At 32.5% G+C, this 144,179-nt stretch overlaps 10 protein-coding genes, 4 long non-coding RNA genes and 1 pseudogene across 17 annotated transcripts; 7 read left to right on the forward strand and 8 right to left on the reverse strand.

The window, feature by feature from the left end:
- Positions 1-4,856: 4,856 nt before the first annotated feature.
- On the forward strand, positions 4,857-7,101 carry LOC146904853 (uncharacterized). Of its 2 annotated transcripts, XR_015019959.1 has the most exons (5): positions 4,857-5,396; positions 5,557-5,620; positions 5,876-6,030; positions 6,138-6,267; positions 6,864-7,101. It is a non-coding gene; the product is annotated as an uncharacterized LOC146904853 (long non-coding RNA). The 2 variants fall into 2 exon arrangements; XR_015019960.1 differs by lacking the exon at positions 5,557-5,620.
- A 1,607-nt stretch (positions 7,102-8,708) lies between these two features.
- On the reverse strand, positions 8,709-11,274 carry LOC146904854 (CRIB domain-containing protein RIC4-like). Its single transcript, XM_085726949.1, has 3 exons — positions 10,955-11,274; positions 10,720-10,857; positions 8,709-9,070 (listed from the first exon to the last, which is right to left on the reverse strand). The coding sequence occupies exons 1-3, from the start codon at positions 11,076-11,078 to the stop codon at positions 8,826-8,828; spliced, it is 507 nt and encodes a 168-aa protein (XP_085583075.1). The 5' UTR covers positions 11,079-11,274; the 3' UTR covers positions 8,709-8,825.
- Positions 11,275-37,951: 26,677 nt separating this feature from the next.
- LOC146904855 (uncharacterized) lies at positions 37,952-38,513 on the reverse strand (annotated as a pseudogene).
- Positions 38,514-42,485: 3,972 nt separating this feature from the next.
- On the reverse strand, positions 42,486-45,318 carry LOC146904856 (putative aldo-keto reductase 2). Its single transcript, XM_085724389.1, has 5 exons — positions 44,450-45,318; positions 44,109-44,306; positions 43,710-43,882; positions 43,321-43,423; positions 42,486-43,123 (listed from the first exon to the last, which is right to left on the reverse strand). The coding sequence occupies exons 1-5, from the start codon at positions 44,660-44,662 to the stop codon at positions 42,788-42,790; spliced, it is 1,023 nt and encodes a 340-aa protein (XP_085580515.1). The 5' UTR covers positions 44,663-45,318; the 3' UTR covers positions 42,486-42,787.
- A 1,955-nt stretch (positions 45,319-47,273) lies between these two features.
- On the reverse strand, positions 47,274-50,135 carry LOC146904857 (putative aldo-keto reductase 2). Its single transcript, XM_085724393.1, has 5 exons — positions 49,758-50,135; positions 49,431-49,628; positions 49,062-49,234; positions 48,708-48,810; positions 47,274-47,904 (listed from the first exon to the last, which is right to left on the reverse strand). The coding sequence occupies exons 1-5, from the start codon at positions 49,968-49,970 to the stop codon at positions 47,572-47,574; spliced, it is 1,020 nt and encodes a 339-aa protein (XP_085580519.1). The 5' UTR covers positions 49,971-50,135; the 3' UTR covers positions 47,274-47,571.
- An 11,434-nt stretch (positions 50,136-61,569) lies between these two features.
- LOC146904858 (uncharacterized) lies at positions 61,570-62,425 on the reverse strand. Its single transcript, XR_015020619.1, has 2 exons — positions 62,339-62,425; positions 61,570-61,632 (listed from the first exon to the last, which is right to left on the reverse strand). It is a non-coding gene; the product is annotated as an uncharacterized LOC146904858 (long non-coding RNA).
- A 2,221-nt stretch (positions 62,426-64,646) lies between these two features.
- Positions 64,647-65,186, forward strand: LOC146904859 (uncharacterized). Its single transcript, XR_015018249.1, has 2 exons — positions 64,647-64,784; positions 64,894-65,186. It is a non-coding gene; the product is annotated as an uncharacterized LOC146904859 (long non-coding RNA).
- An 11,644-nt stretch (positions 65,187-76,830) lies between these two features.
- Positions 76,831-79,612, reverse strand: LOC146904860 (putative aldo-keto reductase 2). The gene is made up of 5 exons (XM_085724391.1): positions 79,319-79,612; positions 78,924-79,124; positions 78,412-78,584; positions 78,049-78,151; positions 76,831-77,375 (listed from the first exon to the last, which is right to left on the reverse strand). The coding sequence occupies exons 1-5, from the start codon at positions 79,529-79,531 to the stop codon at positions 77,046-77,048; spliced, it is 1,020 nt and encodes a 339-aa protein (XP_085580517.1). The 5' UTR covers positions 79,532-79,612; the 3' UTR covers positions 76,831-77,045.
- Positions 79,613-82,593: 2,981 nt separating this feature from the next.
- On the reverse strand, positions 82,594-106,612 carry LOC146904861 (putative aldo-keto reductase 2). Of its 2 annotated transcripts, none has more exons than XM_085724387.1 (5): positions 106,317-106,612; positions 105,940-106,140; positions 84,217-84,389; positions 83,847-83,949; positions 82,594-83,560 (listed from the first exon to the last, which is right to left on the reverse strand). In XM_085724387.1, exons 1-5 carry the CDS (start codon positions 106,527-106,529, stop codon positions 83,216-83,218), a joined length of 1,035 nt encoding a protein of 344 aa, XP_085580513.1. In that variant the 5' UTR covers positions 106,530-106,612; the 3' UTR covers positions 82,594-83,215. The 2 variants fall into 2 exon arrangements, with proteins under 2 accessions (XP_085580513.1, XP_085580514.1); XM_085724388.1 differs by lacking the exons at positions 82,594-83,560; positions 83,847-83,949; positions 84,217-84,389 and adding exons at positions 103,900-104,594; positions 104,997-105,099; positions 105,362-105,534.
- On the forward strand, positions 84,718-92,869 carry LOC146904862 (uncharacterized). The gene is made up of 3 exons (XR_015018065.1): positions 84,718-84,906; positions 85,048-85,128; positions 92,686-92,869. It is a non-coding gene; the product is annotated as an uncharacterized LOC146904862 (long non-coding RNA).
- A 2,767-nt stretch (positions 106,613-109,379) lies between the features above and the next one.
- Positions 109,380-110,315, forward strand: LOC146904863 (uncharacterized). Its single transcript, XM_085724394.1, has one exon. It carries the CDS (start codon positions 109,417-109,419, stop codon positions 110,170-110,172), a length of 756 nt encoding a protein of 251 aa, XP_085580520.1. The 5' UTR covers positions 109,380-109,416; the 3' UTR covers positions 110,173-110,315.
- A 314-nt stretch (positions 110,316-110,629) lies between these two features.
- TIF3H1 (translation initiation factor 3 subunit H1) lies at positions 110,630-116,432 on the forward strand. Its single transcript, XM_085724390.1, has 12 exons — positions 110,630-110,761; positions 110,863-110,942; positions 111,847-111,963; positions 112,068-112,171; positions 112,280-112,346; positions 113,064-113,197; positions 113,283-113,331; positions 113,885-113,956; positions 114,038-114,139; positions 114,222-114,289; positions 115,685-115,837; positions 116,125-116,432. Exons 1-12 carry the CDS (start codon positions 110,749-110,751, stop codon positions 116,183-116,185), a joined length of 1,020 nt encoding a protein of 339 aa, XP_085580516.1. The 5' UTR covers positions 110,630-110,748; the 3' UTR covers positions 116,186-116,432.
- Positions 116,433-121,299: 4,867 nt separating this feature from the next.
- Positions 121,300-129,942, forward strand: LOC146904865 (anaphase-promoting complex subunit 2-like). 2 transcript variants are annotated; one of them, XR_015018066.1, is made up of 17 exons: positions 121,300-121,745; positions 121,852-121,941; positions 122,027-122,264; positions 122,763-123,055; positions 123,194-123,265; positions 123,388-123,632; positions 123,993-124,409; positions 124,520-124,721; positions 124,865-124,979; positions 125,095-125,177; positions 127,971-128,090; positions 128,243-128,331; positions 128,406-128,487; positions 128,948-129,139; positions 129,387-129,455; positions 129,542-129,722; positions 129,774-129,942. XR_015018066.1 is itself a non-coding variant. In XM_085724395.1 (16 exons), exons 1-16 carry the CDS (start codon positions 121,524-121,526, stop codon positions 129,659-129,661), a joined length of 2,649 nt encoding a protein of 882 aa, XP_085580521.1. In that variant the 5' UTR covers positions 121,350-121,523; the 3' UTR covers positions 129,662-129,942. The 2 variants fall into 2 exon arrangements, 1 of the variants encoding a protein (XP_085580521.1); XM_085724395.1 differs by having other exon boundaries at positions 121,350-121,745; positions 129,542-129,942.
- A 1,208-nt stretch (positions 129,943-131,150) lies between these two features.
- Positions 131,151-133,933, forward strand: EMB2752 (embryo defective 2752). The gene is made up of 2 exons (XM_085724396.1): positions 131,151-131,418; positions 133,574-133,933. The coding sequence occupies exons 1-2, from the start codon at positions 131,233-131,235 to the stop codon at positions 133,679-133,681; spliced, it is 294 nt and encodes a 97-aa protein (XP_085580522.1). The 5' UTR covers positions 131,151-131,232; the 3' UTR covers positions 133,682-133,933.
- Positions 133,934-138,948: 5,015 nt separating this feature from the next.
- LOC146904867 (elongation factor Tu, mitochondrial-like) lies at positions 138,949-139,713 on the reverse strand. The gene is made up of 2 exons (XM_085728382.1): positions 139,288-139,713; positions 138,949-139,173 (listed from the first exon to the last, which is right to left on the reverse strand). Exons 1-2 carry the CDS (start codon positions 139,711-139,713, stop codon positions 138,949-138,951), a joined length of 651 nt encoding a protein of 216 aa, XP_085584508.1.
- Positions 139,714-144,179: the final 4,466 nt, after the last annotated feature.

The following is a 144,179-nucleotide window of genomic DNA, read 5'->3' on the forward strand; positions in this document are numbered from 1 at the left end:
GGTTGGTAGCAACATCAACTTCAGAAGCTGGATCAGATTCAGACTCAGAAGATGAAAACGAGGTATATTCTAAAATTCCCAGAAATGAACTTGTTGAGTCACTTAAAGAACTTCTTACACATTTTGAAGTAAGAACCAATGAGTTGAAGGATTTAAAAGAAAAATATGTTGAGTTAATGAAACAACAAAAATCAACTCTATTGGATCTGAAAGCTTCTGAAGAAGGACTTAGGGGCTTTGACTTCATTTGTAAAACATACGAAGACAAGCTCAGGTTCTTATGTCAGAAGCTACAGGAAAAGTGTAATGAGAAACCTTTAAGTAACCATGAAATTGCTCTTGAAGATTTTATCATATCTAGCATTGACAGAAGCAGAGTGGCTTCTATGATTTATAGCATTTATAGAAACAATGGCAAAGGGATTGGTTTTTCAGGAGGGAAACCAAATGAAATCAGTCTCAAAGCATGTTGTGAATGCATCAAGGAAGGTCTGAAAACAGTTTTTGTACCTGAAGGTGCTGAGTTGGAAACTGTTGTTCAATCAGAACCTAAAGCTTCTAGTTCTAAGGCTAAGATTACTTCAAAGCCAAAGAACTCTAAGCCAAAGGCTATGATCAAATCTGATTCCAAGACTTCAAAGATCAGGATCCTGAAAAGATCAGAACCTGTACCTCAGAGTCTGGTGAAACCTCTGCTGAAATTGTTCTGCATTCACTTAGAATTTCTGTGTCTCAAAGTTATATCTTAGAAATTCTTAAGTCATTGAGTCTGTATCTGATTTGTATTGTGAGCACCTCTGATTGTATATCAAGTGTTCAACCTTAAACAATTTTCTGTGTAATTTTGTTTAGTTAGAAGTCTCTTGCAGTTGTGCTTGAGCAGGGAAGTCTCTTGATTGTGTTCTTGAGCAAAGGAAGTCTCTTGCTTGTGTGCTTGAGCAATTGTAATAAGATATTACTCTTAGTGAAATCTCCTTGGAAGTGCAAGGAGGACTGGACTACTTCCGTATTGTGGAAGGAACCAGTATAATTGCTTTGTGTCATTCTTCTTCTCTCTCTCTGTTTTATTCCGCTGCATTTAGATTCTTATTACCACTTCAGAAGCTGTCTCACTTAGCTTCTGATCAAGTGTGTTCAGTTTTAGGAGAAACGAAGAATTTTTCAAAACACAATTCAACCCCCCCTTCTTGTGTTTTTCTCACCTTCAATTTTAAGTCTACCAATAAAAAATTAATTTTTTTATAAACAAAAAGGTTTCTTATGTAGATTTTTTTTTTTGAATAGCTAAATTTATTCACGTCGAGAAAGTGCAAGAAGCACTAAACTCGCGGCAAGGGGAAAAAATACAACGGAAGGTGCCAAAACAAAATGAAACACCAGAGAGAACAGCCAAAAAAAACCCCCCAAAAAACAAATAATTGAACCAAGAGGCCGACATATATACTAGTGAAACCCACTAGCATACCCCTGCCTCACACTCAATCCCACTAACCGCTGCTAAACAAGACAGCTGCGCACCAAGAGGAAACAGAACAAACCACCAAAGCAACCACAGAATCAGCTGCCAACTGAAGCTAGAATCCGAACCTGGACAACAAGCAGACCCCAGCAACAACTGCTCGCACCGAACAGCAGGCTCCACCAGAAACCATACCGCTGAACCCACCTTAAGGACGCCTAGAAACCCTCGCAAGACACCACTTTGGATTCCAACACCATTCGTAGAATAAACAAACCGGGAGAGACATTCTACTAAGCACCCACCTCCAAGACAACACTTTAACCTTCTCGACAATCTCGTCCACCATAAAGCCAACATCCTTAAAGATCTTGCCATTCCTAGCTTTCCACAAAACCCAAATAGTAGCATGCCATATCAAACACAAACCCTTCTTGACATTTTTTATTCTTTCCCCCCGTTCCAACATTCCCTATGAACAAAAAGATTAGGAGGAGTAATAAACACATTCTCCAACCACACCATCAATTTAAACCACACCAAAGTAGCCACCTCACAATGTAAAAATAAGTGAACAGATGATTCATCCAAACTGTCACACAACACACACAATTTAGATTCCTCCGGAGCAATCACCTTTCGCAAAGCAAGATTGACTTTGGTTGGCACTCTATCAAGGAGGGCCCTCCAAGCAAAAGCTACCACTTTAGAAGGAGTCGGGCTTTTCCACAACGCATCAAAAACTCTTGATTCATCATTCGGCCGCTGAAATTCCCCCAAGCAAAGCCGACCCAACTTACTATAGGATGAGGCTACCGAGAAAACGCCGGACTCCTTAGTTTCCACTCCCAAACATCTAGTTCATCAGACAACCTCACCCCTTCCACATCCTCCTTAAGACTAAGGAGAAGCTCCTCCGCCCACATGAATAAATGTCTCCTCCAATTAAAATTCCACTCCATTCCAAAATCCGTACGGAATCCCATCTCACCCACCTTAGCTACTTTTTGGGTTGAAATAGAGTAAAGGCGAGGATACTTGATCCGGAAACAACTCTCCCCTCTCCAAAGATCATTCCAAAAACTAGTTCAAGGCCATTACCAACTTTCCGGACAACTTCCAAATTAAACCAATTGGGCCCTCCAAAATCCCCTAACGAAACAAGGTTCTTCCACCAAGAGGAGGCCAAACACGATATTCTACCGGTAGTCTCCACCAACCTTCCCGCCACAAGGTTTCTTATGTAGATAAAAAGACATCGGATATAAAATTCACTTTAGATCCCACTTACTAAAAAAAATTTATTGTGTCGACCCTCAATGAAGTAAATCCCAACTTGTTGAAAGCATATCATCTAATCTAATTCCTTTAAACTAAGGAATTCAATTCTAAGTAATATCAATCATCAAATAACAAATTAACGATAAATAATTTAGGTGTATCATAACAAATTTTGAGTTTGTTAAAGTAAAACAACATTGACTTTTTTCACTTTACATTATAGAAGATTCAAATTCCTCGTTGTCTTTACTTATAGATCATAAGATATATATTTTACACGGAAAATGCTCGATGGAGCATGTATTTTTTTTTTCTTTTGAAAGGACGGAGCATGCATTATCCTTTTGTTATTCCCCTAACACTAAGCAAGTACGCACCGTCAAAAACAATCATATATGCCCTCAAAACAAAAATAATATATGGTAATTTTTATTTTAAATAATAATAATAATAATAATAATAATAATAATAATAATAATAATAATAATAATAATAATAAATCCTTCAAAAAAAATAAAAATAAAAATAATAATAATAATAATAATAATAATAATAATAATAATAATAATAATGACAATTTTAAAATTTGTTTGATTAATAATAACGAATAGTTGATAAGATAACTTATAACGAATGACTTTATAGCGTATAGTTGATAAGTTTGTGTATAACTGGTAGCGGATAAACCAGCTGATTTAATTTCTAGTGTTTGATAAAGTACTGATTGAACTATCTTATAAATATAAAATGACATAAAACTGATATATTTAATTAATTTTATTTTCCAATTAAATTTGTAGCGAGAAAGTTGTGATAATTAATAATAAGCTATAATCTTTAAGGTATAAGATACAATTTCATTTTTCAAAACTGTCAAATTTTAAAATAGAGGGACCAATTCCTCAAAAAGATAAAAATAGAAGGACCAAAATTGTAATGATGTCTTTTTTTTTTTTTTTTACAAATAATTGTTATATTGTATCATTGAAAAAGATAAATAAAGATTGTTACAATATAAAAGTACAAAATTTACATGCGCCAACACAATAAAACGAGCAAATAGACAGACGCGGAGTACCCATCCACCGTTAGTTTATTTAAGTTTATTTATAATAATATTAATAATAATTGTTTGGGAGAATAATTAAAATAATAAAGTGTGGATTTGTAAGTAACTTGCTTTTAATTGTGCGGACATGCTTAGGTGAATAAGAAAAACAGATGCTTCGCGTGGTTTGTGCGAAATATGTTAAGAAAAATTACTAGGGAATTGACTGTTTTTTTTTTTTTTTTGTGTCATTATTAATAAATGATCTTTTATTTTGCATATATTTATTTTGACTTTTCATTTGTTCGGACAAATTGGTAGTATAATAAGAGATATATTTTTTCAAAAAAAAAAAAATTAACTAATATATTTAGAAATTTAGAGATGGTCTTATAATCAAAGGTGAAGATAGTATAAGGAGACTTCTTCTAATAGATCTTTAATTTGGAAACCAACATCAAATTCGTAAGCAATTTAACCGCCTTAACCAATTGGTGAGGAGTTTGATCTTTTGTTCTTGTCATGGAGAAAATTCATTTGAGAGGTGAAAGCCCGCCTTCCATGCCGTACAAATCCCACAAACAAAGATTAGTAGTTGATAAACGACGATAAAAAGTTCATACTATAACATGATAACAAAAAAATGTTGAATTTGGACTTATTACAAAAAAATGGTGAAAGCCCGCCTTACTAAAGCTTAACCCCTAAAGCTAACTCTAACCCTAATATTTTCCCTCCATTTTTCCCTCCACTTTTCTAAGTCATTGGATCTTGCACATTTAGGCGCCATTCAATTTTAGCCATTGATCATATTTCATATTTATCTCTTCTATTTTCCGAAACAACTATTTCATATTTATCTCTTCTATTTTCCGAAACAACTATTTCATATTTATCTCTACTTCCGAAACAAATTGGCCCTACAACTATTTCATATTTATCTATAGCCCTATTTTTCCGAAACAACTATTTCATATTTATCTCTTCTGTTTTAACCCTAATAATTTTGTACTCATCTTCTCTGTCAACAATCTCAACAAAATACCCTAATAAAATACCCTGTATGGTTTTGGATGCATTTGGATTTATATATAAATTTATCCTTTACAGGTATGTTTCCAAACTTAGCTCAACTTGGTGTTGTATCACAATATTTGGGATAAGGAGAAGATAAAGGAAAAGAATGATAACTGATGCATAGCATAGAGGATCATGTATTTAAAACCATGCATTCAATTTGTTGACTCTATGTTTGTAGAGGAACATCCTCATTACTGCTAAATGATATGGTTTCTTCATTTTCGCTTTTGTACTTTGAAACACTATGCTTAACAAGTTATAACTAGAGAGAAAACCACTGAATTTTTTCAAAATGTGTAACTCAAACACTGAATTATGTCATATGTAGCACCTGTTATGCAATGATTGAAACTTAGCTTTAGTAACTTTTGCATCATTGGTAATGAGTATGCAATATATTTCTTAGATATATCTCTTATACTAATTGTGTTGCTATTTGGTTTACCTCCATAGTGATCTTATTCTTCTACTATTCTCATATCATTTGAAGATGGGGTAGCCACACCTGAAGTTCTTTTGCCATTTTTCGTAAGTTGTCAAACCTTGCAAATATACATTTTAATTTGGAGATAGAATTGCATTTTTGGTGTTGGTAATAAGTTTGATAGGATTTGATATCTTTTATCATTAATTTACAACGAACATGAATCATTCAATATAATTATTGTTATTTATTTATTTTGTCTAGATTCTATTCTTTTGGAGTCAAAACATGATGAATTGGAATGCTCTTTACAGTAGTTATATCAAAGGTTGCCACTTGATTCTTTTCTTTGCCATCACCATCACTGTTCCATGTAAACATTCTATGTCCTATTGCTTTCTACTCATGGTTTTACAATGCGGTTGTGACGTAGTTACACTATGAACTATTAAATTGCGGCTGATGCGCGGTCGTAATTGTAGTTCTGACGCTAGAAAACTCTAAAATTGTTATGTTTCAGTTTCAATTGCAATTTGAGACCAAAAGTTAGAACTAAATCTGTTTTTTCTTTTCTAATTTTCAGGGTTCATTCAAGGTATTTTGGTGGCCATAAAATTGGTAGTCCTTCAAAAATTTAAGGTCAATCAGTCAATGTATTTCGGTGGTATCTTCAATTTGTGCTGCTACAAAGCTGATTTTTAATGGAGTTTTAAACGAAGTAGAAGTATATAAGAATAAGTACACTTAGCTTATATATTTTAATCATATATGCCCATTGTTCAGCATTCTAACTATAAAATCACCAACTAGCGTAACAGCGTTGTGATGTTTAATAACGTTTGCAGGATGCTTGGTGGTGATGTTAGATTGAGACAAGGTGTTGGCCAAATTTCTTCTACTATGGTTGTTTCTATGTGTAATAATATGCTAAACACAAAAATGATGACAATAGAGGATTTGGTAGAGGCCAATGAGGTATATGACAGCTTCCCTGCAAACATTTTGTTTATCTTTTCATGCAATTGATGTTTTGCATTTGTTTATTGGTAGCTTACTCGCTGCCAATGTTGTATATGGCAGATTACTAACCTAATTTTAAATTTGTGGCAAATACTCACTGGTTTGATTTTCCTCTGACAGTTTTTTTACTTTGTAACTTCATACCTTTTTATTTTTATTTTTACAAAACTCAAATCCTCATTTTTGTGTCATACCTTCACTTCGAAGAGCATTGTTAGAATGCTAGAGGCATGCCAATTAACTCATTTTTCTTATTATCTAGGTGGTTTTTATTGAGCTCAATTTTTGTTTTTCTAATAAGATAACAGTGCTAATTCCATTGACGATTAAAAAAACTATATATTTTTTATTATCTAGGTGGTGTCTTGGATTGCATAATTTATTTGAGCCAGCTTGGATTTTAGCTGAATCTAAAAACATGAGAAAAGTGAAATTGAAATTGTACTTTTGTGTTGTGCTTTTTGATTGTATCATGAAAATGTATAGAAGAACATTTAGTGGAACTAAGTTTTACATTGTGCAGAATATATTAGTAATATTTTGCTTTGTAGGTGGGTGTTGCATAAGGAGAAGAAGCAATGCTGGAGCAAGTCAAAGGAATGAGTGTTGTTTTGCTTTATAAATGATGTATTATAGTGTTGGTTGATATATCGTGGTTTTGATGTAATATGATTCTAAGTATGAGACTTAGCCTAACTTTGTGTCAATATTTTTTTTTTTGTGCCATAAAGAAATATGTACCTGCATTAAGAGAAGAATACGTAACAAATATAAGTTACATTATTTTTACGGGGTTGTTAAGTTACTTTCTTTAGTAAAAAAAAATGCTAATTAACTTGAGAGATGACTTTTAATTTTTTTTTTTTAGAGTTTGTCAACCTGTCGTTGAAGGTGTAGTTCGTATAACTTTATTGCCTTTGTTTTCTTTTATTTTTGAAGGTGTGGTTCGTAAAACTTTATTAGCTTTGTTTTCTTTGGCTATTAGAGATTATTTGGTGAAGGTAATAATATTTTTTTCATGAATTCATCGTTTCATATTTATCATTTGACTTTTCTATTAATTTGCAAAAATTGAAAAAGCTTGAATAGATAATATTGATCAATATCTTAAGGTTTAATGATTGCAATTTGAAATAGATAATATTGATCAATATTTCAAGGTTTAATGATAGCAATACACATTACTTTTTGTTTTGTTTTTGTGTTGAATTCATACCTATAATTTTATTCAAGTCAATTATTATCTTACTGTTTCATACTTATCATAACTGTAATTTTAGTTGAATCCGGTTGCAGATGGCCATTCTCTACTGTTTTTGCCATTATGCCAGAAAAGTTTTGGTTGAATTAATTTCGCTCTTAAAATATATATTCGCGACACTAATTTTTAATTAATTACACCTTATTAGCAAACCTCTAAAACCGCCCTCCACTTCTTATCCCAACTTTTCCATTTCCTCCCATAAACTTTAATTCTCTCTTACACTTATCATTTTTGGGAAATTACATAATTAAATACTTATTTGATCTCATAAGACCCGTGTGGCGCACGGGTCATCAATCTAGTTAGATGTAAGAGAAAGATTTAATTATAGGTATTATAAAAAAAATAAAAATAAAAACACCAACAATGAATTGGTCCAATTGGTAAGGGACTTGAAGGTATTAAGCGTAGTAATAAAAAAAATATTACATTTGTCAACCCTACTTGATAGAGGGCATTGTCTTTATCATAATAATTGTCATATTTGTAAAACAAAATTGTCTAAAAAAAACTGTTACTTTTTGTTCTCAATATAATTTTAAATTATTTTTTTTAGTTTACCTTCTAATCAATTTTATTTGCATCCTTCTTAAAAAAATAAATTAATGGTGATTAGGATCTAAGAAATGTTTTGTTATGAAAGAGAGTAGGATTTAAGCAATTTATAGTTGATATAAGTAATTTTTATTTTAATGGTGATTGTTTATAAAGAACTCAAATTTGATCTCACGTTTATAACTTTTATTTGTAATTAGTTTTAATCCAAAATTAATATTAATTTAACTACTTTAAAATGCATAAATTACGCAGTACTAACTACTTTAATATTATTTATAAAGTATTTCTTTTAAGAAGCTAAAATGATATTAAATTACCCAATAAGTGAGGTGCCACGTGTTATTTTTTTTATTTTTTATTTTGCCTTGGGGGGCCAAAACTTCTACAGTTGCAAAACTTACAGGGTGATTTTGTAGTTTTTTTTCTTAGGGGGTCAAAATCGCAACTTCGTAAAAGTTAGGGGACTAAAACTGCTATTAAGCCAAAAACCAATGAAGAGGTAATCTCAAGAACGGATCAAAACAAGAGTCCAAAGAAGTTACAAATATCATGAATTTTAATTGTATGGACAATGTAAACTCCTATAAAAACATCATCATCAACCATCATCATCATCATCATCATCATCATCATTAATCTACAATTAGAAGAGAATTTAGTGTGCCAACAATAATAAGTCCCACAAGTATTTTTAATTACATTTTGGAGAAGAGTTATCAATGAGTGGTTGGTGAGCTTGGGTAGCCATGGCCAATTCAAATTGCTTTAACGTAATTGGAGATAAAGAAAGTAATTCAGGTGCCTTCAAATTGTCCCAATCTTTAACATTATTTGTGGTTGTTGACCCATCAAGTCCAATATGTGTTACATGCTTCACATCCGTTGGATACCCTATTTCCATATCTGGTTCCATCTCCTCAATATGCTCTTTGTAAACTAAATAAATTGAAGTCAACAAAATATTACAAACATATATAGTGATAAAAACTAAGCAATGTAAAAAAAAAAAATACAAACGTCTAATTTTATTTAACCATAATACAAATATATGAATAAGTGGGATTGAAATAAATGGGAAAATCATCCAGGCACGTGCATTATTTTTTTCTTATAAGAAATGTAATTATATTAAACTATAGTTTCACTATGTAGCTCAAAAGCTTCATGTTAATAAATAAACTAACCTTTCTTCAAAAAAAAAAAAACTAACCTTTAAAAGCATTTATATTTTTTATTTTAAATATTAGTAATTAAATTCTTGTAATAAAATATTCTTATATTATAAATGCTTATACAAAATCGTTTTAATTTTTTAGCTCGGGTGACCATAAAGTTATAAACTTAGCTAACTCTCACTCACATTTTATGTGATATCATGTATCAATATTTTTAGTTTTTTTTGAAAAAAAATCATGTATCGACTTTATTATTGCTTTAGTCTTTCTTTTGAAATAAAAAGTGTCCGACGACAGTTGAAAAAAAAAAAACAATTTGAGAAGTGAGATGAGTAATATTCTAAATTTGAATGGTCAAAATATAGCCATGTGATAAAATGTTTGCTCTCACGAGCTTATCATATTTTTCATTAGCTTATAACAAACATTTTCAGACGCACTTCAAGTTGTGTTTGAACTTATACAACATATTGTTTTCTCATTTTTATCCTTATTATTTTAATTGAATAAATTAAAATATTAATTTTACAAAATATTTTAAATTCAATATTTCAACTTATCCCTTATTAACTCTTTGGCTACTCTATATGTTATGTGCCATACACAATATATGTTATATTGCGAACAACAATATGCGAGAGGGGTTAGAATCTACTCTTGAGTTGGCATATCGCGCAGACATGCCGCAATAAAGCGGCAACACATCAGCAAGTTGTCAATCATAGATGCAAGAAACCGAACATAGAGAGTTAGAAGTGTAATATTGATGCAGCTTTCTCCTGGTCAAGTAGTAGAGTGGGGATTGGTATGTGTATTAGAGACGATGAAGGAAGTTTTGTTTTAGCAAAAACAAAATGAATTTTGCCCATCCTAAAAGCTGATGAAGGAGAGGCTTTAGGCCTACCGTTTGCTATCAGATGGTTGAAGGATTTGTATATTAATAATATGATTTTTGAGTTAGACTCTAAGAGAGTAGTTGATAGTTTACATATTAGTCGTAGAGATGAATCTGAACTTGGAGCTATTATAAGAGAATGTAGAAATTCATTCTCCTCGTCCTTTTTCACAAACTCGTTGGTTGAGTTTATTAGGAGATTGCTCATAGCCTTGCTAGGGCGGCCACATCTCTCTATCTAATTTCCATTTGTTCATTGATATGCCCAATTGTTCCAAACTATTATTGCTAATCAAATGAGATAGTTATTTATTATAAGAAAAAAATTACTTTTTGTCAAATTATACACATAGTCTATGCATTTAAACTATGATTTATATACTACTTAATTTGATTATATGTCGGGTATTGAATGAAATCAAAATTCCATGTACAAACAAAAACAAATTAATCATAGTTTCCAACAATAAAAAGATGTAAAGAAAATAAAATAAAGTAGAAGTTGTTAAACTCACAAAATAATTGAGATAAACTCTTGATACTCCTGATCAATCTCTGTATGCCTGCAGCTACATTAGGCTTTGGTAGAACAAAAAATCCAGAAGACCTTTTTTTCTTGATTTTGGTTGTGATGACTTGTCCTTCTTGTCTTCCTTGCAAACAAATATTTCAAATTACGAACTCCAATAACTAAAGAAAGAAAAATGAATGAATATAGAAACGTTGAAATAGCTTTAGAGGAGAAACTACTTGAATCAATTGAGTCTTTTGAATCTAGTTTTTGCACTTTTTGTTCACCTAATTCCACACTTGAATTGGAAGCACACCTGAAAGAAAAAGGAAGAACTACTAATCTCTCCATATGATTTCTCATTTCTTCTAAACCCAATTTTTTGTTGGTGTATATATGTATTTATCAACTATTATTGTTAATTTGAGGGAGGATATACTAGCCTAGCTATGAATAGGGAACCTAAAATAGAGGGTTATATTTAGGTTCATATATGTCTTTGTGATCAAGCTAGAATGATTAATGTGGGGAATTAATAAACTATTTTAAATCCAAGTTTGGTAAGTGAGATATAAAGTGTAGATATATACTATAATGGAGTGGGTATGTTATTAATGTTAGAGTAGTTAGTTGGTTAAACTGTTCAACTCAACTTGCTTTAGAGTTTTTTTGTACTAAAAGAAATTTGTTTTTAAGATTGATTGCTAAGCCAATAAGAAGGATTAATTATAATTGTGTTCTAAAATTAAGATTTGTTTCTCTAATAGCTCTCGAGCAATAATTGCCCTTCTTACTTGTGTACTAAGCATTCTTTTTGGAGAATTTTGACATCTTTACATCATAAAGTTTTTGTTTTCATCATTTTATAAGTTGTGTTTTAACTTCATTAGGTAACTTAATTTGACCCAATGATTGAGTGTTACTTGTATATAATCAACATCATAGAGTGAATCACAAGGGAATTCCGCAAATGACACTAAAACACGTGACCAAAGTATTTGTTCTTGTCCCCTTCCTTTATGGTTTGGTATAGTTTGTATTTATTTATTTAAAATTTAACCTTTAAGTTGGTAGAAGAAGATGCTTTCATGGGTGAAAGGAAACTCAGTTTAGGTAATGAGTTTTTGACTCTACTGATTCTTTTACTAGTAAAAAATTAGGTTAAAAGGTAGAAACTCATAAGTGCGAAGAAATTGTCTAACTATGGATATGTTCATTATATCACTATTAAAATTCACATTTACAACTTCAAATTATAACTGGGGTCAAATAGATTTCATTAGAGATATGATGAATATAACACTCAAGTTTGAGTTAAATATGAGGATCCAAATTCATGTTGATGATTGTAGTGGTTTTTATTTATTAATTTGTAATTGTAGTGGTTTTTGTGTGTGTGAATAATAATTTCAATAATTAGATTGAGAGTGGATTGGGTAACTCAATTGATTTGAGGGACGTTATACCTCACACCCCTCTACATTTATACCTTAACCCCAATATTTCATACAAACTACCAAATTTACCCTTTATATAAAATAACCTTCTCACCCTTCCATGATTGTATTCTTTTCCAATCGGTGAGGATGAAAAGAATCACCAATTAGTATAACTTCCGCTTGGTCGTCTACCTCCAATTAAACCAGTCATCACCATAGTAATCATCATGGAAGTCATCACCAAAATAGCTACAGGAAAAAAAAATCAACTTGTTTGATCAAGATCTTCTTTTCTTGATCAATTTTTTTCTTTTTAATTTAGTCTTCTATATTTTTATAAACCCAGAAAAACTTAGCCAAAAATGTAATTAATCAAACCAGGAAAACTTAGTCCATGGCAAAATTGGATAATTTCCGATTTAGAAGAAAAAATTGATTAGGTTTTCAATTAAAATTTAGCCTTTTAGTTTTGAACCAGAAAGTGAGCATAAGTGATGAGGAAAAAATGGGGCGATAAATAAATAGAACTGGGTTTTATGTGGGGGGATTAGTTTAGAAGAAGATAAAGATGAAATAGATTGTGATTTAGTGAATTAAAATTGCATATGGTTGAGAAGAAAAATTGTTGATGTGTTGTTGTGGGAAGAACATGACAGCTGCAATAGAAAGAGAAGAAGATTAAGAGGGGAAAAAATAAAAAATAAAAAATTGGATTAGTTGCATCTAGTTCCAAAATTATTTCACAACGTGTTCTGGGTTTCAAGTCTTCTTCAAGGGTGCAGTTTAATAGTTTTCGGAAATATTCTCATAAGTATTCCGGTTTAGTATAAGTTTATAATTATTGGAATCTAAAAAGCTTTTATCTATAAGAAAATATTTTGTGGGGGTGAAAGCCAAACAACAAAAGGGATAAAATTGGAATTTTTTATTATTTGTAGGGGTGATGGTACAACTGTTAGGGTGTATGGTAAAATTTCCTGATTTGAGTTAGCAGAAAAGAAATTGGAGGTCTTGAGTTCAAATTCAAACGATGATTAAATATTAATTTAACAAACTAATTACTAATATTTGTCATTTGAATTAAGAAAAAAAAATCAATAATTAGATTGAGCTATGGTATGTTTATTTTTTGGCTTCTTTTTTAGCGAATAGGGTTTATGGAAAGAGAAGTTCTAAATGTAACAAAAACAAAATCACGAAGTTGTCCCCAAAAGAAGAATCATCCGTCTTCGATGCATGATAACATACAATGTTGTCATTGTGTAACACCCACGACGTGGCTTTCGATATCCCGCCAGTTGGATACGAAAGGTTCCCGCCAGTTGGAACGGGCACTATCCGTAAGGATGACCCCACGTTAATAAGAGGAACCGAATCACATCGGAATGAGAGGGATCCGGAGGCCGTGTAGGTATGGGACTACATGGTTGAAGGAAGACTTATAAGAATTGTTAGGTACTACCCATATCAACAAGATGCATCTTCTTTTCGGTAGCTCATTCCATAAGAACTCCACAGTTAAGCGTGCTTGACTTGGAGTAGTCTTAGGATGGGTGACCTTCCGGGAAGTTTCCCGGAAAGCGTGCGAGTGAGGACAAAACACGCTGAAAAGACTCGTGTTGGTTTGTGGGGTTAGTCGGCAATCCTAAAAGCAGTCTGGGATGTTACAAATGGTATCAGAGCAGACCTCTCCCAGTACGGTGTGGTTCGGGGACGAACCAGGCGGAAGCTGGTGGGCATGTAACACCCACGACGTGGCTTTCGATATCCCGCCAGTTGGATACGAAAGGTTCCCGCCAGTTGGAACAGGCACTATCCGTAAGGATGACCCCACGTTAATAAGAGGAACCGAATCACATCGGAATGAGAGGGATCCGGAGGCCGTGTAGGTATGGGACTACATGGTTGAAGGAAGACTTATAAGAATTGTTAGGTACTACCCATATCAACAAGATGCATCTTCTTTTCGGTAGCTCATTCCATAAGAACTCCACAGTTAAGCGTGCTTGACTTGGAGTAGTCTTAGGATGGGTGACCTTCCAGGAAGTTTCCCGGAAAGCGTGCGAGTGAGGACAAAACACGCTGAAAAGACTCGTGTTGGTTTGTGGGGTTAGTCGGCAATCCTAAAAGCAGTCTGGGAGGTTTGTGGGGTTAGTCGGCAATCCTAAAAGCAGTCTGGGATGTTACACATTGTGTTAACAAGTTTGACTTTCAACATACTATTTATGTCTTCGTGATGGTTTCACAATATTTATTTTTGAGAGAAACAATATTTCTCTTGTGAAATTTGAGAGTAAAGTGATTCTACCTAAACTTTTTATGTAGATTTTTTCAATGGTGCCCGTTTCTTTTAATAAGCTATTATGAATCATGGAATCATAGGAAGAAGGCACAATGATCAGTAAGAAAGCAAACATAGTTCTACTTATGAAGGAGATGCTCATAGAGATTTATATAAAAATAAATCAGAGATTAGTTGAAAGACGATTACATAAGCGCAAAGAAAAAAAAAGAAAAACTTTTAATTGAACTGACTTGTTCCAAATTTTATCATTAGCAGCCACTTGAACAACCGGCTCCTTCTTCTTTTTTTTTTTGGTCAAGTAGCCTAGTGGCTAGGATTCACCTTCTTCAAGAGGAATAAGTGGGATGTCCGGGGTTCGAACTCCGTCCCCTGCATATAACAATGCATGTCTCTGCCAACTGAGCTATGCTCACGGGGACACAACCGGCTCCTTCTTAATACACAAATAATAAACATAACCGACAGTATAACCTTTATACGCATCTAAATGTCACTACCATCACTTCTCCTACACCAACTTGAAAAGAAAAAAAAAATGTTATTTTCTCATATGAAAGTATTATACATAAGACGATCATTCCTTAGTTTATATATAATTTGTACGTTATTCTCTGATCATATGAAAATATATTTTTTATCATTCCAAACAAAATTTGATATAAAACTGGTTGTCGGTAATAAATATCACAGTAATAGAGTTCTAAAATTTTGACAAACATACATAAGACACAATTATTAAGGAATGTTGAAATTCAAAAGTTTCATTGATGTGTACATTCAAAGCTAAGTTAATCTACTTTAGATAAAAAAAAGTTATAATGGGAAAGCCTACCCCAAGGAACTACATGTGGCGAAAACAGGGCCTGAATGGGACTGGCATAAGATTGTATTAGTGAAACTAGTAAGATACCCGTGCATCCGCACGGGTACCCGTTGGTGTGGATGATTTATTTAATCTTGAGATTTTTTATATGCGAATTTAAACAATAATGATATCAACTTATATAAAAATTTTGCTAAAAAAAAAAAAACTTATATAATTTTTCTCCAAAAAAACAATATCAACATATATGATTTTGAAATATGTTTGCCAAACTAAAATATCAACTTGGAAAAATACTTTTTCGCAATTAAAACTTTTCTTGTGTATAATAATTATTTTAGAATTTGTGTCAGTAATGACTTATTTCGTGTATAATAATTCCTAAATTTGTATCAATGACGACTTATCTCATGTATAATAATTATTTTAAATTTCTAGCAATGACAACTTGTCCTATGTATAATATTTATTTTAAAATTTCTATCATCGGCGACTTGCCCCGTGTATAATAACTATTTTTAAAATTTTATAGTTGATGACTTGTCACATGGTTAATAATTATTTTAATTTTTTTTATCAATGACAACATGACATGTGTTAATTTGTATCAATTACGACTTGGCCCGTGTATAATAATAATTTTTAAATTAAACTTTGACAGTTTGTACGGTGTATAATAATTATTTATAATATATATATACCAGTCATGTCACATGTTTGATAATTATTTTAAAATTTATATCGATGATGGCTTGTCTCTTGAATTAAAATTTTATTAACTTTTTTTCATCAATGACAACATGTCCCGTGTATAATACTAATTTTTAAATTTGTAAGAGTGACAACTATTTCCTTAAAAAAAAAAAAAGTGACCACGATGCATAATGATTATTTTAAAATTTATAATAGCAATGAATTGTTCCATGTGCATTGATAATTTAATTATTTATTTTGATGGAAAATTATTTTTAAATTTGTATGAATGACAACTTGTATCGTGTATAATAATTACTTTCAAATTTTTAACGGTGACAACTTGTCTTATGTGTAATTTTTATTTTAAAAAATGTATCATTGACACCTTATCCCAAGTTTAATTATTATTTTTAATATTTATATCAGTGACGACTTGTCCCGTGTATAATTTTTTTTTCTAAATTAGTATAAGCGAGGACTTGTCCCGTGTATATTAATTATTTTAAACGTTTAGCCTTCTCAAATTGTCCTATGTATAATATTTAGTTAAAAATTTGTATCACTGGCGACTGGTCTCGTGTATAATAATTATTTTCAAAACTATATCATTGATGACTTGTAATGTGCATCATAATTAATTTAATTTTTTTCATCAACGACAACATGTCATGTTTATAATTTCTATCAGTAACGATTTGGCCCGTGTATAATAATTTTAATGGTCAAATATGTTTAATTTACTAAAATATTCTCATTAATTATAATTAGTTGAATAATTAGATGATGAAAATACAGTAAATAATGATATGTTGTGGAAAAGAATAATAAATATTGTATCAATATTGTAAAAGAGACCTAATTTAAAACAACAAAATTGTAAAGAGAACATCTATTGTAAGATGGGGGGTAATAAATTTACATTTATGTTAGTTTTTAAAATTTATGGCCCTACGATTTGTCACCTATACTCTTTCTCAATTTGAAAAAGGAATCAATGTTATTTATTTGAAACTAATTAATGTTATCTATTTCAAAAACTAAAGATTGTTATTTTTAATTTTACTTTACAATTATAAAAAGGGTTTGTCTAACATGTGCAATATTGCACGTGTTAAGGAAACTAAATGTAGTAACTTTTCATTGAAAAACACCAATTATTATTAAAAAGTTGTTTATTTAATATAGAATACACAAAACCCTTAATTGAATACATGTAAAATGCAAAGATCTATTTATAATAGTGACCAGGGGATATACTACTTTTTAAATGTTGTTTTTCTATTATACACTCAATTTAATCTACCAATAAATTTATATTATTTTACTCACTATCTCTTTCCAATAAATTTAATGTGTTATTTTTATCTTATAACAAACAATTGTTAATTGGAGTGCTTTCTTCTCTTAAACAAATTCTTATTTTTTTGGACATGTTTTATCCTTCAATAATAACAATCAACTATTAATAATCTAAATATTATACACTTAAATTTTTATAAGGGTTTTTCTATCATGTGCAAATTTGCACATGTTAAGAAATTTAAAATGGTAAGTTTGTCTTGGAACTTGTGTATTCTATATTAAATAAACAACTTTTTAATAATAATTGGTGTTTTTCAATGAAAAGTTACTACATTTAGTTTCCTTAACATGTGCAATATTGCACATGTTAGACAAACCCTTCAATTAATTATGTATATAGTCTTTATTATAGACAACATACATTATTAATTGAATGAATTTACTTCATCCGTCTCTAAATAATACACCCTCCGGTCACTAATATAAGCAAAAATCTAATTTCTAGGTTCATTCAATTAATGATGTATGTAGTCTTTATTATAGGCTACATACATCATTTATTGAATGAACCTAGAAAGTGGATTTTTGCTTATATTAGGGACCGGAGGGTGTAGTTGTTTAAGGTTTATGCACCTTAGGTTATTATGAAAATGATTAATTATGTTGATTTTGATTGTAAAATTAGTATCATTTACTTAAACACCCTTATTAATTGTAGTTAGTGGAGTAGTTAAGTTGGATGTAATTCAATAAATAAGGGTATAATAATGGAAAATAATAATAAATGTTGCATTGATATTCTAAAGTGACAATTATTTTGAGAAAAAGAAAAAATGGTAAAGAGACAATTATTGTGTGACGGATGAAGTATAATAGTGATCGAAGTGTGTATTAATTAACTTAATTAATACCCCCCGCCGTCCCTATATGTAAGCCCCTTTTGCATTTTTCATATTTCTTAAGAAAAGTTATCAATGTAATTAATGTGTATAGTTTGTGTGTTAGAATTATCAAAGTGTCCTTTGTTTGTATGTGTATTGAATTTGACTTTTCATATAGCAAAACAAATTTGTAGTACTCCCTCCGGTCACTATTATAAGCAAAAATACACTTTTTAGATTCATTCAATAAATGATGTATGTGGTCTATATATAGACCACATACATCATTTATTGAATGAACCTAAAAAGTCAACTTTTGCTTATAATAATGATCGGATGGAGTATTAATTAGGGGTATGTTTAAAAAAAAAAAATAAATACATCTTGTAATTTGAAGAGGGATTTATAATTAGAGACAAAAATAAAGTCAAATGGGGCTTAGATATAAGCTGGAGGGAGTAAAAGTTTATTTCTTTCCATGATGCCACTTCACTTTCTTAAATCCTCACGTGTCCTTCCTTTGACAATCACACGTTAATGGACAAGTTAATTAACTTTTTATTTATTAACATATTTATTTACTTTTAACAAAACCAATTAATTTCCATATCTTTGACTCTCTCTTAGTTACTATTTCCATTCACTCTCTTGCTTGGAAACCACCACTTTCTCTTCATCTCTTTTTCTTCTCCACCATAAACCACCAACATCGGCCATCTTTCGACCAGATCCATGTCCTTCCGGCGACCTTTATTTAAAAAAAAATTATATATTATTCATCATCTCCTTCTCTTCTATCTTTATGTCAAATTAGATTTTCAAAAGGAAAAAGCTCGATAATTTCTCAATTTTAAAAATCAGATTTCCGGCCACCGTTGACAACCTTTGGATGCACCACCACCACCACTAAACTAATCACTTCCTCCTTTATAAAGCACACGTTTTATTTTTCTGATTTATCAATATGATTTTTCAGAACGCCGGTTTTAGAGGCCATTTCCGGCAATTTCGACGTTTCTTTGTGAAAACAAAATTTGGATCTGCTCTCTTGACCAGCTGATTAACAGAAACCCCAAAGAAAAACCATGGTCTCACAAACTTCGTCGGAAACCACTGTGCCATCGCTGGTAACCACCACTGGCAACCGCCACACCATCTTATTTTCTTTCTGTTTCTTGGTAAGTCCTCCTCATTCTCTATTTTATTGGTACCATAAATCCACCTTCTCATATTTCTCATGTAAATTGATTGTTTTCTGATCTTATGTAAACATCTAACTTTCTTTTTATTAAATCCCCCTATTGAAATCTGAATCTAAACATACAAAAAACTATTCTTTTTTTAACAAAAAAACTATTCTTATATTATTTTGTTTTAATATATCATTTGTCTTTGTTTGTGCATATAAGTCATAAATATTTGATTTTAATGTGAGATTCCAACCCTTGTCTAACCCAATTCTAAAAATTATTTATATGGTTTAGATGATTAAACATTCTTGTGGCTCACTTTTTTTTTTACTGCAAAAATCATCTGTTAGTATCATGGATTTATCTCCCACTTCATCTCTTATCTGCAAAAAAAAATAAAAAAGAATTTTCTTAACCACACCTTATACAAAAAAAACCTTTTAGGTCATCACTCTTTTTCTCTTATTTAATATATATATATATATATATATGTTAATAATCTTTTGCATCATCAATTGTTCACATGAGATCTATCATAACCACAGACTAAGTATACATAGACTTTTCTTTATCTATTTCTCTAAAAAATGGATTTTTTATCTATTGATTATTTAATAATTTTTTAACCAAACTAAGTCAGTATCATTTCCCACAAATAAAAATTCTTCTTTAATTATATATTTATTTTCTTTATAACAGTGAGTTCCTTAGAAGGGAAAAAAAGTACTTGCTAAAGTGAAAAATTACATTTACAAACTCACAAATTCGTAATCAAACTCTTATTGGTTGTTTTCTCATCATTTATTTACCCCATGTATTTCTTTTGATGTTTTGTATACTTTGGATGTAGAACATGTCATGTTGAATCAGCTGGAAAAAAAAAGTGTAGTTAGTTTTACATGATGATATGGAAAAAAAAATATGAAAATACTTATACTGAAGTTGTTTTATTTGAAACAAATATGTTGCTACCTCTTTTTTCTTCTGTATTCGATGTTGATGTTTATTGCAGGTGATGCTCATTTTGTATTTGAAGCTTGAAGATGATAGAGTTGAAAAAATCTTCATGATTTCTTCATTTTATGGTTTCCACTTTTCTACTCATTTGTAGAACATTTTTTAAATTGTGTTGAATGAGAGAAGATGTAAATAAGAGAATGGTGATGTAGAGAGTATATGAGTATTCACTTGTATATATATATATTCAAACTTAATTTGATTGAATTTGAAATTTGAATTTGAGAACTTGCCCCCAAATTTGGTTGGTAATTGTGTAGAGTACACCTAAAATATAGTATTGATTTGAGACAAACTTACACAAATCAGCTGTCATTGTTGGCAGTAACAATTTTTTCAAGTAAAAGCTAACTATCTTCTTTCCCTCTCAAACGTACTCAGCTATCTCTAGTTGCAATTGAATGTTACTATGTTTTTTAATAAGCAAACCAACCAGCACATAGGCTATTAGTAGTTACATGACCTCATATTAGTTAAGTGACCTCATTTAGTCATAAAAAGTAATTTTAAGACATAATTTACCCTCAAATGTGAGATGTGGCAGCCAACCATTGATGGGCAAAAATTAGTTTTCCACAACATACTCTTTTCTTATATTAAGAGGGATGAGTTTTTTGTTTTTTTTTTATTTGATAGAAAGTGAAATGAATGAGTCTATTCACATATACTCCTATGATTTTTTTCTTTAAAGATGTGTTTTAAGTGGTTAGAATGATAATGCATCCTTTCCAAAAAATAATAATGGTGAGAAATCACACTTTAGTCTTTTATCATTCATATTTACTCTATTTTCATGTGTTTAACGTGAATGGTGAGAAATCCACTTTAGTCTTTTATTTCCTCATGTTCAATTTACAATTGAAAGTATTTAACTCTCAATTTACACATCCTCCCTGTATGTTTCTGTATTTTTTGTTTTCGTCTCTGTATTTTTTTTTCAAAACAAACACTGTAAGTTAATAATGTTTTGATTTCCGTCCCTCCCGTTAGCATCTGTTACAAAAACGCTTATGTGTATAACTGCGGCTGACATGGCATTGTTTGACATGGCAAAACAGGCGTACGTGTCCTTCCAGACAAGATTGACCAAAACCAAAAACGAAAAAGTTACAGAGGGATTAAATTAAAAATCACGAAGTTACAAAATTTGAAATTAAAAACCCTTGTTTTTTTCCATCTTCATCCTCTATTCGTGTGTCTTCTTCCTCTTTATGCCATATATTCTTCTTCTTCTGCGCCCCTGAAATCTCATGTCCTGCTAACAATGTCTTCATCATCCATTGCTAACTAGATATGTAGGCTGAGATTTCAGCTTTCATCAATCTGTTGGTTTAGTAACTACTGCTATCATGCAACAGTTTTCAACCATGTTTAGTTGATAACAGGGCCGGCCTAAGGGCCAAGCAACCCAAGCAAGGGATTTAAGCCTCAAAATTTTGGGTGAGAAAAAAAGCCCCTAAAAAATTAATTTGGTTATAAGTATATTATACGACAGATAAATTACAGACATTTGCATAGCTTAACTGATTACTAAAAAGGCCTTAATTACTCTTGGTCATGAATTCAAATTTTGGTCTCCACAAAATTGATTTTATATAAATATTCTGTTAAAAAAATATATTTTTAAAGGGCACATTAAATTTTTTGCTTTAGGTATCTTAATCTGTAGGGCCGGCCCTTGTTGATAAAGACGATAATGTTAGTTTTCTGATTAGATGAAAAGCTAAACTCTGATGCCTTTTTAATGGACCTTTTGGGAGTAGAAAATTTTTATAATCAAAGTTTTGTAGTTGAAGTAATTGGATTTAAGTAATTTCATTATGGGAATGCAAAGGATAGGAAGCATAAGATAAACATATAACACGAACCAAAAGATGAAAGCATGCACCAAGACATTTTAAATCCAAAGAAACTGTGCAGAATTATAAGAAAATTGCACTTGTAACATAGAAAGAACAAAAGAGGTTGAAACTATATAAGATCAAGTGGTTAAACCATCATCAACACCATGGTTCAAAAAACTCAACAAGTCGAAGTTGAAGAAAAATATAAACTACGTGAAGGGAACAAAGATAAGTACAAATGTTCACTAGAATTATACAGGAATGATCCTACAGAATATATAAAAAATTGACTGAGATGAAGGAGAATCAGGAGGCTAAGCATAAACAAAGAAAAAACAAATTTTTAAACAAGAAATTACTCTAAAAAGAGCTAAAGAGAGGAGAAAAGGTAAATTTCACAATGGAGAAAAGTAGCATAAAATTTAACAATATCCATGCAAGAGATAATGGAAAAGTAGACACTAAACAACTTAGAATGTTAATGATGAGAAATTTTCAAAGACAAAAGATGACGTAAAAGTACTACAACTAAGAGAAAATAAATAACACGATTATGGAATAAAAGAGATTCAAGCATTGAAAATCATAACATGTCAAGACGCTGCACCATCAAAAGTACAAAGGAAAAGGATAAAATAACAATCCACAAATGAAATAAACAGAAAATCTGAACATAAAGCTACAAAGGAATCAACAAAGTTAGTAGGGTATGGGATTTCAGGGGTGCAGAAGAAGAAGAATTTGACAGAGAGAGGAGGAAGACACACAGAGAGAAGGAAGAAGATGGAAACAACAAGAGTTTTTAATTTCAAATTTTGTAACTTCGTGATTTTTAATTTCGTCCCTCTGTAACTTTTTATTTTTAGTTTTGGTCCTTGTAATCTTATCTGGAAGAACACATACGTTTGTTTTGCCACTTCAAACAATGTCACGTCAGCTGTCGTTAGACACATCAACATTTTTGTAACAAATGCTGACGGGAGGGCCGAAAATCAAAATGTTTGTAACTTAGATGGTTAGTTTTAGAACAAAAAAAGATACAGAGACGAAAACAAAAAACACACAAACTTACATAAACGTTTTACATATTTAAACCTTTAAAATAAATAATCTTTTAGTAGGAAACATATCGTATCATCTTTCGAAAATGACAATCTAACATAACCTTAAGTCTTCCACTAAAAATAAACATAAACTTAAGTCTATTGAAAGTTTAATTTGTTCCATCCTATTTTTTTTTTTTTTTGTGCGTACAAATCCTATTTTCACTCTATGAAGTAGTTCTTACAAAGTTTTGGAAAGCCTTGATAATAGAGTTTTAAGATTTTGATAGATATTACTGTACAAAAAAATGATTTCGACAGATATTCTTATATCGACATAATTATTAAGAAAAAATAAAATCCAAAATTTTCATTCATGTGTACACTCAAAGGTAAGTTAAATTACTTTGACATATAAAAGAGAACTGTAAAATGGGAAAGTCTACCCCAAAGGAACTCAACTACTTTGGCAGAAACATAGCCTAGGAACAATGTATTAAGAATGTATAAGTGAAATGAGTCTATTTTTTTTAAGGAGAGTCTATTCACCTATATGTTATGTCTTGATATTGAACAACTCATTCTTATAAAAGCAACTTTTAACACGAGTGAGTGAGATGTGTCTTCAATATAAACTCATTTTTAAAAGACTAACTTGTTTGGTGAAAATGCTCCTTTTATAAATTTATTTCAGGTCCGTTAACTTCTACATTCAAAAAGCGACATTCATATACTCTTTAAAGTTTTAAGTAATTGTTTATGGTGGACCACATTATAAGATTTGTCTAATTTTAAATAAAATCCTTTATTCCATTTCTGAAATTTAAGTTTATAAATAACAACGTATAAATAAATAAAATATTTTCTTTAATCTTAAGAAAATGCCAATTAAGACACTTTTCTTTAGCCATATTGCTTAAACCCATCATTAACATTGATTTATTTAATTATAATATATAAAAAATTAAACAAACATTGCAAAATACAAAAAATTCAAAATAAAAAAAGAGACATGTGTATTGTATTCTCTCCTTTTCTGGTTTGTTGTCCAAGCAAAGACTCATGTTTGATAGTTTTCTTCATTTTCTATTTGTGTCCGAACAACACACACCTACCACTCCCACATATATCTCATCATGTAACTGAACAAGCAAAGAGAAAAACACACACCATAACACCTCTCAATCATATACGTTCATTTGTTGTTTTCTTCACATGAACTATACATGTCTACTCACAATATAAACGATCGATGGGGTGAAATCAAATTTGGGGAGATCACACATAGGAATTCCTCTTTATTGTCTTATTTTTTTTGTTTTTACATAAAGTTTTCCATTATTATTACCTTATTTCTTTTTCACCTTAAATGATCATTTAGTAGTTGACTCTTTCTTTCTAGTATTCAAATATACTTTGATAAAAAAATATAGACTAAATTTTTTGTGGATATTGGTCGAGGTGAAAATAGACTAGACCAATTAATATGGATTACGATTGAGCTTACTTTAGCCCAGACTAGACCGATCTTTTAAACAGATTAAGTTAAGAGTTTTTAAAAACTATATATAGATAAACATGTTAAACTTCACGCACTAATAAAGATAAATCCTTTTAGGTCTTCCAAGTCGGCTTACTTGAATAATTTTCCTATATAGTTATCTTTTATTATATTAGATTTTATACTTCTTGTTAAACATTTTTATCTTTTGATTTTACAAAAAACATTTTCATAAGCATATTAAATTACATTAGTTATTAACATATTTAAATATAATACAAATATGTTGCATATAAAATTATACACTCTAAATTTAACATCATGTAAAATCTTAAAATAGAATTTAATCCCATTGATTTCCTAGTTCATTCGTGTATTTAAATATGCGTTGATTCTATACCATATATATAAAAAAAAAATAGTCTGTTTTGGCTATTTTCTATTGACTTTTTCTCTTTTCAAAATTACCCTCAACTTTCAATACAAATAAACATATAACAAATGGATAAGAGTAAATTCAAATATTAAAATAAGAGTATATTCAAAAAAAAAATATTAAAATAAGAGTGTAACAAACATGATATATATATATATATATATATATATATATATATATATGTCCAGTTTTTTTCCTTTATCATTTAAAAAGTGTAACAAACTAAACAAGTATCTCTATACTTACTTTTTCATTATCCCAATTATACATTTAAACAATTTTTTCTATAATAAAGATTGTTTGTGTCATTAAAGAAAATAAGAATTTAGATTATGTTTTTTTGTTATATTGTTGGTGTCGTTAAAATAGATAATCATGGTTTGCTTGGTTTCTTATAACTTGAAAGCAACAAACATTTATATTTTTGTTTTAATCAAATCAAAATTTCATAAAAAAATTGTTCATAATTTTCAAATGTTAGCGTAATAAAAAGAGCGGAAATACGGACACATGAGTGTCTGTCTTTTTGCTAGTTGCTTATAAAAAAAGATCATGTTCATGCATGCAAATAAACCTATGACAGATAAAAAGTTAGACTTATACTTTGAAATTTTTTTAACAGTTAATACCTTATAAAACCAAACCAAATTTGGACCAGAAGATATTGATATGATGTAGAAGATATGTTTAATATACTTGTTTATGGCTGAGATTCTTGAATTATGGCTGAGATTCTTGAATTAGCCCAAAATATTATGTAAAATCAGATCTGCAACTAACTTGTTTATAACCAACACCCCAAACTAGCGATAATTCTTGCAGTATATCTCAGACCTCCGCTTCCAAGCTATCGGCAAACTATATAGGTCCACTAAATCATAGAAACCATGCGTTACGTGATCACTATTTACACCTCTAAACCCGCCAGACTTGGATTTCCATAAGAACTTCCATCAACATTTAGAGCCAATTCATATCGAGGCCAAACAACCAACTGCACCACGTAAAAAACCAAACAAAAAATTTAGAATAAGCACAACATCTACTAAGTTAGGGAAAACACACATTGCTGCTCGAATAGCATTTACAAAGAGAATTTAGAAGACATCTATTGTAATTTAGACAAATATTTTACATAAGATTATTCCATGTGAAGACATCTATTGTAATTTAGACAAATATTTTACATAAAATGATTCCATGTTCTGTTTTATATATAATGGTGTACGTTATTCTCTAATATAACAATTATACGTTGTTCTATCATCATATCAAAAAATTGATCATTTCAAAAACAAAAAGTTGACATAAAAATGTTGTCGGTAATAAGTTTTAAGATTTTGATAGACATACATAAAGCGACAGAATTATTAAGGAATCTTAAAATTCAAACATTTCATTGATGTCTACATTCAAATCTAAGTTTCATTGAAAAGGTATTATTCTTGACTAGTCGAGAAAAACTACCAACAATTACATCCTAACAAGGAACATAAATAAACAAAATATTCAACGATCTATACAAAACAACATTATGCCTCAAAATATCAGTTTACAAAGGAACACCAGTTCTACATTACATGCCGTTATAATTGGATTATGTTATACTCCCTCCGGTCACTATTATAAGCAAATTTTAACTTTTTAGATTCATTCAATAAATGATGTATGTGGTCTATATTGTAGACCACATACACAGGGGCGAATCCTTTCAATGGGATGGGGTAGCTTTGGCTACCCCAAAAAATTTATTTTTATTGAGTCATTAGGTATATTTATATGATTAGCTACCCCAATAATATAATTTTAGCTACCTCAAACAAATTCATTTGCACAAAAGTAGCATAAATTAAAAGATAAACAAATTATTACTTGATTAATAAACTTATTTGTTTTATTTCGACATTTCGATCTCTATAACAACTATAGAGAAAACATTTTTAGAAATATAAATTATCAACAGTGAAACATAATAGACGATAATTTAATACAAATAGCTTATTTGTCTACGTTGAAAAAAAATTGTTAATCTATTTAGCAAATATTCAATTATAAATATATTTGACTTCTTCCCTCAAAAAGAAAAATATTCGACTTCTCAAAACTTAATTTTATAGAGATTAAACATATCTGACCTTTAAATTTAATATATAATATTTTAAAATATATAATTTTTCCTTGATTAAAAAAATTATTTGTATTTGGCCCCGTCGTAAAAAATTTCCTAGCTTCGCCGCTGCACATACATCATTTATTGAATGAATCTAAAAAGTTAAAATTTGCTTATAATAGTGACCGGAGGGAGTACATGATTAATAAACTAATACATGCGACAACGATGATAATGCTGACGGTGATGACCGATAGAAGCAGCCAAAAATATACAATGATGCAAATTACGAAAAGAAACACATATATCATAAATAATCATATAAACAATGGCCATATTAGTAAACAACTTTGTCCTTACTTATAACAATCCATCTCAAGTAGCAATTAGATATGCTTTCACTAACAAAATCAAGCGAAGGACAACGGTGTTGCAACAATTGCAAACAATGTTGACTCTAAATCGACTTTCTCATTAGTATTCATTGCAATATAATATCATCAAGAACACTAAACAGAAATTGGAACGAAATTCTAAGGAGATACTCACGACGACAGTGGAATCGTGCAAGACCGGAGTAATAGGTTATTCTCCTTTATCCTATATAAGCACACAATTGGAAAACATAGTCAAATTTTATTGAGTCAAGGTATCCTGTGTACACTCAAAGCAAGTTAAATAACTTTGACATATAAAAGACAAGTGTAAAATGAGAACGTCTACCCCAAAAGAATGTATAAATGAAATGAGTCTATTCACCTATGTTATGTCTTGATATTGAACTAAACTCATTCTTATAAAAGCAAATTTTAACACGAGTGAGAGGTGTCTTCAATATAAACTAATTTCATTCTTTACCTCATATATATATGGATGGAGCTTTAGGTTTTTTTTTTTTTTTCCAATACACATCGTCTCGTTCAATATTATTAGGTTTGTTGCATGAACGAAAATAATTGGTAGGTGGTCTGAACTCTGATGGATTGACTTTCCTAACATACTAAGTTTTATATTGGTATAACTCATTCCAACTTGTATGATGAAAATGATACTTTTATAAATTCATTTCACCATTAATTTCTAGTACATTAAAAAAAGTGACATTTATATATATATATATATTTTTAACAAGCCAAAATGGAATATAACATTAACAAGAGTGGTTCATCCGCACAAGATGTGCAAAGAGGAACACCACCAAAATTTACAAAGTTAAGTCACCAGTGGCAAGAGAAAAAAACACCGCAATGAAACCTGAAATAATAATAAAATTACACCATAACACCTATACATGCTAAAGGGTGCCGCCACCAATCATGATAGTTGTAAGCAAAGATCTGCAAGCGATGTTATTAAAAACTCGATTATTCCGCTCCTTCCAGATAACCCAAACACACGCTAACCAAATTAACCCGAGGAACGAATGAGAAGAACACGGTAACCCCGCGAGGTGTCCAAACTGAAGAAGATGATCGTGAGCCAAATTAGGTGCGATGCATGAGAGGCCCATCCACTGAAAGACCAAGAACCACACACTGCTAAATGTGTCGCAACCAAAATAACAAGTGATGCACGGTCTCAGGACAGCCGCACGCCCCCCTCCTCCCCCCCCAACACACACACACACACACAAACATTGTCATCAATTTGAAGTATTTGATCGCACCAAGTTGTCTTTTGCTGGAAGTCGATTGCAAAGTAGCCTCCATACGAACAATGAAACCTTTAACGGTGCTTGCCTATTCTATACATCATCAAACAATCCACTTTTTGGAGGTGCATCTACCGTCGTGAGAAAATGGTAAGCTCCTTTAACCGAGTAGCCGGTCATAGGATCAAAAAGCCACCTCCACCTGTCAGGTAAATGATTCTGCAAAACAATATATGCAACAAAACCGAGCATTCGTAACACTCTCCTCCTTCCTAGCAAAAAGGCGCCTCCTCCACATCCAGGCACCACCACCATCCTCCCACCCTCTACTCACCGTCTCCGCCACCGTCGCCCACCTATTTTCGGCCAAAGAGAACAGTCGAGGAAATCTAACCCGAAGCGGAACTCCACCCACCCAATTATCCTTCCAAAAAAAGGTGTTACTTCCGCCGCCTACTACCCTACATACGTTGTCCTCAAACCAGCTCCCCACCCCCATCCCTACACCACCGCAGATACCTGAAATCATCCGCCACCACAAAGAACTATCCCTCCCCCCTTCCGTCAACCTGCCCCTCCCCCCGTACCTAGCCTTTAGGACTTGATACCATAACCCCTCCTTATCTACTAGCATCCTCCAACACCATTTCCATACCAAAGCTAAATTAAATACCCTTAACACCCTCACCCCCAACCCTCCATCCTCCTTCGGTGTACAAATCGAGTGCAAGTCTACCCATGAGATTTTCCTAATATCCTCACTTCCCCCCCAAATTTTTTTTTTTTAAATAAAGATTCAAGAGAAGAAATTATACCTGTGAGGGCCTTCAAGAATGAAAGAAAATAAACCGGAAGAGATGACATAATAGATTTATATACTTATTAAAGTTTTAAGTAGTTTTAAGTAATTGTTTATTGGGGACCACATTATAAAATTTGTCTAATTTTAAATGAAACCCTTTATTCCATTTCTGAAATTGAAGATTTGTAAATAATAACATATAAAAAAAAATTCTTTAATCTTAAGAAAATGCCAATTAAGAAACTTTTTTTTTTCCTTTCAAGAAGCCTAATGATTTGAAATTCACCTTTTTAAAGTTAACAAATGTGGTGTCTGAGATTCGAACTCTGACCCCTACATATATTATACAATATCTCTACTAACTAAGTTAAGCTCACGAGGACTAGAAATTGTAATTTAGTCTTATTGCTTAAACCCATCATTAACACTTATTTATTTAATCAAAATATATTTATAAAAAAAGAAACAAAATTTGCAAAATACAAAAAATTCAAAATAAAAAAGAGGCATGTGTATTGTATTCTCTCCTTTTTTGTTTTGTTGTCCAAGCAAAGACTCATGTTTGATAGTTTTCTTCATTTTCTACTTGTATCCAAACAATACACACACCTATCTCTCACACATATCTTATCATGTAACTGAAAAAACAAAGAGAGAAAACATAAACCATAACACCTCTCAGTCATGTATGTTCGTTTGTTGTTTTCTTTACATGAACTATACATGTCTACCCACAATATAAACGATTGGGTGAAATTGAATTTGGTTGAGGAGATCACATAATGGAAAACCTTATTTTACTCGCATCATTGTCATTCCCTATTACAATCCCTCTTTTTTGTTCTTTGTTCTTACATCAATTTTTCCGTTATTTACCTTCTTTCTTTTTCACCTTAAATGATCATTTAGTAGTTGAATTTATCTTTCTAGTATTCAAATATACTTCGATAAAAAAATATAGCCTAAAATTTTGGTGGATATTGGTCGGAATGAAAATAGATCAGACCGACTGACATGGATTACGATTGAGCCTACTTCAGACCCATATCAGACTAGGATTTTTTAAAAAGATCAAGCTAAAACTTTTTAAAAACTCTATATAGATAAACATGTTAGACTTTAGGCCATAAAGAGAATTCCTTTTAGGTCTTCCAAGTCGGCTTACTTGAATAATTTTCCTATATAGTTATTTTTTTATTATATTAGATTTTATACTTGAATATTAGATTTTAATCTTTTGTTTTTACCAAAAACATTTTCATAAGTATACATTAATCAGTGACATATTTAATTATATTATTAATACCTTCCGAAACCTAATTTGGAGTAGACGATATTGATACGATGCAGATGATATACCAAAAAAAGCTATGGATACTGGAGTACTTACCTAATATACTTTTTTGTTTTTGATGAAACCTAAAAGTAAATGATTATTTATTTCTTTCTTTTCTATTGATAAAATGCATTATGTTTTAATCTAAGAAGAGTTTTTTTTATCATGTGCAAATTTGAACATGTTAAGAAGTTTAAAATTGTAACTTTGCATTGGAACTTGTACATTTTGAATTTAATATATATCTTTTTAATAAATAATTGTTGTTCTTCAATAAAAACTTAGTACTCTTAGTTGATTTAACATGTGCATACTGCACATGTTATACAAATATTTCACCGGTTGATTCTTTTTTCTTTTTCTTGTGATATTCACCGGTCTACGGAATTTAAATTGAAATGTAACATAAAATACTAAACATGTCGAGAAAAGTATTGTGTCTCTTTCGCAAGAAACTCATAGTTGTTTTTTGGGTCTTGTTAACCAGTGACCCCAGGGCACTGGTTAAGGAAGCAAATATAGTAATATTTGTCTTGAAAGTTGTGTAATCAATGTATTAAAATATTAAAAAGTGTCATTTTTGACTTTCACTTTCTTCTTTTAGCTTCCTTAACCAGTGCCCCGGGGGCACTCGTTAACATTTTCCTTGTTTTTTTTTTATACAACATTTGTCTTTCGTTTGAATTCTCTGGTTCTGAACAAATGACTATGAAAGTTTCCAATCTGATTCCCAATTTTTTCAAATCTTTCGAAGTTTATCGTCCTCACTGCAAATCACGAATAGTACTTCCTAGAATCCTTTTGAATAAGTCATTTGTGATATCCCGTTTTGTTCCCAATCTTACTTCTTCCATTGTTTCAGTTCATGTTTGACGTTGGTTGGGAACTGAATCTTCATCACAGATTGTTGGAACATTGGTGTTAAGTTTGAAGGAAATTAGAGAGTGGAAGGTTAAATACCAAATCACGAGACATTAATATTGAGTTAGTGCTGTGTGAATTAAAAAAAATTGTGGAAGTTCACACACGACAAGTATTGTGGTATTTATGTTTTAGTATCCAATATGTTACAAACAAAATATGTAATTATTTTATAAACTGAAGTATACTCCTTGTTTACATAATTTTAGCTCATGTTGGTTGTGATAAGATTTAGAATTCAACTAAGGTTCCTATTTTTCCTTCATTTATATCCAATTAGTTTGTTTCCTTCAATTTTGTGATTAGTTTCCTTTATATCTTATCCACAAGAATTGTTGAACTGATCAAATTTCTTCCACAATTTTAGCTAAATTCACCTACAAATTATCTATAGAAATAGAGAATTCAAGATAATAAAATATATCAAATAGTTTTAATAAGTTATCAAAAACTCTTTCTTTCATCTCCCTCTTTCTTTCATCTCCCTCTTTCTTCTCGATGCATTTATGAGCCACTTCTCCCCCTTATTTTTGTCCCTTCGAAATGAAGAGTTTTCTTAAGACCACAGTCCCTTTTGAGGTATAATACCCCTTTAGAATTAAGAATGGTCATAAGAGCATAGTTCCTTCAATAAATTGTGTCTTCATAATAAAGAGTATTTTTAATATCATAATCCCATAAGAGGAATAATGTCGTTTCAGCATTAAATTCGATTAATCTTAGCACCATATTGGAGGTATAATTTTAGAACGGATCCTATAGTTTAGCAGGACAATGAGACAGCTGTAGTTGATCTGTTTTATCCCGGAGGCGACATGGTTGATAGTCTGCTTGCATAATTTTTGGGTAATGTCACGAAACGTCTTAAAAAGCAATCTAGTCTTGACTCAAAATACAATTTGGAAATGCAAATATAACAACTTGGAAATCCAAAAACCAACAGAGGATAAGGTTGAGGTTTTGGATCCAAATAAAAATGCAACATTTTACAAAATTGAGGTCAAAATAAATCGAGCGATACTTCTTGATGTTTTATGGCTTTTTCGGAGACGGGATTTTAGGAATCGTTATATGTAAGTGTGACCAGTTTCTTGTGGAGCAAGGTTACAAAATGAAGGGATAGTTTATATTCGCTAATCTAAAGGTAGAAATAGTTGCGATCAATGACAAGGTTCCCACTGTCATTCACAAGCTTAGAGAGTTCGATGGGAGAATCTCTTTTATGTGGTGCATGTAACCGTGTAACATATACAAAACCTATGAATGACGTTTAATTCAGCTATCGTTAAGGGCCTGTTGAACTATATATTTAAGTTGGTCCAGCTTGATGGTTAGTTTCACATTGATATTTAGTATCTGTACCTTTCTATTGCTTTTTGTATTGTAGTATGACTTTGGTTAATTTGCTTATGAAACCCTAGCCGCTCTAACTTTTTTTTTTTTTTTTAAAAACATCCCATTCTCATATGAATAGAAGGCAAGCAGACAACAAGTTCGTAAACACAACATTAATGAACCTAAGAGACATGACAAACTATATCCACTCAAGTTGTTTTTAATTGTCAAGCTTTGGTTCATTTGAACCTTGAAGGTGTCTGTGCACTTCATGAGATTGCTTCAAATACCCTGTGTTCCCTCAAACACCTTGCTCTAAATAAAGTCATGTTTTGTACAAATATTATTTTGTCTTCAATTATCTCTGCATCTACTATTCTTGAGGAATTGCAAATGTGTCACCACTCATACCAATATTTGGAGTTCAACATGCCACAGAGAACTGGGTAAAATGAGCGGTAAAGAGAATAAGAACCAAAGATTATAGAAGGATAGGGCACCAAATTCCTCCCCCACTTGTTCCTGTTGTTGCATAGTTTCTTTCTAGTTTCTTATTATAGGTGGTAAACTTTCTCAAGGGAGCATAATGTTTTGTTATTGAATTCTGTATTAATTAGTAAAAGAACGCAAGACCATTAGCTAAAGCAAAAATATACAAATACAAATATACAATATGATTATATCTGTTAAAAATATTGTTGTTTCCAACGTCAATTATAGAGCACATGTATATTGATTAATGAATTATGAAATAAACAAAAACAAATGTTCATTCCCTAAAAAAAAAAAAACAAATGTTCATTGTTACATATTGTACCATATTCACAATATATTTACAATTATCCATAGCTTATTTTTAATGGCAAATGTTAATAGTATTTACTCTTTCATCAAAGTTTGATCAACTCAGGACCTCCAGGCTCCAACTCCTTTAAATTATATGAGAGAAGCTTTACGCAAGCATGATATTGCATGGCCAAGGAAAAGAAAGAAATTAATCTGCATGCTTCACTTTATTTACTTTCTTCATAAGTACAACTTTGAGACTTTATCTTGAGCATCAAAATCATATTACTAAGTTACATCTTTCCCAATGACAGTCTTATATCTTGACTTATAACCAGTAAAGGCAATATCTTCCTTTTAGTCCTAAAACCTAGCATCACCACAAGAATGTTAATGTAATTATGATGGACCAACCAGAAAATAGGAATCTCAAGGGATAAATTCAACTAGTATTTTGATTCCCCAATGGTGTTAATTGAACCAACATCAAAAAAAATCACGAAGATAAACAAATTGGGAACCTAGAAATTATATTGTTTAAAAGACTAAATAGTGTTTCATTTTATTTTGAACGGCAAAATTTATTTAAAACTCGGTCCTTGCTTAAGATGAACAGAAATCGGTAAATCAAAGACTATGATGTAGTAGTTTTGCATCAAACAAGATAAGTATTTGTATCGTCTCCACAGGGATTAGTGCGACATCACGGATAGTTTAACATCAAATATCATTCTAAGTAAAAAGGGGTGCTTGTTTGTTTGAATTTACAACTATGGTAACTAAATTGCAAAAGTAAAAAGATGAGATAAATAAGGATTGAAACTTGTTAAGACTTAGAGTTCCTTAACCAAGCATCACACATAACCTAATGATCCATACGAATTCTAGCTATATAACCAATATTATCACAATCAATTCAACTATCGTTTAAGCATTCGTGTCCAAATCCCTTAAACGATAACAAAGTCAATTGGATGACTTAACCGACCGTGTCCAGCCTGATTAAATATCCAAAAGCATTAAGTTCTTGATTAAAGGTGACTATCAAAGATCTACAAACTTGTCAAGAGTGATATAACCTATGATAGATTGTCATTCTAGCTCTACAATATCCTTCGTGTCCAAAGTGATATCATTAACTCTAAGGTATCCCTTAAACATTCATGCCCAAATCATTCAAAAGATAACATAATCAATTGTGTCATAAAACGATATAGTTATTTCTAACATATCTTTCAAACAGTTGTGACCAAATCATTTCAAGGATAACAAAGTCGATCGGATCACTTAATCGACCATGTCCAGCCTGACTAAATGTCCGAAAGCATTAACAACAAGATAACAACTATATTGAATATAAATTGCTAGAACCATATTTTGCAAGATAAAAAGGATTACATGTTAGCAATGATCAAGTACCTCTCATCCCAACAAAGAGTATTTAGCTACACGTCATCATGGAAGCCTTGCAAGAATGGATTGAAAAGGAAGGATTCATTACAACTTGTGATGTCTCAACATAGAAAGAAAGATCCAACTTCCAAAATCACTCTCACTCTATATGATCTAACCTTATTTCTCTCTTAGATATTACAAGTGAAAAGCTTAAGAAAAACTATGAAAAACTAACTAATTTATCAGACTATATATTCTCCTAATGAACTACTAATATATATAATATATCAAGCCCAAAATATCTAAAATAATATCTAACATAATATCTAACATAATATCTAAAATAATATCTAATGGAATAGTATATATCTAAAATAATATCTAACATAATATCTAACATAATATCTAAAATAATATCTAATGGAATAGTATATATCTAAAAGAGAGGTAAACTTCTATTTTAAAGGGCTGAGCTTTTACACCTACGCTAATAGCAAAATATACGCTATTAGCGAAGTAGGTCGGCCTAAATTCTGGTCAATTGCAGTGTGCCACGTTGGTCCTTGCCCTTTGTCTTCACCCTTGGTACGCTAATAGCGTAGTCCTCTGGAACTTTTACGCTAATAGCGTAATTTACGCTAATAGCGTATTTCTTCAAACCCAGATTCTGCTTCGCTCCAGGTACGCTAATAGCGTACCTCTCTGGACCAATTTCGCTAATAGCGTGGAACACGCTAATAGCGAATTCTTCAAAACCAGCTTTTGCTAATTTGCACTTTTTCATGATTTTTGGTCTTTTCTCAGTGTCTTGAGGCTAATTCCTGCACAAAAGGATAGAGTAAGATATATAAAGCGTAATAAGGCATTTAACGCTTATTTCTCGGCTTTTCCTATAATAACTTGCAGAACAAGTAACAAAAAGTGCTTAAAATATAACATGAAATTAACACTTTTTAGCACTTATCAAACTCTCCCCAACTTAACTCTTTGTTTGTCCTCAAACAAAAGATTGAAAATCAAACAAGTTAATAACAAGACACAAGTACAAAAGGCTTTGAAAATTCTTTCAGATGAATGATTTAAAAGTGAATGCGCGGGCAAGCTTAAGTTTCCAACTAATTTAGAATTCTACTACTAATATGAGATGAATCCTAAGTACAAAGTTCATGTCAAATATTTCAAGACATTGATATATTTACTTACGAACCACACCTAACACACTTCTATGAAAGTAGATAAACAATTGAAATCAAATGAATGAGGATTATGAACACACATCCAGCAATCAAGTTAACATTCCAATTAAGTTATGTGTCCATCCAAATATCATTTCAAAAGGCATAAAAACATGGATCAAAAGGTCTTTGAGGGTTATAACTTGGCTTGGCTACAAAAGAAATGTCATATGTGGGGCAATTGAAATCAAAAAGCCTATCAAAGAGGAACATTCCTTGTATCAACCATTAAAATTCACAACCTTCCCTACCAATTATTACAAACCCTTGGTGTTCACAAATGATATACTTTGATCTTGACAACTTATTCTATTTTTGGATTTTTCTTTCTTTTCTCTTTTTCTTTTCATGTACAAATTTTCTTTTCTTTTTGTATTTACAACACCATGTTGTCTTGATCAAAGATAAAATTACACCATTGTACTTGACAAAAGATTTACATCTACCTTCTCTCCCCAACTTGAATCAAAATACACCCTATTTGAATGTTCCCTTACTCTAAGGCAAAAGAGACAAATAAACATTGAAGTTTTAGGGTTCAACAATTAAAAACATATCAGAGTCTTAAAGTGCGTCAAGAATGAACTGGATATTGAGAAATTTAAGGACAAGTTCAACAAGCAATATGCTTATAAATTGACAGTTCATAATTGATGACTCTGATTCATTTGGCTCAAGTGGGTTAGCAAATACTCGCTCTTCTCACAAGGTAGGCTATTTGTGGTCAAGTATGTTTCACTCAATAACAAAAATGTGCCTTGATCATATCCATGCCTTCACACAATTTAAAACAATTATTGGATTTAACATAAAACAACCGAGTTAAACAATGAATATCAGTCTCCTTGCATATGTACAAACACTTGAGGTTTCCTCACTTTTAGGCTAGAACTAAGTGGTTCACAACAAACACATTATTGCGAAGAACTAAATGAAATGAAATTTACACAAAGTACTCGTTCCATATTCGAGTAAAAACCTAGAAAAACTGGAAACTTGTACCTTGGCTTTGCGCTTTAATCACAACTATGAATCATTATCAATCATCTAAGATTTGAGATTTAAGCAAGAGAGATATAGAGGAAACTTTCACAATGTTCAAATTAAAACAAAATGAAGTACTTAAAAATTGATAACACATTATTTTAACAGTAAGAGAACTTACCAAGTTGGGTTGCCTCCCAACAAGCGCTTGTTTAACGTCGTTAGCTCAACGCCTTTTTCGTTAGGGTGGCCAAAATGAGACGGACAATACATCATCCTTTGTATTCCTTCTTTTCGGGAGGAATTCCATGAACTTTAGATACAGATGATGTGGAGTCCATGTCCTCCTTAACTTTGATTTGAACAAGGCGCAAATTTCATCAATGACTCGGTCTATTTCTACCTTGTTCACTTTCTTCCCCTTTTCTTCCATTAAGTCTTCCTTGCCAAGTAACCGTTCCTGTTTCTCTACCACCTCTATCACTTCTTCATTATCAACAGTTTTGGCCTCTTCAGAATCTGACCATTCTTGAGGAAGTTCTTCTTTGTGTGGTGCACCACATTCTTTCAATGTTGTAACTTCCTCATTTTCAACAACACCTTCTTCAACAATCTCTCCATCTTTCTCAAACATATTTGAATCATTTTCATGTTCTCCATAAGTGGATTGAATGTTGACTTAGCTATCCATGAATTGAGCTTGAATCATCTCCAACTGGATTGATAAATTCCTCAATCTTTGGTTGGTATTTTGCATGTTTATCATGGATTGTTGCATGAATATGTTCAAAGTATTTTCCACATTGGTCATTCGTTCATCTTCATAAGGATATTGTTGATACTGTTGATATGGTTCATACTCGGGTGGAATGTATAAGTTGATGTAACCATGATCAGCCATGATTTCTTTTATGTGGAGAATCTGAAACGGATAAAACTAACAAGAAACTTTTCTTTGTTTATCAAAGAGGGGTTAGTAGTAACAACTATTAAGTAAAGAAAACTATTTACGGATTATGTGCAAAAGCTTAAAATGATAAATCAATCGTTCTATCTATGATATCTAAACACCAATCCCCGGCAACGACGCCATTTTGATGTAGTAGTTTTGCATCAAACAAGATAAGTATTTGTATCGTCTCCACAGGGATTGGTGCGACATCACGGATAGTTTAACATCAAATATCATTCTAAGTAAAAAGGGGTGCTTGTTTGTTTGAATTTACAACTATGGTAACTAAATTGCAAAAGTAAAAAGATGAGATAAATAAGGATTGAAACTTGTTAAGACTTAGAGTTCCTTAACCAAGCATCACACATAACCTAATGATCCATACGAATTCTAGCTATATAACCAATATTATCACAATCAATTCAACTATCGTTTAAGCATTCGTGTCCAAATCCCTTAAACGATAACAAAGTCAATTGGATGACTTAACCGACCGTGTCCAGCCTGATTAAATATCCAAAAGCATTAAGTTCTTGATTAAAGGTGACTATCAAAGATCTACAAACTTGTCAAGAGTGATATAACCTATGATAGATTGTCATTCTAGCTCTACAATATCCTTCGTGTCCAAAGTGATATCATTAACTCTAAGGTATCCCTTAAACATTCATGCCCAAATCATTCAAAAGATAACATAATCAATTGTGTCATAAAACGATATAGTTATTTCTAACATATCTTTCAAACAGTTGTGACCAAATCATTTCAAGGATAACAAAGTCGATCAGATCACTTAATCGACCGTGTCCAGCCTGACTAAATGTCCGAAAGCATTAACAACAAGATAACAACTATATTGAATATAAATTGCTAGAACCATATTTTGCAAGATAAAAAGGATTACATGTTAGCAATGATCAAGTACCTCTCATCCCAACAAAGAGTATTTAGCTACACGTCATCATGGAAGCCTTGCAAGAATGGATTGAAAAGGAAGGATTCATTACAACTTGTGATGTCTCAACATAGAAAGAAAGATCCAACTTCCAAAATCACTCTCACTCTATATGATCTAACCTTATTTCTCTCTTAGATATTACAAGTGAAAAGCTTAAGAAAAACTATGAAAAACTAACTAATTTATCAGACTATATATTCTCCTAATGAACTACTAATATATATAATATATCAAGCCCAAAATATCTAAAATAATATCTAACATAATATCTAACATAATATCTAAAATAATATCTAATGGAATAGTATATATCTAAAATAATATCTAACATAATATCTAACATAATATCTAAAATAATATCTAATGGAATAGTATATATCTAAAAGAGAGGTAAACTTCTATTTTAAAGGGCTGAGCTTTTACACCTACGCTAATAGCAAAATATACGCTATTAGCGAAGTAGGTCGGCCTAAATTCTGGTCAATTGCAGTGTGCCACGTTGGTCCTTGCCCTTTGTCTTCACCCTTGGTACGCTAATAGCGTAGTCCTCTGGAACTTTTACGCTAATAGCGTAATTTACGCTAATAGCGTATTTCTTCAAACCCAGATTCTGCTTCGCTCCAGGTACGCTAATAGCGTACCTCTCTGGACCAATTTCGCTAATAGCGTGGAACACGCTAATAGCGAATTCTTCAAAACCAGCTTTTGCTAATTTGCACTTTTTCATGATTTTTGGTCTTTTCTCAGTGTCTTGAGGCTAATTCCTGCACAAAAGGATAGAGTAAGATATATAAAGCGTAATAAGGCATTTAACGCTTATTTCTCGGCTTTTCCTATAATAACTTGCAGAACAAGTAACAAAAAGTGCTTAAAATATAACATGAAATTAACACTTTTTAGCACTTATCAGACTACAAAGGCGCCGTATATAGGCGGAACACCCAAAATAAGCACCAATAAGGACACGAATTACACACATCACCCACCTGCCTTCAAACACCCATGAACCCCAAAATCACCAAAACCAATTTCACCGCCTAAAACAAATATCATCGCTAACAACCACTGAAAAATGAAATCCATAAACACCCATCGTCGTTACTCACTCCAAAAAAACACATCTCTAAATCAAACATCCTCTTCACCTCACCATTATTAAGCCACACCCAAAAAGTCCAATTCCAACACTCCTTCGGCTTCCACCACCTCTCTTCCCCTGGTCCACCGAAGAAAAACACCATAATAGACCAAAGCAAACTTGAATCAAAGAATTGACCCCCCATCTCGAATCAAAAGCGATCGGCCAACCAAACCCTAGAGACAAATCAGTAAGGTACCCCTCATCCCTGATCCACCGAAGAACACACCATTACCAACTGAACCACTTGCAGCTAGACACTAGTTCCCGATCTCGAAGCAAAATTAATCGAACCACCAGAATCTTGAGCACAAATCAGTAAGGCATTCGATATGGTGGATAGTGAGTAAACCGAAATCATGTGGGTGAGTGTTTAATTTGAATAAATTTAATGATTTGATTCAAACTAAGTTTTAACGTTTGAAGTGAAATAATCTATGTTTGAATATTATTCCCCAAAAGATAGTCAAACGTGAAGCTCTGGTCTTGTTCCGGACCGGCCATGAGGCCAATCTCGCGATAACATGTGGACCAAACGTCCATCGGATTATACGGCGCGTCGCCTTCAGGAATACACCAGCAACAATGCACCTTACCTTATTGAAGCACACCCTCGTTTATCCCACACAGTACATGTGGCCTTTAACGGTCTCCTGATGAGGCACCACATCTCACACGGTTATTCTCACACTCACACATATGCCTAGATAAGGGTGACTTAGCTTCACCCCCAAGGTACAATTCATTTTTCCAACACTTTCTTACACACTCCTCTCATTTCTCATACCGACTTGAGCATCAGAGTGCTAACGTGCTGCAGGCACCTTTCGTCCCACCGTGAGATTGCATCGCCATCACGCCGGAGCACTGTGTCGCCACTGTTGCCACCCTCCGTTCTCACCGAACAGATCATTTGGCGCTAGAAAGGTAGTATTAGAATGATATTAATTCTTGAATATTTATGGCTGCTTCTATACGCTAATTGTTGCTCTATTGAATTTGCTTCAATAATAGGATCATAATTCAATTTTGATCGTTGTGGACTAGTAAATGGGGTAATACCATCACATTCTAGCCTTAGGCAAGTAAACCTAATTTTAAGAGCGGGCACCATGATGATAGTTTTTACTAGAAAAGAACTAACCTTAACGAATCCGTGAAGAATCATGAGATGATATGGCCAAAGGATCATACTCATAAAAGAGGTAGAGAGCATAGCTATATTCATGAGGTAAAAACACATTAGGAAGCATATTGATTGGTAAAATATAGATGAAATGTGTACATTAATTAGTCCTATTATAGGACTTAACTACACTAATTACTAATTCCTAATGCAAATCTTAATAGTTTGCATTCTTAAATAAATGTTTCCAAAAACTTCATGGTTAAAAATGATGAGTTTTCTTTGACTTTGATGATGGCCAACAGAGGCATGGCTTTATTTTGGTTCCAAGTCTTTTCCACAAATTGTTGATAATCATAATGAACTACTGAGGTTGCCTCAAATATGAAAAGCTTTGGGACCCTAGATAGATTAAAAGAATATTATCTGGCATTATGAAGCAACCTTACAATCTTCTTTTTGACACATGAGATACATATTGAAATTTTGTTGCATGCCCTTAAACATGTAACAAATTAAGTGGTGTCATCTTCAATACAATTCAAACAACTAAGCCATATCAAATACTTGAAACTATAAAGTTTTTATACCAATGTTTTAAAAAATAAACTGGACATCAAACTGACAAGACCTTCACAACTTGGTTCAAACTCGAACAACAAAACCACAGTCAAACAGTTCAGTGAACCACAGACAGTGCCGATTTACAGTTCAACCAGTTGAACTGTCTAGTTTAATTTTTAAGCCATTGGGTTATACAACCAAATTCATTCAGCAGGAACTCATACTAATTTATTTGTTAAAGGTATCAGCAGAAAATACCAAAAAGGTACAAGCTAGTATTAGCATTAAGCAAGAACATAACATCATTGTGCAGCTTTCCAAGAAGAGAGTGGTGGAGTATCAGAGTACTTCCATGTACTTGTATCCTCTATATATCTACCACCCTTAACAGCATCTGCTAAAGACTCAAGTTCTTCCATTTCTTCTTGTGTTAGTTTCACAGATAGAGCACCGATGTTTTGATTCAAGTTCTCAATTTTGGTGGTTCCAGGTATCGGGCACACGTCGTTTCCTTGGTGATGAAGCCAGGCTAGTGCAAGCTGAGATGGAGTACATCCCTTCTTTGTAGCCAGTTCATTAACTTTGTCAAATATAGTCTGATTCTGCTGCAGGTTTTCAGGTTGAAATCGAGGCAAATCCTGCAACATATTTTACAAACATGCTTAAAAGGCAGAATATGGGAACTTCCCTAATTTACAAGACACACAAATACATAGTGCAGTTTGATCATATAAAATACTCATTACATAATATTTGTGTTGAGTCACCATAAAGAACTTGTGTTAAATATCCATATAAAATATCCATATAAAATATTCATCATATTTTCACAAACCTTCCTGTAGTCATCCTTTTGCAAGTTGTCTAGCAACTTTGTTCCTGATGAAAAGAATCCTCGCCCAAGAGGACTATATGCAACTATTCCAATACCAAGTTCCCTGAGAAAGAAAATCATAACTCATGAAGTTAGACTTTATATCTATGTAGCACCAACAATTCAAATTGAAAGTGTGTTTGGTGCTGACACGTCACAGACATATGCAGTTACATTTATTCACTTGCATTTTCTTAAATTGTCACGCGTGTCTGTGTGTCAATGTCGTGTTTAATGCATGTGTCAGTGCTTCATTTGTTTGTATCAATGCAATTGTATGAAAGTACCAGAGAGAGAGAGAGAGAAATGCTAGAGAACAAAAAGCAACGTTTGTAAACTAAATATCACACCTGCAAGTTGGAATTATTTCTTCCTCAACATCTCTTGACCATAGTGACCACTCCAACTGCACAGCTGTTATTGGATGAACTGCATGTGCTCTTCTGATTGTTGCTGGCGAGGCCTCAGACAAACCGATGTATTTTATTTTCCCCTCTTCAACAAGTTTCTTTAGCTCCCCAATCTAACAAAGAAAACCAAAAAAGTTGAAGTCATCACACTTATATATTTGAACATTTCACATCTTATATTGATGTCGATGTAAAGCACTCGCTGTTGCATTAGTTTAACTTTTTTACTAGCATAGTCACTTTAGTTTTGCCTAAATTAGGAAAATATCACATATCCTGATGCAAAAGTTTAAGCTACCAAAATCAAATCAAAGAGAATTGAAAAGGGTAAAATCAAACCGTGACTTCAATTGGAAGACGAGTATCAATACGATGTTGATAATAGAGATCAATACAATCAATATCAAGTCTCCACAAGCTACCCTCACAGGCAGCTGTCACATAACTTGGATCACCACAGATCTCATATTTCTCTTCAACAGCTCTGACTCCAAATTTTGTAGCCAAATTAACTTTCTCTCTCACTCCCTTCAAAGCCTATTCCACAATTTTCACACTTCATCAAAATTCACAATCATATACAATTTCATGCAACAAAAAACAAATTGCAATAACATAACTAAGCATACCAAGATATTTAAATCAAAAGAAAAGCTAAAAGGGTAAGAGAAAGTATGAACCTTTCCAAGAAGAAGTTCATTGGTGTGAGGTCCATAGAAGTCAGAAGTGTCAAGAAAAGTGACACCAGATTGTATGGCATGGTGGATGAGAGCAATCATGTCAGGTTCAGGTTTAGGAGGACCATAGAAAGCTGACATGCTCATGCATCCAAGTCCTTGTAAGGACACTTCCATCCCTTGTGATCCTAACTTCATTCTTCCCACTTTTGTCATTGCTTTCACTTTCACAATACAACACTCAATAAATTTTCTATATAGAGGCCAGAACTAGTTGAAGTTATGAATAACTCCAACACCAGGTCTATTTATAATTATTTGATATCATACAACAAAGAAAGGTCAACCAAACTTTAATTCAGAAGCACAAATTCAATAAGGCTAAAGTATATCAAGTTTGGAAATATGGCTCAAGTTAAAGTTTTGAAAATGAGGTTCAATAAATCTATTTTTTCTACCAATAAAAAAAAGGAAAGCAAAAACAAGAAGAAAAACTACACCAGAATACAAGTCTTGATACGAGGACCACAAAACTTGAACATCAAGTAATTGCAAACATTTCCACTAAATAGTTTCTTGTTCTTTATTTATTTATTTTAGACGTAATACTAGTAATTAACACATTGTTTTAAAATAATGCTAGTAACACGCTCTCTAACACATCTTTCAACACGGTCTCTTTTGTTGGTTAAAATTTATACTCCAATTTAAGAGAAATTATTTACATGAAACTTACATGATATGAATTGATAGTACTCATGGATTTTAACAAATAAAATGTGTTAAAAAATGTTTGTCAGAGAGTATATTTAGTTCTTTTTCTGGTTAGTGACTCAAGTCAATGAATACAATAGGTATCTTTATTTGTTGTTTTCTCCCATTGGAAATTTCTTCAGCAGCCTTTGGGTACTAAATTAGATTCAGTAGATTGGATTCTCACTTTTAGAGTTTTGGCTTTCACACTATTCTTGTTCAACTGTTGTAGTTTTCTTGTTCAACTCTCCCTCTCTTCCTTTTTACACTGCACACTTCACCAAGATTTTGATTACTTTCTTTTCTTGATTTTTTTGGTTTAATTAAGATACTTAAAATCTTTTTTTTTTCCTAAATATTTTCTTAAAACAATGATACTTAAAATGTTTTCAAACACATTTTTTTATTGCATTTAAACAAAGATAAATAAATATATACGACGAGAGAAAGACAGTGTGAGATTAATTGATGATGATAATGAACTTTTAATCATAATTGTAAAAAAAAAAAACTTTTAATCAAGATCTTCATTCCATAACTGTTGCTATTTACATTTAGGATTAAGCAAACAACCAAATCATGATTAGCAGATTTAAGAGTAAAAGTGTTTGAGTGTAATTTAGGTATATTGAAAATGGGTCATACTAACAAGTTTCATTTTGTTAAGGATTTGAAAAAGTAAACAATTGACTAAATTTAATGTAGATAAATTTTTCCGGGTATCGGGCGTCGTTTCCTTGGCGATGAAGCCAGGCTAGTGCAAGCTGAGATGGAGTACATCCCTTCTTTTCAGCCAGTTCATTAACCTTATCAAATATATACACATTACAGGTCAAAACTGTGTCCTATAATTTCACCTATACATTCATTTCTATCCTTATTTGGCTATACAATATGTCCATGACTGAGAAAGAGTTGAATATAAAATATCTGCAGATATGCAGTATTAATGTTCATAGCTATGATTGAATCAGAAAATACACCTGTGTCATTCTCGGTGGTGCGTGTGCGTGAGGATTCCGAGAATGGCAATCTTTCCTAGTAAAGTCTGGAATTGATGTCGTTCCAAAGCCTTGGTAAATAAATCTGGCAATTGCACATATGTAGGAACATACAACTTTGAACTATCTCATTACATATAAAGTGACAATCGACTTGAATATATTTTGTACGATGATGAAACACTAGTTTTTTCGCTATATGCAAAGCTGTCTGACTGTCGCAATTAAGAAGCATATGACCTTTATGCAGAATATTAAGATCTAATAATAAACTCTTAATCCATTTCAGTTCGCATGTGGTAGTAGCCATAGAGCGATATTCCACTTCGGTGGAAGAAAGAGAAATTCTGTGTTATTTCTTAGTTTTCCACGAAATAGGAGAGTTAGCCAAAAATACAACCCAACCGGTAATTGAGCGACGAGTCAACGGGCAACCTGCCCAATCAGAGTCACACCAACCACATATCTGGAAGTTGGTGGCATAGATGAAATGTGTAAACCTTAGTTCTATTTATAGGCCTTAACTACACTAACTAATTGATGAGTAAATAACTTTGAATAATTCCTAACAAAATTATTTATTCTTAACAGAGTCCAGGCTCAGAAACTTCATGGTTAAAAATCATTGTAGTTTTCTGACTTTGCTGAAGGCCAAAATATGCATGCATTTATTTTGGTTCCAAGCCTTTTCCACCAAATGTTGATAATCATAATGAACTATTCAGGTTGCCTCAAAATATGAAAGGCTTAGGGACCCTAGATAGATTAAAAGAATATTATCTGGTATAATAAGGCAACCTTACGATCTTCTTGTTGACACATGAGCTATGTATTGGAATTTTGTCACTTTAAGGAATAATCACATTTATTAAGCTTATAAATTATATTTCTCAACAAAAATAATTGAAATATATCTCAAAAGTTTAAGATGATGTTGAATACTAGGGGCCAAAAGTAATAGATGAAATCATCTATACAATAGTTTATCAAACAGACGTTTAATTAAGTTACATGCCCTTAAACATTATGTGGAGTCATGATAGAATTCCAACAACTTAAAAAGCCACATCAAATACTTGAAACTATAAAGTTTTTATACCAATGTTTTAAAAATTAAATTGGACATCGAACTGACAAGACCTTCAAGTCTTAGTTCAGCTGCTTTAAACCACTCGAACCGCAATAAAACCATAGTCGAATCGTTCAATGAACCATAGACAGTGCCGGTTTACAGTTCAACCGGTTGAACCATCTAGTTCAATTCATAAAGCATTGGTTTATACAACTAAATTCATTCAAAAGGAAACTCATACTGATTTATTTGTTGAAGGTAAAAGACTAGTATGAGCATTAAGCAAGAAAAGCACTTCATTACACAGCTTTCCAAGAAGAGAGTGGTGGAGTATCAGAGTGCTTCCATGTACTTATCTCATCCCCATATCTACCACCCTTAACAGCATCTGCTAAAGACTCGAGTTCTGCCATTTCTTCTTGTGTTAGTTTAACAGATAAAGCACCAATGTTTTGATTCAAGTTTTCAATTTTGGTGGTTCCAGGTATCGGGCACACGTCGTTTCCTTGGTGATGAAGCCAGGCTAGTGCAAGCTGAGGTGGAGTACATCCCTTCTTTGTAGCCAATTCATTAACTTTGTCAAATATAGTCTGATTCTGCTGCAGGTTTTCAGGTTGAAATCGAGGCAAATGCTGCAACAAATTACATACGTAGATATATATATATAAGATTATATTAAGGTATCACTGATAGACATTAAAAGACAAAATTTGCAATTTCTCTGACTCATGTGATTACATTCAATATAATTGATTATGAAATATATCAGTATTAAAAGTTAATATTGTGATAGACCAAACAAAGAGGCTGTTATGAGATAATTGCCCTGATTGATCAACGATGTAAGTTAGAGGGATTTATGATCTAAATGTGTGACCATGATTGATTTGTGTGTATATGTACTTTTCGGCTGCATTCATTTTCTTAGTATCAGTGTGGTATCCAGTGTCTGTGTTGGTGCTTCATAGGATACAAGATGTCAGGTAGTAAAAAAAAAAATCCTAAAATGCAGCTACAGAATATGGTATGTTATGGAATCGCATGCGCACACATTCACATATAGTGCCATAATATGGACCTGTTTGTATTACAGAGTTCTGAATTTTGTTCACTATCATCAACTTAAAGTGTCATCTATTACTGTTACGCCTATTCCCAAACTGTTTTATGGACTAAAAATGTACACCGACTATACTATATATTTACTTTGACTTATAGTCAACTGAATATACAACAACCACACACATTACACAATTTAAACAAGTAAATTTGGTAATTCTGACCATGGCGATTCAGTCTGTGAACACTATTATTGTGTAATGAAGATCGCTACAGAAAATAAGTATACATAATTCCTAAAAACGACAATTGTGATCATTAACAAAACGAACAAGTAATTCACATGAATTTCTGGAAAAGCATTCTTTCCACAAACCTTCCGGTAATCATCCTGTGGCAAGTTGTCAATTAACTTTGTTCCTGTTGAAAAGAATCCTCGCCCAAGAGGACTATATGCAACTATTCCAATACCCAGTTCCCTAATAAAGAAAATCATAAATCATGAAGTTAGACTTCATATCTTTGTAGCACAGACAATAACACGTTTGGTCTCCGACACTAAGACGACACCAACATATGTAATTACATTCAATTACTTCAATCTTCTCAAATTGTTACCGGAGTGTCGTGTCCAGTGTCTATGTAAGTGCTTCATAGCTTCATATTATTGCAATTTTATCAAAGTAACAGAAAGAGAAATACTATATAACAAAACATAATGGTTGCAAACCTGCAAGTTGGAATTACTTCTTCCTCCACATCTCTTGACCAGAGTGACCACTCCAACTGCACAGCTGTTATTGGATGAACTGCGTGAGCTCTTCTGATTGTTGCAGGCGAGGCCTCAGACAAACCGATGTATTTTATCTTCCCCTCTTCAACAAGTTTCTTAAGCTCCCCAATCTTACAAAGAAAACCCAAAAAAGTTGAAGTCACCACGCATTGTCATTTTATATATGTCATCAAGTAGTTCATTTCATAGGAAAATATTCAACCAAACCAAAAGGTATAATAAATTAGGAAAATACCACATATCATGATGCAAAAGTTTTAAGCTACCAAAATCAAATTAGGGAGAACTGAAAAGGGTCAAACAAACCGTGACTTCAATTGGAAGACGAGTATCAATACGATGTTGATAATAGAGATCAATACAATCAATATCAAGTCTCTTCAAGCTACCCTCACAAGCTTCTCTCACATAACCTGGATCACCACAGATCTCAAATTTCCCATCACCAGCTCTAACTCCAAACTTAGTAGCCAATTCAACCTTCTCTCTCACACCCTTCAAAGCCTACATAAAAAATTCACAATCATATGCAATTTCACTCATGCAACAAAAACCAAATCAAATTATCAAAATAATGGATACCCAGAAATTCTAATCAAAAGAAAAACTAAAAGGGTAAGAGAAAGTGGTAACCTTTCCAAGAAGAACTTCATTGGTATGAGGGCCATATATGTCAGAAGTGTCAAGAAAAGTGACACCAGATTGTATAGCATGGTGAATGAGAGCAATCATGTCAGGGTCAGGTTTAGGAGGACCATAGAAAGCAGACATGCTCATGCAACCAAGTCCTTGCAAGGACACTTCCATGCCTTGTGATCCTAACTTCATTCTTCCCACTGTTGTCATTGTTCTCAGTCTCTGATGTAACACTGAACAAATCTCCTATGATGTAGTTTACTATGTAAAGGAGAGACAAAGTTAAAGTAGTTGTAATGTAACCACCCACCACCTGGTCTGCTTATAAGTTGACCTTTGTCTTTACCAAATTATCATATCTTTCCTTCATATGTTATTTTTTTTTAGAGGATATCTTTCCTATTTTGTCATTGAAGATAAGGAAGAGTATCGACAATGATGACATCCATTATTTTTCGGTAGTCTCACGTGTACACATGTATTTATAATTTTTTACTAGTAGTGTCTAACAAGCATTCAATCCCTTCAACTTAGTATCTCACACAAATTTTTTAAATGAGACACACTAATCAACTATTGATAATTTTATATCATTATATTTCAATTTTTTAATATTAAAAAAGTGTAGTTCCCATTTAAAATTGGAAGGTTTTAGGTGAGACATTAGGCTTATAAAACACCATAAAAATTTCTCCCTATCAGGGGTATACGTATTAGGTACTAGCTTAAAAGTTTAAGACCTTCTCTTTGGAGAGGGTCTAATTGATAATATTTTTTTTTTAAGAATGATGTAATAGATGAATAAATGGTGAAAAATATCATATTTTGGAATTTTGTTAAGTATGATATTTAATAATTATTTGACCTTCTATTTACTAAATTATTATATCTTTCCTATTTTGTCTCTAAATTGAAGAAATATAATAAATTATTAGCAAAAAAGGAATGTAATAATAAATGGTGCAAAATATCTTATTTTGTGTAGATATGACGTCATTTTTTTATGTAGATATTGAAAGCAAATGGATGGTGTTATTGAATCAAATTCAACCCTTTATTCATTGCATCCTGACAAACGAAGTGTTTTATTTGGTGCTGATTTGAAGAATGGATTACCTTAAATATGTGTGATAGTTTTGGTCACGATGAATCCATCGAGTGGCCAGTTCTATGGGCAACCGGTTGTCATTTTCTATAGAGATGGAGAAATATGGTGTTTTCACAATGAAGATTTCACCCGGTCGTATCGACCATAGTATGATACCACAACCATGGTATGATATCTTGGTTGCGGTAAGTCGGTATGGACAAGTAAACGGGAATAGGTTGGTGCAAGGTAGCAAGTTGCGGGTTCAAGCTATGATAACTTGAAAATTCTCAGCCAACATATTGATCTCGTTGAATTCTGATGATGCTAGCAGAGGAGGTGTTCAAGCGGGTTGTGGTGGTTTGTTTCAGGATGAACATGGAACGTGGTTATGTGGTTTCTTCAAATATTTGGATCGATGTAATACCTATGTTGCCAAATTATGTGGAGGTATGAAGGTTTGAAGATTGCTTGAGATAAAGGTTACTTTAGAGTGAACATAATGTGGATTCGAGAACACTCTAAGGAGTGAGGGGATGGGAAGTGTATCTTGTTGGAGGTTGATTCAAAAGATATGGACGCTCTTACTATGCTTGCTATGGATTGTGAAATCAAATCTTGTCACTCATACCATGACGCTAATGCCTGGGCGGATGCGTTGGCTATTATAGGATGCGATCAAGAGACAAATTTGATGTTTTAGGAGCATTGTCTTGCTCAAGTAAATTATTGTATTTGACTGGTTTGTTGAGAGTTGCAACCCCTAATCAGACTTCTCAAACTTGGCCTAAGACCCATAAAATGCCAAGAATGAGCTTTAAATGGCCAATGAAAATAAGGAATGAGTTTTCATAGAAAATTTTTGGGCTGAAGTCTGCTAAATTTGTGGACCCCTGCAGGCATGGACCTTAGGTCGTTGCACCTCGGGCATATGCCCAGGGTTGGGTCTTGGTCATACCAAGTCATCTCTCTCTCTCTCTCTCTCTCTCTCTCTCTCTCTCTCTCTCTCTCTCTCTCTCTCTCTCTCTCTCCTCCCTCCCTCCCTCCCTCCGTTTACCTCGTATTTTATGTGGACTGAGTTGAGGTTATGAGTCCACTCCTCTAGTTGACCCGCCTTGTTTAGTCCGTCAAAAAATGGGGTGGGGCAGGATGTAATGGCTTGCGAGTTTATTATAAAACTTTTATTTTTTAGTTGACTAGTCAATAATAGACTCTTTAAAAAAAAATCTCCTCATATGTATATATTTTTTATGATTGATTTATTATAACAACATTTTCATTTTGAATTTAATTGGTTGCACTATCAGTATATAATTATTTTATACATGCATCTAATGATGTATTGCCACATCCGTTAATGAATATGAAAACATAAAAGTTGTCTTATTCGGTAATAGATGGCAACGCTTGATTGGATCCATGTGTAAAATAACTGTATATTGTCGATGTATAGTAATTAAGAGCAATCAAAACATATTTACATTCATGCTTTACCGATTGAACTTTTTGCTAGTACCTATAAATAATTGAGCCATATACAAATATTCGATTTTTTTTTTATAATAACGACAATATATTTGTTGTAATAACAAATTGTCAAAAGAATTTATTTGTTTTTGTTAGACTAAGCCAACGTTCCACAAAACGGTGCAATTTGAGTGTTTGAGGCCACTCACTCAAGTTTACACACCGTGCTTTTGACGCATTAATTGCAAGGCTAACCTAAATGGGGCGGTCTGCTCCACTTTACCATCCCTACTTTCCACCTCCCAATAAATAAATGCAACTTCTAGCATCCCAAACGACACCACCAACAAAACTATCTACTCTTCTTAACACTCTCTTCTGACACAACTATTGCAAACTACATAAACAATAAATTTCACACTAATGTCACTCTAACATCACTCTTTTTGCCATTATTCACTCTAGTTGCAAACTCATACAACCCTATTTGCAATTTAGCCATATATTTTTCTGTATTAATGTGAATCAATAAATTTATGTTAATGGGAATGTTGAAGAAATCATGCAATTACAAAGTTGTATATGGTAAAACTGGTTTTATAAATAAATAAATAAAAAATCCTACAATTGGTTTAACTTGTGCATAACTATATTGTCAAGCTAACTCAAAAAAAAAAAAAAACTATATTGTCACGCCAATTGTGCATTTTTTGTAGTGATAAACTTCTTATGTTCCAACTAATATTTTTTTTAAAGGCTTAATAGCAGTTTTGGCCCCCTATGTTTTAAGAAGTTGCGATTTTGGTCCCCTAACAAAATAAAATACAAAACCGCCACCTAAGTATTGCCCCTTTTGCAGTTTTGGACCCCAGATCAATTTTGACCAAGTCAAAGCTGACGTGGACGCCACGTGTGTAATTTTTTTTAATTATTAAAAAATAAAAAATATTTTTTAATTAAAAAAATACACACGTGGCGTCCACGTGTGCATTGACTTTGTCAAAATTGACCCGAGGGGCCAAAACTGCAAAAGGGGCAATACTTAGGGGGCGATTTTGTATTTTATTTTGTTAGGGGGCCAAAACTGCTATTAAGCCTTTTTTAAATTTCATTTTATTTTTATCAAAGATTGAAAAATTAAATATAAGAAAATTAATTATAACTAGTGTAATGACCCGTGCCAAGCACGGGAAAATAAAAAACTTTTTTTTTATCAAATGTATAGATTTTATATTATTTTAACTTAAATTTATGAGTGGTTATAATTTAAATTTGATATGGAAAAAAATATCATCTTAATTTTGTTTATTTTGTATACATTTCGAAATATCTAAACATTGCACATAACGATTAAAGTATTTGGAGTTATACTTATACTAATTATTTGTAGTTTAAGATGTTGATCATTCTTAATCTTAGCAAACGTTAGATTTTTTTATATAACAGTCAGTGTCACATGCATACACGTAGTCGGTAAATGCAAACGTTAAATTTTTTACGGGTGTGTATAAATATAGTTTGGGCTACAGAAACGCCGATTGTTATTTGTATTTAATTTTTACAAAACCAATTGTCTAATGTAAATATTGTATTTTAGGGTAACAACGATGTAAAAAAAAGGTTTCGCGGGTTGTTAAACCTGAAAAGTGCATCAATTAAAAGTTAATGGCAGGAGGATCTGCTTATATAGAAATTGCATGTCCTGTAATGAGTAGTACGCCTTACAAAGAAATTAAAAAATAAAATGACTTCCAAACAATACACAACTTTAGTTTTCTAAATTATAGCAACAACAATTCTAAAACATAACCAATGATCATACTTTTTGAAAAACTTCACGATACTCAACATTTGTAGTCTCCTTGCAAACATTATTATCTTCATCCAGGATGAGCAGCTTCAAACCTTTTCTAGAATTAACTCGAGAGACAGCGACATAAAGTTGTCCATGCGTGAACACGGGCTTAGGAAGATAACCCCCGACTCGAGATAAAGATTGACCCTGGCTTTTATTTATTGTCATTGCAAAACAAAGCGTCAATGGAAATTGCCTGCGCCTGAATTTGAAGGGTAGTCCTGGATCACTCGGAATAAGATTCATCCTGGGAATGAATACCCTGGTACCTGCCCTTTTTCATGTAATTACGGTAGCAACTATCGTGCTCTTCCCTAGATGTGTAACTGTCAGCCTCGTACCATTACACAGTCCATTGGCCTGATCGATGTTTCTCATCAGCATAACTGGACATCCCACCTTTAGTATCAACCGGTGATTTGGAATTCCAGAGCTCTTAATACCATTAAGAAATTCCGTTGTGAACCACTCGCTTTGGACATCAGAATTTTCACCCGGTCGACAAACAGAATTAGAGCTTAAATACTCTTTCTCTTCACATGGAATCAGCGACATCATATATTCGTTAACATGCTCAACTGAATCAAGTGTTGGTGCGAGTATTCCCCTTTATTGGAAAAATAGCTGGTCATCAACGGACTTGTTGTGTCCGATATCAACAAATCTTCAGGAATTTCTACCTTCATTTCACCATTCTCATCTGAAGCGTCGTTGCCGTCTCCAATTGAGAGTATCCACTTGCCAAAATTAGCAATTTCTTCCTGCTCTGTAGGTACCAAAGATGCACCCAATCTCATATTAACAGTAAGCCTCAACACATTGCAATAAGCCCATAACTTTGACGAATTGACTGAGGCATCAACAATATCTGGCCTCGTTCCTCCTCGAACAACAGGCAATATCTGCCTGAAATCACCACCTAAAACTACTGTCATTCCACCAAAAGGTTTAAGTGCGTTTAGGGGATCATTCTTGGACATGATATCATGCAATGATCGGTCAACTGCTTCAAAACACCATCGGTGCATCATTGGAGCCTCATCCCAAATTATCAACTTTGCAGCACGCACCAGTTCTGCCCTAGGACTATCCTTTTCCATCGTAAGTGATGATGCCTCATTAATCTCAATAGGGATTGTCAGCGTCGAGTGTGCGGTTCTTCCACCTGGTAATAGAAGAGCCGCTATACCGCTGGATGCATCATTCAATACAACTAACCCCTTCAATCTAACAACAGCCGACAATGCTTTTCATATAAAGGTTTTTCCAGTACCACCGTAACCATATAAGAAAAAGAAACCATCGGCGTCAGAACCAACGAACTCCATGATCTTGTCATGCATACATCTTTGTTCATCAATCAGCATCAGTAACATATCAGTGTGTGTCTTTTCCAGTTCATCTTTGTTGTAATTTAGCTCATCAACGATAAGCTTGTTTGTGAAAGTTGGCATGTCTGCTGCGTTTGGCCTAGGCATAGATTTGAAGTCAGTAAGAGACTGTCCGTTTTTCTGAAGCAACATTTCAATTTCAATCAAACAAAGGTTCTTCAAGTCATCATCACGGATACGCAGATCTACATATTAAATGTAAAGTCACTAAATTAATATTAACACCTTTGCATGCATATGTGTGCATGTTGAAGAGAAAGAAAAAATATTAGCTTTATATAAGAATCCTTTATATTTAAACATATCAGCCTAAAAAATGTAGAAAATGTTGAATGGTATCGTAGAGTTAGTAACTCTTAGTTTTTTCTTTACTATAGCCTAAAAAAAGTATCTCTTAACTACTTAAACTACTCTAATCAGCCTTTACTATATCCTAAAAAACACACCCCTCGAGATCAACCTTGGCATCAAGGTTGGAATGTGCAAAATTTCTTAATGTGTAATATTCTTCAAATGTATCACCCTTATCCCTATTTTTTATTAGTGAAGTACTGTTTTGATTCTCACTTTAATTTGAACTCTTTGGTTCCACCAAGATTCTTTACTCCTAGCTAGGTCCAAAACCTATTAATTCTTCTAGTGTCTCTTTTGCTACTTTTTTAATCTCATATGTCATCTTGTTCCATGTATCATTTTCGCTTCTATGTAGCTTCACACAACCTACCTTCAAAATCTTTTGTAGGAAAGCACTTTGGTTTTGATCTTTTAAATGTCACCACTTGATCCTTGTATCCCAATCATGGCCTCTCATCTCCGCTCTTAACTTAACCCTTACATTCATAACCAATACTATATGTTGGATAGTCACACTCTCTCCATGTAAAACTTTAAATTCAAACAAATATTTCTGCCATAATTCCTAATAAGAAATAAATTTATTTGAGAAAATGAAATCTCACTCTTGTATGTAATAAATTTCCTTTTTATTTTCCTAGAGTAAGAATAAAAGACAACAAAAAATCTAGGATAAATTTACCCTATGCATTTATGACCCCGAGGCTATACCATCATTCACGCCTTTAAAACTTATCAAACACTCCTTACATGCCCATTTAGATCCCCTCCTAGAAAATCATTTTCTCCTTGTGGTATATCTAGGGGTGTTCAAATCCAAACCAATCTAAAATAAAACCGCAAACCGATCCAAAAAAACCGAAAATCACAAAAAACCGAATATTTTTGGATGTGTTTGGATGTTGTTTTGAAAAAATCACTATGATCTGATCGGATTTCGAATCACCTTTTCAAAACCGAACCAAACCGCAAAAGTAGATTTTAATACATATTTATTAGTTTATTAGTATTATATACTGCATTAATTTAATTTATATTACTACTACTTCATCTATTTTAAATATAATCAATCATTTTCATTGTATAATGTTAAATTTTTAAATACATTTGTGTTATATTTTGTATCAAACCTATTATTTTAATGTGTATGTGTAATATTAATATTAATAAAAAAAATACATGTTGCACTTTGGATGTCCAAAAACCGATCCAAATTAAACCGCATATATTTGGATCGGATCGGATCGGATGCACATGATTTTTATTTTGGATCGGTTGACTTTTTCCCTCAAAACCGATCCAAACTGGACCGCGAACACCCCTAAACCCATTAATTTCTGCACAATCATATGCACTGAGGCTCAAAAACCTTTCAAATCCTTCCAAAATTTAACTTTAGAATATTCTTCCAAACCTACCTAAGGTGAGTAAATACTCATAACATTAAAGATGTCTTATTTCCTTTAAAAAAAATAAAAAAAATAAAGATGTCTTATTAAACTAAAAATTTGTGGGATACAATCAAATCTCACATCCTCTTTACATCCACAATATCCTTTTGCAATTCCTTATCCACAATAATGCTCACACCATTTCTCGATCTAACTTTTACAGTTTATCAATGCTTAAATCTTGAACTATCTAATTCTTTCGCATTTTCACCTACCCACATAGTTTTTTGTTGGCACATCAAATTAATCTTCATTTTAGCGTCAACTATTTCCATATATGTTCAAGTAAGGGTACCTTTATTCCATGTTCTAAAATGGATCATACTCTTATTAACTAACTTCTTTACCCACACTCGTTCACAAAGATGTGGAGACCTTTGCTTATTTTTTACTGCATTCACGCAACGATGTATCCATCCTTGCTCATTTAACATTGTATTTGAGCTATACAACGCATTTTTCTACGCATTGACCCAGTGTTCACACTATTATATACTCGGTCCATGTCATAGAGATTCAAAGTGTTTTAATTAAATTCAAGTGTTCAAATTTTAATTAGTAGAATCTAGTCCAAGTCTTCAAATTTTTATAATATAGAATGTCCTTTAATTATATATATTTTTAAGATTTTTTTTAAAAGTTACGTGTAATTATTTATTGATCAAACCTAATGAAACTTGATTGCATCGGGTAATAGATTACAATGAAAACCGACTCATCCCGTGAACACCTGTAGGCGTGGATGCTGAATCATGTTTTCTTAATTTCTTTTTAAATAGGTATCATCATCCATAATTAACTTTTTTTTATACCCGTGATGATCATAAACTTATGTTTGCTTAATTTTTTTTTATTGAATGATTTTTCTTACAAACGACGAAGGAATTAAATGATTGTATTTTCTATGTTAGTGGTCATTTACTATTGATTGATTTTATTTCCCTCATCAATGAAACTCGCTTCAGTTCATTAAAAAACAATGAGATGTTGAAAGTGATCATCCCACTTTTACTTAAAAAAGGTTATTTTTTTAGGACAAAAAATAAGTATATTTTTATTTTATTTTTCAGGAGAAGGAGATGGTTTGCATGGTATAATATGAGTTAGACTTCTTGTTGTACTCTCTTTTATTATGTATTATTTTCCTTATTAAAACTCAAACATTTAAATATCCAATTGTCATTCTTTATCTTTTGATAAAATATCTTTTTTAATTATGATTTAATGCACATTAGGATTATAGAAATCAATATTTTTTTAATGATTTCTATAATAAAAAAATCTATAATAAAAACAATAAAAATCGAAATTCCTGTAAATAAAAAACTATAATAATCATTTATAAGTATAGTAGAAATTTCCACAACTAATTAGTTACCTTATTTTTAACTTTCATTTAAAATTTAAGGTTGACCATAATTTTTTTCCGTTGAATTTTAAATTAGCAACCACATAATATCAAATAAGTTATTTGTCCCAAAATTTGTATTTCATACTTTGATTGATTCCGAGAACTTGCTTGGTTTGATTTTTTTTTAATGATTGTTCAATGATCTATTGTTTACCAAGAATAGTAGAAACATGAATTGAAGAACGGGATGAGGGTCAAGATTAAATAGAAATAAGAAAATGAAACATACATATTCATTTATTTTTGGAAAATGCTTGATATCGCGACACATATTCCACGAAATGTTCACGACTGGCAATAGAGGCAAGTTTTTTCTTTAAATGCAGCGTTTTGGTTTAGTGTGTCAAAGCGGTTTATTACTCCACGACTTTTACAATATATGTACCCATCATGTAATTTTTTTAGGAGCTCCAATTATAAGATATGGGTATATCCAATTATTCAATGTAATGTTATGATATTTTATAAGAATCCTAAAGAATATCTTTTATTATTTTTTTACAAATAAATATATTTTAAGATATTTTAGGAGCTTATTTAAAAATGTGACATCATATAATGATTTGATAGCATGCATGTGTAAAACTTTTTTGAGGTAAATATGTTTTTAGTCTCTACAAAATTTTAGCGGTAATTTTAGACCTTTATAATATTGTAGTTTGTAAAAATAATCCTTATTTTGAAAACTTTTTACAAAAAATGGACACTTGTGGTCCTCCAAAATTGTCCCTATAAAATTCAAACAGAGACTAAAAATGAATAAATTTTTTGTAAATATTAAACTTGAAAGTTTGTAATTTTATAGGGACTAAAAAACATATTTAACCCAAAAAATTATATCGTAGATGTATACAAATTAAATCCAAAATAAAAAAATAACTTAAACAGCTGAATGTTAGTTTGCACAAAAAAATTGAAAGCCATCATATGATTTTTTTAGGGGTAGGCTAGTTCATGTTAAAAGTAATACGCTCGTGATATCTTTGCGAAATTATTTTTGCTGGATATAGCACGGCTGTTTTTTTTAAGAAGACATACATATTCATTATTGAGTGATTTAAAATATTCCTTGAATTTGTTTTTTGTGATTGTCTTGATTGAAGCATTTCAAATTTTCTACAATTTGATTACCTTTAATGCAATTAATTTTTAATTCATGAGTTTTATTTTTTAAAATAAAATAGGATTTTTTTATGATGGTTTAAAAGTTATTCATTGGTGATTGACTATGGAAAACGGAAAACTTGCTATATATTCTTAAATGACTTAAAGAATACCTTGAATTTTTAAGATATCCTTGATTGCAGCATGTCAAAGTTTCAACAATTCATTAATACTTCAACCGTTTCAAAATACATTTCACAATTTTACAATATACATTATTCACATAACTTACTTTGACCACATTTTTTAACTAATATATAAATACAAATGTTAGCATGTAAGATGTTGTTTGATTTGTCTCAATGAATATTTTCAAATAGGATTATCAAAGTATGTGTTTATTTTTAAAAAAATAAAATCATGTTTCCTTCACACAGAAAAAATATTATTCACATTTTTATTTCACAAAAATATAATCTTTTTTTTTGGTAGTGCACAAAAATATAATCTTAACTTATTAAAAAGATTATCAAATTTATAATTTATCACAAAGAATATAATCTTAAAAACTAATAGTTATAAAACAAATATTATTCACATTTTTATTTCATTAAACTGTTTTTTTTTTTTGTTGAAGAAATTTCATTAAACTGTTCAATTTTTATTTTAGTACAGAAAAAGAAAAACGGAAGTACATTGAATATGCATTAATAAAATTATAACTTTTAATCAAATTGAATCAAAGAAAATAACACGAAATTCTCACTTTTAAGTACAATGAATATGCATGTTTAATGGTCTTTGTGATTTTAGAGGGAAGGTTCCGATTTTTTTTTTTTTGGTTTAAGGCTTATTTTATTTTTTTTAGGGAAGGTTCAACGTTTATTTTAGCAAGACCATTAAATAGAATCAACTGAAATAATATTTTTAATATTCCTTAATGATACGTTTTTAATTCCAATTAAATACCTCCAATTCCAATTTTTTTTATGTCCTAAAATAAAGTATCCCTTATTAGTTAAAAAAAGTGTTAGGAACCGAAATAAGTTAGATAAGTGAATGTTGTAGTGTTTGCACAAATACATGAAATGCTTCGCAGCATCCAACCACACTGAATACATGACAGGCCTATCACAATTGACATGGAATTTGATCTTGAAAAATGAAAAAGTGATAATCATACGCAACATTCCAATACCACATTTTACGACATTTCTATGACATTTCTATTTTCCAGTGTATGAGGCGCTCAAAACTCAGCGTGGGTGTGATTTCAACAAAATCAGTTCAACGAAATAAAAGTTTGATAAATTACAAAGAGTTCTCACTCGCTGTACAATTTTTTTTGTTAGCATAACTGAATCCATATTTGTTTAAACGTAGACGCCTTAACATCACAACCTCATTTAGCGAATACAAAAAACCATAACCTCGTTCAATTACCTCTTCTTTAATAGAAGAGCAGCACTGAAAGTTGGATTGAACAACACCTTTGTCAGCATACCCATAACATCTGAAAAGAATATCAACCAAGATTAAAAAAAAATGATTCCTTTACATAAAAGACCAGATTTGCTTTAATTGATAATACTATTTTTGGTCAGGAACAAACTTATCATCACATTGTTTTATTTTTGTACCCACATTAGAAGCAACACTAAAATTTCCAATAGAGAATACACGGTCCTCCTTCAGCTCCTTCTCATACTTGTATATGAGAGTACGTCTAACAGACGCATTGATTCGGTCACCCTATAAAATAAAAAACTTTAAATTAGATAACAAAACATTTTATAATATAAATAAGTTATATGATTAATTTAGAGAACAATACAATTACGAATATTGACCTAATACAATTAGGGATAAAATAATAGAAGAACGAAAAATAAAAACAGCCGGACAAAAAAATATAAACAATCAATTGTATATAAACAAATAAAATTTCAAGGACCCAAACAAAAATTATTGATACAATTTCTAAAATTATTGATATAATCGATCTTTGATATATATAAAAAAAAAACTGAACCGATCGTATTTTTGTTTGGATTAGTATAGGACGGTGAAAAATTTCAGTATAGGACGGTGAACGTATATAGTACAGGACGAAAAATAAATATTTTTGTTGCTTCTAACGTGGGATCAAAAAAAATATAAATTTTCATCCTGTGAATAAGTTTTCAATTGCTCCTAAATTATAGTATAGGATCGTATTTTTTCATCCTGTGAATAAAAAAAAAGAATCAATTTAACAAAAAATTATTGTTTTGACAATAATCGCATACTCTAAAAAAAAAAATCACAATAATCGCTCTTTGCTTTATAAAAAACTGAAGTCCTTGATACAGTTACACACGACCTTAACAAAAAAATTATTGTTTTGACAAAAAAAAAACAAAAAATTATTGATAAAAAAAAGAAAGATAAAAACTAAAAACAAATGGAATCAAACTACCTTATTGTCCATTAGAACCATTTCCAAGGAGTAAGGAAGTTGATCCTTTTTCATATCCCTCACAAACCAAAGGCTAACGACTCGAACCCTGATATTCCAGTTTTCTTTGGAAGGGGATATATCAGAAATCAAGTTGATCTTTGGTGCCATTTCAACTGAACAGAGAGATACGAAGATTACGTAATGAAAAAGAAAGGAATATGAAAGACAACTGCAAAGCAGGAGTTGTGGTGTGAAGAATGTGTTGGCCAAAGGGTCTAATTTATAATAGCTTTTAGAGGATAATTACGTAAAACAACAACATGTAACTTAACCAATCAAATTTGAGCTCATATATTAGCTATTAAGCAAAATATAATATTTTTTTTATTAAATGATTGCATTTGAAAAAAACTAAATAGACTAAAATAAAGTATCCAATTTTTTATTACTGTTTCATAAACATAAAATATGATATATTAACGTTCAAATAAATCAAATTAAATAATATTTTGTTTTTATTAAGTATTTCCCTTGCATATTGATTTTTTTTTCAAAGAATCCTTGCATATTAGTTGCGAAGGGTGATCAAACGGTTCAGAAAAATAAATTGGTAGTGATCGAACATTACTTTTGTAATCGACATTTTGCGTTGAAATAGTAACCAAGATTTGACATTAAAGTTGCTTCATGGCAAATAATTCTGTAACCGAAAATTCTTCCAAACTAATAATGTAGATAGTAAACATATGGTATAAACAAATAGTAACCAAAATTTTCCTTTCAAAAAAATAGTAACCAAAATTTACCATTAAAGTTTTTGTGTTGAAATAGTAACAAAGATCTGACATTAAAGTTGCTTCATGACAAATAATTCTGTAACCGAAATTTCTTCCAAACTAATAATGTAGATAGTAAACATATATGGTATAAACAAATAGTAACCGAAATTTAGCATTAAAGTTTAAATTAGTCAAACAAATTGTAACCAAAAAAATATCTTCAAAAATAATAGTAGAAGCATTTGACATAAATGGTATAAAAAGTAACATAGCAAATTTTTTTTTGTAACGTAAAATTTCTTCTAAACTTTAATGTTAAAAAAAAATTAATGGTTTTTTTTTTTACCAATTCATCCTGTGAAATATATCTATAAATTAATCGTTTTTTTTAACCATTAATAAAATCGTATTTTTTTTGAAAAACAATTATATTTTTTTAACCATTAATAAAATCTATATAATATGCGATGCGATGTCATTTTTTTAGACCAATTATATTATATCATATTATATCAAATGGGACCGTGAGAATACCATTAATATTATGGAACAACATTAATATGGAATTTCATTAATAACATCCGTATATCATATTATACCATTAATAAAATCTTGCTCTGTCCTAAAATAAAGTATCCGATTTTTTTTCTTTCATTAAAGTATCCGATTTTTTGCTATTAAACAATTCTGATTATTTTTTTGGTTTAAGGCTCACTTTATTTTTTTTTAGGGAAGGTTCAACGTTTATTTTAGCAAGACCATTAAATAGAATCAACTGAAATTATATTTTCGATATTTTTTAATGATACATTTTTAATTCCAATTACATACCTCCAATCCAATTATTTTCAGGTCTTAAAATAAAGTATATATATTTTTTTCCTTCCTACAGTAAATATTGAATAATTCAACGGAATTCATAAAAAAAAAATGGTGGATCACGGTCACTATACTTGGCACGGGGATTATTATGATTTAACAATTATATTATGAGAAAAACAATTAAATTAGAATTCATTAATAAAATCGTATTTTTTTTTTTGAAAAACAATTATATTTTTTTAACCATTAATAAAATCTATATAAATGCGATGCGATGTCATTTTTTTAGACCAATTATATTATATCATATTATATCAAATGGGACCGTGAGACTACCATTAATATTATGGAACAACATTAATATGGAATTTCATTAATAACATCCATATATCATATTATACCATTAATAAAACCTTGCTAGCAAATGCTTGAGAATAGAAGAAGAATAGATCGCCACATGTCGCTATTTGAAAGAATTTAAAACCTTGAAATTAAGTGACACTTGTCATGAAAAGAAGAGAAAAGCCTTGAAACAGGTCGTAAATTTATATTATATAGATGATTATCAAGATTTTTACGTTACCCCTTTAGTATGTGTGCTATATAGACATTTAATTATAATACTTCTAATTTTATGAAGTGTTTTTAACAACTCCTTAAGTGTTAAAAACATTGTTCGCAAAAAAAAAGTGCTAAAAATATTTTATTATTTTAGCACAACATGCCTTTTACACAATATAAAGTGATCAAACTATATACTAATTGTGACATGCAAAGAGAGAAAAATATGGCTAAGACTTTCAAGTTTGTGTATGCTATGATTTTATATACTTCTATATTTCTTGTTGCAAAGAACGTCGTCGGTAAGCTATTTTTTTCATACTTTTCAAATTTCCATATTTTCGTTGTTATTGGTATACAATATTTTGTTTTGTTTTATTAACATTATTTTATTCTCGTTTGTAATTATAGGGTACATTAAATGTGAAACTGATGATGATTGCCCAAAACTTGAATCAAGAATGGTAGTGCTTAAGTGCACTAATAACCGATGTGCAGCTCAGATCCTACATTAGCAAGAAATCTAGGCAATATACCTCATGATATTATATGCCACAATTTCCATTTAGTTATTCTTCTCACTCCCAAAATTGTATTTTTTTTTTATCTTTTTTCTTTTCTTAATGTCACGAATCTTGTAATAATGGTTTTGCATTCTAAGACGTTGGTAATGAAATGATATAAGATAAAGAATATTATGGTTAGATTGTTTTCTTCTTTGTTAATTTTTTATGTAACATCATGGACTCCAATTTAGGCATATCACAATTTATTTCCAACTCCACCAGTTAACAAGATATTGTTAATAGTTAAGTTTAAAAAAATATATTTTACTTCAATGACTATGATGTTTTAGGAGCTACCTTCGTCCCCTAAGATTATGGATACGTTGTGGTTAGCCATGGTCACGATGATGATTAGTGGGAAGATCTCGTTACAAGATTTGCCCATTATTTCTCATCATTCATTGAACACTATAAGGGGATATGACCTAAAACTTTCCCAATAGTCGTTTATTCGCTTGAGTTTATCGACAACATATGAGCATCTCAGTCATCCTTCTTTTGACATTCCCCTTCAAGGGTTCTTTGGGGCATGGAACCCTATCAAGATAACCCCGATTAAAGGGTAGGTAAATCCTCCCATCATAGCTCCTACAAAAGGACGCTTCCCCTTTTGAGTGTCCTTCTCCTTCTCAGGTTCTTTTTCTTTGCACTCCACGTCAGCTATAGTCTTCCTAGTATATCACCAAGGATACATCTACATTCTATAAGGATACATCTACAATACATTCTCCAAGGATATCACCAACTTTTGATTTATCTGGATTATTGCAATTAAGTTTATTAACCACAGACTTCGTGTAACATCCCAAAACCTAGAGTATCTATCGGTACTTAAAAGCATCCACAATGGAGACCCTCACATTTGAGGTCTTAAACGGGTCTCACATGGACACATCACTTTTTTTATTATTTTTTACTAATGGTACTTAATAGGTACTCAATCACTCCAATGGAGATCCTCTATCAAAAGGTCCCACCAATAACTATTTATTAATGAAAAGCAACAAAAGCAACTCAAATAATGATTATTTTATTGAAAACTAGTGTGGGTCCACTTAAGATTGGGGTCTTAAGTGAGACCCTGAGTCTTAAGAGACCCCCAATTTTTTTTTCCACATTGTGGGTACGTATTAAGTACCGGGTCTTAAACGATAAAGACCATACCAATGTGGATGCTCTTAATAGTATTAGTTGTTTACATATAGATTAAATTAGTGGATTAAAGTAAATGAAAATTAGGGACAATGTGAGGATACAACGGTAATTAGACATAATAGTAACGGTCATTGTATAATGTTAGAACTTAGTTCCTATATATAGTTAGAAACCAAGTAAGGGATCATAATTCCTTCCCTCTCCCTTCTCTAATATGTTCAATAACAACACCAACACAAGAAACCCATTGATTCCTCTTCTTAGGCAATCAACATGCAAACCAAATTCCACCTTCAATCATGTAACCTATAAGTTTACTAGTTATGTAGATAGACGAAAGTAGTTAGTAAGTTTATTAGTTATGTATTATGCAACTACATAGTTTAAATAAGATATATTGTAATTTTACTAGTTGCGGTTTCTGCAACTATGCAATGTTAAGTTAATATGGGGAAGATTATTAAGTTAAGACAATCCTTTTAGCAGAGGGGAAAACCTTAGGTGTCAGTTACAATGTAGGTAGGCAAGTGAGGCGCCACTTGCAAAGCTTCGTTATAACATACTACATTGACAGTACAAATTACTTTGTTTACCCACCCCCAAGTAATTTGGCTGACGCAGTAAGAGTTGTGCTTGGTATAGTCTAGTTATATTAAAGTATGTGGCAACCTTTCATATGCTAACATTCAATGTTTATCGATAACCAAAAGGGAAGATATATAATATTGTTATGGAAGGTATGTGGTTTAATGATATGTTTTATAAATCCCGAATTCGGAAACTCACTGAGATTGTATTATTCATCCCACTTTGTTGATTCTTTTTCAAGTAAAAGCCTTTGGAGTCAATCGGATGCCGGATCATAGTGTCTAGAGTTAGGATGTCTGTAATGGATTCAATAATCTATTATAGAGAACTAAGAAACACGAGAGAAATAATCCTTAAGTACATGATAGAAGTGAAATTGAAAGATAAAGAAGGATAAAGGGGAAAGGAGAATAAGAACTATCAGAGAAGGAGAATCAGAATTTCAATACCTTCTTTATATGTCTTCTTTCCCTTATATAAGCCTTGTTCACTCCTTGATGTACACCTTTCATCCAATACTTGCCCACGTGTCTTTGCAGCTATGACAATTTGCTAGCTTCATTTGATGACATGGCTTTCTCTATTTAGGATCATTACATTACCTTCCCCTTTAAAATCAACATTGTCCTTAAGGTTGAAGTCAAGATAATGGTGTAGAATAATAGTTGCAACTTCCACATAGACAATAAAACATCCACCAGGATCCCACAACTTGAATTCAACAACTTGGAAAATTGTAAACTCACATTTAAAAGCACTGGTTGCTTTTGTTGTTAACATGAGTAGAGAGCAGCCATCCATAATAGAAATATGCACAGTAATCATTAATTTGTTGAAGTTAGAAAAGTATTGTTGAGTCACGGTGGCATCTTTCCAAATGGCCTTACTTTTGCCCAAGCTCTCCCATTGTGTAGATAATTGAAGAATTTGCCAGCTGCCTTGCATGATGGTGTTGTTCTGCAAAATGGCCACTAATTTCATGCAATAATAGAAACAATAAGCATCATATCGTTGGTGCAAATAGATGTGAAGTTCTACAAATGCATCCCATCCCAATTCCACAAAATGTTTCTCCTGAAAAGAATTGGCTAGGTGCAACACTTCTATTTTTAAGAAAGTGTAATCCACAATTTTCCAACCAAAACTTTGGAGCTTGCTCAAAGGACTAGAAAAATATATTCTGACAACATAACAGAGTAATCCAAATTGTGCATAGTCAACATAGAAGTGAAGAATGCATGCCACATGATATGCACCCCAAATAATATAAACACTTATTGTGTCATTACTATCATGCCCAAGTTTCTGTCTCTCTTGGAAACCATTCATTGCTTGCTCTATTATATGGTGGCTGAACATTCCAGTTCTACAAGCAAGTAATATAGCAGCCAACACCATTGGGGTGCAGAAGCTACAATCACGATCTCGGTCCGACGTCACAACAACAAAATGGCCAGGAAAATTGTGCACAAAGTGTTTAGGCATGAATATGCTTTCAAATCAAGACATTGAACAAAACTACACTATAGCCATAACCCACAATCTTCTCAATGACACGAATCATATAGCCATATTATAGAGCAAAGCAAAATAAGAAATTGTGTACCTCTCTATTCAAACAATACTTAGTAACCTCTTGGACAATGTTGTAAGTAGTAATATATGTAGAAAATTTCTCTTCTCCCATCATGTTTTGCTCGCTCCCAACTGAAGTTCCGAAAAAGCCCCCTCGTAACTTAAGTCACGCAGGTGTTAAACATTGTGTGACTTAACTTACGATGTGTGAGTTAAGTCACGTTGAATCACGTTCTGAACACCAACGTGAGTTAACTCACGATGGTTTTGTTTTCACATATAATTGACAAATTTCAGGTAGAAGTGATCAATCTATCACACCCCAATCACTATATTCCATATGACTAACACAAATGTCAACCTGATTGAACCGAACCAAAAATACTTGTTTTTCATCGATTGAATTTAGTTTGGATTTTTTGAGAGAATATTTTAAAAGTTGAATCAAACTAAGAAGAGTTATTTTTTACTAGTTCAGATTTTTTTTTCCAAAACCCGACCAAACCTACCCATTAAGAAAAGTCTGAAAACTACATATTCATAAATCAAATCATTTTTTAAAACAAAATGTTAGAATAGCAAACTGCTATTACTACCAAAGTATATTAAACCAAAGGAAAAGAAACAAACAAAGAAAAATAAGTCATATCATCTCAAAAAAAAAAAACATTATATCTAATTCGACTTGTATTAAATTGTATGTTCCTAAGAAACCAATAAGGTCTATCTTTCAAAAAAAAGAAACCACTAAAGTCTAAGTAACTGCATATTATCTACTATGACCATTGGCGGAGCCAAAGTATTACCAGGGGATGCACTTGAATCCCCTCTACTTTGCAAATTTAAACCAATAATGGTATTTTAATTCAATTTTAATCCACTCAAATTTTATGTTAGCACCAGCTGCAATTTATTGTCAACTCACACTACAAAGTAAAGTCACACACTGTCCATTCAAAGGCTTTGATTCAAAACCACATACAGACTGCAAAGCCACGTGCATGGAGAGTGAAGGAGTGTATGCACTATGTTGTAATCGAAATTTAAAATAAATCTTGAAAGTGACTTTTGTGTATGGATCCAAGTTTATGAAACAAGTAAAACCACTCACTTGTCACTAAACAATATTCTAAAGCGTGTTAAATATTTTAACATATATTACATGTATATTTATTAGTCAACTATGAAAAAAATTAATGTGAAAAGAGATGAAAAATATTTTGTCTAAAAAATCATGAAGATATAATATGTTATCCACCTATTTTTTTTTAAAAAAAATTGTTATGTCGTAAATAGAATTCTTTGATATATGTGTAGACGTTGATTTGTAGGGGTTTGAGTTTGAATCAGAGAATTTTACACTTTCAAACTTAACGTGTGTGAGTCTAGTCACTAATTATTTGATTGAATAAAAAATTATAAATTTTGTAGTTTAATTAAATAGTAAAATAAGAAGAGAAATTACTACATCCTCTGATCACTACTATAAACAAAAATTGACATTTTATATTCATTCAATAAGAATTCATTTAATAAATCCTTAAAAAAAAAAAAAATTCATTTAATAAATGATGTATGTTGTCTTTAATATAAACCATATACATCATCTAATGAATGAACATAAAATATTAAATTTTGCATATAATAGTGATTGGAGGGTGTACATTAAAAATTGGTATCGCATACATATGTATAATTTATCTAATAATAATAATTATTAATAAAGTTTAAAAATCATTAAAAAAGTTAATAAAATTCAAAAGAGATGCTTGTGGATGTATTTGCAATTTCAATACAACAAGAGATTAATATCACAATGAAGTACACATTTAGAGATTAAATGGTGGTTTGCTCATGGCTAATTATAATAATTGATACTAATTGATAACACTTCGTTTTCTAATTTTTAAGTGATAATATCAAAATTTACAATTTAACAAGAAATAATGTAATTAAATTTTATGTGGTTATTAAAAAAACATTGTTTATACTATGAAGATTGTAATGACTAGATTGTTTATAGAACAATTGGAAACAATTGCATAGTATCTATGTAACTTTTAAATACAATGCAATTTTTTTATACAATATTTGTGTGTGAGCGCACGCGCATGCAATGCAATTTTATGTATATAATATGAGTGTTGATGCGCGCGCACGCACGCACGCACGCACGCATGTGTAAATTTAAACCTTGTTATCCAAGATCCTGGTAACACTACTGACTATAACCAAGTAGTTTTCTTGTTTAAATTACTCAATGATACTATAGATTTACACATAATTCATTTCTTGTTAAAAAAATCCTTTTTAAAATTAGTCAAGATACTATAGTTTTACACATATTTATGCTCAAATAGTATTTTTATTTTTTTAGTATTACATACATAAAATGTGAGAACATCTAGACAATGGACACATCCCCTAAAAAAATCTAGACAAATGACTCATATTTAATCTCTTCTACAAGACAGTACATGCATGAAGATACATTATATTAAAATACAAATTATATTGAAAATGTAGTAAATAAAATTTGAAGTGTGAGAGTATTGGTATCCTTACCAAATGTAGTTGTGTGGTACGTTGGTCAAATGATTTTGACTGTGACTCAAATTAACGGATATAGACATGACATCCATACCATCTCCTACTATCATGAGATTCATCTTCTCTGCAACGATAATAACATTTTCCACATAATTCCCTCTTTTTACGTGTATAACAAAATGTTTGTTGCTATGATTTGGCGCAGATAACATTGCATCCATCACCTTTGTAATATTACGGGTTCCATCGAGAGCAACAACAACATCGTCGTTTTGCACATTATTGTCTCAAGAAGCTTCCGATCTCGTGCCTTAATCCATGCTGGAAATTTTCCAAGGTGGGTGAAGTTATAATAAGTTGTTCACACTAGAAGGGGGTGCAGAAGAAAATGAAGGTGATTAACTTAAGTTTGATGATCATTTGAGGAGTCATTATAACCTCAAGTAACATAAGCTTAAGGGAATTACTTTTCCCACCCTATGGCCTTCTTCCGCGCCCTGTAAAATTTCAAAAATGCCCTTGTGTGTTCCGGATTTTAAAATCCAGATTCATGTCTACTATTTCGGATTTTATAATCCGGACAATTCTTATGTATAATGAGTCATCAGATTCTCTCACATTTCAGCAGTTTTGAGTTTTGCTTTTAAATACAACAAAAAAAACTAAGTAAAAAATGCTAAAAACTTGTCAAATAAAATCATAAAAATATAAAAATAGCATCAAAAAATTCTAAAAATCAAATAAAACTAATGCAAATTTTTTCGGATTTTTCTGAGAATTTGAAAAATTAAAAAAAAATGAAAAATGGGTCTAAACGATGGAATTTTGGATTTTGAGGGGCGGAGTCCCGTAAACGGGAGTCATGGTCCTTGAATTTTTTTTGATTTTCTGGGGAAGTTTCGGAGCAATCCGATCAAGTAGTCCGAAAATCCGATTTTTGACTAAGAACATGTAACAATGACCCAAAAACAGAAGGATGAGAGTTAGAAGGATTAATATTGTCCCTAAAATGATTATCCATGTTACAAACATGTTTAGAATTTGTGCTGATACAGTTCGAATTATATAATCCGAACTGTTTTACCTTGAAAAAGGGTGTTTAGGGGGTTTTCGGATTATGTAATCCGAAAACATCATGTAACGCGCCCTATTTTTTGAAGTTTCCGGATTACAAAATCCGGAAAAATCCGTTACTCATTTTTTCCACCCTTTAACAAAAGAAAACACCATTCCGGATTATAAAATCCGGAAACTCAAGGGCATTTTTGGAAAAAATAGGGCGCGCGAGGAAACCCATAGGGTGGGAAAAGTAAATCCCTAAGCTTGATTGGTGAGAAAATAGTCTAATAAAATCTACGAATTACAAGTTTTATGATGCGAGAATTGAAGTTCCAACCCTTACCTATTATATAGTTTATTAAGTGCTCTAAAAGAAATTAAAATTGAAAATAGAGTCTCTGGTAATAATCACATAGGAAGTAGAATGTTCTCTGAAAGAGAATTTTCATATTAATATAAACGTAGTAATCTATTCTACCCACGTTTACACTCAAATTATAAATGTAGAAGAAAAAAAATTGCATTGAATTTAGAATCATCATATTAATATAAATGTAGTACTCTACATGTTCACACTCAAATTACCCAAATTAGCACAATTTATCAAAATCGTTTTCAATCAAATAAGGGTAAGTCCACTTGCAAGTTATTTAAATGTTAGTCACTTAATTACAAGTCACTTAATTTGCTTTTCCTTAATATACTAAATTTCAGTAGATAAGTCAATAGTTAAACCAAATAAATAACTAAATAAATGACCAATGTAATACTTATAAGTATATTTGTTTCCTTAACCAGTGTCTTAGGGGTACCGATTATCATTTCCCTTCTTCTCAAATTTGCTTAGATTAGATTTTTTTTTTTAAGGATAGATTAGAATTTTTTAAACAAAATCTTCATATTGATATAAATGTAATACTCTACAAGTTAACACTCAAACTATCCAATTAATCATGCCTTTTATCAAAATTGTATTCAATCAAACAATGGTAAGTTCACTTGGTCAAGCTATTTAAATTTAAATCACTTTCTTAATTACAATACAATTTTCTTTATACAAAAAATATATATATATATATGTGTGTGTGTGTGAGCCTGCGCATGAGCGCGCATGCGTGTTTGTGTGCGAGCAGGCGCGTGCGTGCATGTGTAAGTTTGAACCCCCCCCCCCCCCCCCCCATCTAAGATCCCGACAACGCCGCTAAATATAACTTAGTAGTGTTCTTGACATCCAATCCGATCCAGTGAGGATATACCTGAAGTAATGTGATGCCTAATTCAGTCCAATTAATGGTTCAGGTGGTCGGGTTGCGGGCAGACGTGTTCAATAGGTTCCACTGATTGATTTGTTTGTTTTAGGCCATTATTGAACCTTTTCAAATTTTTGGCCTAAATACTTTTGAAAATTGCTGTCGAGCAGGAACGTGCGTGCATGTATAAGTTTGAAACCCCTCTCCCTATCTAAGATCCTGACAACGCCGCTAAATATAACTTAGTAGTGTTCTTGACATCCGATCCATTGCAGATATACTTGAAGTAATGTGATGCCTAATTCAGTCCAATGAATGGTTTAGGTGGTCGGGTTGCAGGCTGACGTGTTCAATATGTTCCACTGATGGATTTGTTTGTTTTAGGCCATTATTGAACATTTTCAAATTATTGGGCTAAATACTTTTGAAAATTGCCTGCCTTTAGTTGCTCATATCCCCCAAAATCCCAAAAAGCCCTTGCGCGTTTGTGTGCGAGCAGGCGCATGCGCGCATGTGTAAGTTTGAACCACCCCCCCCCACCCCCCCCCCCCCCCCCCCCCCCCCCCATCTAAGATCCTGACAAATAACACAAAATTTTCTTTTTTAAATTAATCTAGATACTATAGTTTTACACATATTTTTGCTCAAATAGTTTTTTTTTTTTTTTTTTAGAATTGCATACATAGAAAGTTAAAACATCTAGACAATGGACACATCCCGTAAAAAAAATCTTGACAAAGGACTCATATTTATTCTCTTTTACAAGACAGTACATGCATGAAGATACATAAAAATACAAATTATCTTGAAAATGTAGTAAAGAAAATTTAAAGTGTGAGAGTATTGGTATCCTTACCAAAGGCAGTTGTGTGGTACGTAGTCAAATGATTTCGGTCGTGACTCAAATTATCAGAGATAGACATGACATTCATACTATCTCCTACTATCATGAGATTCATCTTCTCTGCAGCCGATAATAACATTCTCCACTCTACATAATTCCCCTCTTTTATGTGTATAGCAAAACATTTGTTGCTATGATTTGGCGCCAACAACACTGCGTCCATCACCTTTGTAAATTACCGGTTCCATCGTGAGCAACAACAACATCGGCATTTTGCACATTATTTGTCTCAAGAAGCTTCAGATCTTGTGCCTCCATGCCGGAAATTCTCCAAGGTGGGTGAAGTGATCAGAAGTTGTCCACACTAGAAGGGGGTGCAAAAGAAAAGGAAGGTGATTAACTTAAGTTTGATGATCATTTAAGGAGTCATTATAACCTCAAGTAACACAAGCTTAATTGGTGAGAAAATAGTCTAGTAAAATCTCCAACTTACAAGTTTTATGACGCGAGAATTGAAGTTCCAACCCTTACCTATTATATAGTTTATCAAGTACCGTAAAAAAATTATAATTATAAATAGAGTCTCTAGTAATAATCACCTAGGACGTAGAATGTTCTATGAAAGAGAATTTTTATATATATTAATATAAATGTAGTAATCTACACACGTTTACACTTAAATTATAAATGTAGTAAAAAAAATATGCACTGAAATAGAATCATCGTATTAATATAAATGTAGTAGTCTACATGTTCACACTCAAATTATCCAAATCAGCACAATTTATCCAAATAGTTTTCAATCAAATAATGGTATATCCACTGCTGAAGTTATTAAAATTTTAGCCACTTAATTACAAGCACATGGTATTACCATTAATTTGCTTTTCTTGAATATACTAAATTTCAGTAGATGAGTCAATAGTTATACAAAATAAATGAGTCATTATAGTTGTTGGTAATTAAATATTTCAAATTCCCTCTTTTATCACCAATTTTTTAAAAAAAAATTAAGATTCGAAATTATTTTATATTTCTTTATGCTTATTTATTTTATATTTTTTTTATCATGATCATGTTTGCAACCATGGTTTTGCTAAATATTTTTCCTAAATATTTGTTGTGTCACTCTTTTGATATGACTATCAACCCAAATATTGTCATGATTTATAACATCACAAACTCTACTCGGGATTATTTTCTTATGGTGATGATTGTTAAAATGTAGCTTGTGTCTGAAATATCAAAATCTCAGAAGTCACACTCATTCGAAATGGTGCTAATGAATGATGAAGTTATCATCAATAAGGTTGTTTCTAGTATTATTATATTAAATTAGACGTGTTTCTTAGTAATCTATTTTTGGATTCTGATTTCTTTTGTTCAATGAAACCGAATTCATGGATTAGCCAAAAAGACACTAATATCATTTTTTAAAAACAATTGAGAAGGTGTTGTCTATAGTATGAATGTATTCCATGATGTCAAGAACACATGAGAATGTCGGACTATTAGACACAATTTCAATACAAGAGTTGCCAATGATGATTTACCACAAAATTTGTATCATTTCACCCCAGTTATTGATATTTTCCAAAATGATTTTGATATAAGTTTGTTGGTTGGTAAATATTTTATATATTAACTTAAACAACTTCATCGTAATAATACAAACTATCACACTATGATACTATTGTTTTTTTCTTTCTTTCAATTTAGACATTATTTGTGTTCTAACAATTGTTGGAAGAGAGAGAATTTGTTAGAAATAACATTAAGAGTAAGACAATACTATATATATATATATATATATATATATATATATATATATAAATGCTAATGAGTGCTTGAGGAATCAAATATCAAATATAATAGTAATTACATTTGATGTTGTGCAGCCAACTCTTCAAAAACTTAAAAAGTGATATTTTTAAATTAATTTTTTTTATTAGTTTCTTTAACCAATAGACACCGGTTAGCATGATCCTATTTTAAAATCAAATATAATAGTAATTACATTTGATGTTGTGCAGTCAACTCTTCAAAAACTTAAAAAGTGATATTTTTAACTTAAAATTTCTTTTTATTTGTTTCCTTAACCAATGGACACTGGTTAGCAGTAGCACAACCCTGACAAATTGATAATTTCAATGTCAATAACTAAAGCCAAATTTTAGAAAAGAAATCTTCATCAAATTGAGTTAAATTAGAATGAAAGAAACATTCTCTTAAAATTTGTGCATTCAATTAATTGAAAGTAAAAAAATTAAATTAAAATACATTGATTACAACAAAATATTTCTATTTTTGACTCATTAATTCGTGTCTTAAGGCACAAGTTAGCAAATCATATATACATGTATGGTGAAGGAGATCAGTGTGCGGTGGTAGAGTGGCTAGGAAATGAGAAGATGGATTGGTGGTAGTAGGGCGGAGGAGCTGTGGTAAAGCTGTGGTGGAACGGTGGTGAGGAGGGAGAAGATCGAGCACTTTTGTTTGAGAAGTTTCAGTTTTTCTATAGAGAAAGCGACAACCACCACTTAAAATTTACATTCAACTCTGAGATCCAGCATTTGAACCAATTACGGAGGTGTCTAGTCTAGAAATATCGACATGGTAATAATAATTTTACAGAGAAATTTTTATATATATGTATTTGACAAAGTAATTGTGTGTAGGCGTAGGACATTTTTCTTCTAGTGTATGTCTTCATTAGAGTTCAAACCGCTTAAAAAAACACAAATGCTAGAAACTAGAGATGTTTACACAGCAAAAATCCTTTTACACATACCAATTTATTTCTTATGGTAGCAGCAGCAAATACATATGACATACTGATATGCATGGTTCTAAAGTATGGTCCGTAATTGCAGCCACATTTGTCACTATTTTACAACAATATAAAAGTACGCAGTCGAACCACAATCGAAATTTAAAACTATGTTGATATGAGCATTAAGCATTCAAACTACTTAATTACGCAGTTTTCCAAGACGAAAGTGGTGGAGTGTCAGATTCCTTCCATGTAGGTTCCTTTCCGGTTCTGTCACCCTTAACAATATCTGCCAAGGACTCAATTTCTGCAATTTCTTCTTGTGTTAGTTTAACAGATAAAGCACCGATGTTTTGATTAAAGTTCTCAACTTTGGTGGTTCCGGGTATCGGGCACACGTCGTCTCCTTGGTGATGAAGCCATGCCAATGCAAGCTGAGATGGAGTACATCCCTTCTTAGCAGCCAGTTCATTAACCCTCTCAAATATAGTCTGATTCTGCTGTAGGTTTTCAGGTTGAAATCTAGGCATATGCTGCAGCACATATACACAAATATAATATTATATTTAGGCATCAGTGAGGAACATTCAATGAGATAATAAAGATATTTCCCTGATGTACATTGATTAATAAGTTATAAGGTGTCAGCTGGGATAATTCAATGATTCAGAGTCGTGTTAGACTTTGACACGTTTGACATTGAACACACCTTTGATATGAACTATATAGATTATGTTCGCCTGCAACGACTTTACAACCATGCCACACATAGTTTGATCTGATCTTGTGGTTTCAAAACATGTATGGTATAGTGAGGATATACGGAGATCACCACGGAAAATAAGCATTTTTTTTGAAGGACACGGAAAATAAGCATGAATAATTATTAATAGGTAATTTAATAATTGACGTAGTACTAGTTAAAATAGAACATTTTGGGGTGCTAAGGTTTGAATCTATATAGCGCGAAACCTTCCTGTTTAAGTTGTGTTCGGTGTGTGACATGTCTCGGTGTCTGACGCCAACACAATACCGAACATGAGATTGCATTCAATTAGTTATGTTTTTATTAAATTATTACCAATGTCTATGTGTCGGTGTCAATATCATGTTTGTGCCAGTATTTCATACTTGTTATTTGAGTTGATGAACATAACGAACAAGTAATTGATATGAATTTCTATAAAAGCATGCTTTTCCACAAACCTGGCGGTAGTCATCCTTTGTAAAGTTCTCAGCAATCTTTGTTCCTGATGAAAAGAATCCTCTCCCAAGAGGACTATATGCAACAATTCCAATACCAAGTTCCCTAAGAAAAAAAATCATAACTCATGAGGTTAGACTTCATATCTATGCAGCACCAATGATTAAAGACGTGTGTTTGGTGTCAAACACATGTTGGTGCACTGACATATGTCACCAATACATGTAAGTACATTCAATCACTTCCATTTTCTTAAATTACAATCGTTGTCGTGTTTTATACCTTCATATCATTGCAATTTTAATAAAGTACCACAGAGAGAAATGCTAGATAACATAACATAATGTTTGTAAACTAAATCAAACCTGCAAGTTGGAATTATTTCTTCCTCAACATCTCTTGACCATAGTGACCACTCCAATTGCACAGCTGTTATTGGATGAACTGCATGTGCTCTTCTGATTGTTGAAGCTGAGGCTTCAGACAAACCAATGTATTTTATTTTTCCCTCTTCAACTAGTTTTTTAAGCTCCCCAATCTTACATAGTAAAAGGGAAAACTTTAAGTTATCACACACTGTCCAGTTATATATATCTTAGATTGATATAGACATATAGTTGTAAAACAGATATCTGGTGCTAATTAATGGTATAGTCTCATATTTCACATCTATAAAAGCATATACCCTTATCTTGAATGAAATCTATAACCGACTTTACCATGCAGCTGATCGTAGATTTATCCAAACATTAATTTTAGGTAAATATAAAAATGTGTTTCAATATGGACTAATCTCATTTACTGAAACAAACCTATGCTTATGGTACTCAATTTAAGCTACCAAAATCAAATCAAAGAATTTTATTGAGAATCTTACCGTGATTTCAATTGGAAGACGAGTATCAATACGATGTTGATAATAGAGATCAATGCAATCAATATCAAGTCTCTTCAAGCTAGCTTCACAAGCTTCTCTCACATAAGCTGGATCACCACAGATCTCAAATGTACCATCAGTATATTTGGCTCCAAACTTTGTAGCCAATTCAACCTTCTCTCTAACTCCTCCATTCAAAGCCTGTCCTCAATTTCACACAGACACATTTCATCACATTTCTACTACGCTATGTAAAGGTTACGAAATCACTTAGCTCGATGTTAGGCAATAACTTTGTGGTATATTTGTATTTCAAAACTCATCATCAATTAAAAGTGTATGATATAGATCATGACTATAAAATTTTATATTAGGAGTTAAGAGAAAGTGGTAACCTTTCCAAGAAGAAGTTCATTGGTGTGAGGTCCATAAAAGTCAGAAGTATCAAGAAAAGTGACACCAGATTGTATGGCATGGTGAATGAGAGCAATCATGTCAAGTTCAGGTTTAGGAGCACCATAGAAAGCAGACATGCTCATGCAACCAAGTCCTTGTAAGGACACTTCCATGCCTTGTGATCCTAACTTCATTCTTCCTACTGTTGCCATTGTTCTCAGTTTCACAGCACAACACTCAATAAATCTTATATCCTAATACTATGTAAAATGGCCAGAAAAAATTTATGTTGTGAATATCTCCGCCACCACCAGGTCTATTTATAATTAGCTGATGTCATACAACAAAGAAAGGTCAAACTTTAATTTAGAAGTAAAGTTTAAATAAGGCTAAAATATATACTCCGAAAATATAAACAAAATTCATTTTTTAGGTTCATTCATTTAATGATGTATGTGGTTCATATTATGGATCACATACATCATTAAATGAATGAACCTAAAAATTGAATTTTGCTTATATTTTGAAACGGATGGAGTATCACCTTATAACTTATCAGCTCATTATTAAAATTATATGTATTTGAAACCAAATTGGATTGACCATGTGGTGTTGATTTAAGACCATGGAATATGTTCTTTTTAAGGTCTCAAATTTTAAGGTTTCAAGTTCAATGTACCAAATCTAATAAATTAATTTGACTTCTTAAAAAAAAAAAAAAGAGGAATTTACTTAGTTGGAGAAAAAATTGGATGGTTATTTTTTAATTAAACAATTAGTGGATCAAAATCATGAATGAGTAGATAGATGATGCGTATTCAAATCAATTTTTCCATAGAAAAACTACAGAATACAAAGTCTACGAGGACCACCAAACTTGGCCATTATGTAATTGCATACATCATCTCACCTAAAAAAAGAGTAGTTGCATACATTTCCACTAACAGTTTTTTGTTCTTTATTTATTTATTTATTTTAGAAGTAACACTAGTAATTAACACACACTCTCTTAAAATTATATCAGTAACACACTTTCTAACACATCTTTTAATACGGTTTTGTTTGTTGGTTAAAATTTATATTAATCTACCAAATTTATATGGAATTTACATGATCTGGTAGAATTTATATGGATGTTAACAAATAAAATGTGTTAGAAAATGTGTGATAAACTTCATATATTTTTTCATGGTTGAAGAGCACCCAACTTGACCATCAAGTGATTCATTTCAAGACAATGAATACATTACGTATCTTTATTTGTCATTTTCACCCGTTGGAAATTTCTTCAGCAGCCTTTGTTAATATACTAGATTCAGGAAATTGATTTCTCACCTAGAGTTTTGGCTTTCACACTATTTTTGTTCAACTATCATAGTTTTCTCGTTTGCTGAGTACAAAAAACGAAATTGACTCTCTTTCTTCTTACAAGGGTCTTTGATGGGCCCGTCTTGGTGGGAGACCATAATAGGTCATCTATTATAGGAGACTTGTTTTTTATTTTTATTTTCGAAACGAATATAAACCACACTTTTTTCTCAAAATGAATAGTATAAACCACAAAAGAAAGCTTTTAAATGGCTGTGATTATAGGTAATGTGATCCACTAAAATGTAATTATTTAAAGGGTTAAATAAGTTTAGTCCTTATAAATATACTGAATTTTGTTTTTAGTCATCGTATAAAAATGTGATATGTTTTGGTTTCTATAAAAATATTCGGCACACAGTTTTAGTCTTTGTTAATTTTTTTTTAATAATGTTTAAACTTTTAATTTTTTGAATAATTTTTCACAAATATGTTAAGAGTATTATAAGAAACTCTTTTATAAAAAAATTATATTTTTTTAACATGAAATGAATTAAATATGAATTTTTCTAAACATCGAAATTTCAAGATTAAAGTAACAAAAATTTGGACATACCAATCAAATTTTAAGCTAAATTTTTCGCGGATGAAATTTGTATAATGTTCTAAATAAGTATGTAAAAAATCATTCAATCTCTCCTAGTTAGAGAGATTGATCATAAAAAAATATGGTTGATTAAGAGCACCTATACATATGATATTGGGAAATTGACATATGGATCAGTTGGAAAATTAGTTGCTTGATAATTCAACAAATTTGGTTCATTTTTAGACATCACAAGATTAATTGTGATATGTATTCATTTTTAAAGAATGTAGATCTTGTTTATTATAATTTTTAAAAAACAATATATGTTTTTATTTTGTTTTAATTACAGTAATTTTGTCCTTCATATTTTAACTCACTTACATAATTGATCTTCTATTTTAAAATCACTATGTTTTTATCTCTTCCTCAAAAATTTTAACTTAAAATATATCACATTTATATTAAAGTTTTTAGGGAGTTTTTTTTTTTTTTTTGTAATTTACGTGTGTTGATCATTCCACATCACCAATTTGAGTCGAAAAATCTAACAAAGAGACAAATACCCAGTGGTTCTAAAACGGAGAACCAATTTTGTGAATGGGTGTAAATACGAGAACTAAAATTGTAAATAATTAAAAAATTAATAGTTTTAAAAGTATAGGAATCTAAAACTTAATTTATTTTTAAAAATATTTTACAATATCCACAATTTAAAAAAGAAAACAAGTCCTCACATTCCCTCAAAAACCCTCCAGCCAGACATACCCTTCAACTTTTATCGACAAAAATTTATTCTAAGTGTGAAATTTGACATATCTACCTTCTATATCTTAAATTCAATTATAAATTATTATTTTTGACTAAAATTCAATTATAAATTATTGTTATGCTAAAAAAAGAGTGAATCATCAACTTCGTCCTTGAATTTTTACGAATCGGCCAATATCGTCCCCCAATTAGGAGAAATATCAAATTAGTCCTTGAATTCGTCAGACATCCATCAATTTAGTCCCTCCGTCCAATCTCTCCGTTAGTAGTGATGAGGTGTCTTCCTGCATGTTGTGATGTGTTGTACATGTGTCATCAAGTCAACCACGTGTACAAGATCCATTTTGATTGAAAAGCAACCAATTTAATTTTAACTTTTCACTTTCATTTTTTTCGTTTTTCCAATTTTACCCCTCTCTTACCCATTCATTTACATCCTTACATTTCATCCAGACACGTCAAAATGGTCCTTGAGTCTTCTCCTTCCTGCTAAAACCATCACCATCTTCATATCTCCAAAATCATCATCATCTTCATCGATCAACGTTGAAAAAGACTGTATTTTGAAGGAGATTTCAACGTTTGTTATGGTAAACGATGTTCCTCTTCTTTTTCCTTTTACCTCTGTTCGTTTTCTCCATTGCTGGGACCGTTTTTATTTTATTTTCATTTTCATTTTTTCCATTCGTTCTTAACATGAAGAAGACTTACAATGACACTCTATTTGGAAGGTGTGGATTGATTGGTCATAACTCAAGAAGTTGTGTGAAGCAAGGTGTTGCTAGGAGACTAAAATACTGGATTTGATACTGAGCCAGAGGAAGAAAATGTTGAAAATGCAGAAAATGTTGTTGCTGAAAATGTTGGAAATGTTGTGCCAGAAAATGCAGAAAATAATAGAAATTTTGTTCCAGGAAATGCAGAAAGTGCTGGAAATCTTGTTGCAAATGCTCAAAATGCTGACAATGTTGTTGCAAATGATGTAGTGCATGAACATTTATGACTCTTAAATTTTAAGGATCGATTTGCTAGTAAGTGTAATAACTTAAGGACTGATTTGATTGAATATGTTATAATTTAGGGATTGATTTGATTGAAAATGTAATTCCAGGGTGTTACTACAAGGAGGTATGACATTAGATGACCAATTATTTGAAAATGTAATGCCAGTTCGATTTTCAAAACATTGGTTTATACAACCAAATTCATTCAGAAAACAACTCATAATGATTTATTTCTTATGGTATGCAGCTTTCCAAGAAGAGAGTGGTGGAGTATCAGAGTACTTCCATGTACTTGTATCCTCTACATATCTACCACTCTTAACAGCATTTGCTAAAGACTCAAGTTCTCCCATTTCTTCTGGTGTTAGTTTCACAGATAGAGCACCAATGTTTTGATTCAAGTTCTCAATTTTGGTGGTTCCAGGTATCGGGCACACGTCGTTTCCTTGGTGATGAAGCCATGCCAATGCAAGCTGAGATGCAGTACATCCCTTCTTTGTGGCCAGTTCATTGACTTTGTCAAATATAGTCTGATTCTGCTGCAGGTTTTCAGGTTGAAATCGAGGCAAATCCTGCAACATATTTTACTAACATGCTTAAAAGGAAGAATATGGCAACTTCCCGAATTGTGTTCACTAGCAGCAATTTACAGTGTTATCCATTACTGTTACACCTATTCCCAAATTGTTTTATGGAAGAAAATGAGCACACATAATTTGAAAAAGAAAATATCATTGATGTATGACATTAAAGGACCCTAAAATAATCCATGGTTGTGAATCACTGCTAGGTGAGTTGATTAACAAAATGAACAAGTAATTGTCATGCGAACTTCTGTAAAAGCATATTTCCACAAACCTTCCTGTAGTCATCCTGTTGCAAGTTGTCAAGCAACTTTGTTCCCGATGAAAAGAATCCTCGCTCAAGAGGACTATATGCAACTATTCCAATTCCAAGTTCCCTAAGAAAGAAAATTATAACTCATGAAGTTAGACTTCATATCTATATAACACCAACAATTCAAATTGGAAGCATGTTTGGTGTCCGACACTAAAACGTCACGAACATATGTAGTTACATTTAATCACTTGCATTTTCTAAAATTGTCACATGTGTGTCGTTTTTAATGCATCTATCATTGCTTCATAGCTTTGTATCATTGCAATTGTATCAGATAGAGAAAAATGGTAGAGAACAAAACATTATGTTTGTAAACTAAATATCACACCTGCAAGTTGGAATTACGTCTTCCTCGACATCTCTTGACCACATTGACCACTCCAACTGCACAGCTGTTATTGGATGAACTGCATGTGCTCTTCTGATTGTTGCTGGCGAGGCCTCGGACAAACCTATGTATTTTATTTTCCCCTCTTCAACAAGTTTCTTGAGCTCCCCAATCTTACAAAGAAAACCAAAAATGTTGAAGTCATCACACACTTGTATATATTTGAACATTTCACATCTTAGATTGATGACGTTTTAAAGCACACGCTCTTGGATTAGTTTAATTTCTGACTAGCAAAAATCACAGAGAAATGAAAAGGATAAAATCAAACCGTGACTTCAATCGGAAGACAAGTATCAATACGATGATGCTGATAATAGAGATCAATACAATCAATATCAAGTCTCTTCAAGCGGCAAAAGTTATGGTGCATAAGGAAATCCTTATGCACCGTGCATAAGGACTTCTCAAGTTTACACTTGTTATAATCCTACGGTTTTCAGCTCACACCCCACAATCTGATCCTACGGTTCTCAACTCACACACCAGAATCTGATCCTACGGTTCTAATCACACCCAACAACCCCAACCCATTTCTTTCACCAACCAAGTTTCACTCACTCTCCGTTTCTTTCACCGCCGATCACCGTCAAGTTCCAGATCCACCGCCGATCACCGTCAAGTTCACCGGTACGAACGCTTCACAACTCCAATTGCATTCTCATTCTGTTAATTAAACTGATTCTCCAACTTTAGGTTCTTCAATTGCATTCTCGTATGAGAGTTTGCCCGAATTTCGTTGTTCTGATTATTGAATGTTTGAATTTGTAGATTCAAATCTTCAGACATTTCCTCCATCACAAGCTTAGGGGAAGATTACCGGTGGTTCTAGGGCACCTCGAGATGCAGATGGTATTTTCTAAGTGCTTTTTCGTTTTTCTTGTTAATCTTCATTAGCTTCTAGATGCATTTGATCTGTACTATGTGTTTGTAAGAATGTGCTTTCACTTCTCCATCATTGCTAGTCATCGTGAAATTAATTTTCTCAATTGGGGTAATAGTTGTTATGCTTGAGGTTTTTAGTTGAATGGATTGTTAGAGATAACAACATGTGTCATGTTTGCCAAATTGTTTTCATATAACCCAAAAACCGTTTTCATAAGCTATCTTGGAGAGCTTATGAGAAATAAGCTAAAAAACAACTCGTGGACATGTCATAAGTTGTTCCCATAATCTCTCCCAAATAAGCTATTTTTTAATGAACAATTACTCTATCAATGATTATTGTTTGGCTGTCCCTTTAGGAGTATTTATCAAGTTTCATTGTCAGACAGACCAGATGTAAACGACAGTGTAAACTAATAAAGGTTATAGAAGGGGAGGCATGGTGCTGCTAGTAGAAAGTGACTATAGTATACTGGAATTAGATCCTTGATGAAAACTCACAATAATGTGAATGCAAATAGGTTTAATTTGTTATGTAACTAGAGGACATTTTTATTCCATTCATCCATAATTTTGTTATCTATTGATGCAATTTTTTTTTAGAACACCTACTTAGTTATATAGTTAGTTGATACAGTATTTTTGCGAGCTTTCAGAAATATACATACAATTTGTAGTAAGTAGTAAACTATTATGTGAGAAATGTTGTTGTGGCTTGGAATAATTCTGTGAGAATTTTTGCTGAAAGTGAGGGTAGTTGTAATATCCCGCCTGTCAGTATCGGTATATTACCCGTTGACCGTGTCAGATGAATTTAATTCATGAAAAGTAAGTTAATGGAAATATTTTATGAGATGTCAGCTTTTTACGGGAAAAGTATCAGAGTTGTTTTAAACACGCTTGAGGCAAGGGCAATTTGGTAATTTCACGAAAAAGGGATATTTAAGCAAGTTGGGGCCAAAATATCTCAGTTTCCCTTTGTGTTTCTCTCTCTAGGTTTTGGCATAAGCTTTCTCTTCCTTCTCTCTTTTTCCATCGATTTCTTTTCTCTCTTCCCACCTCACAAATTTATCAAATCTTCTTCCCTCAAGGCAAGGCTTTGATCTATGTTTCTCCAAGATCATAGAGATGTATGCAAGCTAGAGTTTTGTTGGAATCTCTCCTTTCCTCTCATCCCTCACTGTTATACCCTAATTTTGGACCTAAAAATACTTGTTCAATTCCTCTTATCTTGCATTTCAAGCCATTTGAACTGTCTCTGATCAATTACATCTTCCTCTGCATTTTATTTCAATGTTACTTGCAAAATTCACATGTAAGGGCATTTTAGTCATTTCCAATGATAAAATTTCTTTCAGTCTTTTAAAAAAATTTGTTTGAGCTCTTTCAAATAGTTTGAATAAGTCTTCATTTCAATTCTATGTCAAAATCCATTTCAAAAATTGCATTTGAAGTCATTTTGAGTCAGTTTTGCCCCTAGGGGCATTTTAGTCTTTTCATGTGTCAAAACTCTGTTCAAATCTTAAAAATTGTCTCTGAGTCTTTCAAATTGGTTTAAATAAACTTTTGTTTCAATTCTCTGTTAAAAATCCATTTTAAAATTGCATCTGAGTCATTTTTTTAGTCGTTTTAGCCCTAGGGGCATTTTGGACATTTCACACGAAATTTCGGCAGAGAGAGGTTACTTTAAAGTACCTCATTTAGGCCATTGGTTCGTTTTAGTCCGTTTTTGTCAATTTTAGTCGTTTCACTTTACGTTATTTTCCGGTTACCAATTTTAATTCATTTTATTTTTATTTTTATTTTTAAGTCCTAAAATTCTAAAAAATTGCATTTTAGTCCATTATTGTCCAAGTCATTGTCCAGTCCACGTGTCTTTCTTTCATTAGTCCAAAAGTTTGTTAAGTCCAGTGCCATGTGTCAACAGTCCATTGGTCCAGTCCATACATGTGTCAGCCTATAAAAGGCCAACTCATCAGAGATCCATTCAGGATGGTACAACTCATCAAAAACACTATTACTCTTTCTCTTTCCACCTTTCACAGATCAAAACCGAAAATCTGCAAAAATCTCAAGAACATTCATAACCGAATCATCATCACCAAACCCTAACTCATCAATTTTCCAGGATCATCACAAATTCAGGCCAAATTCGTTCGAATTCATCACTGATTTCTCAGTAATCAAGCAAATTCATCCAAATTCAACACAAACTTCCATCAATTCCAAAGAAACAAACGCAAATTCGAGTCTGTTACGAACTCAAATCAGCTTCCAAAGAACGAAAAAGCCAGCAATACGAAGAGGAAAGGATACAGAAGCCAGAAAGACGAAAGGAAAGAATACGAAGGTTAGAAAGCACGAACAAAGGAGGAATTGATTCATACTTCACGAAGATTCGAAGAATCTCTGAAGCTTCTTCCCAGATTCGTCTCAAATATCCAAGCCAAACACACAGGTAGGCTCGTTCACCTTCTTTCTTCGTCCATATACAAGTTTTGGTCCGATTAGAATTTGGTAGATCTAGGGTTATAGAAATTTGATACACAAAATTGGAGGCCAGATTTGGAACGAGGAAGACGAGGAGAACGTTTTAACGTAAAAAGATTTTCAAAAAGCATAAAAAATAGCTCCGGTACGGTGGCGCAGCCGGCGGACCACCGCACCGGAGCAGACTCCGGTCGTCTTCCTCGTTTGGTCACTTGCAGAGCTTCTCTCTCTAAAAGTGACTTAGAGAGAGAAGCGTATGTATGTTATGAGCCTTTCTTCTTCATATTTTCCTTTTATACCATGCCTTCGTATTACACGCGCGCGCGTCCTTGCTCCTTACTGTGTTCTCTGGTGTTTAGACCGTTGGATCTAGGGTCTTGAAGGATTTGGATCAATCCAACGCTTCTGAGGCGTTTGGATGATCCAGACCTATTTCTGAGGCGTTTGGATGATCCAGACCTATCAATGAGCTTGGGCCTGGGTCGTTTCTTTGTGTTTTCCTGTATTTTGCTTGTTTTCTTGCTATTTGTCACACAGTCTTGTGTTTTTACACCCTCACCATGCCTAAAATCTTTTAGAAAATTCTATAAAAATTTGTGAGTGTTTCTTATTATTTTTGCAACCTTTGTTTGATATTTTTGTACTGAAAAATGGATAAAAAATAATGTGTTGTGTTTTGTTTTATTTCTTGAGTTTTATGACAAAAAACTTGTGAAAATGTGCATTAATTTTGGTTCCAATCTTTGATGCATGCTTGAGATTTGTGATGTGTGAATTGGTGATGGATTTGTCACTGTTTGGATGAGTTTCTTGCTAAGTGTGAATATGTGTGATTAGTTACTTGTTCTACAAGGCAAATTAATGTTTGTTTGAGAAAAATAAAGTGTTAAATACATCTAGAGATGAATCACAATCTTGCAATTTGAGCATGAACTCTAATTCCCACACTTTTGCTGCATTAAAACTCACTTTAAAATTGTCATAATGTGGAAGTTATGGGTCATGTGCATCTTGAAGTATTGTGATTAATTTCTAATATGCTTTAACACTTTATTTTTGTGTTTTTGCCTTGGTTTAGTATCTTCTTGCCTTATTGTTACTTCATTATATTTGGTGCTACTAACCCCTTTCATTTCATGTTTCATACATTCCATAAGTATATTTTCATCTCATATTTCTTGCACTTTATTTTCTTACACTTTAATTCTCATGCCAATACTTAGAATGTAAAGTCTAGGTGCTTCTTGTACTTTTATTTCATGCAATTTTTTTCTTTATTTCTTGCAAGACCATAGAATGTATCTAGGCCAATGATGTAAAGGACAATGGACACTAATAATGTACACCGACACAAGCACTGACACATGCACACACACCACTTTAGGTATATAGCTAGAATATGCATGTTTAGATGTATGTTTAGGATTGTATGCTTTAGATGTATGCCTAGGATTTACACTTAGAAAAAATCAATTTCCCAAAAAATATGAACAAACTTCACTCAAACCATTTTCTTAATAAACCTTGGGATCAAAATCCCATTGAATTTTCCTTTTCTTTTCTTAAATAAAAACTTAATGAACTTTAATCATACTTAGACCATATTTTGCAAATGACTAATTCAACCTCACAATTTCATAATCTCATGCCCTTGAGGCCTCTCTCTTATTCTTCAAAATCCCTTTTTCAAACTTAAAATCAACCAACAAAAACAAAAACATTTCTTGAGAGAGAACTACGGTGGATTTGATCCCTTAAACGGGTACGTAGGCAAGGAACAAAATTCCTTCAATTCAAATAAAATAAAAATTCAAACACATTCTTCTCCCTCCAATTCTTCATTTAGCAAAATTTAGGTGTAAATATCATTTCAAAATAGCATTCAAAAATAAAGCGCGCGCGTAGAAATTAAAGACGGTTCCTATAGGATACTATAGTCGTTATGGGTGCCTAACACCTTCCCGTAGCGAAAACAACTCCCGGACCTCGATTCTCAAGGGTTTTGCTTATTTTTTCCCTTCCCAAGAAAAAATGAGATATCAAAGGTTAAAAAGGTTCAAACGTAATCAATGTTTGACACCCGGAAAACCAAGATAAAACACTCACGCTACTCTCTCTTTCTCTCTTCACCAATCTTTCATGACACTCCATCCTCACATGGTAAGTTCCAAACTTGTTCCTTCATGGTCACTTAAGATTAAGGAAGTGTGAATTGTGTTTGATTCTCCTATTTTCTTCTCTTGAAGAAGTGATTGGAAAACTAGGGTTTGATGTATGGTGAAGATGGATTCTAAATTGGTACAAGGAATGGTCTCTACATGATCAAGGTAATAATATTAAGTTTGAATGGATTGATATTTTATCCTTCCTCACAAAGAATTCCTCTTGATGTTAAGGTTTGATTATGTGTTTTGAGGGTGATGTTAGGAGCATGGTTTGGAGCTTGATAAGGAGTCTTGGTTTGCAAGAATAGGATGACAAGTTTGAATGGTATGGGTTAAGAGTGCAAGAGAACCAAGTTAGGGTTTTGATGCTTGGAGCTTGTAAAATTAGCAAGATTATGTTAAGGTGAGTTCAATAGCTAGTTTTCCTACCCTTTGGGATTATGATTATGCCATGTATGTTTAGTATGAATAACATGAAATTCTAGGGTTTATGTATTAGTCTAGTTGCCCCTTTTTATGTCATGCATGCTATACATGTTAATACTTGCCATATGCATGTTTTATAAGTTTCCAATGATCAAATATGTTCCAAAACACATAGAGACACTTGGTTTGAGGTTTTTGGGTCAAAAATACCATTTTTAAGTGTTCTGGACTGTCCTAACTCGCCACGGCGAGCTAGAACTCCGAAAGGGGGGTCCTGCTTGCCCCCAACTCGCCACGGCGAGCTACCACTCGCCTCCCCAGTGAAATCACTCGCCTAGGCGAGTAAGACAGTGAGAAATCTCACTGTTTTGCTTGCTTCAGGCAGGCATGGGGATTCGCGATGCGGTTTTCTCCGTGATGTCTTTTTACGAATGTAAACCCCTCAAACCAAGGTCTTAAATGATGATCAAAGAAAGCATGATTTTTATGAGATGAGGCAAGTATCAAGCATGTTAGTAAGGCATGGCATACGAGAGAAACAAGTCATGAATCGGGTAGCAAAATATTCATTAAGCAAGGGAAAACTAGAGCCTCGACATAGTTGTCGAGAACTAGCTAGTTAGCAAGATCCCTAGAATGTTAAAACGCGAGGTATACTATCTTCGCACATGATTAAGAATAAGATAGCAAGCATGTTAAGTCGTGGTTTGATTAGTTAATCACTCCACCATGATTAAGAACTTACAAGCATGAACAAGTATGTATTTACCGATAATCGGATCGACTCAAGGGTCCAAGGTAATAGGCAAGCAAGTATGAATATGTTTAAGTATACGTACTACAAGACTATTATTTTTAAGTAGGTGGCATGTCTCTTGTTATCCACGTCAGGGGGATACAAGAGGTTCTCGATCTAAGGGGAACGATTCAAGCCGTAAGGGACCCGCATGTCACTGAAATTAACAAGACGTAGGTGCTCGTGTCTCTTGTTATCCACGCCAGGGGGATACGGGAGGTTCTCGACCTTAGGGGAAAGGTTTAAGCCGCAAGGGACCCGCACGACACCGAGGGACTCCGATGTACGTACATCGGTCATGTATGGGATTGATCTCGGGGTTACTCCACCAGGGACTATCCGTAAAATGAATCAAGATGATAATTGTTTGTTCAACGCTAACCTAATGAATGAACTTAGATACGTTTGTGTACGATATGAATATGATTATGTTTCTCATGATTATGATTATGATATGTTCACGATCACGCAAGAATGAATCCATGCACGTTTATGTTTAAGAACAAGAGCATTAGATGTTATATGACAAGTATAAGGCATGGAATAGAGCAAGTAAAGAACATGATTCCGACGACGATCTTAGGTTTCCCTTAATCGTCCGGTTTAGAGTCGTGTCATGATTATGTTATGTTTAGGCCTCGATACATAGAGTGTATTCTTGGCAACGCGGTTCTAGGTTCCCCTCAACCGCCATGACACGTATAGGAAGTGAAGCCTATAACAAGTTAAGATATGAATATGACGGTCCTAGTATGCACTACCGTCTAAGTATGCAAGTCCCCACACACGTATAATCAACCGTCAGGTTGTAATGTAGACACGTAGTGACCGTAGGTTTTCCTTGAGGTTACCTATAGCCTAGGTTTAGGGGAACTCACTGAGACATTATGTCTCATCCCAATCCTTATTTGTTTCAGATAAGCAGGATGATTAAGCATGTACGTAGCCGGATGGATATTACTTCAAAGGTTCGTTCGTACCGCTGCAGGACGTCATGGACATCAAGGATGTATTTTTATGCATGGATGAGATGTATTGTAATATTATTTATACAAACGTGACTTGATGTAAATATTATTCATTCGAAAAATTTTGTGTTGTATATTTTTTGTATCCAGTACCAACAACAACGTTCATGCTAAACTTTCTAGATACGTTTAGTATGGGTGTTACAGTAGTAGTCCTGGTGTTAGTGCGGGTGCCTACCATAGTGAAACCAAAACCATATAAATACTTCTACAGATGGTGATCAATGTGTCCCATGACATCACTCAATTTCTAGAGAAGATAAATGTCTTGATTTATACCGTACTGTGCGTAAAAATGAAACTCTATGGTGAGTGAAAGCTAATGTCATTTCGTTGTTAATTGTGTTTATGGTACTAAGTGATCACCATAATTTCCTTGTTAATTGTGTTTATGGTACTAAGTGATCACCACACTTGTGAAGTTCTTGGTAATACTCAATTCTATTACCCCAAGTTGTTGGCTTGTCAAATTAGAGCATTGATAGCATCATTTCATTTTTAACTGTTTTATGGGACTATAGTGTGATCCCCTCACTTGTTAAGTTCTTTGTAATTGTCTTTCTCCAACATCACTATAAGTAATGTACTGCTGAATGTTTGTTTCTTTATCATGGTTTAGGGTGATGATTATGCAAGATCAGTTACATTCACGATCGGGGCCATCGCTGGAAGCACTGAAGTTTGCAGATACCAAGAAGAATCAAATCAACAGTTCGAAAGAAAAAGAGAAGAGGGTGAGTTATCTCGAAATGGAAACTTTAAAGCGGATAGTTTTTCAGTTTATGGAAATGCTGGTTTGGATCCATAAAGAAAAGGATGGTGGTGTGAATCGGCAATATCAAAATAAACCTAGGGAAGACGTTTGCGGTGAAGCCAGAGGAGAAAACTTTATGGATGCTGATGATGAAGAGGAAGAAAGTCCTCAGAGGTCATTGGGGGACAGCGAAAATACTTGTGATAATGCTGATGTTTCTGGAAGCGAATCTATTGATGGCGCGAGGATGCAGAGCATGATAATAAGGCTGAAAGTGAAGGTGAAGCTGATGGAAATGGATGATGCGCATGAAGTTGAAGGAGATGGAACGTCATTGCCATTTTCTAAACATGAAGCCCAATTCGACAAAGCATGTACCCCTTTTATGTTCTTGCTAGACATTCACTCCCTTCTGGTGTTCAAAACCTTAAATGGTTTTCTCTTTGTGTAAATAGCACAGTTACATTTTATTCAGCTTGATTGTACTCTGTTAAAATTATAATGTCTAAACTGCCCTTATATAAACTTTGGGCAAACTTATAAACTTGTTAAACAGGTTAAATTGATAAAGCCATAAATTCCTCTTTCTATGACTTTGGTACCATTCATTCTTTCTGACACTTTATGTATGTACTTCTACTTCAGCTTCAAGATGCTGTGACTGATGAGATGGATAATAAGCTTCTTCAACTATATGCATACTAATATGAAGAAATCATTAACCATGATATGAAGAGATCATTAACCATAATATGAAGAAGCAATACGCTTCAATTCTTCTGTCTTTCCTGGCTTGCTTTTCCAGAACTCCTGAATAATTTTCCAGAGCTTCAAAAGCTAGCACAATAATATGAAGAAATCATTAACCATTACTATGAAGAAATGCTTCAAAAGCTAGCACGTTCAACATGATATGTAACCTCCGATTAAGGACTGGATTAGTTTTAATGTTTTTTTATTGATTTTTATGTTTGAAACCTATGATAAAAATAATATTCGCATTGATTTGTATGTTATTATATTTGAAACAATGAGTACCCGGAACAAAATTTTGTTAAACCAGTCACATTAAAATTTAATTAATTCTTTTTTGAATCGGACTTTTTGCATCTAAGAAGTTTTGGAATTTGAAGAACAAATTTCCGTTTGTTGATGGTTCGATTTGAAAGATCAACAACTTCAATTCACACGACGGCGAGAGATTCATACAGCTTCAATTCATTTCTTGAATTATTCAATTGATGTGAATTGATGAAAAAGAAAATTAAAACCATTAAGTACATCTAATGGTTTTGGAGTACAACTCACAGAAACCATTTCTACAGCAAAATGGTTTTGGAGTACAACTCGCAGAAACCATTTCCACAGCAAAATGGTTTTGGAGTACAACTCACAGAAACCATACCCATATCAAAACCATTAGACAATTATTTTGGTTTCTCGTAGAAGACTATCAAAACCATTAAACCATAATTATGGTTTCAATAATAATTTCAGTGTGTAACATCTTAATCATTATTCAAAATCATCTAACAATAATAATTTCATTAAAAACCATTACACACTTATTTTGGTTTCACATACATGACTATCAAAACCATTAAACCATACTTATGGTTTCCTAGAATCGAGCCACTGGTGATAACTAAAACCATTAGACAATTAGTTTGGTTTCGCAATTAAACTGATTCATATCAAGTCTTAGATTCTAAACCAAACAAAGAAATTGTTAAAAACAGTTTCAAAGCAAATCAAAGCTCTGAAACCATTTCCACAGCAAAATGGTTTCAGAGTAAAACTTGCTAAAACCATTTACGCATCATATTGGTTTTCAAAGTAAAATGGTTTTCTATATGATTTTTAAACAAAACATACTATAATAAGAAACAAATCAACAGTGTGAAACCATTTCCTGAGACAATTAAGATTAAGTCTATTTCACATACAAGTCTATCAAAACCATTAGACAATTAGTTTGGTTTCGCAATTAAACTGATTCATATCAAGTCTTATCATCTGATGGATTACATGTACACCATTTCAAATTCAGAGCAAAATAACACATTTTACAACTTAGATTCTAAACCAAATAAAGAAAGTCATTCACTCTTTTCTTCAAACTTACACAGCATCTAAAATGAACCAAATACAAAATCCCTAATCTCACAAAAACCCCTCTTTCTCTTTCTCCACCCCCAACAATGGCGCATCTTCTCCGTCTCAAATCCACAAAACCCAAACCCCACTCTTCGCCACTCCACCACCTATTCTCCACCTTCAACTCCGGCGACAATGATGGCGGCGACGGTGACAAAAAACCCTCCTTCTCTGAATCCTTACGACAAGTCAGAAGCTCATTCAAACAACAACCAACCTCAAACTCAACACCTTCTCCTCTCTCTCCACCGCAACAAAGCAAATCCGCTGATGATATCGTGAACAAAATCCAAAGGTTCCGTTACAAAACCACCGTACCTGATTCTGATGATCTGTTAACTCAGAAGAAGCCAATCTCGTTTCAGGATAAGCTCAGATGAAAGCAATTTTGTTTTTTCTGGATAATCTCATATTTCGTTTCAGGATAATCTCAGATTAAAGCAATTTTGTTTTTTTTCTGGGGTGTAGAAAACAATTTTGTTGGGCTAGGTGTTAATGGGCTGGACTTATGCATGGTGCATAAGTTATGGCTTATGCACCATAACCACACCCTCTTCAAGCTACCCTCACAAGCTTCTCTCACATAGCCTGGATCACCACAGATCTCATATTTCTCTTCAACAGCTCTGACTCCAAATTTTGTAGCCAAATTAACTTTCTCTCTCACTCCCTTCAAAGCCTATTCCACAATATTCACACTTCATCAAAATTCACAATCATATACAATTTCATGCAACAAAAAACAAATTACAATAACATAATTATGCATACCCAGACATTTAAATCAAAAGAAAAGCTAAAAGGGTATGATAAAGTGTGAACCTTTCCAAGAAGAATTTCATTGGTGTGAGAAAGCAGACATGTCAGGAAAAGTGACACCAGATTGTAAGTCATGATGGATGAGAGCAATCATGTCAGGTTCAGGCTTAGGAGGACCATAGAAAGCAGACATGCTCATGCAGCCAAGTCCTTGTAAGGACACTTCCATGCCTTGTGATCCTAACTTCATTCTTCCCACTTTTGCCATTGCTTTCACTTTCACAATACAACACTCAATAAATTTTCTATCCTGCTATGTAATGACCAGAACAAGTTGAAGTTATGAATATCTCCAACATTAGGTTTATTTATAGTTATTTGATGTCATACAACAAAGAAAGGTCAATCAAATTTTGATTCAAAAGTACAAATTCAATAAGGCTAAAGTATATCAAGTTTGAAAATATGTCTCAAGTTAAAGTTTTGAAAATTAGGTTCAATCAATCTATTTTTTCTACCAATAGAAAAAAAAAAAGGAAACCAAAAATAAGAAGAAAAATTACACTAGAATACAAGTATTGACACAAGGACCACAAAACTTGGGCATCAAGTAATTGCAAACATTTCCACAAACAGTTTCTTGTTCTTTATTTCTTTACTTTTAGACGTAATTATCACACGCTCTCTTAAAATAATGCTAGTAACACGCTCTCTAGCATATCTTTTGACACGGTCTCTTTTGTTGGTTAAAATTTATACTCCAATTTAAGAGAAATTATTTACATGAAACTTACATGATATGAATTGATAGTACTCATGGATTTTAACAAATAAAATGTGTTAAAAAATGTTTGTCAGAGAGTATATTGAAAATTTCTGGTTAGTATATTTAGGTATATTGAAAATGGGTCATATTAACAAGTTTCATTTTTTTAAGGATTTAAAAAAGTAAACAATTGACTAAATTTTATGTAGATAAATTTTTCCGGTTTACACTTCAACAGATTGAACCATCAGGTTCAATTTTTAAACCATTGGTTTATACAACCAAACTCATTCAAAAGGAAAGTCATACTGATTTATTTGTTGAAGGTAAAAGATTAGTATGAGCATTAAGCAAGAACATAACATCATTTTGCAGCTTTCCAAGACGAGAGAGGTGGAGTATCAGAGCTCTTCCATGTACTTATACCCTCTACATATCTACCACCCTTAACAGCATCAGCTAAAGACTCAAGTTCTGCTATTTCTTCTGGTGTTAGTTTCACAGATAGAGCACCAATGTTTTGGTTCAAGTTCTCGATTTTGGTGATTTCAGGTATCGGATACACGTCGTTTCCTTGGTGATGAAGCCAGGCTAGTGCAAGCTGAGATGGAGTACATCCCTTCTTTTCAGCCAGTTCATTAACCTTATCAAATATAGTCTGATTCTGCTGCCGTTCATTAACCTTATCAAATATATACACATTACAGGTCAAAACTGTGTCCTATAATTTCACCTACACATGCATTTCTATCCTTATTTGGCAATACAATATGTCCATTACTGAGAAAGAGGATACATAATATCTGCAGATATGCAGTATTAATGTTCATAGCTATGATTGAATCAGAAAATACACATGTGTCATTCTCGGTGGTGTGTGAGGATTCCGAGAATGGCAATTGTAATATCCCGCCTGTCAGTATCGGAATATTACTAGTCGATCGTGTCAGAAGATTAAAGTGCATGAAAAGTAAGGGTAATGGAAAATAAGATATTCATCCCAATCCTTATTTGTTTCAGATAAACAGGTTGGATGGCAAGCTAGTAGCCGAATGGATGTAGCAGCAAGTGTTCGTTCGTACCCGCTGCAGAAGGTTATGGATAAGCAAGGATGCATTTATTATACTTTAGAAAAGTTGAGTTGATTTATTATTGTACGAACGCAGATTGTTGTATAAGATATTCATTTGAAGGATTTATGTTGTAAAATTTTAATGTATCCAATACTAAACTAATGCACACATTAAACTTTCTAGATACGTTTAGTGTGGTATTACAGCAATCTTGCCTAGTGAAGTCTGGAATTGATGTCGTTCCAAAGCCTTGGTAAATAAATCTGGCAGTTGCACATATGTAGGAAGATACAACTTTGAACTATCTCATTACATATAAAGTGACAATCGATCTGAATATATTTTGTACGATGATGAAAAACTAGTTTTTTCGCTATATGCAAAGCTGTCTGACTGTCACAATTAAGAAGCATAGGACATTTATGCAGAATATTAAGATCTAATAATAAACTCTTAATATTCCAGAGGAGCTTTGTGGTGATGGACGGCTGACGGTGGTGCAAGAGAAGGAGATGAGTTACAGTCAGTGGGGTCCATTGATGGAGCCATTCCAGAGGATAGAGATAGAGAAGCTTCGGTGGAGGGTTTTGAAAGTCCTAGGCCGTACAATTCCGTACACCTAGGGGTGGAGGTTGTGGGGCCCGAGGTGGGGGTCTCCAGAGAACAAACGACATGGTCTTGTGATAGCTTTTCGGTGGGTCAGAATAAAAGGGATGGTTTGGAAGCTATGGGTTTGAACTCACAAATGGGGAGTGGACAGCTGTCTGGTGTGCAGGAGGGCGGTTGTGGTGTGAAGGATTTATTGGGAAAAGCAGATAGCGCTGGAGAGGAGTTGGTGGGACAGCCTTTGACCTCATCGGCCCCACCTGTTCCTTCTTTAGTGGACTTTCCTGCTCTAGGGAAGACTTTTGGTGATGGGCCTGGGCCTGTTCTTTTGAGGAGAACTTCCAAGTCTTTGGAGACTTATACAAAACCGTATGGGCCTATTGGAGCTGCAGTTAGTGATTCCTTTTGTATTTCTAAGAAGGTGGATTCAAATCACAAAGGAGTGCCATTTAGAAATAAACATATTAGATTCAAGGATGACTCTGATTGCTCGGATATGAGTGATTCAATTGAAGATTTTGTGGTTGAAGAGGATAGATTGTTGAATTTAAAAAAGAATCTATGTCTTAAGAAGCAATCACGAGCGGCGAAAGGAAGGAAGGGTGTGTTGGCTTCTTCGGCTTTAACTCCTCCTTCCGGTATTGGTTTGTTTACTCAAGATCATGATGAGGTGGTGCCGGAGTCTCAAGTTGCTTGTGGAATGGATGTTAATGTGGTTACTTTGGCGGCGGCAAAAATTGAAGCTATCAAAAAACAAGTAGGTTTCTCTTTCTCTCCCAAGAAGGTTAGTTTGGCTGCTAAGGAGACCTCCAAGGTGGATTAATGATTGTGTCGTCCTTCAATATTAGAGGACTAGGAGGGGGTGAAGAAAAGGAGGATTAAGGAATTGATTAGAGTAAATAAAGTTGATTTTTTAGCTATTCAAGAAACTAAATTAGAAGACGTATCTCCGACTCTTTGTCAATATCTTTGGGGAGGTGATGATTGTCAATGGTCATACCGTCCTTCGGAAGGTAATAGTGGTGGAATTCTCTCCTTATGGAGGAAGTCTTGTTCTTATGAGGTTCTTTGCTTTGGCGGGGAAGGTTATGTTGGAGTAAGCTTTGAATGGGGTGTTCATAGACACAAGTGTGTTGTTATTAACGTCTATGCCAAATGCGATGCCACGTCAAAAAGAAGATTGTGGGAGGCCATCTTGGAGGAGCGTCGTACGAGAGGGAGGGGTGCTTGGTGTGTTATTGGGGACTTTAATGTGGTGGCTAATAGCGATGAGCGGCGGGGAGTGCATGAAGAAGCATCTTCAAGTCAAGTTATTGATATGAATTACTTTAATAGATTTGTGAGGGACATGGATGTGGAGGATCTTAATGTGGTGGGTCACCGGTTCACTTGGTTTCATTCTAATGGTGTAGCTATGAGTAGAATTGACCGGGTTCTTATTTCGGAAGAATGGGCGAGTGTGTGGGGTGAATCCACTTTATGGGTGCTTCCTAGAGACGTGTCCGATCATTGTCCGTTGGTGTTGAAGAATGGTGGGTGGGATTGGGGGCCAAAACCTTTTCGTTTTAACAATTTTTGGCTTACTAATTCGACCTTTAAAGGGGTGGTGGAGGAGGAGTGGTGGAGGATTAGTGTGAATGGGTGGATGAGCTTTGTCTTGATGTCAAAACTCAAAAGTCTCAAGCTCCGTCTTAGAGAGTGGAATAGAGTGGAATATGGAGGCATGGAAGAGAGGGTGGAAAGGTTGGTGGGTGATATTAAAGAGTTGGATGAGAAGGGTGAGGAGGTTGGCTTGGAGGAGGAGGAGATTGCTAGTAGGAAAGTTATGTTTAGTGATCTTTGGAGGATTCTTAAGGCGAGAGATTCTTCGATTGTTCAAAGATCAAGAGCAAGATGGATGAAGGAAGGGGATGCGAACTCCAAGTATTTTCATTCGTGCATCAAAAGGAGATCTAGTTATAATTCTATGAAGGCGCTTAAGGTGGGTGATGGGTGGGTGGTCTCACCCACAGACGTGAGGAAGGAGGTGGTGGATTATTTCACAAATCATGTTGCTTCTCCGGTATGTCATAGACCAAAATTGGATGGGGTCCCCTTTCCATCTCTTTCGGTGGAGGAGAATGAGCGTTTGATTGCTCCTTTTTCTTTGTTGGAAATAGAGGTGGTGGTCAAAGAGAGTGATGGGGATAAAAGCCCGGGCCCGGACGGTTACAACTTTGCGTTCATTAAGGAATTTTGGTACTTAATTCGAGATGAGGTTAGGATCATGTTTGACCAATTTCATGCTAACGGAGTATTGCCGAGAGGTATGTTGGCTTTTTTTGTCACTTTGATCCCTAAGGTGTCTTCGCCGTTGGATTTAAAAGATTATAGGCCTATATCTTTGTTAGGTTGTCTTTATAAGTTACTTGCAAAAGTCTTAGCAAGAAGATTGGCCGGGGTTATGAACTCAATTATTTCATATAATCAATCGGGGTTCCTCAAAGGTAGAAATTTGGTGGATGGTGTGATGGTTATTAATGAATTGGTTGATTATGCCAAAAAATCGAAAAAGCAATGTATGATTCTCAAGGTTGACTTCGAAAAGGCGTATGATTCGGTGGACTGGGGCTTTTTGGTGTATATGTTGAAGAGAGTGGGGTTTTGCGATAGGTGGGTGGATTGGATGAAAACTTGTGTTTGTGGAGGTAGTATGTCGATTCTTGTCAACAGTAGTCCGACGGAGGAGATTAACATTCAAAGAGGCCTTAAACAAGGTGGTCCATTGGCGCCGTTTTTGTTTTTGGTGGTTGCGGAAGGTTTTAGTGGCTTGATGAGGAATGCGGTCAATCTCAATTTGTATGAGGGATTCCGTTTTTCCGGTGGTGAGGTGGAAGTTTCGCATCTTCAATATGCGGATGATACTCTTTGTATAGGTACTCCGTCGGTGGGTAATTTATGGACTCTTAAAGCTTTGCTCCAAGGTTTTGAGTTGGCCTCGGGGTTGAAAATTAACTTCTCTAAGAGTTTCTTGATTGGGGTTAATGTTCAAGATGATTTTATGGATATGGCGTGCAACTTCTTACATTGTTCTCAAGGTTCTCTTCCTTTTAAGTATTTGGGTCTCCCGGTCGGGGCTAATCATAGAAACAGCTCTACTTGGCAACCTTTGGTGGACCTCTTGGATCGGAGATTAAACCTATGGGGTCATAAATACATTAGTTTTGGTGGTAGAATAGTCCTTTTAAATTCGGTGTTAAATACTATTCCTATTTACTATTTATCTTTTATGAAGATGCCGGTTGTGGTTTGGAGGAAGATTGTTAGACTCCAAAGAGAGTTCTTGTGGGGTGGTGTCGGAGGTGGGAAGAAAATTAGTTGGGTTAAATGGGAGACCGTTTGCCAAAGGAAAGAGAATGGTGGGCTAGGTGTGAGGGATATCAAAGCCGTTAATGTGAGTCTTCTTGCCAAATGGAGATGGCGTTTGTTGGTTGAAAGTAATTCCTTGTGGAAAGAGGTATTGATTGCTAAATATGGTGTTAATATCTCTAAGATGGTGGATGGAGATTCGTATTTTTGGCCAAGGTTTACCTCATCTTGGTGGAAGGATATTATAAAGCTTGATGTTTTTGGTGGGACTTCGTGGTTCAATTCGGAGGTGGCTAGGAGTGTGGGAAATGGTAGGACAACGAGTTTTTGGAATGATAAGTGGAGAGGTAATTTGTCTTTTCGAGTTAAATATCCACGGCTTTATTCGATCTCTAATCAAAAAGATGAAAGTGTTCGGGTGGTGGGGGGAGCTCTTGTTTCCGGAGGGGAATGGACTTTCGATTGGAGGAGGAGACTATTTGTGTGGGAAGATCATTTGTTGAATAACCTTAGAGAAGATTTGGTGGGTGTACGGTTTGGTGTGGAGGAGGATGTTTGGAGGTGGGGGTTGGAGGAAGAGGGGCGCTATACGGTTAAGTCCGCGTATGAGAAGTTGGAAGGCTTGGTGGTTCATGATGATGTGTGGAGTGTTGAAGAGCGGTTGGTTTTTTCTCGTGTATGGAAAAGCCCCGCTCCTTTGAAAGTGGTTGCATTCTCGTGGAAGTTGCTCCTTGATCGCATTCCTACGAGAGCAAACCTTGCTATTAGAAATGTCCTGCCTTTGGAGGTCTCCACGCTTTGTGTGTTGTGCGGCAATGGGGAGGAAACGTCGAAACATTTATTCCTTCACTGTACGGTTGCGATGAGGGTCTGGATGGGAGTCTTAAATTGGCTCAATTATAATCTTTTAATTCCACCCAACCTATTTATTCTTTGTATGTGCTGGAATGATTGGGAGAGAAATGATAAGATTCGGCGAGGCCTTTGGCTTATCTGGCATGCTACTGTTTGGGTACTTTGGAAAACAAGGAATGATAGGATCTTTAATAACCGCATTTTGAATGTGGATGATATTGTGGAGGAAGTTAAGGTGATTTCTTGGCGTTGGACGTTCAGTAGAATTAATATGCCGGTTTGCATGTTTTATGAGTGGTGTTGGAACCCAAAGGAATGCCTTAAGCGTGGTTTTTTGGCCTAATTTTTTCTCTGGTCCTTGCTGTTTCCCTGCTGACTTAAGGGCGTAGCTTGCTGTCCCTGTGGCTGTGCTGGTTGTTATCTTTGGGTTCATCAGGCCTGCTGTCTTTCTGCTGTTTTTGGGTGCTGTTTGCGCAGCCTTTGGGGGGACAGCTCATGGTGTGCTTTAGGGGTTTGGGCAGCAGTTTTCTGGTTTTAGGACCTGCTCTATCTGTTGGTTTAGGCCTAGGTGGTGAGGCTGTGGTATGCATGGCGTCTTGTAGCATGTATATCTCCGCATCATTATTTGGTGTGTTGTTTTTGTTTCTTTTGGGTGGTTTTTGGGGGTTTTTGTTCGAGCCGGTAAATTGTAATGACAACCGATTTCCCCTTGTTTTTTTTTCCACCCGAGCTTGTTAGTGCACCTCGCACGGGCTTGTGGGTAATAATATTTTGCTGTTTCAAAAAAAAAAAAAATAATAAACTCTTAATCCATTTCAGTTCGCATGTGGTAGTAGCCATAGAGCGATATTCCACTTCGGCGGAAGAACGAAAAATTCTGTGTTGTTTCTTGGTTTTCCAAGAAATATGAGAGTTAGCCAAAAACACAACCCAACCGGTAATTGAGCGACGAGTCAACGGGCTACCTGCCCAATCAGAGACACACCAACGACGTATCTGGAAGTTGGTAGCATATTGATTGGTAAAATATAGATGACATGTGTAAACGTTAGTTCTATTTATAGGACTTAACTACACTAACTACTAGAGTAACTAACTTTAACTAATTCCTAACATAATTATTTACTCTTAACAGAGTCCACACTTAGAAATTTCTGAATGCCATTGATGCAATTCTCCATAGTTAGTTTTCTAACTTTGCTGAAGGCAAAAATAGGCATATGCATTTATTTTGCTTCCAAGCATTTTCCACAAAATGTTGATAATCATAATGAACTATTCAGATTGCCTCAAATAATGAAAGGCTTGAGGACCTTATACAAATGAAAAGATTATTATCTGGTATAATTAAGCAACCATACGATCTTCTTGTTGACACATGAGCTATGTATTGAAATTTTGTGACTTTAAAGAATAATCACATCAATTAGGATTATAAATTATATTTCTCAACAAAAATAAGTGAAATATATCTAAAAGTTTAAGATGAAGTTGAATACTAGGAGCCAAAGGTAATAGATGAAATCATCTATACAATAGTTTATCAAACAGACGGATAATTAAGTTACATGCCCTTAAACATGTAACAAATTATGTGGAGTAATCGATAGAATTCAAACAACTCAAAAAGCCACATCAAATACTTGAAACTATAAAGTTTTAATACCAATGTTTTAAATATTGAACTGGCAAAACCACAGTCGAACCGTTCAATGAACCATAGACAGTGCCGGTTTACAGTTCAACCGGTTGAACCATCTAATTCAATTCATAAAACATTGGTTTATACAACCAAATTCATTCAAAAGGAAACTCATACTGATTTATTTGTTGAAGGTAAAAGACTAGTATGAGCATTAAGCAAGAAAAGCACTTCATTACACAGCTTTCCAAGAAGAGAGTGGTGGAGTATCAGAATTCTTCCATGTACTTATTTCATCCCCATATCTACCACCCTTGACAGCATCTGCTAAAGACTCGAGTTCTGCCATTTCTTCTTGTGTTAGTTTAACAGATAAAGCACCAATGTTTTGATTAAAGTTCTCCATTTTGGTGGTTCCAGGTATCGGGCACACATCGTTTCCTTGGTGATGAAGCCATGCCAATGCAAGCTGAGACGGAGTACATCCCTTCTTTGTAGCCAGTTCATTAACCCTCTCAAATATAGTCTGATTCTGCTGCAGGTTTTCAGGTTGAAATCTAGGCATATACTGCACACATACACAAATAGAAGATTATATTTAGGCATCAGTGATGAACATTCAATGAGATAATAAAGATATTTAATAATTGATGCAGGACTAATTAAAATAGAACATTTTGGGATGCCAAGGTTAGAATCTATATAACACGAAACCTTCAAGTTTAAGGTGTGTTCGATGTGCGACATGTCTCAATGTCTGACACCAACACAATACTGAACATGTGATTGCATTTAGTTAGTTATGTTTTTCTGAAACTATTGCTGATATTAATGATGTCTATGTGTCGGTGACACTATCATGTCAGGTATCCATGTTTGTGCCAGTATTTCATACTTGTCAGTTGAGTGGATGAACATAATGAACATGTAATTGATATGATTTTCTGTAAAAGCATGCTTTTCGACAAACCTGGCGGTAGTCATCCTTTGTTAAGTTCTCAACAATCTTTGTTCCTGATGAAAAGAATCCTCGTCCAAGAGGACTATATGCAACAATTCCAATACCAAGTTCCCTAAGAAAAAAAAAATCATAACTCATGAGGTTAGACTTCATATCCATGCAGCACCAACGATTAAAGACGTGTGTTTGGTGTCAAACACGTGTTGGTGCATTGACATATGTCACCAATACTTGTAAGTACATTCAATCACTTCCATTTTCTTAAATTACAATTGTTGTCGTGTTTTATACCTTCATATCATTGCAATTTTAATAAAGTACCACAGAGAGAAATGCTAGATAACATAACATAATGTTTGTAAACTAAATCAAACCTGCAAGTTGGAATTATTTCTTCCTCAACATCTCTTGACCATAGTGACCACTCCAATTGCACAGCTGTTATTGGATGAACTGCATGTGCTCTTCTGATTGTTGAAGCTGAGGCTTCAGACAAACCAATGTATTTTATTTTTCCCTCTTCAACTAGTTTTTTAAGCTCCCCAATCTTACATAGTAAAAGGGAAAAGTTTAAGTTATCACACACTGTTCAATTATACATGTAAACAAATAGCTTAACTTCACATCTTAGATTGATATAGTCTCATATTTCACATATTTAAAAACATAAACTCATATCTTGAATGAAATCTATAATCGACTTTACCATGCCGCTGATCGTAGATTGAGAAAGAAAAAACTTTCTCTCTTAATCTAACGGTCTATAGTCAGCTGCAATGTAAAGACGATCATATCCTTTTTGAAAATAATTTATCCAAACATTAATTTTAGGTAATAAATATAAAAATGTGTTTCAATATGGACTAATCTCATTTACTGAAGCAAACATATGCTTATGGTACTCAATTTAAGCTACCAAAATGGAATCAAAGAATTTTATTGAGAATCAAACCGTGATTTCAATTGGAAGACGAGTATCAATACGATGTTGATAATAGAGATCAATGCAATCAATATCAAGTCTCTTCAAGCTAGCTTCACAAGCTTCTCTCACGTAAGCTGGATCACCAAAGATCTCAAATTTCCCTTCAATATATTTGGCTCCAAACTTTGTAGCTAATTCAACCTTCTCTCTCACTCCTCTTCTTAAAGCCTGTCCACAATTTCACACATACACATTTCATCACATTTCTACGAAGTCACTTAGCTCGACGTTAGGCAATAACTTTGAGTAGTATATTTGTATTTCAATACTCATCATCAATATCATGTCTCAAAATCAATTGTAATTATCGCAAAATTAAATAAAAGCGAAGAGAAAGTAAGAACCTTTCCAAGGAGGAGTTCGTTGGTGTGAGGGCCATAGATGTCAGAGGTATCAAGAAAAGTGACACCAGATTGTATGGCATGGTGAATGAGAGCAATCATGTCAGGTTCAGGTTTAGGAGGACCATAGACACCTGACATGCTCATGCAACCAAGTCCTTGCAAGGACACTTCCATTCCTTGTGATCCTAACTTCATTCTTCCTACTGCTGTCATTGTTCTTCTTAGTCTCACAGCACACACTCAATAAACCTTCTATCCTAATACTATGTAAAAAGGCCAAACAAAATTCAAGTTGTGAATATCTCCGCCACCACCAGGTTTATTTTATAATTAGCTGATGTCGGTACAACAAAGAAACGTTTATTTATAATTAGCTGATGTCGGTACAACAAAGAAAAGGTTTATTTATAATTAGCTTCAGGTTTATTTAAATAAGGCTAAAATATATACCAGCTTATAAAATTATGTATTTGGAAACCCAATTAGATTGATCTTGTAGTATTGACTTGAGACTTTGAAGATTGTTCTTCTTAAGATTTCAAGTTTTAAGGTCTCAAGTTCAATTTTATACGATGTCAAATCTAATGAGTTAGTTTGAGTTCTTAAAAAAAATCACGTAGTTGGAAAAAGAATTGAATTGTTATTTTTTTAATTAAACAATTAGTGGGTTAAATCATGAATCAATAGATGAAATGCATATTTAAATATATTTTTTCTATCAATAAAAAAACCAACCAGAAAGAGCTATTGAGAGCTACAAGAGCCTCGTTGTAGTGGTATGATTGCTCGGATTAGTCCTCCAATACACTTAGGGGTGTTCGCGGTCCGGTTTGGATCGGTTTTGAGGGGAAAAGTGAACCGATCCAAAATAAAAATCATGTGCGGTTCGGTTCGGTTTGGATGATTATTCTACAAAAATCCGATCCGATCCGATCCAAATATATGCGGTTTATTTTGGATCGGTTTTTGGACATCCAAAGTGCAACATTTAATTTTTTTTATTAATATTAATATTACACATGCATAGAAAAATAATAGGTTTGATACAAAATATAACACAAATGTATTAAAAAAGTTTTTTTTTGACAAGAAATGTATTAAAAAAAATTAACATTACACAATGAAAATGATTGATTATATTTGAAAGAGATGAAGTAGTAATAATATAGATTAAATTAATGCAATATATAATACCAATAAAATAATAAATAAGAATTAAAATCTACTTTTGCGGTTCGGTTCAGTTTGGTTCGGTTTTGAAAAGGTGATCCGAAATCCGAACCGATCATAGCGGTTTTTCAAAAACAACATCCAAACACATCCAAAAATATTCGGTTTTTTGCGGTTTTCGGTTTTTTTGGATCGGTTTGCGGTTTTATTTTGGATTGGTTTGAATTTGAACACCCCTAAATACACGTACTTATTGTCATATTAGTCCTTATAAGCACATGTTTATTGTCATTTTAGTCCCTATATGAAAAGAGTTATTGTGAACATTGAGAGGTTATTTAAGTGTCAAGGACTATTTTGACTAACAGAATGCACAATCAGGGACTATTTTGAAATTTTGATACAATGAAGGACTAAAATGATTAATCATTACATATTCAGGGACTAAAGTGACTATTACCCAAAAAAAGAATAGTTGCATCTAAAATAATATTAGTAACAAACTTTCTAACGCATCTTTTAATACGGTCATGTTTGCTGGTTAAAATTTATATTAATCTACCAAATTTATATGAAATTTACATATGGTAGAATTTATATGGATTTTAACAAATAAAATGTGTGATAAACTTCATATATTTTTTCACGGTTGAGGAGCACGAGCACCCAACTTGGCCATCAAGTGATTCATTTCAAGTCAATGAATACATTACGTAGTACTAGATTTAGATTCAGGAGAATGATTTCTCACCTAGAGTTTTGGCTTTCACACTATTTTTGTTCAACTGTCATAGTTTTCTCGTTTGCTGAGTACAAAAAACGAAATCGACTCTCTTTCTTCTTAAGAGGGTCTTTGATATACTAAAGAGTAAGTACACAGCACAATGCAACAAAAGGTAGAATAACATCCTATAAACTTTAATGTTGTTAAATAATTTTTGGGGAATTAGTCACTTTAGTCCCTGAATGGGGAACGATTCGTCAATTTAGTCCCTGAATGCAGATAATATGCAAAACAGTCCCTGCATGGTCAATTTCAGGGACTAAAGTGACTAACGAAGTCTACATTCAGGGACTAAATTGACTAACGGAGTCTGCATTCAGGGACTAAATTGACTAACAAAGTCTACATTCAGGGACTATTTTGCAATTTATCTGTATTCAGGGACTAAATTGACGAATCGTTCCCCATTCAGGGACTAAAGTGACTAATTCCCCAATAATTTTTGGTCTTATACGATATTTGATGAACAAAATGTTATTTTGATATTTTAGATAATTTGTGGGATAAAAAGTTTTGTTGTGGTTTAATAACGGACAAGAATTTTAGTGTTTGTTCTATGTTTTCAAATTAAAAAAATTATTGAGAAATGCGCTGGACGTATTAGATTTTTAAACGGGAGATTAAAAAAATAACGTATTCACAAGTAAATTAATTTGAGTCAAATTATAATTGAATAGAGCTATATAAATTGGAATATAAAATACAGGATGTACAATAAAACAAAATTGATCTAAGATGGGGCAATTTGACAATTTTCCATAACAAATCTTTGCCCCTAAACTCCAACCATTTCCATTGTCATGCATGTAACATAATAATGACAATGACATTTTGTTGCATATGATCTTGCTGGGTTTTGGTATCTTGTCTTCGAGCTACTCAAGTATGTGGAGGAAATGAATATTGCGTAATTTCTTAAGTCAAGACATTCTCAATGACAAAAGCAATAACAGAAATTAATTAATATACCTTTCAACGTAACCCTAAAGCTAAAGCATGCAAAACCTTCAAAGCTTACTTGCACTTCACTAGCACATATATCACATCCCCTACGTCACAAATTATAACCAACATTCTCTTATATTAAAATCATGAAACTTGAAACTCATATCACCAAAATTTACATCCATCACATTTCTCATATCAATGAACACCTTGAAATCCATTCATGTGTCCTCACAAACCAATCAAATACAAGCCCCCACAAATTATTTTTCTATGCAAATATTAGATTCATCAATTCAAAATCTTATAAAATCATGGAAGAGAAGGCAAAGATGGTTGTTTCTTTTTACCACATCAAACCAACAAGATTTATTGAATAATAGAGCATCATGGCGTATTCATTTGGCAAATTTTCTAGAATCAACAATGATTCGTGTGTTATCAATTTTATTGCTCACTATAGACCTCATCATCACAATTCTTGAACTATCTTCCTCTCTAGTTTCATGTGAACAAAAAATAAACATAGTAGAAGAATTATATTTCCATTGGATTGGAATTGGTATTTTGAGTATTATTTCAATGAAGATAATTGCTTTATTAGTAGGGTTAGGGTTTTCATTTTTCAAGCATCCAGGATATGTTGTGGATGGTATTGTGGCTATTGGTGCATTAATTATGGAAGTGTTTTTGGAGAAGAGAGGTGGTGGTTTATTGGTTGTGGTGAGTTTATGGCGTGTGATTAGAGTGGTGGAGAGTGTGTTTGAGTTAAGTGATGAAGCTATTGAAGCTCAAATTGAAGGGATAGTGTGTCAATTTGAGGCACTTAAAGATGAGAATATTAGGCTCTTGGGGATTATAAATGAAAAGGACATGATAATTGAAAAGCTCAAGGAAGAATTAGATAAGTGTATGAGTGGAGAGTTTTTAGGCTATGCTAAAACTAGTATTATTTGAGTTTGTGATCTCCGGTTAGTCAACATGGATTTTAAGTAGACTAAACTTAATGTGGATTTTTTATTTTTTTTTTATCATGATCGATTAAATATAATTAAGAATAATCCTTATTATTTTAGGGATTTTAAAAACATTTATTAAAATGCAACGACTATTTTTTAAAGTCACGCAAAATGTAGGACCAAAATCATATTTAACCTTACAATAATTGAGACTCACTAAACGTCACACAAGCATTCCGTTAGAGAATTAACAGAAGAGACAAAGATTTTAAAAACATTTAATAAAATGTAGGGACTATTCTTAAATTGGACGCAAAATGTAAGGAATAAAAAGATATTTAACTTCAACTATAAATATACGTTGTTTAGACGCATAAAAAAACAAAAACAAGAGTCAGTACAAAATAAGATCCTTTTTTGGGTTTTATTAGTGGGTTATTTGAGCCCAATACACCACTCACCAAAAACTCCTCTCTTTCTCCGGCGTTAGGGTTTCTTCTTCCTGCAACTTCCGACTCATTTTCCTCATTCTCTATCGATTTTCACAGCGACTTCTCCGCTTCAGATTCCAATCATGGCTACTACAAGTAATCTCACAATAATATCCATTTTTTAATCTAATTTTCGATTATTTTTTCAATTTTTTCTCTTCAATAATTTGATTCCATTGTTGATTCGTTTTTCGCAGCTGCAACTAGGTCTTTTCTTCAAGCTGTTGCATCGGAAGAGGTTGCAACTCCTCTTAGAGTTGTTCAGATGGAAGGATTGGTATTGATTCTACTCTTTGTACTCTTTAATTGCTTAATTTATACTGATGCACAATTATATATTGTTATCAAAATTGTGAAAAATGTTGTCTTTATTTGGGGTTTTGATGGGTTTTATTGTTTGGAATTATGGGTCTCTGTTTGATTTTGCATCTGGGTTATCTACATTTTTCTTGCTTTGTAATTTCATATTTTAAGGACTCTTTGTTTTCTTAAAAATGATATAGGATTTTGTAAATTGCAATACATAAGTAACATTTAACATTGTCGTAGGTTTGTATGTACCTCTCTCCTGGTTTATGTTAGGTCATTACCATGTTTGGTTAAATAACTTAAGTAAGCACTTATATGTGTAAGCTAAGGGCCCGTTTGGATTAGCTTATTTTAGAGCTTATATAAAATAGCTTATGCAAATAAATATGTTTTTTTGTATTATTTATAAGTTTTTAAGGTAGTTTATGAAAAAACTGTGTATGAAGATACAATTTTCATTAGCAAGAGCTTATAAATTAAAATAAAAGTTTATTTATTTACATAATCTATTTTTCATAAGCTCAAAATAAGCTCAAACCAAACAGGGCCTAATTCTATAACAAAAAGATGAAATAAAGTTAAACTGTTTTCGTAAGCTATTAGAGAGAGCCTATGGAAATAAGCTGAAAACAACTTATGGACATGTCATGACAGTTGTTTTCATAAGCTCACTCAAACAATCTCACAAATGCTTATGCCAATAGATAAACTCTAATAAGTCAATCCAAACAGGTCCCAGTCATGTAGCCTTGTAGGTTTGTAAAGTATTTGAAGAATGGCCTCATGTTGCAAGGAATTATTCAATTAGTTTGTGTTATGAAGATAATTCTCAAACCATTCTGGTCCTGATGGTGTTATCTTTTGTTTAACAGGTCATCCTGAAGATAATTAAGCATTGTAAGGATCACTCACCTTCTTTAGTCACTGGACAACTTCTTGGATTGGATGTTGGCAGTGTTCTTGAAGTTACTAACTGCTTCCCTTTTCCGGTATGGTATCCCTTCTTTTTATTCGTTTATTTTGTTTCTCAATTACAAAATTAGCTAACATTGACTCATTAAGTTTTCATCATATCTATTTCAAAAATTTGCAGATGAGGGAAGAGGATGAGGAAATTGAAGCTGATGGTGCCAATTACCAGCTTGAAATGATGAGGTGCTTGAGAGAGGTCAATGTGGACAATAATACCGTTGGATGGTATGTATAATTTAAGTAGTACCACTTACATATGTATGATTTGGTTCAAATTTCAATGTGTTATTTGTAATCACTTATCTAACATGATGGATAATTCTCTGAATCTAGGTACCAGTCTACACTGCTTGGCTCCTATCAAACTGTGGAGCTGATTGAAACCTTTATGAATTACCAGGTAATAGTTCTTGATGTATAATTTTTTTGCATATTTTTCACTTAAAGCCAGAGTTTTGTGGATTTGTATAGTTATATGTTATTGTGGAAACTAAATGCTCCTGTAATTTACTATTTAATGTGAATGTACTGAATATATTCTTTCTTTACGCTTTTAAGTTATTCAATCTTGGTCAGATGAGCCATTACTGAAAGGTTATTGCAGTATGTTGCATAATATCTGTGAAACTTTAATTTAAGAATGTCCAAAAGGCCAAACAAATATGTGGTATGCACCACAAAAGATTATACCATTTGATTGGCTACTTATCATGATATTGAGGATGTGTGTCATTTGTGATCGATACAATCAGATGTTAGCATTGTTCGTTGGATGAAAGTTGCCTTTAACGATTAACTGATAATTTTACACGTGCTTTTTGCATTGTTCCGAGGCAGAAATTTGTGCCAGTGAAAATGTAGGAAGTTGATAAGAATAGATAGTTATATGAACAAAAGTATGCTTGTGCATAATAACTAGATGATGAGAATTTATGCTGCTTCCGCTGCCTAGGTTTTCTCGCTCTCTTTTTTTGTTGTTGTTAAAGTTTATCATATTCATAAATGTGTGACAACGGTGATTTTGTCATATGGGATGCAGTTCTTGCTGAAGTAATTTTTTAACGATTTAATAATCTGGCAAATGACTGTTTCTGTCAAACTATTAATGTTTTTTCAGGAGAATATTAGACGCTGTGTTTGCATAATATATGACCCATCAAGGGCTGATCAAGGGGTCCTAGCTCTAAAGGCGTTGAAGCTTTCAGACTCATTCATGGAACTGTATCGCAGCAATAATTTTACTGGCGAGAAGTATGTGTTTTCTTCTGGAAGATGTAAATCTTTTCTTTAAGTTGAATGATTTGCTTTATTAATTTTCTGTCATATGAAATAATAGATTGAGGGAGAAGAACTTATCATGGGTGGACATCTTCGAGGAAATTCCCGTAAGCGCTCTGGAACTTTGCTGTAACCTTTGAGTATTTGATCAAATAATCTTTCTATTGATAAATTTGTACTGTATTTAATTGTTTAAATTTATAATGTCTACGCATTTCTAAATCATTTTATTTAGCCGATGAAAATATAAAGTGATCAAAACACATTCATCATGGTGGATTGTAGTATAAGAATCTTGGTCACATTTGTTAATGCATCAATTAAAATGAACTGTACATGCGACTGCTAATAATGTCAACTAGACTGTAATCTTGGCCAAATAATTTTTCTATTGATAAATTTTTATTTTATTTAATTGTTGAAATTTAGAATGTGTAGGCGTTTCTAAATCATTTTATTAAGCTGATGAACATATGAAATGATCAAAACACATTCATCATGGTGGATTGCAGTATAAGAATCTTGGTCATATTTGTTAATGCATCAATTAAGAATGAACTGTACATGTGACTGCTAATAATGTCAACTAGACTATAATCTTGGCCACTTCCTATTTAATTCTGAACTGCTTATCATTTTTCCTGTATATTTATAAATCAGATCAAAGTTTCAAATTCTGCCCTTATCAGTGCTTTTATGACCGAGCTGGAACCTGATACTCCAGTCACCCAGGTAAACTACAATATTTTGCAGAGATTCCTTTGTCTATTTTAAATTTAGTTTGTGTTTTCATATGCTGTTTTGTCATTGCAGTGTGATTTTGATCGTCTGCAATTATCAACCAGTTCACTAATGGAGAGAAATATGGAATTTTTGATTGAATGCATGGATGACTTGTCCATTGAACAACAAAAGGTTTGTTTAGATTTTCATTTAGTTGGGGATTCTTTATTTCTAATTTTCGAATAAATTTTTGATGAAGTATCTTCTATTTCAGTTTCAATTCCATTACCGGAGCTTGTCTCGTCAGCAGGCTCAGCAGCAAGCATGGCTTCAGAAGAGAAGGTATGATTTTGTCTGTACTAGAACTATTGCTTGTTCTAATATCTAACTTATAAATCCATTATTTTTTTATTGTAAGGTTAGATTCCATACGTTAACACATAATCTTCTGTGATTTGAAAATACAATTTAGCATGTTTGAACAGATACATTTACAATTAGTCATGATTCTGTATTCATTGTGACCACTCGGTAGGCTAGGGAATTTAAGTTGAACCCGTGTATCAGAATGCTAAATCAGCTGGGTTTTGCATTCGTTCTCTTGGTAGATAGGTTTCAATATGATGGATTCATCCGTTGTGGTGTTTGCTATGGTTGATTTTAGTGGGTGCTCTTTTTGTTCCACAAGCTATGCATACTTCATTTTTCATGTCATAAATTCAATTGGGTCATCAATTTAATCATTTTCATCAAAATTTTGTGACGATACTTCTATGATGGAAGGATTGTAATTATATTTTTGGGACCTTTGTCAATTTTGTACTACAATTTTGTTGTTTGATTTAGCAAATTTAGATGGTTCGAAGATAAAGGAGCTTTATTTTAGTTTTTTGAAAAGCGTTGTAGGAGCTCTATTATCTAGGCTATTGAGTAGACGAAGTTACTATGTTAGGAGTATGCTAGAAATTTGGACTAAACGTTAAGGATCAAGATTTACACGAAAATTTACCTGGTGAAAAGGATGCTGAGATTGGAGAGTGTGTGTTCCTATGGTCAGGGCTTAATAGCACCACCTGTGGGTATGTTTTACAAGTCTGTAGCATGTTCTGTCCAGAGTGGTGAATAGCAAACGACAGTGATGCAATTGTGTCTTCGTGTCATGTGGCTGGTATCTAGGCACCATCTCATTGTGCTGAAATTTGCGGTTTGTCGCACACTTTTGGGTCGCAGTTGTGGAAATCTAAGCACCCCAAATGCCCTTAAGCAGTGAAAATTTTGAAGATGCGGGTGTGATGTATATTAGGATTTTGGGTGGAAAAAGTTAAAAAGACATAGTGACATACCCATCCGACCCATTGCCCTCTGAAGATTGTCAAATCATGGCCAGGAGTTTTCAGCTAAAAACTCTGTCCATCTACTCCTGCCATGTGCTCTGTTTTTCCACTTAAATTTTGTCCATCAAGTTGCCATTGTTTGAAGTTTCAACTGGACAAAAAAATTTCAACTGAAGATTAAGTTAATCCAATGAATTTCGATCTTCACAATATTGACTGTGTGGATCGAATACAAGCTAACTACAAAGAAATGAACACGACTTTTTATGCAGATAACTTTCTTATTGCATTTTTCTTTTGTATGGCCTTTTATTTTATAAACAAATGTGACAGTTGCAATAGTTATCTAATCCTTGTCCTCAATTAGTTCAGTCTATTATGGTTTCGGTTTTTGTTATTACAGGGCCGATAACATGGCACGCAGAGCTGCTGGGGAAGAGCCTTTACCCGAGGAAGATCCTGCAAACCCCATTTTCAAGCCGCTGGCCGAACCATCACGACTTGAGAGTTTCCTCATAACAAATCAAATTTCCAACTATTGCAACCAAATCAATGGGTATGTTTTTAGATTTTGATGGTGACCAAGTTCTTTAATTTCCAACTATGTGAAGCAAAGGATACTCTTAAATCACTTGAACCAGAAGGGAACCACAATTGAATCACTAAAATAACCAAACCATAGTAAAGTCTGGTTCAAGGTTGAATTAATTGAATGTCCGGTTCAGTTTTTAAAACCTGATTAGAACTTTCTGGTGTTACCCTTAATAATGGTATATATATATATCCTTTCTCTAGCCAAAAACTACCTATTCATGGTTGCACATTTCTCTTGATGATCTGCAGGGTTGCTGGGCAAAGCTTTAACAGACTCTATTTGCTGAAGGCTTTGCATGAGGAGGATTAAAAACGCAATTTATGTTTGTAACTCTGATGCATGCTATGTATTGATGATGTAATATCTTCTCCCATATGGATGAGAATATTATGGTGCACAATAGAGGATTATTGTTTCAAGGCTAAGTAATTTTTGTTTTTTTCAATTTTGTTTTTTAAACTCTTCAATTGTAAGCAGTGTAATCTGTTATTTAGAGAGGATACGTGTAGTGCTACCTTTTGCTAGTTAATTGATTTTCTTGATCTACAATCTTCAATAGTTGGGTTTCATTATTAATCAAACACATCCACACTTTTTTCTTCATGAATAATCCTTTTGTTCTTTTCACGCTTGGTCCCAAAAGTCTTTTTTATGTATGATATAAGCTTGAATTTACGTAATAACGGTTGAACATTTTTTTGAATGATACCAGAAAAACAAATTCCCACTTTTATTTTACTGAGAAAGTTATCCTATAGAGCCAGTAAAAGATCATATTTATACAATCGAAAACCCCAAGGCAAAACTCCAACATCTAGAAATACACCAATGAGTGTTTAAAACCGAATCAATTCAATCAAATGCTGCAAATTGAACGGTTTTGAAGTGAAGATGGCAAACATTTGATTTAGTTGTATTCGGCCTAACCAATAATCACTCAACTGCGCAATTCAGTTCGATTTATGGTTTTTATTTAACTAGCCGAACCAAATTCGGGTATAAATGGGGTAATAGATATCCTTCACAATAGTCTCTGAATGAATTAAAATATTAAAATAGTCTTTAATTGTGCATTATGTTGGTTAAAATAGTCTTTTACATTAAAATATTTCGTTAATATTGTCATACTAATCTTTTAATATACTTACTATCATATCAATCCTTATATAATAAAAAGAGTAAATGTTAGCATTGAAAGACTATTTTAATTTTAATGACTATTTTGACTAACATAGTGCATAATTATTTTAACTTCAATGACTATTTTGACTAACATAGGGCATAATAATGGACGAATTTTTATACATTGAAAAACTATCGTGGTCATTTGTTACCCATTATCAAAAGAGAAATGATATCTGTACACAGTGGCGGATCTTGACTAAAAATGTGGGGGGAGCCAAATAATTGTAACTTATATATACAAGTTGTTTCATAAAATAAACAGAAATTGGTATGTGTTGCAGTGGTTCTCGTTCTCAAGGCACCAAACCACCTCAAGATCAGTAGTGTTCGAGTACTTCCCTGCCAAGTAATTTTTTGTGAATAAAAATAAGGGTTAAATATGTTTTTGGTCCCTATAAATATACCAACTTTTTGTTTTAATCCCTCTAAAATTTTCCTTCAACTTTTAGTCCATATAAAATTTTCCATTTTCACTTTTGGTCCCTCTTTTAAAGTAAACTCATATGTAGAATACATATTTTTGAATAAAATTTTGCAGAAAAATTCATAATATTATAAGAATCTCCCCCAAAAATAATTAGAATTTTTTAACAAAACATGAATTTAATATGAATTTTTATATGTTTGACGGTTAAAAATTCATAATTAATTTATGTTTTGTTAAAAAATTCTAATTTTTTGGGGGAATTTTTTTTACAATATTCTACACATTTCTGCACAATTTCATTAAAAAATACAAAAATTAACTTAAAAATAGGGTCCAAAAGTAGTGATTGAAAATTTTAGAGAGACTAAAACGAAAAGTTGTTATATTTATAGGGACAAAAAACATATTTAACCCTAAAAATAAAAATGCATAGTAAATATGCAGAAAAAGGAGACAAATCAAATGAGACAAAATAAAAATGCATAGTAAATATGCAGAAAAAGGAGACAAATCATTTTAGAGAGACTAAAACGAAAAGTTGTTATATTTATAGGGACAAAAAACATATTTAACCCTAAAAATAAAAATGCATAGTAAATATGCAGAAAAAGGAGACAAATCAAATGAGACAAAAAATGCATAGTAAATATGCAGAAAAAGGAGACAAATCAAATGGAATCGAACCCACGATACAAATCAAATGAGACAAAATATGCAGAAAGTAAATATGCAGAAAAAGGAGACAAATCAAATGGAATCGAACCCATGATCTCTTCAACCAATTCTCCTTCAGTTTCCACTGCGACACTAGTGAAATACCATACAATTTGTGACTAATATAGTATAAACTAGTTACAAACCCGTGCTTCGCACGGGGGTTCAGTAACGTATTTGACAAAATATTATATTGGAAGGATAGATTGCGAAATGACAGATAATTATAAACCATAATACAATATTTAGAGTACTCTTGCATTACGGATTACAAAATTAAATCTTCAAAATGGTTTGATCATGAGTAACAAATGAAAACATATTTTGTCAGCGGTAGAAACACTTTTCCAGTAATAATTGATATCTATCTATAAACCAATGAAAACCCTATTACCAAAGCTACCTGATTTATATCATTTTGACTTTCAGCTTCAACATATATAAATCATTTCACATGATCTACAGCAAAGACAGATATTAACTGCAATTTAGTATCCAGTTCTTTCAGGTGAACAAACTTCTGCATCAGATAGATAGCTGAAAGCCTCTACCTAATTTATATCATTTTGTGTTTTAGCTTCAACGTATATAAATTTTTTCACATTATCTACAGCAAAGGCTAGGGATGTCAATGGATACCCATGGGTACGGATAATATGATACCCGTCCCCGCCCCGTTGGATAAATATGATACCCGTGCCCGCCCCGTGAGTATTGAGGTATCCATGGGTACCCATGAAGTTTTGAATTTATTTATTTTTTGGTACAAATAATAACTTTTTTTAATTACCAAAAAACTTCAACTTTTAAACATCCATACATAATCCACTCAAAATTTCATAAATCATACATAATTCATAGAAAATTCATGATTCTTATATAATCTATATGTTTTATGATATGAATGAAGTGGAAACGGTGAACTTAATAAGATGAATTAAAAAAATTTAAAATAAAAACAGGTTATTATTGAGGATTTTTAGGTGGGCGGTAAAATTTTCTTCAATAAGGTACCAACTTTAAGTAATAAGATATGATATATAAAGATATATTAGTAATTTACTTAATTTATTATCGGGTATGAGTACCCGTAGGTATGAATACAATCCAATCCGTGTCTGTGTCTATATAATAATGGGTAGTCAAATACCTGTGGATACCAGTTTAGCTACCCGCTCCATACCCGTGACGGATTTTACCCACGGGTACCCGTGGGCATGGGTATTTTTGCCACCCCTAGCAAAGGCAGATATTAACTGCAATTTAGTATCACGTATATAAATCCTTTCACATGATCTACAACAAAGGTAGATATTAACTGCAATTTAGTATTCAGTCCTTTCAGGTGAACAAACTTCTGAATCAGACAGATAGTTGAATGCCTCTCTACTTGATTTATATCATTTTGCCTTTCAGTTTCAACGTATATAAATCATTTCACATGATCTACAACAAAGGCAGATATTAACTGCAAATTAGTATCGAGTCCTTTCATGTGAATTATACGCACTTTTAAAAACTTGTTTTAAAAGGAGAGATGTTCAAATTACGAAATATTGCCATTCTTCGTAAATTTGAGAATGAAGGTCGCATAATCCAAATATTTGTGATGCATGGTCTAAGGCATGGGGTTCAATAACGTATTTTGTAAAAAAATTGTTCCGAAGGAAAAATGAACAAATTAATGAATATTGCACAAAAATTATAAATCTTTATCAAAATATTTATGAAAGCTTTATCAAGAGCAAGAAAACATCATAAATTACATATTAGTTAAAATTATAAAAGTGAGCGCTACTGTCATAGAGTTACCAAATAGGGATTAACACCAATATTTACATGACACAAAATGAACGAAAGAAACACATTAAACTCTTTAGCGTCTTGTGTAGGAACTTGGTTATTAATAATTTGACCGTTAAAAAATAAAAAATCTCTTTGACGTCAAAAAAGTAATATCAACTGAGCAATATTCAATCTCTTCACATATGCTTAGTAATATTCAGTCTGGAAGATTACATTGAAAGGATAGATGGCAAAATGACGGATAATTGTGAATCCTTGTAATATGTCAAAATATAAACCTTAAAAACCATGAACCATCAACTTAGTTTTAAATAGTTAAAAATAAAAAATTGTAAAATAGTTAAAAGTTTTAAAAATATAAAAATTGGAAAATAGTTAAAAAAAATTGGTGAGGTAACACTCAACCAAGCAACACTAAAAAAATTATATGCATTAGCGTAACAAAAAAACAGACAGACGGACATAAAATATTACTCTAAACGTTAATGTGTGTATATATTCGCGAGGTTGAAGAAAGGAGATAAAAATATTTGGGATCATTAAATGACAGCATGAATAAAAATATTTGTGAGATTGTGATGATTAAACGATATTGAAATTAAATATATAAGTGATAAAAAGATAATAAAATTCCTTTGAAAAAAAAGGTAATAAAATTAAATGGAATCTCCTTAAAAAATTAATGGAACGGTTAAAAAAAATATAGTTAAATGGAAGAAAAAAACATATAGAAATATAATATTAAAAAATAAAGAAAAAGTTCCCAGCGTGAGTTGAAAAGAGGTGCTTGTGAAATAAATTGTCGAGAAGTAGTTTTTTAAAGTAACATTCAACAGCTTCTGGTCAAAGCTCATTCCATTCAATTTTATGCATTCAAAAAAAGTACTTTTTTTAGTAAATACTTAATTGATATTGTATTCGGCCTAACTTCTCTTAATTGATATTGTATTCGGCAATGTAGAAGCAATTGAATTTGGGAGGAAAAATTGAAAAATAGTTAAAAATATAAAAATTGGAAAATAATTAAATGTTATTAAAAATATAAAAATAAGAAAATAAAAAAAAAAAATTGGTTAGGGGCAAAAATGGAAATTCATAGGCCAAACCTAAAAAAAAAAAAACCCCACCTCCAATTATTGAATTACCAAAATGCCCCTCCCAGGGGCAAATTGGTAAATTCACCGGACATTTCCTTTCTTATATATATAAGTAGATACAAAACCTGGGGGGAGCCATGGCTACCATGGGCTCTTGAGAAGATCCGCCCCTGTCTGTACAACTACTTTTTGACAACATTTGGAACAACACTTCCTCTCATAGTCAGACTTGTTTTATTCATTTACTTCTTCTTTTTGTTTCTATTATTTTTATCCAATAAGAAGATGGAAAAATGGTTGTCACAAATTGTCAAAAATTGGTTGCATAAATATCATTCCTCTTACTAACCACTATTACCCCGTATAAATTGTTTAATACTTGAACTTCAACTTCAGTGCCACACGCAGGATTACAGCGATGGAGGATTGTGATTCCTCTATGGGGAAATTAGACAAACTGACCTCATATGAAGTTGACGAAATCCTTGAAAGCTACAACGCATTCTGTAACGCCACACAATCTCTTCTTCTCCACGATCACCTCTCATTCGCCACTGATGAATTTGTTTCTCACGTTCACACCCTCTGCAAACACGCCCTCCAATCACTCCTCACTCACCACTTTCTCAATGTCTTTGAGGTTCCTTAGTATGAATTTTATCTAACATTTTGTATGCATGTGTAAAAAATTTATACACTGACAATGTATATAAAGTTTGAATTTTTATTGATACCTTTGGCCGCAGGAAACGTTTGAGCGAAATGGGGCATCGAGATTTTGGCGGCATTTTGTTCCTTACGCTGGTTTGAATTTGAACAAGAATGATGATATCAATGTGAGTGTTTGTTTACGAGCCTAAGTTTAAATTTTGGTTCGTAGTTATTACATGCTTGATTTTTTGTGTTAAATAAATGAAACAGATTGATGAGGATGAGATTGAGAGTGTGTTGTGTAATGCTTTGGAAGAAATCTCTTTGGAGAAACAATATCAGGAGAAGTGTTTGTTAATTTTGGTCCATGCTTTACAATCTTTCAATGATCAAATGTTAGAAGAGGGAAGGCATAATAATTTTGAGGCAGAAACAAAGTATCTCACGTCGAAGTATCAATGGATTGTCTCTTCCGTGCTTATGAATACACTTCCGCGGGTTTTCCATGGTTCGTAACAGGTTTATTGTTGTTTTATGTTAATGTAAATCAAAGCTTGCCATTTCATACTATCTATAGCTTTCAATTTTTCGTATATAATCATGTCAACGATGCTCTTGGTTTTCACAATATACCTAGTTTTACATCGAAATTTGCTGTCTTCTGCTATAATAGGTCAAAACATTCTACTTGCTTGAAAGTTTTGCGTATTAGAAGTATAGTTACCGTCCTTTCTGTCTGTTAATAAACATGACATCCATGAAAATGAATGATAGAGAAAAACTTAAAAGCTTATTGTATTTGTATTGATAGTAGTAGAATTGAGATGCAAAATCAAAAGATGGCACTAATGAGTTAATCTGTGACTTATATAGCAACAAACCAGTAAGTCTAACAAACTATATTTTCAACACTGTCAGTACTAATCCTCTTAGATATTTTTTACATGCTTAACACTTCATTTTTTTCTAATTGGTCTTATATATTTTTTCCATTTTCTACCATTAGTTATATTGCATCGGTATTTTAAAAGAAGGTTGGAGGAGTTACATAGAACCATGGATGGTGAGTTCGCTCATGATGTATCTCAAAATAAGGATGACATGGATTTAGATGAGAAAGGAAAAATATGCAACAAGGATGGCGACATGGATGTTGATGAGTGCTACAGAGACCGTCGGTTCTCAGAAAACAGTAAAATGGTGAAGAGCATTGGAAAAGTTGTTCTTGATCTCAAAAGTCTCGGATTTACTTCTATGGCTGAAGATGCTTATGCTTCAGCTATATTCTTACTACTAAAGGTGAGCATGTTTATGTAATTCAAAATATGGATCTTCTGGTTTTCCTCAGTCTCTTACCATTTTATGTTGCACCTATCAACTATCTCTGTTTGAGCATAATCTTTGGGCGTGTCATTGACTCATTTGTCTGAATTTCAGGCAAAAATATATGATGTAGCCGGAGATGATTTTAGGAGTTCTGTCTTACAATCTATTCAAAGCTGGATACAGGTTTGTAGTACGTATATGTTGTGTATCTATATACATTGTGTGCGTGCCTATGCTATAGCCTGTTTAGATAAACAATGTTTTCACGAATCTAACATACGATACTTATAACTGGAATCATTCAGGCTGTTCCTCTCCAGTTTGTCCATGCCCTTCTTGTCTATCTTGGCGACTCTGTTAGTTACGAAATTACTTCATCAGGTCTCAAATCACCTTTGGCGCCAAAACCATCAGCATGTTGTCCTGGAATTGATACTCCCTCCGAAAGTCTTGTCAGATGGAAGTTGCGGCTGGAATATTTTGCTTACGAAACACTACAAGATTTGAGGATTTCCAAATTGTTTGAGATAATTGTTGATTATCCTGAGAGGTAGTTTGCTGTAATCACCAGCTTTCCTTATTGAATTGAATGGCATTGTCAACCGCATTGGCGGAAACGTGTTTAGTGGGTATAGCTTCCTGCAGTAGTAGAAGGAGAACCACGGTTTTTCTATACTTTGATTAGTGCTTTTGAAATTGATGTTTTGGTTGTAAACTGGACAATGAAAATTGAACTTAATTATAAAACTAAGCTTCATCCAGCTGTATGGTTTAACTTGGCTTGAGTAAATTTTGAACTCCGACAATAAGCACCGACTTAACAAACAAATTCTTTGCTAGATCATCTCATTTGTTTATGCACTGTCTTCTGAGCATTTATATTTCCTTTTCTCTCTGATGATACTTGAAGCTCTCCTGCAATTGAAGACTTAAAACTTTGTCTTGAATCCACCGGACAACATTCAAAGCTGGCAGAGTCATTTATTTCTGCACTGCGTTATCGCCTTCTTACTGCAGGCGCATCAACCAATGATATATTACACCAATATGTTTCGACTATTAAAGCCCTAAGGACAATAGATCCTGCAGGTGTTTTCCTTGAGGCAGTCGGTGAACCAATAAGAGATTATTTAAGAGGAAGGAGAGATACAATAAAATGCATAGTGACCATGCTGACAGATGGGACGAGTGGGAACTCAAGTGCATCTGGAAATCCCGGAGATAGCCTTCTTGAAGAGTTGAATAGAGATGAAGAAATTCAAGAAAATTTTGGTATTGATGATGATTTTAACACTGATGATAGGCAAGCATGGATCAATGCCACACGGTATATTTATACAATGGATTTTGATTCACATTTTTCTCTGTTCCTTCTGATGTTGTCTACCTGCCAGGTTGTTAAATTGATGTTTCTTCTAAATGGGATTTTCCAAGCAGATGGCAACCTGATCCTGTGGAAGCCGATCCATCGAAGGGAAGCAGAAACCAAAGGAAGGTTGACGTGCTTGGGATGATTGTTGGCATAATTGGTTCAAAAGATCACTTAGTTCATGAATATCACACTATGCTTGCTGAGAAACTTTTAAATAAATCTGATTATGATATTGACTCAGAGATACGTACTCTAGAACTCCTTAAGGTACTTATACAAAAAAATCTCATGTTGCTGTTTTGTTTGACTGAAATGTTGTTGATATTTTATCTTTTATCTTTTTTTGTGTGTAGGCATTCTTGATTTTGATATTCCTATTTAAACATCTGTTTAATGCTTTGTTTATGCAGATACATTTCGGAGAGAGCAGCCTAACAAAATGTGAGATTATGCTCAATGATCTAATTGGCTCAAAGAGAGTCAACACTAACATCAAAGCTACCATAAGTCAGCCACCACGGACAAGTAATTTCAAAGTTCAAATATCCCTTATTTGTGATCATTGCCAATTTGCCAAATATATTTTTAACTATTATTTGCTTCAATTCCTTTTCACCAAAATTTGGCTATGCGCTCTTAGGCGTGGAGGTCGAAGACAATGCAATATCCATGGATAAAATAGCTTCCACTATCATATCTTCTAATTTCTGGCCTCCAATTCAGGTCAGCAGATAAAATTATTTTATTGATCATTTTTTTGAATTTCAGATATTGTGAAAAAATTGATGTATTTATGTTATGTTTAAAATTTTAGTTCTCACTACTCATCCTTCATATTATACTTAAGTTCATTAATATCATTTCTTAGATGAAAATGCCGATACATAATCTGCAATTAGATTTTGCTTACTTATATGCGCTCATCGTTGGCTAGCAGTACTCAACCTGTATTTTTGAATTTCAGATATCGTAAAAAATTGATTTTTTTATGTTTTGATTCAGATTATAGTTCTCACTACTCGGACTGTATTTATGCTTAGGTTCATTAATATCAATTCTTTGATGAAAGTACCAATACATAATCTGCAGTTAGATTTTCTTCTTACTGATTTTTGTTTAATAAGAATGACTTCTATACCAGAGATGTAGGGATTATAATTGATCCCCTTACCATATATTTCAAATTTCAGGGTCCTCCTGTTTCTCGATACTTTAGTCTGTAAATTCGAATCATTTTAGGCAACTCATCCTTACCTTGTCACAAGCAATTCTAATCCAAAACTTGAGAAAACTTTTGTTTCATTCCTCCGTCTTTACGTCTTTTACACGGTCATCACTCATTTGTTTTTACTATTGTCCATTATGTTGAGGCGAATGTATATTTTTTGAAAGTAAACGTACTACTCACTTCGTATATGCAAGAAGTTGATGCTGCACTGTACCTGTACTTCTCTTTCAGAAAAGAAAAGTAGAAACACATCTAATCAGGTTTAAAATTTTGATAGCTTCTTTTAAAAGAAGCCTAAACAGTTTCAATTTATTTTTTTTAAATTCTGCTTTAATGTTATTCCATGTAAACTCATGCAGAGTTTCTTCAAACTAACAAGAATTTGCTTTAGTATGTTATAACATCAGTTATCTTTTCTTCAAGTTCAATTAGAAGTATGATAATAGTCTAGTCTTTTCAATAAAATGATTTTCCAACCAAAATATATTTTTATCAAGGCTTAAATATGGTATTGATCCCTGCAAAATAGGTCAGTTTTGGTTTTAGTCCCTGCAAATTTTTTTTATAGTTTTTGGTCCCTGCAAAATAGGTCAGTTTTGGTTTTAGTCCCTGCAAAATTTTTGTTTTTGGAAATAGTCCCTGACCCCAGCAAAAATATTAAAAAATTCCGGAAAAATGAAAAATTAATAAAAAAATTTAAAAATTCTGGAAAAATGAAAAATTAATAAAAAAATTGAAAAAAATATTAAAAAATTCTGGAAAATTGAAAAATTAATAAAATATTAAAAAAATATTAAAAAATTCTGCAAAAATGGAAAATTAATAAAAAAATTGAAAAAAAATATTAAAAAATTCTGGAAAAATGAAAAATTAATAAAAAAATTAAAAAATCTGGAAAAATGAAAAACTAAAAAAAAAATTGAAAAAAATATTAAAAAATTCTGGAAAATTGAAAAATTAATAAAAATTAAAAAAATAAGGAAAAAAATTTAAAAATTCTGGAAAAATTAATAAAAATAAAAAATGATTAAAAAAATAAAATAATCTAATAAAATGAAAAATAATGATAAATTCTGAAAAAAATAAAAAGATTAAAAAATTCTGAAAAAATAAAATTTCGAAATTTTCTGAAAAAAATTAAAATTCTGGAAAAATGAAATTTTCGAAATTTTAATTAAAATTTTCGAAATTTTAATAAAAATTATGGAAAATTTCATTAGTATATATGTCGAGCTTAAGTTTTTTCAGTGTATTTATTTCCAAAAAAATTTCCGGGAATTTTGTGTATTTATAAACGGAGAATAAGGGAAAAAATATGTGTATTTATAAACCGAGCTTAGGTTTTTTGTGTATTTTTCGAAATTTCGAAATTTTCATTAGTATTTTTTCCAGGAATTTTTGTGTATTTATAAACCGGGAACTTTTGTGTATTTATAAATCGAGAATAAGGGAATTTGGAATATATACTAATCAAAATTTCGAAAAATACTAATGAAAATTTCAAAAATTTCATTTTTTTAAAAATGATTAATCTTTTTAATTTTTTTCGAAAATTTCGAAATTTTTTAGATATTTTCCAGAATTTTTTCAGAATTTTTATTTTTCATTAAAATTTTATTTAGAATTTTTTCAGAATTTAGCATTATTTTTCATTTTATTAGATTATTTTATTTTTTAATCGTTTTTTATTTTTATTAAGTTTTCCAGAATTTTTAATTTTTTTAGTATTTTTTTAATTTTTTTTCTCATTTTTATTAATTTTTCAATTTTTTATTAATTTTTCATTTTTCCAGAATTTTTTAATTTTTATTAATTTTTTTATTAATTTTTCAATTTTCCAGAATTTTTCAATTTTTTTATTAATTTTTCATTTTTCCAGACTTTTTTTATTTTTTAAATTTTTTTATTAATTTTTCAATTTTCCAGAATTTTTTAATATTTTTTAATTAATTTTTCATTTTTCCTGATTTTTTTAATTTTTTTATTAATTTTTCATTTTTCGAGAATTTTTGTAGGGACCAAAAACTATAAAAAAAAAATTGCAGGGACTAAAACCAAAACTGACCTATTTTTGCAGGGATCAAAAACTATAAAAAAATTTTGCAGAGACTAAAACCAAAACTGACCTATTTTGCAGGGACAAAAAACTATAAAAAAATTTTGCAGGGACTAAAACCAAAACTGACCTATTTTGCAGGGACCAATACCATATTTAAGCCTTTTATCAATTGCATTGTTTTCCTGCAAAGCTGTTTCTGTTCTATGATTGACTTTGAAGATAATTACAGGATGTGCCCCTTAACCTGCCTGAACCTGTTGACCAGCTTCTCTCCGATTATGCGAAGAGATTTAGTGAAATCAAAACACCCCGTAAGCTTAAGTGGAAAAAAAGTCTTGGGACTGTCAAGGTTAGTACTTTTATTTATTTATTTTTTCCAAATGTCATTGTCTAGCGATATTTAGCAAGTTTGTTGAATATGATTTGTGGTGTTATCCCTTTCGCACTTTTTACAGTTTTGCCTCTATTTTTTGCTTAATTTTGTCATGTCCAATGGTATAGCTAGAGTTGCAGTTAGAAGATAGGATAATGCAATTCACTGTAGCCCCTGTTCTTGCATCTATCATTATGAAATTTCAAGATCAAACGAGGTATCGTCACAATCCATCAACACCTTTAGTCCAGTTATTTTGACTGTAGTGTAATATTATGTTTCTTCTTTCAGTTGGACCTCTAAAAACCTTGCGGCTGCTATTGGAATACCTGTGGATGTATTAATTAGGAGAATAAATTTTTGGATAAGCAAGGTAAACCTGATAAATTTTCTCGTCATACTTTTAGATGTTAGTAAACACTTTTCTCTCATGGTTATTTTTAGTTTGAGACAAATTATTATCTCTTTTTTCAATCAGGAAACTTCTGTTGGATTTTCCAAAACAAAAATTCTTGTTAGTTTACATTGTTGTTGATGGTAATTTTAATTTATGTAGAACCAATTTTATCTTTCAATGGCATGACTTGCTGTTTGTTGAAATATTTTATAATTATTTATATTGATTCTGTTTATTTTTCTATTGATTATGTTTATTTTTTCTATTCCTAAAATCACTCCTTAATTTATGGAGTGTGATTATTTACTCTCTCCTATAAAAGGAGCACCCTTTTCATTGAAATAATATACTCTAAAATTATAGGGTAATTGCTACATTGTTCAATTGAATACGGATTCTATGTAACTTCACTCGCGACTGTCTTTTTTGTACGCAGGGGGTTATTGCAGAGTCATCAGGGGAAGATTCCTCGGACCATGTGTACACCGTTATGGAAAACATGGCTCAGACAAGTAAGAATGGAGGAGGCAGTGGCATTGCTCATGAGCTTCTTGCAGACGATGAGGAGGAAGACCGACTTGGGGCCTCATTAGAAAATCAACTTCGGAAGGAGATGGCTGTGTATGAGGTATATGAGATTAAGTTTTTCGTTAAGTTTGAACGGTAGTAACTTTTAATTGATATTTGTGACTTGCTTTAATATTTTCAAAAGCAGTCCTTTTCACTATCTGTATGTTGCTCTAACTTTGTTTTCACAATATGTTAAGATGATGGATTGGGCCACACGAGTTTCTCGTTTATGTTAAGTGTTGAAACACTATTGAATGTGCAATTCTTGCAAATAAAGATATCTAACATGCATTGTCTTGCTGCAGAAATTTATCTTGGGGATGCTCACAAACCTCGGTAGCATGACATTAGACCGCATTCACAATATGCTCAAGGTATGAATGGTTTTACACCTTCATGAATGTTTGGAGACAAAACATGATCAGCAAGATTAATTATGTGATTCTTTTTATAACCGCAGATGGTTTGCATTGGTGATCCCCCTTATGACAAATCACTCCAACAACTACAAAGCTTTTTATCTGGTCTAGTCTCTGAGGAGAAGTTAGAACATCGGGATGGAATGTACATTCTAAAGTAGTGAGCTTATGGAACTGAAATAATACTTTTGGCCATAAGTTTTAAGCAAAAAGGCGACATATGTTTTTCAGAACATGAATATCTTGAAATTGTCATTTTGTTTGTTTGCATAGTCCTTAACCCATTGTACAAATTTCAATCATTGAATTGTTTGTATAGTCCTTAACCCACTGTACAAATTTCGATCATTGAATTCATGATGACTATCCATGTCTTCATTGATCGTTGTTATCATACTTTTGTACTTTAATAAACAGATTATGATCTGACAATTTGTTGATAGACCGCAACTTGTGCTCCTGAAACAATTTACTGATACTTTTGCTGTCATATGTGTTGTTGCCCAAATCTGTTCTTGTTCAAAATACCATGCGCCAGAGTGATATTAGTGACCCCTATTATTTACTAAACCCACGACAACTTGAGAATCATACTCAACAAGAATTCGTTGGCAGCCCTTGTCTAAAGCAAATTCAACACCGATGAAAATTGCTCTGCGTGTACAATTGAACACAACTCCAAGTTGGATACAAACACACAAATTAATTTGAAAGCTACTCGTCACCTCTAAAGAAACTCTTGATGTTATTCAAAATCTCTTGAGGTGGTTGAAACTTTCTTTCGAAAACCCAAAGATTTCTAGCATGCCATAACATATCCAATGTAATAACAAATTCAGTTTTCCAATGAGAACTTGCAACTTCATTGTCATCAACTATGTTCTTTATAATCCAGTCTTTCATTTTCAATTAGTTCACAGTGACAAGTATTCACATTATAATCCAAGGAGCACACTAACAACAAAAGGGCAGGTCCGAGTTTTTGGAACCAGAGCAATTTTATTTCATATAACTTCACATCTATCCAATCAACAATCAAGCAAGGAAGAGAAAGTTTTTAACTTTCTTTAGTTGCACTTTCTCTCCCACTAAATAACTAAAAATTCATCACACTTTCTATTATATTCCTTTTCTTTCTCCTAACTTTCTTTCTTTTCATATTCTTTTACAAACCAAACATAGTGTAGATGATTTTTTAGGTCCATATGAGGGAAAAAAAGTCATTTTTGTCCATAAATGTATAACAAATAACAAGTCTCAATGTAATTTTATTTTTTTAAAAATAGTCGTTGATTGTGCATTTTGTTAGTTAAAATAATCCATCAAACATAAAACCAACAAGAATTAATTAAAAATAGTTTTCAAATTCAGATACTTGAGAACTACTACATCCGGTCACATTTATAAATAAAAATCAACTTTTTAGATACATTGAAAAAGTAATGTATTGAGTATATATATGTGTGTGTTAGATACATTAGTTATTAAATGAATAAGTTGTTTTTGCTTATAAATATGACCGGAGAATATTTTGATTAACAAAATGCATAATAAAGGACTATTTTGTAATTTTGTTTCACTATTGCGGTTTTATCTGATCTAGTTAAATTTTGAAGGTCATGAATGTAATTTCAGAATTGTATCAACTCGTTCCTTCTCCATTTCTTCGGAGTTGGGCGGAGATTAGGAAAAAAAAAACAAAAACTTTCAGTTCTCACCCTCATCTTTGGAAATGGCGGCGAGCTATGTATGGAGAAAATATGCAGATTATTTGTTTACAAAGTGGGAGAAAACCTATCTATGGGACATGGTTGAACCTTACAGAAGACCTAAATCCTTCACTCCTGTCGTTGCTACTTACATCGCTGCTTTCTACACCGGAGTTATTGGTGCTGCCATCACTGAACAACTCTACAAGGTTCCATTTCCATTTCAATTTACTCTTTCCTTTTTCTTTATTATTCTGCTTACTGCAGCTATGGCATTGATTGGTACCAATTATTTCAAACAAAAAAAATCTGTGTGGGTGTGTTGGGTTTTAAATTTTAATTTTTTGTTTGTTGTTGTTTGAAAGTATATTAGTGTTCAATTGTGGATTTAGGGTTATTACCTTCAATAAGGACATACATCTAGTTAATGGGTTTATTTCATAGTTTAATGGGAAGAGAGACCGTTGGTGTAAATCAGTTTTACACTGACATCCATTAGGAACCCTCCTCTATTTTTGCATGTCCTTGTTGTTAAAGTGTCCCACATCGGATAAGGATAAGAGAAAGGCCTGACAATGTGTTTATAAGTGGCGGCAATCGTCACCTCAGGGGCACATGGCATTAACTTATCAATTAATTTCCAACCGTTCTTGTCCAATATGATTTATTATTTTTCCATTATTTCATTTTGGTGCCTTGCGTGTTTGCTGGTTACGAGATACAAAACAGCATTATGGTGTGATATCTTATGTAGTATGCTTGTGGTTCAGCATTCTGTAATAGTTCAGCTATTAACACAAGTAACAAAATGAATCTCGAACACTTTTCACTAGTATAAACGATGAGAACAAGGAACAAATGGTGATGACCAATGTAACAGTACAATTTATGGAAGGAAAAAATACTGAAAGTAAGATAGAGAAGAAGAAACTGATTCTGTTTTGCTAATCGCATTTCCACTTGTGCTATTATGAATCATAACATTCCCTGTTTGATTTCATTTATTCATGTTCCTTTCTGTTCTTTTGGGCCATCCAGTATACTGGAGATGCATTGAATGGTAAAATTTCAACCTCGTCCTTTTGAGGAAACACTGGATTAACATGTCACTCTAACACTCTTCCGAAATTCACATTTCTTTTATCAGGTGAAATTCATGTGGATCCCACTATTTTAGACCGACATTAATTCGATCCGATAAGAGAGTTAGTGTTGGAATTTGGAAAGAGAGGTTAGACCAAGTGTTACTAGCACTACTCTTAACATGTTTGCACATTGGACATGTCAAATTTGGGATTTTGATAGGTTTAAACTTACAATTTAGAATGTAGATTCTAAATGGAAATACAAGGTTTCACTTGTATGTAGTTTTATTGAATTTGTGTTTAGGTGTGAGTGTGAGATTTGAGACTAACCTCCATGGCATTTATCTAGTGCTAGACTAACTTCTATGGCATTTATCTTAGTCATGTTAACTATGAATTAGTAGGATGAGAAGGCGATTTATGTGCTTGTAGTGAGTCAGAATGGAAGGACCTTTTAATTAACATTAGAATTTCTTTTCTTTGGTTGAGGATGATAAAATCTTGAATATGATTATAAATTCAAATTTTTATGAAAATTAATATCACAATTACTGTCTTTCCTTTAGCCAGTGTATCATGAATTATGGCACGGTGCCTGATACCTGTACAAGTATGTGATACATTAGGGTCAAAATTTGTGTAGAATTGGATTTTTATGCATAAAATATAGTATGAAGTAGTGAATAAATATCATGACTAGGACCATTAGTATATCTTATAAAACGAGGGGGGTAATGTCAATAACTTTGACACATGACAGTGTTTGAATTTTTGCAAGAAAAGCTAAGAGAGAGTACAGTGAGAAACTGAGGAATATGGAAATTTCTCATGCCCTTTAAGAAAATTTCACAAAAGGGATGTCATGAGGTACATGATCTGCTGTTGGAAAGGAACAAACTACTCCATTCTCTGTGAAACCAAAGGTCTAAGTCTAAGAGTTGCATTGCACAGTGTGCTGAGAGGACAAACTCAGACTTTGGAAATGAAAGACTTGTGTGCAGCTGTGCAATAACAGAGGTGTGAATGATTCAAAGAACTTCACCTCTTTTCTATTTCTCTTACTCGTAAATTTGAACATTTTTTAGCATCTTGGGTTGCATATGCTTGCTACCCAACGTGAGATATGTAAAGGATTAGGGATTAGAGAGATTCATGTTTTATTTCTTTTGGTGCGAGATTTTCCATATTTTCAGCTGTAGCCATGCTATTAACTTTAAATGCATCAAGAGGACTTATCTTTGACATACTAATCTTTATAATGAATTTTGCATTTTCACAGGAAAAGTACTGGGAAGAGAACCCTGGGAAAGCAGTTCCACTCATGAAACCAAAGTTTTATGGGGGACCTTGGAGGGTAATGGGCGGTGAGATTCCCAAATACGAATGAAAAGCTCTCGAGGCATGTTTCACGCTTAGTTCCTATTCATCACATCTCACCACTGTTTATAGTTAAAGACCGTTTGGTGTCAATTAAAATGCACTATTGCAATGTAATTTTTTAGCAAAAGCCTTTATCATGTCAGAGTTGTTTTCTATTCTCTTGGCTCATGATATGTCTGAAGAATGTATAATTTGATTCTAATGTACATGAACTTGTTTTTATCGTTGATAAAGGAAAAAAGTATTACATATTTAATTATACTCAAATTTCAATGAACTAGAATCCACATTAACTAAATTATGCAGGAGAGTTAAAAAGGATACACAAGATGAAGGAAATACAATAGTCTTAATGCTAAAGAAGATTTTATGTACTTGATGTCACATAGTTCTAAATTGCTGTCCGCAACTGCAATTACAACCACAAATAACAGTTTTTGTGATATCTGCAACGGCAACACAACTGCAATGGTGGATGAATCTACTATGTTTTTTTCGCAGTACTATGGTTCACAACGTAATTGCCACTACAATTTAAAACTACCGAAAATAGCTAAACATATAAGCATATTAATGTCATCAAAATACTTCCATCCTTTGAGGAACAGGAGTTATAATGACCTGCAATATTTGCACAACTTCTGCCATAGTAGGCCTACTTGAAGGTATTTGAGAAGTACATACTAGCCAGCTTCAGAACAGGTAAAACCTAATCCTCGGGATACTCATTCATCAAACTTGGATCAACACACTCCAAAGCATTATTACCATGTTCAAGCAAAAACCCTCACATGATCAGTCAATATCAATACATTATCTTCACCACACCTGTCACTAACTCAAGTACTATCACACCAAAACCATACGCATCACATTTCTCGTTGACCCTTGAGCTCTGACAAGCTAATTCAGGTGTTACATAATCTAATGCACTTTGAAACCTAATTCAAGATCAAAATTTGATGGATTCATAGTCCATATATGGATTGCAATTCTATATCCACTGTGGCGTTTGTTAAGGTTGGTCACGGTGTATGATCTTTTTCTTACACAAGCTTTGCATACTCTATTTTTTTATCATTATAAATTCAACAGGGTCGTCAATTTAACCATTTGTTACAAAAAGTTTGTGATGATAATCTTATGGAGGATTTGTACTTCCATTTTTGGATTTATTGCAGTATTTACATTTTATTTTTTGATTTACTTTGAAGCTGTATGAAGCTTTATTATTCAGGTTATTGTTTAATTTACCTCTCTCATTTATGTGGTTGTTTTGAGTCCAACGTAGATAATCATCCGACTATCCTCGTAACTCAACAATAAGGATTAAGGGGTGTATTTTGTTATTTAGATTGAAGATACATGTAGAGCTGCTTTTTGCTCGACTATTGTTTCTTGATCTACAATCTCCAATATTTTGGTTTCATTATTAAGAAACACACCCACTCTTCTCATAAATGTACCCAATTTCTAAAATATGGAATTTGATAGTTTAAACTTTCAACAGACCTCAATTGTATGAAAAAATGAAACCAAAATCTTCCCATTTGTGCACGTTTCGTCTACTTAGCTTCTGGAACATGTCAAAAGGATTTTCTCCGAGGGGGAGTTTGTTTCTCTATTATAAGACATATTCCTTAGAATTGGAATGGTCATTTCAATGTTTATTACGAGGTAACAAAATATGTGTAGGAACAATATATTTTTAAAAAACTTTTTAACCTACAATCTCTTCATTTTTGTCCCCATGAAAGAGTGGTGGCAATGTTTCATTCGTGGGAGATGTTTCATATATCTTTGCTTTGTGAAAAATCCAATCATATAAAAATCTCAATTTTTTATTACATAAGAAGATCTTTTCCTTGTGGAAAAATTCTAATTTTATGTGGGATCCCTTATTTTAACGTCAAAAACATGATTGCAAAAATAATGAAAAGATACAACCTCTAGATCATTTTCTAGATTTTATGTCTATAATGAAAAAATGGTATATATTTTTTTATTGGCTTAATAACAGTTTTAGACCCCTAGAACATTCTCCGTCTTTTCTTTTCATTTTTTTTTGTTTTACTCAATTTTATTTTAATCACCACCTCCGTCTTTTCTTTTCATTTTTTTTTTTTGTTTTACTCAATTTTATTTTAATCACCACACACTTTGTTTTACATTCTTAACTTTGATTTTTCCATTGATCATTAACATCAATTGATAAATTAGTGTATTTGTTTCAGATTGTACTATATTATAATTATACTAATTTGTTTTTTCCATTAGTTTACAAAGGGAATGAAATGTGTGAGAAAAAATATACGTGTCATTTCCTAAAAAAAATATATGTCTCTTTTGGAGGAATATGTCAGATCCTTTAAGCGTGTGGTAATGTGTTTGATTTAAATTTGGTTATCTTAACATTCAAATTGAATGTTTTTGAAATAAAACTAAAGGACAATTTCAATCATGTATATATGAGTTTTAATTAATGCTTCGTAAACAAGTGGTTAGCGAGTTATCGTGAAAATTAGTTGTTAATGAGTTTGATGCAGTTATCATATAAAATTTTAGTCATCTTCCACCAAAATTCTAAATTACTTCTTTTGACAAAACAAAATTCTAAATTACTTGATCTCACTTTTCTTAAGAAACATATGATAATATTAAAGAGGGTTTAGTGGATGGTAGATTGTTGGAATATGTTGAATTGCGTTGTGTTGAAAATGGGTTTTGGTATTGTAAGGCTAACTTAGCATTTTTTTTTTTACATATGTTTAATGTATCAAACATAAAGTTAGAAGAAAATACAATGAAAATAAGGTATTTGATGTATGTATTGTCAAATTTAATGATATACATCGTTTGAGTGCAATTATTTGAAATATGAACAACTACAAGTAATTAATGTTACACAAAAATAAAAATGACAATCGACACAATTTAGTATCGGTTTTAAGTGTGTGTATATATATATATATATATATATATATATATATATATATATATATATATAGAAAACAAAAAACACATGTGGTGAATCTAAACACTAAAAAGAATCTAGTGTCACAAAAACCAAACTATTTGTTATGTGTAAAAAGTTATATAGGAGGTGATTAGTGATTGTAACTAAAAGAGCCAATTTTGAAGTTAACTTATACTACCTCCGTCCCTAATTATAGGACCCTTTTGAGAATTTTTTTTGTCTCTTTTTATAAGACCCTTTTGGTATTTCCAAGTACATTAATTAATTCTTTACCAACATACCCCTATTTATTTATATCTTTTTCTTCAATCAACATTAAATATTACGTTGAAAACATAAACTAACTCTCTCTCTTAAAGGATAAAATTGTAAAAACAATACTAATTACTAACAAATTTATTACACTTATCAATTTTCTTAATATGCGTTATTTTTTCAAAAGGGTCTTATAATTAGGGACGGAGGTAGTATGTGTTTTCTTTTGGACCTAATAATTTACCATACACAAACAAACAAAATTGTAATAATCTATTTTATACATACAACATAGATAGACAAAAGAAAAATAACACACACACACAAATATATATATAATTAGAATAAACATAATATAAGGAAAACATTAAAATAAGTGAAAATAGATTAACACGAGAGTACATAACATAGAAATATTAAATTAACATTATACATAATGTAGTGATTAAGGTAAATGAAAATATATTAGCACGGGAGTAAATTCAACGGTTGTTATGACATGTGAAATCGTAATCAACATGATAAGCATATCACAAGAAATCATTTGTAAAAAGGTATTGCGAAGACAAGGAAAAAGCTCAAGTTCTCGGTCTCAAATAAAATATAAAATACCATAAGACAAAATCCGCAACTCCTCCAAAACCTGGATGCTGCAGAGAAACTGTATTGAGCGAAGGCAAAGAGGCAATATATAAAATCTCACAAAGCACATATGATAAAATTTCAACTCCACAAAAGCACTGGAGTTGAAGACAGGTCGAGTAATATAATTGTTCAATATACCATAAATGGAAGAGTGTCAAACTCGAGATTCATTTCAACTTTCTTTCAAACACTGCGTTCAATATGGTTATTGATATTTCCATTTCAACACAAAACACTGCTCAAATTGAACTTCTTCAGGTCTATTTGAAGTTGCGTCTTTTGTAAAACATGAAGCAACGAACCATTTTTATCATCCAATTTCAGACAAGTAACCCCCCTAAAACCCTTAATCCATCATTTTAACAATGTAGTAGTTGTTACTGATTCACAGGTAGTATGATTAGATAGAATCCGAACAAGCAAGTCATCATATAATAAACTGATGTGGTTGCAGTATTCATCGTCTACAAAAAGGTAGGGTTTGTGTGCGTAATGGGTTAGATAAAGAGAGAACAAGTGTGTAGAGTATATGTGTGAGACTGAGACAAGTGAAAGTGTTGTTACATTTTTTATTCTCCGTCTTTTCTTTTCATTTTTTTTTTGTTTTACTCAATTTTATTTTAATCACCACCACCTCCATCTTTTCTTTTCATTTTTTTTTGTTTTACTCAATTTTATTTTAATCACCACACACTTTGTTTTACATTCTTAACTTTGATTTTTCCATTGATCAATAAACATCAATTTATTAATTAGTGTATTTGTTTCAGATTGTACTATATCATAATTATACTAATTTGTTTTTTCCATTAGTTTATAAAGGGAATGAAATGTGTGAGAAAAATTATACGTGTCATTTCCTAAAAAGAAATACACGTCTCTTTTGGAGGAATATGTCAGATCCTTTAAGCGCGTGGGAATGTGTTTGATTTAAATTTGGTTATCTTAAGATTCAAATTGAATGTTTTTGAAATAAAACTAAAGGCAATTTCAAGCATGTATATATGAGTTTTAATTATTGCTTCGTAAACAAGTGTTTAGCGAGTTATCGTGAAAATTAGTTGTTAATGAGTTTTTTTTAAGCACCGTAATGTGATGTTAATTTTTTTTTTTGACAAAACCGTAATGTGATGTTAAAAATAATGGAATAACTTTCACATTACTTTTTGTAATAACTGGTTATTCAAAACTAAGTGATACATACGTGAAGTTCACTTAGATGAAAAACAAAACGCAAGAATAACCATCAATGGTATTTTTGTCTAAAGTGAAAGAAACCGGAAGTTTATGGTGTGTAACTATAATAAACCTAATTAATTTCATTAAAAATATTGCGACATGGTTTTTTACCAAAAAAGAAGAATGTCACATAATAGAATACTTAAGTCCTGGGGCTTCTAACCACCTGTTGTAAACACTTCCGAAACCACGCCTACACCAACGATTTTGTCACCCTCTATCAAGGGAAAACTTTGCGCTGGTAAAAGAGGAACATGCACGAACAATTCGAAGACAACAGTAAGGTTGTCTCTTACCCTGGGTTTAGTAAGATATTTTCGTTGTGTATCAACAGTCCTAGTGTAGAACTTTGAGCTGTCGCCCATCTCAACCTTTATGCCAACCTTTACGAATAATTCACATTGAAATATCCTAGCTATGTGCATAACACCAGGTTGAGAAATGAACTGGCCTCAATAGTTATCTCCCCGTTTGAGATCAGAGTGAAAAATACTCACAGCTTCCCCTTCACATGTCAGAACCTCCTTCTCATTGTTCACTTGCTTCTCACAATAGATAATTCTGTTAACTTTAGTTTTCAGAGGACCGCCTTGCATCATTCCCAAAACCTCAACATCATCACTAATATTGATGACCCCCTGTCCAACATATCCGGTAGCAATTGTTCCTTTGCCCTGGACATACAAGGCGTCCTCAATGGGAATAACAAAGGGTTTGCCGCGATCAGGATCAGGAACATATGTATCCATTTCTTTCATTAAATCCTTCATGGCATTTCTGCCAATGTTATTCTGCTTGCCAACTGAAGCATACAAGGTAGATCCACTAACAACCGGTGTAATATTACCCAAAAATTTATATCTGGTAAGAAGCTCGCGGAGCTCTCTTTCAAGAGAGTCAGATCTCGGGGCACCATTAGACATTTATGAAACATATCAATGACCGCACACCAACTTGGTATGCCAAACGGATATGTTCTTCGGTTTGGTCCGTTACACCAAAATGATCAGAAACCACAAGGATAACGGCGTCGATGTTGAACGCTCCAGTGATCATATTTTTAATATGATCAACATGGCGATGGCAGTCCGTGTGAACGTAAAGCCTGCAGGGAGTCTCATACTTCACTTTAGTCATCAACAAGCTTATGTCAAATTTTAATAGTTTTTTTGAACTAGTGTTGAGTCCTTTAAAAGATACCATTCTTGAGTTCTCTACCTCCTCGGAGAGAACTCTAGTGATAGCTGAAGTCAATGTTGTTTTCCCATGACCATCGCTTCTGATGGTCAATACATGGACGACAGGTTTCGGAGTGGGAGTGTGTAACAATCTCAACTAGGAAATGGAGGAGAAAGAGGTAGTCAACATTTTCTTCTTTAGGGTATTCAACGAAAGATTTGATCTGATTTTGACAACCGTGGTATTCATCGCTTACGGCTAGGGTTTCTGGTGAATTAAACATAAAAATCTGTTAATGAGTTTGATGCAGTTATTATATAAAATTTCAGTCATCTCACACCAAAATTCTAAATTACTTTTTTTTTGACAGAACAAAATTCTAAATTACTTGATCTCACTTTTCTTAAGAAACATATGATAATATTAATGAGAGTTTAGTGGATGGTAGATTGTTGGAATATGTTAAATTGAGTTGTGTTGAAATTGGGTTTTGGTATTGTAAGACTAACTTAGCATTTTTTTTTTGACATACGTTTAATGTATCAAACACAAAGTTAGAAGAAAATTCAATGAAAACAAGGTATTTGATGTATGTATTGTCAAAGTTAATGATATGCATCGTTTGAGTGTAATTATATGAAATAATAACAACTACAAGTAATTAATGTTACATAAAAATAAAAATGACAATTGACACAATTTAGTATCGGTTTTAAGTTTATATAGATCTCATATAGAAAACAAAAAACATGTGGTGAATCTAAACACCAAAAAGAATCAAGTGTCACAAAAACCAAACTATTTGTTATGTGTAAAAAGTTATATAGGGGGTGATTAATGATTGTAACTAAAAGAGCCAGTTTTGAAGTTAACTTATATGTGTTTTCTTTTGGACCTAATAATTTATCATACACAAACAAACAAAATTGTAATAATATATTTTATACATACAACATAGATAGACAAAAGAAAAATAACACACACACACACACACACATATATATATATATATATATATATATATATATATATATATATATATAATTAGAATATACATAATGTAATAAAAACATTAAAATAAGTGAAAATAGATTACCACGAGAGTACATAACATAGACATGTTAAATTAACATTATACATAATGTAGTGATTAAGGTAAATGAAAATATATTAGCACTAGAGTAAATTCAATGGTTGTTAGGACATGCAAAATCGTAATCAACATGATAAGCATATCACAAGACATCACGTGTAAAAAGGTATTGCGAAGACAAAAAAAACTCAAGTTCTCTGTCTCAAATAAAATATAAAATACAATAAGACAAAATCAGCAACTCCTCTAAAACCTAGATGCTGCATATAAAAGTGAATGAAAAACTGATGTGGTATCAAATCGGACTCAAACTTGAGAAAGTGTATTGAGCGAAGGCAAAGAGGCAATATATAAAATCTCACCAAAACACATTTGAAAAAATTTCAACTCCACCAAAGCACTGGAGTTGAAGACAGGTCGAGTAATATAAATGTTCAATATAACATAAATGGAAGAGTGTCAAACTCGAGATTCATTTCAACTTTGTTTCAAACACCGCTTTTAATATGGTTATTGATATTTCCAATTTCAGACAATTTCAGACAAGTAACCCCACTAAAAACCTTAATTCACCTATTTAACAATGTAGTAGTTGCTACTGATTCACAGGTAGTATGATTAGATAGAATCCGAACAAGCAAGTCATCAGATAATAAACTGATGTGGTTGCAGTAATCATCGTCTTCAATAAGATAGGGTTTGTGTGCGTAATGGGTTAGGTAAAGAGAGAGCAAATGTGTAGAGTATATGTGTGAGACTGAGACAAGTGAAAGTGTTGTTACATTTTTTATTCTTCGTCTTTTCTTTTCATTTTTTTTGTTTTACTCAATCTTATTTTAATCACCACACACTTTGTTTTACATTCTTAACTTTGATTTTTCCATTGGTCAATAAACATCAATTTATTAATTAGTGTATTTGTTTCTGATTGTACTATATCATAATTATACTAATTAGTTTTTTTTCCATTAGTTTACAAAGGGAATGAAATGTGTGAGAAAAAATATACTTGTCATTTCCTAAAAAAAAATATACGTCTCTTTTGGAGGAATATGTCAGATCCTTTAAGCGCGTGGCAATGTGTTTGATTTAAATTTGGTTATCTTAACATTCAAATTGAATGTTTTTGAAATAAAACTAAAGGGCAATTTCAATCATGTATATATGAGTTTTAATTAATGCTTCGTAAACAAGTGGTTAGCGAGTTATCGCGAAAATTAGTTGTTAATGAGTTTGATGCAGTTATTATATAAAATTTTAGTCATCTCCCATCAAAATTCTAAATTACTTTTTTTTGACAGAACAAAATTCTAAATTACTTGATCTCACTTTTCTTAAGAAATGTATGATAATATTAAAGAGGGTTTAGTGGATGGTAGATTGTTGGAATATGTTGAATTGAGTTGTGTTGAAAATGGGTTTTGGTATTGTAAGACTAACTTAGCATTTTTTTTTGACATATGTTTAATGTATCAAACATAACGTTAAAAGAAAATTCAATGAAATCAAGGTATTTGATGTATGTGTTGTTAGAGTTAATGATAAACATCGTTTAAGTGAGTGCAGTTATTTGAAATATGAACAACTACAAGTAATTAATGTTACATAAAAATGACCATTGACACAATTTAGTATCAGTTTTAAGTATATATAAATCTCATATATAAAAAAAAAGTATGTGGTGAATCTAAACACAATGAAAACACAAAAAAGAATTTAGTGTGACAAAAACCAAACTATTCGTTATACGTAAAAAGTTATATAGGGTGTGATTAGTGGTTGTAACTCAAAGAGCCAGTTTTGGAGTTAACTTATATGTGTTTTCTTTTGGACCTAATAATTTACCATACACAAACAAACAACCTTTCTAAGAATCATTTCGACCTAATAATTTATTCTTTACCATATACAAACAAACAAAATTGTAATACTATATTTTATACATACAACATAGATATACAAAAGAAAAATAACAAACACACACACACACACACACACACACACACATATATATATATATAATATAATTAGAATATACATAATGTAATGAAAACATTAAAATAAGTGAAAATAGATTACCACGGGAGTACATAACATACACATATTAAATTAGCATTATACATAATGTAATGATTAAGGTAAGTGAAAATATATTACCACGGGAGTAAATTCAACGGTTGTTAGGACATGTGAAATTGTAATTAACATGATAAACATATCACAAGACAGCGTGTGTAAAAAAGGTACTCGAAGACAAAGAAAAAGCTCAAGTTCTCGGTCTCAAATAAAATATAAAATATCATAAGACAAAATCCGCAACTCCTCCATAATCCTGGATGCTGCAGATAAAAGTGAATGGAAAACTAATTTGGTATCAAATCAGACTCAAACTAGAAAAGCGTATTGAGCGAAGGCAAAGAGGCAATAGATAAAATCTCACCAATGCACACATGATAAAATTTCAACTCCACCAAAGCACTGGAGTTGAAGAAAAGTCGAGTGAGATAAATGTTCAATATACCATAAATGAAAGAGTGTCCAAGTAAATGATATTTCCATTTCAACGCAAAAACACTGCTCAAATTGAACTTCTTAAGGTTTGTTTGAAGTTTCATTTCTTGTAAAACATGAAGTAAGGAACCATCTTGATCATCCAATTCTAGACAAGTAACACTCCTAAAACCTTAATCCATCATTTTAACAATGTAGTAGTAGTTATTGAGTCGTGGGTAGTATGTTTAGATAGAATCCAAACAAGCAAGTTCATTAGAAAATAAACTGATGTGGTTGCGGTATTCATCGTCTTCAACATGCTAAAGTTTCTGTGTGTAATGGGTTAAGTAAAGAGAGAACAAGAGAGTAAAGTGTGTGTGTGAGTTTGAGACGAGTGAGACTGTTGTTACTTTTTCAATTCTCCGTCTTTTCTTTTCATTTCTTTTTTTGTTTTACTCAATTTTATTTCATTTTATTTTAACTACCACACACTTTTTTCTACATTCTTAACTCTGATTTTCCTTTTGATCAATAAACATCAAGTTATTAATTAGTGTATTTGTTTCATATTGTACACTTCCATAATTATACTAATTTGTTTTTTCCATTAGTTTACAAAAAGAA

Source organism: Medicago sativa, chromosome 7, assembly GCF_051527215.1.
Source record: "Medicago sativa cultivar Bolivia chromosome 7, Bolivia_mono, whole genome shotgun sequence".
Lineage (NCBI taxonomy): Eukaryota > Viridiplantae > Streptophyta > Magnoliopsida > Fabales > Fabaceae > Medicago > Medicago sativa.

Excerpts from the sequence above, each read along its gene's own strand:
- LOC146904854 (XM_085726949.1), bottom strand. The coding sequence starts at position 11,078 with ATGAGAAATCATATGGAGAGATTAGTAGTTCTTCCTTTTTCTTTCAGG. Across the intron at positions 10,858-10,954 it reads AAAAGACTCAATTGATTCAA|GAAGACAAGAAGGACAAGTC; the intron begins GTAGTTTCTCCT and ends TTTGTTTGCAAG. Across the intron at positions 9,071-10,719 it reads GAGTTTATCTCAATTATTTT|TTTACAAAGAGCATATTGAG; the intron begins GTGAGTTTAACA and ends CAATTTATTTAG.
- LOC146904856 (XM_085724389.1), bottom strand. The coding sequence starts at position 44,662 with ATGACAAAAGTGGGAAGAATGAAGTTAGGATCACAAGGGATGGAAGTG. Across the intron at positions 44,307-44,449 it reads ATGAACTTCTTCTTGGAAAG|GCTTTGAAGGGAGTGAGAGA; the intron begins GTTCATACTTTC and ends ATTGTGGAATAG. Across the intron at positions 43,883-44,108 it reads GTCTTCCAATTGAAGTCACG|ATTGGGGAGCTAAAGAAACT; the intron begins GTTTGATTTTAC and ends TTTCTTTGTTAG.
- LOC146904857 (XM_085724393.1), bottom strand. The coding sequence starts at position 49,970 with ATGACAACAGTGGGAAGAATGAAGTTAGGATCACAAGGCATGGAAGTG. Across the intron at positions 49,629-49,757 it reads ATGAAGTTCTTCTTGGAAAG|GCTTTGAAGGGTGTGAGAGA; the intron begins GTTACCACTTTC and ends TTTTTTATGTAG. Across the intron at positions 48,811-49,061 it reads GAAGTAATTCCAACTTGCAG|GGAACTGGGTATTGGAATAG; the intron begins GTTTGCAACCAT and ends TTTCTTTATTAG.
- LOC146904860 (XM_085724391.1), bottom strand. The coding sequence starts at position 79,531 with ATGGCAACAGTAGGAAGAATGAAGTTAGGATCACAAGGCATGGAAGTG. Across the intron at positions 79,125-79,318 it reads ATGAACTTCTTCTTGGAAAG|GCTTTGAATGGAGGAGTTAG; the intron begins GTTACCACTTTC and ends AATTGAGGACAG. Across the intron at positions 77,376-78,048 it reads CAAAGGATGACTACCGCCAG|CATATGCCTAGATTTCAACC; the intron begins GTTTGTGGAAAA and ends TATGTGCTGCAG.
- LOC146904861 (XM_085724387.1), bottom strand. The coding sequence starts at position 106,529 with ATGACAGCAGTAGGAAGAATGAAGTTAGGATCACAAGGAATGGAAGTG. Across the intron at positions 106,141-106,316 it reads ACGAACTCCTCCTTGGAAAG|GCTTTAAGAAGAGGAGTGAG; the intron begins GTTCTTACTTTC and ends AATTGTGGACAG. Across the intron at positions 83,561-83,846 it reads AACAGGATGACTACAGGAAG|GATTTGCCTCGATTTCAACC; the intron begins GTTTGTGGAAAT and ends AATATGTTGCAG.
- LOC146904863 (XM_085724394.1), top strand. The coding sequence starts at position 109,417 with ATGAACACCTTGAAATCCATTCATGTGTCCTCACAAACCAATCAAATA.
- TIF3H1 (XM_085724390.1), top strand. Across the intron at positions 114,140-114,221 it reads TGTCCATTGAACAACAAAAG|TTTCAATTCCATTACCGGAG; the intron begins GTTTGTTTAGAT and ends CTTCTATTTCAG. Across the intron at positions 115,838-116,124 it reads TATTGCAACCAAATCAATGG|GGTTGCTGGGCAAAGCTTTA; the intron begins GTATGTTTTTAG and ends GATGATCTGCAG.
- LOC146904865 (XM_085724395.1), top strand. The coding sequence starts at position 121,524 with ATGGAGGATTGTGATTCCTCTATGGGGAAATTAGACAAACTGACCTCA. Across the intron at positions 123,633-123,992 it reads ATTGTTGATTATCCTGAGAG|CTCTCCTGCAATTGAAGACT; the intron begins GTAGTTTGCTGT and ends TGATACTTGAAG. Across the intron at positions 124,722-124,864 it reads GTACTCTAGAACTCCTTAAG|ATACATTTCGGAGAGAGCAG; the intron begins GTACTTATACAA and ends TTGTTTATGCAG.
- EMB2752 (XM_085724396.1), top strand. The coding sequence starts at position 131,233 with ATGGCGGCGAGCTATGTATGGAGAAAATATGCAGATTATTTGTTTACA. Across the intron at positions 131,419-133,573 it reads TCACTGAACAACTCTACAAG|GAAAAGTACTGGGAAGAGAA; the intron begins GTTCCATTTCCA and ends GCATTTTCACAG.
- LOC146904867 (XM_085728382.1), bottom strand. The coding sequence starts at position 139,713 with ATGTCTAATGGTGCCCCGAGATCTGACTCTCTTGAAAGAGAGCTCCGC. Across the intron at positions 139,174-139,287 it reads TGACATGTGAAGGGGAAGCT|GTTGGCATAAAGGTTGAGAT; the intron begins GTGAGTATTTTT and ends TTATTCGTAAAG.